Source organism: Aethalodelphis obliquidens, unplaced genomic scaffold, assembly GCF_003676395.1.
Source record: "Aethalodelphis obliquidens isolate GAN/ISIS:26980383/991018 unplaced genomic scaffold, ASM367639v1 scaffold21, whole genome shotgun sequence".
In the NCBI taxonomy this organism is placed as follows: domain Eukaryota; kingdom Metazoa; phylum Chordata; class Mammalia; order Artiodactyla; family Delphinidae; genus Aethalodelphis; species Aethalodelphis obliquidens.
Genome location: NW_020837965.1, coordinates 2,178,527 through 2,322,705, shown reverse-complemented (window position 1 = coordinate 2,322,705; position 144,179 = coordinate 2,178,527). Strand labels below are relative to the sequence as shown.

Here is a 144,179-nt window from a genome sequence, read left to right as displayed (position 1 = left end):
ATAACACCACCAAGCTGGGCGAAAGAGGCCAAACATGAAAGAGAATTTACATTATGCTCCCATGTAGCTCTAGTTCAGACATAGACGAAAGTAACCGTGGTGCTACAGGTCAAGGGAATTGTTACTTGTGGAGGAGAGGAGGTGTAAGGATTGAGAGGGGGATGGGGGAATTTTCTGGGGTGCTGGCAATGTCTGGGCAGTGAATACACAGAAGTTTGTTTTACAATAATTTATTGCACTTTACCCTTTATGTTTTGTGCAATTTTCTATACATGTGCTATACCATACAATATAAATTGTTTTTTAAGTGAATGTTTATACCACCACCAAATTCACTGTCAAGCTGGGAAGCAGAAATGTAAACAGACACTTATAACACAGTGAGGTAAATGTGAAGACCTGGCCTCCCCTCCCAGCTCTGCCACAGCCTAGTCATGCGATGACAAGTGAATTCGACTCTGTTGGACTTTTCCTCTTGTTTAAATGGGAATGATAATCACCCCCGCCTCATGGGGTTGTTGTAAAAATTAGATGAGTAAATATAGGTAATACGGCTAGAATACACCTTATGTATGATAATTGATCGATATTTATACATTTATTTATTTATTGTTGGCTGCGTTGGGTCTTCCTCGCTGTGTGCGGGCTCTCTCTAGTTGCAGCGAGCGGGGGGGGGGGGCTACTCTTCGTTGCGGTACGCGGGCTTCTCATTGTGGTGGCTTCTCTTGTTGCAGAGCACGGGCTTGGTTGCTCCGCCGCATGTGGGATCTTCCCGGTCCAGGGCTCGAACCCGTGTCTCCTGCATTGGCAGGCGGATTCTTAACCACTGTACCACCAGGGAAGTCCTTGATCGATATTTTTGTTAGCTATTATTATCATCACTACTAGTTCCACGGGAGCTCAAAGAGGGGCACATAACCCATACAAGAGGCAGTAGAGTTTCTTCCATCTATTCTGTCTGCTCTTGATCACTCTCCAGCCAGCTATGGTACCCAGGAAGGTAGAAGAGGAAGGCACTGCCTTACCTTCCCCTCCCCTCCCCCCCCAGGGTCCTGGAATCAGCCACAGCAATCAATTCTCAACCTCAGTTTGCTCAGAATCAGGCAAGGGACCACCAGAGCCACTACTAATGCCTGAGACACCATGCCAGTGCTCTGTACACAGCAGGTGCTCAAGAAATGTTTACTGAATGTCTGTAAAATAAGGGAATGAGAATAAATGAGAAAGTGGGTGAGTGAGTGAGTGAGTGAGCAGAGCAAACTGAAAAGCAGGCAGGAGACCCCCGTGCCCCAACAACTGTGACTACAAACGGAGGGGAGGTACCAGTTGTCCTCTGGCCACCTCCTTTTCCCTCCTTGTGGCCAGAACCTTTCTTCTCCCCTGTTCCTCATACCGCTCAGATCTGCTGCTCACCCAGACTAGAGGTCACATCGTGATCCGCTGAGACACCTACTACTCAGATGGCCACGTGAGGGAATCACTATTTATCTTTGTTACTGCTGCAAGTTTCCAAGAAAACACAGCTTCAAAGATCACGTCTGTTGGGATAACCTATTGATTTGTGTCACATTTCTCCCAATCCCCATTTTATTGTTGTTCAAGACGGGGTCAGGGTAGGTCAAAAATAACTCTTTCCAATGGAGGCAACAGACTGGGGAATTCTAGCAGGAATTCTAAATTCTCTAACAGGCGTGGGCTGCGGAAGTAATGGAAGACCGAGGTAGCCCAGGGCCAAACTGGAGACTGTGGCAAAGGGAGGGTCAGAATGAGGTCTCTGACATTCGAGCTTAGGGAGAAAAGAAAACATTAACTAGGAAGATAGAATGGATTACAATTTAGGATTGATACCCAGTACAAGCTTTTAGAAGGCTTTTAAAAATTAGTTTTTCATACTGGCCAAACCAGTTTGCTGAATATAGGCTAAGTATTAGCCAGCTATCCTATGATCAATGCAAGGGAAGGCATTTCATGTTTATGAATACCAGATCATCTGCCAAATACTTCATCTATAGCAGCAGTCAGGTGCTATATGACCAAATCCAACCACTGGCTGTTTTTGTAAATAAAGTTTTATTGGACCACTGTCACATCCATTCATTTATATATTGTCTATGGCTGTTTTGCTGCAATAGTAGAGTTAAGTAGTGGCCTTAGAGACCACATGGCCTGCAAAGCCTTAAATATTTACCATCTAGGCTGTTGCAGAAAGGTCTATAGGATCTTAGTTAATTGCCACATCTCCGTTTTACGTGAGAAAACTTTAACTCATAAGGGTTAAATAACTTGTTCAATATCATATTTAAGGATAGTACTGGGATTTGAATACAAGTCTGCTTGATGCAAAAAATTTCCCCTAGATGCGTGCTACTTTCCAAAGGAGAAGGTATTATGTTCACTCTTAACAATGCTATCTGTATGTCAAATATCTATACAAATCGTACCTATACAAGTCAAACTTGGCCCAAGGACCACTCAAACCCCACTGGTTCACTAACATGTCATTCAGTTGAGTGGTTTTTGAGGTTAAGGAAGATATCATCTTAGGTTTAGAAATCTTTTGATTACGCTGAGATTTCAGTGTAATGGCATTTGTCATTGAGTTAACTTATGGTCCATTTCATCTTAATAGCTCCAACTTCCTCCTTAGTCTTGACCAATACTGACCAGTTGGATGCGGGAACAAATATGACCCCCCTCTTACAGGAGGCTACGTAGAGGCATGAAAAGGCAGTAGTAATTTAGGGATAGCTCAAGTTTTCTATGCGTTTGTCTGTCATCTTCACTCCCTTCCCTGGGAGTAGAGTCATTCCCTCAGACACTGGGCATAGCTGTCAAGATACTCAGGATGGTGGAGGTAGAAAATTGTAGATTTTCTTTCTGCAATGCTTTCCAAAGAATCTCTGATTCTCTCAGATAACTAATAGGAACAGATACGATACCTGATAACTCAGAAGAAAAAATAAAACTCATTGTTGTCAGAATGGAATGAGGAAATAGGCTACTGTCTGAAAAAAAATAATTACTAAGTGAGGGGGAAAAGGCAAATACAGAGGGATTCACAGAGGACATGACATTAGATCAGCTTCTTGAGAGAGATTGTTTAGGGATAACTAAGAAGAAATAATTCATAGAATGCTATTTTTGAATAGTTCCAAAGGACACCAGTGTAAACCCCTGGTCCCATGTGCTCTGTAGCTCTGTTATTTTGGAGCCATTTTTCCAATGCTGTGAGCAGCATGGTCATGGAGTTGGCAAAAAATGATGCCTGATACTTGCAGAAGGATCTCAAAGGTAAGGAAGGAATAACCATGGGGGTGTTTCATTGGATGATGTGGAATAAAACCCATCAATGCAACTGATGGCAATTCCCCATCACTGCCAACCCTAATTCTGAAGCAAAATACCTTCAATATGACTCTACTCGAAGTCAACCTGGGAGCTCCCAAGAGACGCTAACCTTATCTATTTTGGAGAAGAGATACTCTAGGTTAAGCCTGCCCTTTTTCAGCTATCCCAACATCCTGACTCTCATCCCACAATTTGATTCCTCCCTTGCATTATCCTGAAGCAGGCTTCTCTTCCTGCCTCCTCGCTAGCTTGAGGACATGGACCATATGACCGTGTGCACACTCTGTCCTTGCCATACAGCTGCCCTACACAGATTGCTTGCCAGAGAACAGCCTTGGCATCGCTGCCCTATTGAGACTCTGAAGAAAGTTTAGAAATAGCAATGGGAAAACCAGGAAGGCCCTGGCAAGGGCAAAGCCCATGAAACTGACAAACACACAAGGAAAGATACAGGGATGGGACAGTGAAAACACCACTGAAAAATCTCAACTTACTTTGTTTCTTCAAACTTCCCACCTAAATACTAAAAGGGAAATGAGAAAAAACAAACCAAATACGCACTAATGATGGAAAATGGTATACGCCCTTAATAGCAAATCTAACCCTGTTTTCCCTCCCCCTCTAGACCACCTTTTCCAAGGGGAGAACTTAAACCCCACTGTGGTCTTTGAATGCTGCTGAGGGTGTGCAACTTCAGGTCCAAAGCAGCTCTGGTCCCAGGCAGAGGCACCTCAGGAGTTAACCAGGGGTATTTATTTACAGGTTAAAGAGGCCAGCTCCAGAGTGAGCGCTGTGCTGAGGAGAGAGCGAGCGGGAGCTAACAAGACGCTCTCTCTAGCAGCATTCTGGGCGATTACTCCTGAGCACCCAGCCATACCAAAATCAATAAACAATTTCAGCGCAGCCCAGGGAACTTTGCCACACTTAATAAAAGTCTCCAGCTGCAGTTATGGCTTCATTTCACCCTAACGTCTTCTTTAACTGTCCCTTCTTTTCAAGATCAATTAGAGGTACATGCAAAGAGAATAAAGAATTCCGCACGTGCAGGCACCCCCACACACTAACACAGACACCACAAGCAAACAAGGTCAAAACTAGTTATGTGTGCAGGTGAGCTCTCCCCTCCCTGCTCGTAATTTCCACTTCAGGGTGACCAGCAGTGGATACGTCCAGGGATGGGCTTGGGGGAGTGGAATTGGGTTTGAGGGGGAAAGGAGTGGGAGGGAGTGGGGGGATTGGCCACATATTTCCTAAGTACATATAACTAATGTAGATACGCAAAGCACTCCTACTCTGTTTATAGGTGTCCAAGGAGCTCTTCTTTTCTGAAAACCACCCATGATATTTTGCTTTTGGCTGTTTCCTGACTCCCCAGAAAATCAATTTGAGAATAAACAGAAAAAGGGAGAGAGGAAGTGAGACCACAATGTGTTGATGTTATTGTTAGTGCCTTGAATTAAAGAGTTAAGAGAGATTGCCTGGGGTAGGGAGGCTGGAGGGAGAAGAAAAGCTTCAATCTGTTGGGTTGCTTGTGTGTTTGTCTCGTACATATTAGAAGCCCACCATCACACTGGCTCTGGAACTGGGACTAGTGCTTGCTTGACTGACCTGTCTCATTGGTCATTTTCCAGGCTAACTTGGATATGTGACGAAACTAAATGAGAATCTGTTTAATTTTTTAAGAATGGTCCCAGTGAGTGTTACATTCTATACATTTCAAAGTTCATTACATGTGCACATCTCTATGTACACAAACGCTTTCCTCTCGCTTTAGAAAATTACTGGACTCTGTGAGATGAACTGCTCACCCCTTTAGGAAGTCAATAACACTAATTAATTCATCATCTTTCTTGGATTCTTTGCCACTAAAGTGTGGTTAGAAACAAGTAGAAAGCTCCAGCTGCAAAAAGCAAGAAGATAAAGATCTTCCGTGAAACACACTTTACAAAAACAAAAGGAGTCACTCAGATGATGGGAATAGAGATAGTATTAGGACTTTCGGAGTGAATATAGAAATGGTGACACTCCCCCTTCTTATTTCCCTTTCTCCAACTATAACTAACTCTGAGCGGTGAGCTCCAAGAAAACATAAAGCCAGCTATCTTCCTTCAGGTAGAGAAGTCCTTTTAGAGGAGGAGACAGTGACGCTAATTGCTTAATTGATGCTCTATCTTTTCCCTAGACTGCAAAGGCACCCTTGCCATTGAGTATGTGAAAAGTGGACATGCACAGATAAGGTGAAGGCTTTGACCAAGGGCTCTTAGTCCCAGCACCCTCTCTGCCTCAAGGTGTGTCAGTCCATCGGTGCTGGTTCCCTGAGCTACAGGCTTTCTCCACTTCTCTGAGGACTTGACTCTATCATCGAGACAGCTGCAACCTCTACTGGATTCTCTGCCTTCTCCCTCCAACTCCAAACGTTCTCATTCCCCATAGACTCTCACACCTCACCAGGTTTCTTCCAATCAAGCTTTGGGAGACCCCAAGCTCTTGGGAGGGTAGACGACATCAGAGTAGCAATTATAGCAAAGTTCACATTTCCCCCTGCCTGTGTAAGAAGTGGTTCTGCGTAAAAGTTCCATTTCTAGGGGAAGAAAGAATAGCGGTGAGGTATTTGACAACTTCTAATGCTGTCATAACAGGCTGGGATGCTAAAATCTGCAGTTTGATAGAATATTCTTTAGCATTTCAGGGCAAAGAATAAAGACATGCCAACCACAGAAATCAAGCGGACTTTCTAAATTTGTCTATTTTTGTTCTAAGACCAAACTAGGTATGTCGACAAGTCAGTCACAGATCTGTCCATGCACTAAGCGTTTGCTCAGGTCCCGGTGGCCTTCCATTGCTTACTAGCGTGACAGGTTCCTGACACCTAGTTAACACATTAGGCAGGAAATCCTAAGCCTACTGGTAGCTAACATAGGATAACCACAGGTACACCTACCTTTCTAAAACTCAGTCAATAAACACATTTGTAAAAAATATTCCACAAAATGTAGACTGATCTGCAGGTTCCAGTGGAAAAACCCAACTACAAAGGTGTGTGCTCTTGTGCCTTCCTCGTGCTTCTAGCCTATTTAATATTTTCATGGTGAGCACAGAGGGGGAGACTCATGTCTAATTCTGTCTTTTGATGTCCTGCAGGAGCTCAGGATGTGCAACTATCTTTCTAAGCCACCTTCACAAGCACACTCGTTTAAAAAATAATCAACTGGGAATCTGGTTAGAGTAACGTTTAGCAGTTGAGGGCTGAGAAAGGCAAACTGGAGATTAATACAAAATATATTAGGTAGCTAAAAAGGAGAGCAGTTGGACACCTGGGTATCTGAAGACCTCCTTTATTTTGAGAAATACATAAGACTTGTAGGATAACACACTTTCAAGTGGTGATTCAAATGGTATAATTCACCAAATTCACAAATGACAAGATCTGATCTGTGTATGTTTTCTGATCTCTGTATGGTTCTGTATATCATACAGAGCTTTGAAATATATATATTTGGAACCAAACAACGTAGAAACTGACTTCAGCTATAAATCAATTCCTGGCTTGCTGATTGCTTTTTAAGGAAATTATTTGACGATTAAGTGTATATATGAGCTATGAGAGGTGACTGAAAATCACCTAGAGAAGATGAGAAATAATCAGACAACGCGCTGACCTGGCCTCTCCCAACCTAGGCTACCTCTATCATCCCCGCTCACTCCACCGTAACACGCATGGTAACTGATCACCTCATGCCGAAGTCTCAACCAAACTCACTCGGCTGCTGATACTGGGGTCTGCGGAGCCATAGCTAGCACTGCACTCCGTGCTCCTCTAGGGCGTGCCTCTTAACTCATCCCATATCACCCAAGTCCTGCAGGAAGATCTAAACATCTGCGCGAAGAGGACTGGGGCCTCCATTCCTATTTGCCATATTAGTATAGGACCCTGGTTCTCAGAAGGTCTACGTCCCACTGTGGGGTTTTGTGGGGTCCCCTGTTGGGCTAAGAACTAGCATGAGTTCTTTCTTGGTTCTTTTCAGGGCAAATGATGAACAATTACAAAGACTTTTCTTTTTCATATGACTAAGGGGTTCTTACTAGTAACCTCTTAAGGAGTTATTAAGGATTACTGAAATTTCACATTCATAAGCTTACATTAGCACATTCCCTGGGTTCACCAGGGACTTGCAGTCCTGGGTCTGCTATGCCATCTGGCATCTACGCAGTCCTGGGCCACACGGAGCAACTCCTGAACATGCATGCATAGACTCAAGGTTCCCACAGCTTTTGAAAAGGACAATTTATTATCAGTGAACTGTCAATCATCAGTGTTATCCTAAGTTGGTCAGGGTTTTTTGTTTTTTCGTCCATACCATGCGGGATCTTAGTTCCCCGACCAGGGATCAAACCCATGCCCCCTGCATTGGGAGCGTGGAATCTTAACCACTGCACCGTCAGGGAAGTCCCAAGTCAGGGTTTTTAATAGTCATCATTCTTTCCTTTAAATTATTAATGACTGTTCGTTTCGCTTCAACTTTATGAATTCTGTAGCATTTTCTGATACATATGTGCAGATCTACTTGGAATCTGTAGTTTTTTACTTGACTTCAATTACTTGACTTAAAGACCTGTAATTTTGCCATTCAATGTGAATCACCCATATTGCTTATGATAAAAGATAGATGGATAAATCCCCACCACACACACAATTTCATTGTAAGGGATCCTGGATTGCAATCACTGACTTTTTTTTTTTACATTAGAAACTGAGAACAGGTAGGTGGTTAGCCAAAGTCACAGACTCTGGCCCTTTTCACGAGCACACAGGGTTCCTGGATACTAATAGCTTAATAAAGAAATTTAACATCTGTGGGAAATTATATGTTTCTTAGTGACATTAAATTTGCACATGAGACCAATCAATATTGAAGCAAATCACAGTACACATGTTAGAGCTTTCCCATGACTAAAAAAAAAAATCACCCAACACCGTAATGTTTCCATTTATAGAAATTCTGAAAGTTGTTCCCAGTTTTGGGAGACAGTTCACAGAAGAGCCGTACTAGTATCACTATGCAAACCAAGTCCTTTCTAAAGGTTGAATCAGAAAAAACATTCAGGAAAAGGTAGCTTGTTGAAACGAAAATGATTCTAAGAACATCAATAAGACCTCTAAGAGTCTTGGCCTGGCAACTTTTACTGGACTGTTCCCACACCAAAGATCTCGTTCCTCTTCTCCAAGTATCCTAACATGGCCCATTCTTCCCCATTCCAGCACTGTGGAAGAAAGATAAACTTTTTCTTCGTTAACTCCCCTTCCTTACAAAGGCTTGATTCCATTTTGTCAACTACCACAAGAAAGAAGTTGTACCAACTTGTACCAAGTTGTACCAGAATTCAGACAAAGGCCAACTGCAATACACTGATGGATGAATCCTTTGTTGACCCAAATTTCAAATGGGAATGGGTGCTCCCCAGCCACCCCCAGCTGACCTCACACCCTTTGTGATCCCAGCATAGCATAGCATGTATGACTGTTGGCTTACTAGGGTTCTTATTACATTTAACTCTGTTATATACAGCATGGAGAGATGTAGACATAGATATACACATATATGTAATATATAATATTATATAATGATGCTTTGTTAAGTATCCATTATGTGCAACGTAGGTTCTTTGAAGGTAGAAAGACAAGAGGGTGAGGAATGTGAGTAGATGACTAAGAAGACAACATCTGAAAAACCATTTGGCATTATATATATATCAAAACTGAACACACACCTACTCTATGACCCATCAATTCAGTCCCTAGGTATGTGTACATACATTCACCAAAAGAATGTAGAAGAATATTCATAGCAACCCTATTTGTAACAGCTCCAAACTGGAAACAACCTAGATATCCATCAACAATAGAGTGAATGCATAAATTGTGGTATATTTAAACAACGGAATACTATCACAATGAGAATGAACAAGACTACTGATAGATATTACAACACATCAGATGAATCTCACAGATGTAATAATAAGCAAAAGAAGCCAGACCAAAACAGTAGCACCGTATGCTTCCATTTGCATGAAATTTAAAAACAGGCAAAACTGATCCATGTCATGAGAAGTAAGGATAGCGGTTACCCTTGAGAGGGGCTGAAAAGTGGGTAGGGAAAAGAATGAGAAACGGAAAGAGAAAAGTAAAAATGTTACTTTTATTTACTTTAAAAAAATAAAAATTGGATATATTTAAGATGTACAACATGATGTTTTGATATGCATGTACATAGTGAAATTATTACTATAGTCAAGCTAATTAACATATTCATCTCTTCACAAAGTTACCATTTTTTTGGTACTGTATATGGCGAAAGCACCTGAAATCTACTCTCTTAGCAAATTTCTAGTATACAATACAGTATTATTAACTGTAGTCATCATGTTGTCCATTAAATCTCTAGACTTATTCATCTTACATAACTGCAACTTCGTACCCTTTAACCAACATCTCCCCTGTTTCCCCTACCTTCCCACCCCGGTAACGATGGTTCTACTCTCTGCTTCTACGTATTCAACTTTTTAAGATTCCATATATGTGAGATCATGCAGTATTTTTCTTTCTGTCTCTGGCTTACTTAAATTAGCATAATGTCCTCAAGTTTCACCCATGATGTAGCAAATGGATATGTATACATTTCTTTACCCACTCATCTGTTGATAGACACTAAGTTGTTTCCATGTCTTGGCTACTATGAATAATGCTGCAGTGAACATGGCAGTGCATATATCTTTTTAAGGTACTGATTTCAGTTCCTTTTGGTATAAACTCAGAAGAGGGATTGCTGGATCATCCGGCAGTTCTATTTTTAATTTTTTTGAGGAACCTCCATACTGTTTGCCATAATGACTGTACCAATTTATATTCCTATCAACAGTGTACAAGGACTCCATTTTCTTCACATCCTCACCAACACTTATCTTTTGTCTTTTTGATAATAGCCATCCTTACAGGTGTGAGGTGATAGTTCATTGTGGTTTTGATTTGCATTTCCCTGATGATTAGTGATGTTGAGCATTTTTCATATACCTGTTGGCCATTTGTAAGTCTTCTTCGGAAAAATGTCTATTAAGATCCTGTATGGTCAGGCCACTCAAGATGGCTGTTCTTTTGCTCTTTGTACATCCCCTGCTGGACCAGTCCTTGCTTCACCTATACCCTACCTACATAAACGCACTTGCCCCCTCCCCGAGCTAGTGATAGTTCTAATCCTTAGGCCAGAACGGCTCCACCTGCTAGTTTATTAAAGAGAAACATCTGACCTTGTGATGGTCGTTAACCTGAGGGGCTGTGAGGGATGGGCCCCAGCTGCTGGTTTCCCTGGTAACTGATGAGCCAACCTGATGTCAATTCCCCCTATAAATGGTAGCCTCTTTCCCCACCAAGTAGCAAAGATGGCTGCCATGGTCACCTTGTCAGCTGCCGTTCACAGTGGGGTGTCACTCCAGGACCTTTTGCTGTGGACCAGTAAGATCCCCTGTCCAATGAACCGTTAATGTCTCTGTTCCTGTCTCCGGGCTCTTTCTTCAGTCTCCAGACTGGGCAGTTACAAGGCTTGCAGGCCCTCGGGTGCAGCCCAACAGTTGAAGAGCCAGCCAGGAGGCTGAGAAAACTCCTGTGAGCGCCAAGATGTCAGGAAATAAGGATGGGGAGTGGAAAATTGCAGGGGTGATCCCGAGGTGGCCGTCCACTAGCCTGAGGGGCCCCGTGGCAGCCGACTGCCATGGGAAATGTCTTTCTCTTCCATTAGATTGATGATATCCTGTTAACCTTGGAATCTCTTACCAGTTTAAAAGTAACAGCCCTGTGCTTGTGGTTCCTCTGACCGCACGGGGATCCCTGGTGAATACAGAAAAAAACGCAAGGACCTGGATTATCTATCAGATACTTGGGTGTTGTCTGACCCTCCACCCCTAAACAGTTACAGACACAGGTTTTAGGGATATTAACTCAGGGACAGACTTGTGACTTGGACATGGCCAGTTACCTGGAAGGGTTTGCTTGGGGCCCGTGGCAACGGCAAACTAGTGAGAGTGTCCTTGGGCTCCTGATCCCAGCTACGGAAGCGGGCGGAGCAACCATATAGTGGATGGACCAGCAGCCATGTGCATCTACACAGCGTTACAGCAGGTGGGAGACCTTACAAGAGGCCTACCCGAGGCCTCGAGCAACGCCCAAAACCACCATTCAGGGTCTAGAACAGCTGTGCGTGATGTACAGGACCCCCATGGACATTGGATACTGACCCAGGGATCCACTTTACCGGCCATGAAGTTCAGCAGTGGGCCGATAAAAATGACATACGCTGGCATTTCCACCTGCCCTACAACCCCGCTGCTGCCCGGCTAATTGGAAGGATGAACAGGCTACTTAAACAACAACTGAGACGGGAAACCGCTCTCTCAACACGAGGACCAGGAGGCTAACTCGAGCCCTACGAACTATAACTAAATATCCCAGGAGCAATGGTCCCAGTGCCTAGGCCGTGTTAACCCATTGGGGTGAGGTGTCACTCCAGGACCTTTTGCCTCGGACGTGTAAGATTCCCTGTCCAATAAATCGTTGATGCCTCTGTCGCTGTCTCTGGGTTCTTTCTTCGGTCTCAAGCCTGGGCAACTACAAGGCTTGCAGGCCCATGGGTGCAGCCCAACAAGTTCTTTGACAGTTTTTTAAATTGGGTTGTTTAGGTTTTTTTGCTATTGTTGTATGAGTTCCTTGTATTTTTTTGTATATTAACTCCTTATTAGATACATGGTTTGCAAATATTTTCTCCCAATACATAGGTTGCTTTTTCATTGTGTTGATTGTTTGCTGTGCAGATGCTTTTTAGTTTGATGCAGTCTCACTTGTTTATATTTGCTTTTGTTGCCTGAGCTTTTGACGTCATATTCAACAAATCATCACCAAGGCAATGTCAAGAAGCTTTTCCCCTATGTTTTCTTCTAGGAGTTTTACGGTTTCAGGTCTTTAATCCATTTTAAGTTGATCTGTTTATGATGCAAGATGAGTCTGATTTCATTCTCTTGCATGTAAATATCCAGTTTTCCCAGTACCATTTATTGAAGACATTATCCTTTCACCATTGTGTATTCTTGGTGCCCTTGTCAAAAATCCTTTGTATATGTTTGGGTTTATTTCTGGACTCTCAATTCTGTTCCATTGATCTACGTATCTGATTTTATGCAGTCCCATACTGTGTTTTGGTTTTGGTACAGTGATGGGTATGTATTTATTTAGAAATCAGTACCTTTCATCAATGCAAATGAGACTATGTAGAAAGATATAAAGAGGGGGAAATACCAACAGAAATGATAAAATACTTAGGAATAAGATTACAAATGTTGTGTATGATCCTATAAAAGATGTAATACACTAGAAAGACACAATGACTTGAACCGGAATGATCTACCATTGTTGGGGAGGAAGAAATTTTCCTCTACCCTTCTAGGTTCTTCTGGCTGGTCTAAGAATTGACATGAGACAGATTAACAGAGAAAAATCAAACTTTTACTAACATGTATACATGGGAGAAACCCAGAAAAACTGAGTAACTCACCAAAATGGCCTAAAACCTCACCTTTTAAATATCCTCTTCAGCTAAAGACAAAAGAGGATGTTGGGGGTAGTGATCTGGGATTTCAAAGTGGAGGAAGGCAATTCACCTGGAGATGGAAAAGCAAGTGTTTGGTAAACATTTGCTGGGCCATGCCGAAACAATAGGACAGAGTGGACCCTTAGCTATGAGTTTCCCCACCACACCTAGCCCATATTTATTGCAGATATCTCTGGTGATAGAGGCTCTATTATAGGAATAGAGCTATCTAAATTCTTTAGGCACTTACGGGGAAAGTCAAAGTTTCTGAGTCTTTTGGGGGCTTGATTATTATTTTTTTAAGCTCAAAATAATCCACATGTCAAAGATATTTTGGGGTGGCAAACTTTGTTCCCCTACAGTCCCATCTTTGAAACCTCTTTAAGTTTCACTGTCCAGAAGATGAAATTGTTAGACTGTTCCATCTCATCAAATGGTATGAATGCTGATAATAGGTCAGTACTGTTAAATTCATTTCAAGAGGCAGTACCATATTGGGTTTTTTTTGGGGGGGGGGGGTATGCGGGCCTCTCACAGTTGTGGCCTCTCCCGTTGCGGAGCACAGGCTCCGGACGCGCAGGCTCAGCGGCCATGGCTCACGGGCCCAGCCGCTCTGCGGCATGTGGGATCTTCCCGGACCAGGGCACGAACCCGTGTCCCCTGCATCAGCAGGCGGAATCTCAACCACTGCGCCACCAGGGAAGCCCCCATATTGTTTTGATTACTATATCTTTGTAATATAATTTGAAATCAGGAAGTATGATGCTAATCTAACTTTCTCAAGATTGCTTTTGGCTATTTGGGGTCTTTGTGGTTCCATACAAATTTTAGAATTGTTTTTTCCTACTTCTTTGACAAATGCTATTGGAATTTTGATAGGGATTGCATTGAATGTGTATGGACATGGGTAGTATGGACATTTTAACAATATTCTTCCAATCCTTAAACCTGGGATATATTTTCATTTATTTGTACCTTCGATTTCTTTCAATGTTTTCTAATTTTCAGTGTACAGATTATTCCCCTCAGTTAACTTTATTCCTAAGTATTCTTTTTGATGCAATTGTAAATGGGATTTTTTTTTCCCCTTCTGGGATAGATCATTGTTAGTGTAAAGAAACACAACTGATTTCTGTACTTTTTTATATCCTGTAATTTTCCTGAATTCATTTATCCTAACAGTTTAATGGGATCCTTAGGGTTTTCTATATAAAGGATCATGTCATCTGCAGACAGGTAATTTTACTTCCTGATTTAGATGCACTTTATTTTTCTAGCCTGATTCCTCTTGCTAGTACTTCCAGTCTGATGTTGCTTAGAAGTGGCAAGAGTGGGCATCCCTGCTTTATACTGGACCTTAGAGGAAAAGCTTTCAGTTTTCCCCATTGATTATGCATTTAGCTGTTCATAAATGGCCTTTTTTTGTGTTGAGGAAATTTCCTTCTGTATCTATTTTGTTGACAGTTTTTATCATGAACTTTGTTAAATGTTTCTTAATCTATTGAGATGACCATGTGGTTTTTCTTTCAGTCTGTTTATATAGTGTATCATATTGTTTAATTTGCATACATTAAACCAAACTTACATCCCAGGAATAAATCCCACTTTGTCATGGTATATAATCTTTTTGATGTGGTGTTGAATTTAGTTTGCTAGTATTTTACTGAGGCTTTTTGCATCTATGTTCATCAGATATTGGTCTGTAGTTCTTATGGTGTCTGTCTGACTTTGGTATCAGAGTGATGTTTGCCTCATAAAATGAGTTTGGAAGTATTCCTTCTACCATCCCTTGTTTAAGAGTTTAAGAGTCTTAAACTATCTCTTAAACTATCTCTTAAACTAACTCTTAAACTATCCCTTGTTTAAGAGTTTAAGAGGGATTGGTATTAATTCTTTGAATGTTTGGTAGATTCAGCCATGAAGCTATCTGGTCCTGGGTTTTTTGAGAGTTTTTTGATTTCTACAATCTCCTTCTTTGTTGGTGTGTTCAGGCTTTCTATTTCTTCTTGATTCAGTTTATGTTTCTAGGAATTTATCCATTTCTTCTAAGTTAGCCAATTTGTTAGCATATAATTGTTCATAATAGTCCCTTGTACTCTTTATTTCTGAGGCATCCATTGTAATGTCTCCTCTTTCATTATGGATTGAGTCTTCTTTTTTTCTTAGTTAGATTAAAGGTTTTTCAATTTTGTTTTCAAAACACCAACTTAGTTTTGTTCTATTACATTCTCTATTTGAGGATGCAAGGATAGTTTAAAGATGGAAATGAGATCCAGGGAATACTCTCAGGCTGGTGGGCAAAGGCGTGAAAGTGTGAAGAGTGTTCAGAGCAAAGCAAATAGTCCAATTGAGACTGTTTAGGGAAGTTATGGGAGATGACGTAGGAGGGTCTTGGTCACCTAACTGAAGAGTGAGCACCTAATCTGAGGTAATGAAGAGTCACTGAAAGTGTCTCAGAAGGAACGTGACAGGATCAGAGTCTCTGCAGCAGTGGTGTAAATGTTTGTCTTGTTGTGTATTCTCTATTACTATGTAACAAATTATCCCCAAACTTAGTGCCTCAAAACAACAAACTTTTCTTTTAATTGAAGTATAGTTGATTTACAACATTGTATTAGTTTCGGGTATACAGCAAAGTGATTCAGTTATATATTCTTTTTCACATTTGTCATGATGGTTTATTGCAGGATATTGAATATAGTTCACTGTGCTATACCCTGTAAAACGCTGTTATTTTATATACAGCAGTTTGTATCTGCTAATCGCAGACTCCTAATATATCCCTCCCACCCCCTTTCCCCTTTGGTAACCATAAGTTTGTTTTCTATGTCTGTGAGTCTGTTTTCTGTTTCATAAATAAGTTCATTTGTGTCATATTTTAGATTCCATATATAAGTGATATATGGTATTTATCTTTCTCTTTTTGACTAAACTTCACTTAGTATGATAAACTCTAGTTGCATCCATGTTGCTGCAAATGGCATTATTTCATTCTTTTTTATGGCTGAGTAGTATTCCATTGTATATATACCACATCTTTATCCATTCATCTGTCGATGGACATTTAGGTTGCTTCCATGTCTTGGCTATTGTAAATAGTGCTGCAATGAACATTGGAGTGCATGTATCTTTTTGAATTATGGTTTTCTCCAGATATATGCCCGGGAGTGGGATTGCTAGATCATATGGTAGCTCTATTTTTAGTTTTTTAAGGGACCTCTATGATGATTTACACAGAGGCTGCACCAATTCCCACCAACAGTGTAGGAGGGTTCCCTTTTCTCCACACCTTCTCCAACATTTATTATTTGTAGACTTTTTAATGATGGCCATTCTGACCAGTATGAGGTGGTGCCTCATTGCAGTTTTGTTTTTTTTTTTTTTTTTTTTTTGCAGTACGCGGGCCTCTCACTATTGTGGCCTCTCCCATTGGGGAGCACAGGTTCCGGACGCGCAGGCTCAGCGGCCATGGCTCACAGGCCCAGCCGCTCCGCGGCATGTGGGATCTTCCCGGACTGGGGCACAAACCCATGTCCCCTGCATCAGCAGGCGGACTCTCAACCACTGCGCCACCAGGGAAGCCCAAGAGCCTGGATCTTAACTCGGCAAGTTAAATCTTTTAGACTGCCACCTGTATTGACATATTTTCCACACATGTGGATAATGTTTATCTCATTTTCAGAACATTCTCAGGATCTGAGCGGCACCACACGGTGTTTTGCCCAAATGAGAACTGTGGAAAAGCCCAGTACTAGTCTGTAGAGAGCATGCATGCGCATGAAGTCTACATTTGCTTCTCTGTGACTTCAGCAGGAGCTACTCTTAACCTTGCCCAGCCGAGGTCCTAGTTTGGGTCAAGAACAAAGCCAAAAGACAGAGGCTATTTTGGGCTAGTTTTAACTTTTTCATTTTGAAGATGAAAAAATGAGATGGGAACTCCCAGATGTACATGAACTGACTGTCCAACCTAGGATGGTTTAGGGGCAAGGAAGTTATTCTACAATAGTGGTTCTCAAAGCATGATCCCTAGACAAACAGCAACAGCACCACCTGTTAGAAACCTGGTAGAAACGCAAATTCTCAGACCCACCCAGACCTCCTGAGTCAAACTCTGGAGATGGGGCCCAGCAATCTGTGATCTAACAAGCCTTTTAGGAGATTCTGATACATGCTCAAGCTCTGGAAAAATTCTACCCCCAACTCACTGCATGTAATTTAACAATAACTTGGTAAAGAAGCTGGACTAGACACTTGCATTCACTCTTGTGCAGGAGCACACAATGGCAGAAACACACCAGATCATGACACGTGGCACAGTGATACAGATAACCACCTAGAGTCAGCATCAGAGCCCAGGTTCCTTGATCCCAGAAAGTAGGAAACGTCTAGTCTTTCAAGAAGAATAAAGAGGTGTGGGGGAGGAAGACAAAGAAGAAAAGGAGAGAGAGGAGGAAAGAAAATCATTATTTTAAACTTGATTCCATAAGACATCAATTCTTAAGACAGTCACAGAATTCAAACACTGGTGATCTTCAGACAGCCTTAAAGTTAAACATTTTCAATAATTGCTCCATGACACTCAGCATTATTGAGGGCATTGTTCACCTCTTTGAAAGAACAAACATCCCACCAGAGATGTGTCTGGTACTTCAGAACTTTCCCCCAAACAACTAGTTTGCTTTTATCTCATAGACACTGAGGAGGGAATCGTTGATTATGTTTCCTTCTTCCAGAAAACCCAGAAACAAATTAGCAAGTGCACATCAATCAGCCTCTGGTATAAGAGACTTGCGTGGCTGCTTTATTTTTCCTGCCTTTATTTCTCCCACCTGATGCTCCTCCCTTACCTTCTACTTTGCTGTACTATTTGTATTTTTGTCAGACATCTCAAATCCTTTTAGGAACAAGACTGGCGATAAGAATTCAAAAGGCAGAGGGAGTCTTTTCCCAAGCAAACTGAAAACCTAGGAGGAGTGGCTGGGTGACAGCCATCGGCACAACAGGACCTTCCCTGATCCCTTTTGGCAGCGGCCGCCGCAGGCACTGCACTCGGGGTCAGCCTTTGAAAAAGCAGGAGCGAAGGTAGGGAAGAACAGCTGTTAGCAGCAAAAAAGCTCTGTGCAAGTTGTTTTCTAGGGTTAAGAAAGGGGGATAAGGAGAGGAAATCAAGGTCTGGCTTCTCCATCTTATGAAATGGACCTATTTCTGTCTTCCTTAGTCTTAAGGCTAAGTCAGCATTCACACAAGACTGGCACACCTGATGCTGGCCCCCCAGATCACAAGCATTTCTCCCTTTGGGTATAAGGAACCAGCTACAGATACAGACCACCTGACTCCACTCTGCACAGAGTTCCCAGGGAGACAGGCTGGCTTCAGGACAGGAAAGCAGAGACAATTAAGGGGATCTGGTTCAGGCTTATTGCAAAACTGAAAGAATGTTGTTTTGATTTCCTATCTAGTTTGGAACAGGTCAAGGGTATTTTCCCTGGGTAGCTACCTTGGAGGGACTTATTTTAGCTTCAAGGCAGGCTGACTGGAAAGGATTCAGGAGTCAGCCCCAGAACAGGGCAGTGGGGGCCGTCTGGAGCTGCCCACTCCACCAGCCAGCAGCGGCCCCCAGGAAAATTTCCATCAACCGCTCCATCAGAACTGCAGCGTCAACCTTGACCAGTCCCTTCTGAGCCCAGTTACATCCATAATGACACCTCTCCACCTTCCCCTTCCCCCAGGAGCGTGACAGATGAGAGGCTTCATGGAACAAGTCCCTGAGCTGTGATGGGAATCCGTCTCGCTCCACTGCGGGAAAAATATATATCCCTGAACAGCTGGGAGAGATTCTTTCATTATTCATCTGCAGTCTTACTGGTAGTCCTGACTTCCTCATTTTACAGGAAAAAATGAAACCAGATTGAATGGCATATTCTGACAACGCTTTTTTTAAACACCAGGCTGAATGGAATCTGGGAGGTGGCAGAGAGAGCACTGAGAACAGAGGGTTTGTGAAGCCCTGGGCTGGGCCGTGGAGACAAAGAGGAGAGCTGCCCCTGCAGGTGGAAGGCGAGGGAGCTTCCCAGGGTGGCCTGTGTGCACCGTGAGCACACAGGGTCAGCTCAGGGCTGCATGTTTATGTCCCACTCAAAAGCTTTTTGTTGGGAGCAATTCACAGTCATCCAGAAATCAGACTGGGGAAGCTGTGTAGAGAGGAGAAGGTAAATTATATCAAAGGCAGAGATATTCACAGGGTGAAGAAAGTGCAGGGCAGACACCCAAAGACCATACGCTCAGTGCTGTCCACATTAGAGCAAGCACCAGGCATACTGAGAAGGCGTAAACTCTTGGAGAGCTCTCATGAGGGCGCTTAGCCTCCAGAAGCTCACCCTAAGGTCACCGTAAGCAGGCTGAGAAGCGATCATGGGAGAAGGATGGAGGTGGTGGGGTAGGGCGGGGAGGCAAAGTTGTTGGAGTATAGTACAGTCGGCCTGGCTAGAAGGAGGACCTGGCCAGCTCAATCAGTGCCCATGTGGGTCACGAACCACCTCAAAGGCCATGGCAGTGGTGGTGATGTTCAACCACCTGGTCAATGGCTGGAAGACTCATTCAGCTAAAAGCAGAGTGTCTGACCAGTTCTTAACTAGCCTTCTGTATTATGCATAGGCTTAGCAAACACCCTCTGTATTCATTTTCTATGCCACTTAACTACCACAAAGTTAGCATCTTTAAAGACACATTTACGATCTATAGAGTAAATGTGCTCCTGCCTTTATTTCACCCACCTGATGCCAGAGTGAGGGTTTTAGTTTCTTGCTGGAATCTGATGCCAGAGTGAGGGTTTTAGTTTCTTGCTGGAATCTAGCCTCAGCTCCTAGAGACTGCCCACAGTCGCTTGCCGCCTGAGCTGCTTCATGCAGGTTGCTTCTCCAAAGGCAGCAACAGGGAAGGAGTGGCAGGGGCAGAGGGAGACGGAGGGAGAGAGAAAGGAGTCTTACATAACATAGTCAAGGGTGTGACATCCCATTGCCTTTGCCTTTGCCTTTGTTAGAAGGAAGTCAGTCAAGAGGAGGGGGTTACCCAAAGGTGTAGACACCAGGAATACAGCCGTGAACAAGTCATGTCTTAGAGGGAGGTGGTGAAGGAGAGGAGGAAGAACAAAGTCATCTCTACGGGGGAGGCAGAGACGGAGGAGGGTAAGAGAGAGCGTTCATAAATTAAAGAACATATGTTAGATTAAAAAATGTATCTACAAATCTCAGTATCTGGACTTCATTTGGATCCTGGTGTTTCTAATGTTTTTAAAAATCCCTGATAATTATGAAACAATTGGAAATTTGAATATCAACTGGATATTTGAAGACATTAAGAAATTATTAATTTTTGAAGTATAGTAATTGTATTTGTGGACTTTTAGTCGAGTCCTAGAAATTCATACTGAAATATAAAAGATAAAATGATACGTCTAAGCGGTTTTCTTTAAAAAACGATGAGAGTGAGAAGGTAGAGCTCTGAATGAGGTAGAAGACCCAGAGGCTGATGGTTGTGCTGGGATGATGGGCGCATGGGAACTCATTAAGCTATTCTGTCAACATTTGTGTGTGCTCAAAATCCTGTATAATAAAAGCTTTAAAAATGAACATGAGGAGGGCTTCCGGGAAGATGGCGGAACAGTAAGACGCGGAGATCACCTTCCTCCCCACAGATACACCAGAAATACATCTACACGTGGAACAACTCCTACAGAACACCTACTGAACGCTGGCAGAACACCTCAGACCTCCCAAAAGGCAAGAAACCCCCCACGTACCTGGGTAGGGCAAAAGAAAAAAGAAACAACAGAGACAAAAGAACAGGGATGGGACCCGCACCAGTGGGAGGGAGCTGTGAAGGAGGAAAGGTCTCCACACGCTAGAAGCCCCTTCGCGGGCGGAGACTGCGGGTGGCGGAGAGGGAAAGCTTCGGAGCCGCGGAGGAGAGCACAGCAACAGGGGTGCGGGGGGCAAAGCGGAGAGATTCCCGCACAGAGGATCGGTGCCGACCAGCACTCACCAGCCCGAGAGGCTTGTCTGCTTACCTGCTGGGGCCGGCGGGGCCTGGAGTTGAGGCTCGGGCTTCGGGCGCGGGAGAGGACTGGGGTTGGCGGCGTGAGCACAGCCTGCAGGGGGTTGGTGCACCACGGCTAGCCGGGAGGGAGTCCGGGGAAAAGTCTGGACCTGCCGAAGAGGCAGGAGACTTTTCTTCCCTCTTTGTTTCCTGGTGCGCGAGGAGGGGATTAAGAGCGCTGCTTAAAGGAGCTCCAGACAGGCGCGAGCCGCGGCCATCAGCGCGGACCCCAGAGACGGGCATGAGACGCTAAGGCTGCTGCTGCCGCCACCAAGGGGCCTGTGTGCGAGCACAGGTCACTCTCCACACCTCCCTTCCGGGGAGCCTGTGCCGCCCGCCACTGCCAGGGTCCCGGGATCCAAGGACAACTTCCCCGGGAGAAGTTCACACGGCGCGCCTCAGGCTGGTGCAACGTCACGCCGGCCTCTGCCGCCACAGGCCCGCCCCGCACTCCGTGCCCCCCTCCCCCCGCCCCCGGCCTGACTGAGCCAGAGGCCCCGAATCAGCGGCTCCTTTAACCCCGTCCTGTCTGAGCGAAGAACAGACGCCCTCCAGCGACCTACAGGCAGAGGCGGGGCCAAATCCAAAGCGGAGCACCTGGAAGCTGTGCGAACAAAGAAGAGAAAGATGCAGCGGATTAAAGCTCCACAATCAACTTGATGTACCCTGCAGCTGTGGGAAACCTGAATAGACAACGAGTCATCCCAAATTGAGGAGGTGGACTTTGGGAGCAAGATTTATGATTTTTTCTCCTTTTCCTCTTTTTGTGAATGTGTATGTGTATGCTTCTGTGTGAGATTTTGTCTGTATAGCTTTGCTTCCACCATTTGTCCTAGGGTTCTATCCGTCCGTTTTTTGTTGTTGTTGTTTTTTTGTTTTTTTAAAAACTTGTTTCTCTTAATAATTATTTTTTGTTTTAATAACTTTATTATATTTTATCTTTATTTTATTTTACTTTATCTTTTTTCCTTCCTTCCTTCCCTCCTTCCTTCCTTCCTCCCTTCCTCCCTCCCTCCCTCCCTCCTTTCTTTCTTTCTTTCTTTCTTTCTACTTCTACTAATTCTTTCTACTTTTTCTCCCTTTTATTCTGAGCCGTGTGGATGAAATGCTCTTGGTGCTGCAGCCAGGAGTCAGTGCTGTGCCTCTGAGGTGGGAGAACCAACTTCAGGACACTGGTCCACAAGAGACCTCCCAGCTCCACATAATATCAAATGGCGAAAATCTCCCAGAGATCTCCATCTCAACACCAGCACCCAGCTTCACTCAACGACCAGCAAGCTATAGTGCTGGACATCCTGTGCCAAACAACTAGCAAGACATGAACACAACCCCACCCATTAGCAGAGAGGCTGCCTAAAATCATAATAAAGCCACAGACACCCCAAAACACACCACCAGACGTGGACCTGCCCACCAGAAAGACAAGATCCAGCCTCATCCACCAGAACACAGGAACTAGTCACCTCCACCAGGAAGCCTTCACAACCCAGTGAACCAACCTTAGCCACTGGGGACAGACACCAAAAACAAAGGGAACTACGAATGTGCAGCCTGTAAAAAGGAGACCCCAAACACAGTAAGATAAGCAAAATGAAAAGACAGAAAAACACACAGCAGATGAAGGAGCAAGATAAAAACCCACCAGACCTAACAAATGAAGAGGAAATAGGCAGTCAACCTGAAAAATAATTCAGAATAATGATAGTAAAGATGATCCAAAATCTTGGAAATAGAATAGACAAAATGCAAGAAACATTTAACAAGGACCTAGAAGAACTAAAGATGAAACAAACAACGATGAACAATACAATAAATGAAATTAAAAATACTCTAGATGGGATCAATAGCAGAATAACTGAGGCAGAAGAATGGATAAGTGACCTGGAAGATAAAATAGTGGAAATAACTACTGCAGAGCAAAATAAAGAAAAAAGAATGAAAAGAACTGAGGACAGTCTCAGAGACCTCTAGGACAACATTAAACGCACCAACATTCAACTTATAGGGGTTCCAGAAGAAGAAGAGAAAAAGAAAGGGACTGAGAAAATATTTGAAGAGATTATAGTTGAAAACTTCCCTAATATGGGAAAGGAAATAGTTAATCAAGTCCAGGAAGCACAGAGAGTCCCATACAGGATAAATCCAAGGAGAAATACGCCAAGACACATATTAATCAAACTGTCAAAAATTAAATACAAAGAAAACATATTAAAAGCAGCAAGGGAAAAACAACAAATAACACACAGGGGAATCCCCATAAGGTTAACAGCTGATCTTTCAGCAGAAAGTCTGCAAGCCAGAAGGGAGTGGCAGGACATATTTAAAGTGATGAAGGAGAAAAACCTGCAACCAAGATTACTCTACCCAGCAAGGATCTCATTCAGATTTGATGGAGAAATGAAAACCTTTACAGATAAGCAAAAGCTGAGAGAGTTCAGCACCACCAAACCAGCTTTACAACAACTGCTAAAGGAACTTCTCTAGGCAAGAAACACAAGAGAAGGAAAAGACCTACAATAACGAACCCAAAACAATTAAGAAAATGGGAATAGGAACATATATATCGATAATTACCTTAAATGTAAATGGACTAAGTACTCCCCCCAAAAGACACAGATTGGCTGAATGGATACAAAAACAAGACCCATATATTTGCTGTCTACAAGAGACCCACTTCAGACCTAGAGACACATACAGACTGAAAGTAAGGGGGTGGAAAAAGATATTTCATGCAAATGGAAACCAAAAGAAAGCTGGAGTAGCAATTCTCATATCAGACAAAATAGACTTTAAAATAAAGACTATTAGAAGAGACAAAGAAGGACACTACATAATGATCAAGGGATCGATCCAAGAAGAAGCTGTAACAATTGTAAATATTTATGCACCCAACATAGGAGCACCTCAATACATAAGGCAAATACTAACAGCCATAAAAGGGGAAATTGACAGTAACACATTAATAGTAGGGGACTTTAACACCCCACTTTCACCAATGGACAGATCATCCAAAATGAAAATAAATAAGAAAACACAAGCTTTAAATGATACATTAAACAAGATGGACTTAATTGATATTTATAGGACATTCCATCCAAAAACAACAGAATACACATTTTTCTCAAGTGTTCATGGAACATTCTCCAGGATAGATCATATCTTGGGTCACAAATCAAGCCTTGGTAAATTTAAGAAAATTGAAATCGTATCAAGTATCTTTTCCGACCACAACGCTATGAGACTAGATATCAATTACAGGAAAAGATCTGCAAAATATACAAACACGTGGAGGCTAAACAATACACTACTTAATAATGAAGTGATCACTGAAGAAATCAAAGAGGAAATCAAAAAATACCTAGAAACAAATGACAATGGAGACACGATGACCCAAAACCTATGGGATGCAGCAAAAGCAGTTCTAAGAGGGAAGTTTATAGCAATACAATCCTACCTTAAGAAACAGGAAACATCTCGAATAAACAACCTAACCTTGCACATAAAACAATTAGAGAAAGAAGAACAAAAATCCCCAAAGTTAGCAGAAGGAAAGAAATGATAAAAATCAGATCAGAAATAAATGAAAAAGAAATGAAGTAAACAATAGCAAATATCAATAAAACTAAAAGCTGGTTCTTTGAGAAGATAAACAAAATTGATAAACCATTAGCCAGATTCATCAAGAAAAAAAGGGAGAAGACTCAAATCAATAGAATTAGAAATGAAAAAGGAGAAGTAACAACTGACACTGCAGAAATACAAAAGATCATGAGAGATTACTACAAGCAACTCTATGCCAATAAAATGGACAACCTGGAAGAAATGGACAAATTCTTAGAAATGCACAACCTGCCAAGACTGAATCAGGAAGAACTAGAAAAGATGAACAGACCAATCACAAGCACTGAAATTGAAACTACGATTAAAAATCTTCCAACAAACAAAAGCCCAGGACCAGATGTCTTCACAGGCGAATTCTATCAAACATTTAGAGAAGAGCTAACACCTATCCTTCTCAAACTCTTCCAAAATATAGCAGAGGGAGGAACACTCCCAAACTTATTCTACGAGGCCACCATCACCCTGATACCAAAACCAGACAAGGATGTCACAAAGAAAGAAAACTACAGGCCAATATCACTGATGAACATAGATGCAAAAATCCTCAACAAAATACTAGCAAACAGAATCCAACAGCACATTTAACGGATCATACACCATGATCAAGTGGGATTTATTCCAGGAATGCGAGGATTCTTCAATATACGCAAATCAATCAACGTGATACACCATATTAACAAATTGAAGGAGAAAAACCATATGAGCATCTCAATAGATGCAGAGAAAGCTTTTGACAAAATTCAACACCAATTTATGATAAAAACCCTGCAGAAAGTAGGCATAGAGGGAACTTACCTCAACATAATAAAGGCCATATATGACAAACCCACAGCCAACATCATCCTCAATGGTGAAAAACTGAAAGCATTTCCACTAAGATCAGGAACAAGACAAGGTTGCCCACTCTCACCACTCTTATTCAACATAGTTTTGGAAGTTTTAGCTGCAGCAATCAGAGAAGAAAAGGAAATAAAAGGAATCCAAATCAGAAAAGAAGAAGTAAAGCTGTCACTGTTTGCAGATGACATGATACTATACATAGAGAATCCTAAAGATGCTACCAGAAAACTACTAGAGCTAATCAATGAATTTGGTAAAGTAGCAGGATACAAAATTAATGCACAGAAATCTCTGGCATTCCTATACACTAATGATGAGAAATCTGAAAGTGAAATCAAGAAAATACTCCCATTTACCACTGCAACAAAAAGAATAAAATATCTGGGAATAAACCTACTTAAGGAGACAAAAGACCTGTATGCAGAAAATTATAAGACACTGATGAAAGAAATTAAAGATGATACAAATAGATGGAGAGATATACCATGTTCTTGGATTGGAAGAATCAACATTGTGAAAATGACTCTACTACCCAAAGCAATCTACAGATTCAATGCAATCCCTATCAAACTACCACTGGCATTTTTCACAGAACTAGAACAAAAAATTTCACAATTTGTATGGAAACACAAAAGACCCCGAATAGCCAAAGCAATCTTGAGAAAGAAAAATGGAGCTGGAGGAATCAGGCTCCCTGACTCCAGACTATACTACAAAGCTACAGTAATCAAGACAGTATGGTACTGGCACAAAAACAGAAAGATAGATCAATGGAACAGGATAGAAAACCCAGAGATAAACCCACACACATATGGTCACCTTATCTTTGATAAAGGAGGCAGGAATGTACAGTGGAGAAAGGACAGCCTCTTCAATAAGTGGTGCTGGAAAAACTGGACAGGTACATGTGAAAGTATGAGATTAGATCACTCCCTAACACCATACACAAAAATAAGCTCCAAATGGATTAAAGACCTAAATGTAAGGCCAGAAACTGTCAAACTCTTAGAGGAAAACATAGGCAGAATACTCTATGACATAAATCACAGCAAGATCCTTTTTGACCCACCTCCTAGAGAAATGGAAATAAAAACAAAAATAAACAAATGGGACCTAAAGAAACTTCAAAGCTTTTGCACAGCAAAGGAAACCATAAACAAGACCAAAAGACAACCCTCAGAATGGGAGAAAATATTTGCAAATGAAGCAACTGACAAGGGATTAATCTCCAAAATTTATAAGCAGCTCATGCAGCTCAATAACAAAAAAACAAACAACCCATTCCAAAAATGGGCAGAAGACCTAAATAGACATTTCTCCAAAGAAGATATACAGACTGCCAACAAACACATGAAAGAATGCTCAACATCATTAATCATTAGAGAAATGCAAATCAAAACTACAATGAGATATCATCTCACACCAGTCAGAATGGCCATCATCAAAAAATCTAGAAACAATAAATGCTGGAGAGGGTGTGGAGAAAAGGGAACCCTCTTGCACTGTTGGTGGGAATGTAAATTGATACAGCCACTGTGGAGAACAGTATGGAGGTTCCTTAAAAAACTACAAATAGAACTACCATATGACCCAGCAATCCCACTACTGGGCATATACTCTAAGAAAACCATAATTCAAAAAGAGTCATGTACCAAAATGTTCATTGCAGCTCTATTTACAATAGCCCGGAGATGGAAACAACCTAAGGGTCCATCATCGGATGACTGGATAAAGAAGATGTGGCACATATATACAATGGAATATTACTCAGCTATAAAAAGAAATGAAATTGAGCTATTTGTAATGAGGTGGATAGACCTAGAGTCTGTCATACAGAGTGAAGTAAGTGAGAAAGAGAAAGACAAATACCGTATGCTAACACATATATTTGGAATTTAAGAAAAAAAATGGCATGAAGAACCTAGGGGTAAGACAGGAATAAAGACACAGACCTACTAGAGAATGGACTTGAGGATATGGGGAGGGGGAAGGGTGAGCTGGGACAAAGCGAGAGAGAGGCATGGACATATATACACTACCAAACGTAAGGTAGATAGCTAGTGGGAAGCAGCCGCATAGCACAGCGAGATCACCTTGGTGCTTTGTGACAGCCTGGAGGGGTGGGATAGGGAGGGTGGGAGGGAGGGAGACGCAAGAGGGAAGAGATATGGGAACATATGTATATGTATAACTGATTCACTTTGTTATAAAGCAGAAACTAACACACCATTGTAAAGCAATTATACTCCAATAAAGATGTAAAAAAAAAAAAGAAAAAAAATATTATTAAAGACAGTTTATTTTCTATCACTTATATAATTCAGTTTTTAAACATAAAATTATAATTTAAATGAAAACTACTGTATTGAGAAGCATTATGAGGCAAACCACATTTCACAAGTTCTTTCAAGGAAATTAAAAATAAACCAGCTGTAAAAGTTTCAAAAAAAAAAAAATGAACATGAGTATATACCCTTAGTAGTAATCATAGACAAGCAAAAACCACGTGATACCACTTTGTGTCTATCTGATTGCCAGAAATATTTTTAAGTGACGATAGCCACTGCAAGTGAGGGTGTGATAAAACAGATACTCTGGTGTGTTCCTGGGTGGGGATGGAGAGGAGTGGAGTATAAATTGGTTCACTCTTCCAGAGTCATTTTGATAATATGTATCAAGTCTTATCCTTTGATCCAATTATTCCATTTCCAGGAATCTACCCTAAAGAAATAGCCCTCAAAAATGGACAAAACTTATGCACAAAGATAGTCATTACAAGATGTATACCAAAGAGCAGTCCAGCCTTGGCCCTCAGCTATTGGGAGTGATCTCTAGGCCCTTAGAATGTCCCACCTGATAAGAGTGTCTTTGTTTACCTGTGGGCCTTGGCCACTGAACAGAGTCTAACACTATGATTTATGATGCGGGCTTTGGGCCAAGTGGTATCCACTCTGTGTCTGGATGGGCTGGAGACTAAAGGGGCAGTCACCCAGGGAGCCCTTGGATATGGCATATCTGTAATCTCTAGACATCAAGGCTCATGTGAGCTTCCCTGGTTGGCAGTGCTGGTGCCTGTTGTCACACATTGTTGCCAGAAGAGTAACCCTGTCTGTGACTCCATGGGAAGAGGACTGCTGGAAGCTCTTCCCTTGGCTGATTTTACTCTGTATTCTTGAGCTGTAATAAACCATGACCACGAGTATAATAGCTCCCAGTGAGTTCTGTGAGTCCTTCTAGTGAATTACAGAAACTCAAGGTGGTCTTGGGAACCCCTAAACTTACAATGGTGTCACAAGTGAGGGTGTTCATGTAAACTGTTTCCTAACTTTGCAGTTGGTGTCAGAAATTAGGATAGTCTTGTGGCTTGTGCCCCTCCTCCAACCTCACATGGGATTATTTATAAAAGAAAAATTCCAGGGAATGACTTCAGTGTTCAATAATAGAAGACCTATGTTTCATGTATGCAATATTATGCAGGCATTAAATATAGTACTTATCAAGAACTCATATTGATAAGGGGGGGCAAATGTAACATGTCCAAAACTTTTGATGTACAGTATTTTTACTATAAACATGTAGATTTTGAAATACAGGTAGAATAAACTTTTCAAATGGTCCACAGTATGCCAATAAGTATAACTTACTTTGATAGTTAGAAATGTGTGTGTGTTTAGTCTCTAAATTTTAGCCATATTAGCAATGATTCCATAGCATGAGAAAGGTAGTTCATGACTGGGAAACTCTCAAAAGCTCAAACCTGACTATGTAACGAAAAATGTCACCAAAAGGAAAGAAAGGGAAATGGACTGTAAGAAAATCTAAGTAGCTGCAGGAGGAGCTCTGACGAGCTCAAATATAAACGGTAGAAAGAAGAAACACGATGGGGCTTCCCTGGTGGCACAGTGGTTGGGAGTCTGCCTGCAGATGCAGGGAACACGGGTTCGTGCTCCGGTCCAGGAAGATCCCACATGCCGCGGAGCAACTAAGCCCATGAGCCAGTGAGAGGCCCGCGTACCGCAAAAAAAAAAAAAGAAGAAGAAACACGAAACCAGGGACCTACATAACTCTGAGAACAGTGATGGGCAGAGTGCTATAGGAGAGAAGTTTGTGATGACAGGGTGATGTGTGTCTATAATGGGGGCTGTGGCCTGGTGAACCCTTAGGATCACTTCCAGATTAACACCAACAGCAGAGGCTTCAGTCCTGAGTGGGGCAACAGGATCTTGAACTGACACAGTGCTCAAAACACTTTCCCCAATAACGCTTCTATCTTCATGCACTTCTGTTCTTCATAATCTTGGCAGAGCAGAATGTGAAAAAAAAGTTAATAAGCAAGATGGCTTTTGGCTAAAGAGTCAGAAGGCTGAAGCCAACAATGAGTGGAGACTTGTGAAACGAGTCAAGGGCATCAAAAATGGCTTCTGCTTTTTAAAGTTAAGTTTAGGGCAAGTCAAAGAAAAAGATGCCATGGGCACTGTTTAGGAATGGTAGTGATTTTTATCAGAAAGAAAGCAGAACTTCTACACCCCCCAATTTGCTTCCATCTTTTCTGTCAAATAAAATCTTTTACCATGAAATGGGTAACACAAATGTTTGATAAGAAAGAATTAAAGCCCTGAGTGAAGAGACTCACCTGTTTTCTAGCTACTCTATAATGAATTAAAGTCGCTTACTTTGATGAATTACCCTCCTGGGTGCTGATAACTCTTGCAAATGGGATTGCTAAATTATTGTCAAGGATCTTGGAAGCAACCGGGAGAATAGAAGATTCTAGAAGATGAAGGTTGGAGCTTTTATAACAAACTGCCGCCTAGATATAATGCATTACATTTCACTCAGTATTTTCACACGAATTATTGTTGGTCCTTTGCAACAAGCAAGTGTAGTTGGATCAAATGAGAGAATAAATGGTAAATGATAAAGCCACATACAGAAGCTTGGAATCATAAGTGGGATGGCATCCATCTTACAGATGAGGATGCTGAGGTTCAAACAGATCCGCCAAGGGTCCCACTGCTAGTTTATTTTGCAAATAAAGGGGATTATCACTGACACCCAAACAGGAGCATCAAATTCTAAATAAACTCCAAGTACTTAAAATACAAAATGGTGAACTGAGGGATGCTGTGTGGCTTCGTTTATAAATGCACATGCGCAACATCAGATTGACATCATTTCTATCTTTGCCGTGATTAGTAGGCTCTTGGATATGGTATATCTGTAATTCAGCGGAAGATTTCCCAATCCCCTCCCTTCAGGCACAAGGCTGGGCTGTCCCTTAATGGATGTGGACGCATGTCAGAGGCATCGCCCAGGAAACCTGGAAAGTTGTGTTAATGGGGCCAGAAGCTGAATCGGAAAGCGGCATCAGACCCTGGTAACAATCAAAGCCTGCACTTTATTTTTCTTAGTTATATTGCTATAAGCAATAGACTCCCTCATACATTTAAGGGGAACAGTGGGCTTCCCTGGGAAAGTAGTGGAGAACTCGCAGAATTGGTAGGAAGGTGGAGAGGCAGAGCAAGGACGCGCAGAACTCTCTTGTCAGGGCACTCCCACTGGCACGCATGGATCCGGTGTTGTCTCTGGGGAATGGGAGGCTGTCCTTGCTTCACTCACTTAAGATGGTTAGCAGTGGGACTCACTGTACCAAACTTCTATTTAGTGGTATGCCCATACCTTGAGCTTAGGGAAGGGAAGGAGAGATTTCATCTAAACGTCATGAAGTGAGAGGACAGATCCCCCTAAGGAGATCAGAGCTGTTGCTGGAAATACGGTGAATGAACTATGTTTGGACCCCTGGGGTAATCTGTTTCCAGGGTCTATGTTAACATGTGGAAGTACTTCAGCGAGGAAAGTATAAAAGAACTATACTTTATACCTCCACCTATAAAAGAGTTGAGGTTGGATTGAATGAGAGAATGCATAGCAAAGTGATTCATAAATGGAAAGGCACCATAAAAGGCTTAATGTTATTAACAGGACGGGAGGAGCAAAAACTTCTCTGGTGCATTTTGAGAAGGAACAGAGCGTGTCCACCAGCCCCTTCTGGGCTCTCTTAAAGCCTGCCTGCCCACTGGGAGTCACCACCCTGTTATGTAGTAATTTGGTGGGGTGGGCTCTGTCCCTGCACTCCATTCTGTTAGAGAGTTGACATCTTGGTCTCCATCTCTCTGACAACTGGGTCTATCTCTCAGTTGGTTCCCAACTTGGGAAGGCAAATGGATCTTATCTCTATACTTCCAACCCTATCAAACCCAATCTCAGTGAAATCAGAGGAGCTAGTGAGCAAGAAATATTGAAAGGGGCTTGTGGAAGGCAAGCTGGAACAGGTCCCCAGGGTGGGACACTCATGCTCATGGTGGCTTTATCCAGCTCTCACACTGGCTTGCATGAGCATGCAGCTGCTGAATGTTCTAGAATACACAGACATATGACAAGGAATTTCACAGTGCAGTGGATGAGATATCAGTATAAGAGTGGGTAACAGGGACTTCCCTGGTGGCACAGTGGTAAAGAATCTGCCTGCCAATGCCGGGGACACGGGTTCGAGACCTGGTCTGGGAAGATCCCACATGCCACGGAGCAACTAAGCCCGTGCACCACAACTACTGAGCCTGTGCTCTAGAGCCCGTGAGCCACAACTACTGAGCCCACGTGCCTAGAGTCTGTGATCCGCAACAAGAGAAGCCACTGCAGCGGGAAACCCGCACACTGCAACGAAGAGTAGCCCCCGCTCACTGCAACTAGAGAAAGCCCGCGCACAGCAACGAAGACCCAACGCAGCCAAAATAAATAAATAAATAAATTTATTAAAAGAGTGGTTAACAGTATGGACTCAGTCAGAACACTTGGGTTCAAATTTTGGCTCTGCTCTGTGGTCTCAGGCAAGCTGACTAACCTCTTTGTGCCTCATCTGTTTAATGGGAATAATGACAGTACCTACCTCACTAGGTTATTATGCAGATTAAATGAAACAAGTCTGGCACATAGTAAGGCTCAATAAGTAATCATCATCATTAAGAATATAGCATGTGCAACTAAGATTATCATACTAAGTGAAGTAAGTCAGAAAGAGAAAGACAAATATCATATGATGTCACTTATGTGTGGAATCTAAAGTATGACACAAACGAAACAAACAGAATCACAGACATAGAGAACAGACTGGTGGTTGCCAAGGGGGAGGGGGTTGGGGGAAGGAGGGGTTCCAAGGTCCTACTGTAGAGCACAGAGAACTATATTCAATATCCTATGATAAACCATAATGGAAAAGAATATTTTTTTAAAAAGAATGTATATATATATGTGTGTGTGTGTGTGTGTGTATAACTGAGTCACTTTGCTGTACAGCAGTAATTACCACAACATTGTGAATCAACTATACTTCAATTAAAAAATTAAATTTAAAAATACAGCATAGGGCTTCCCTGGTGGTGCAGTGGTTGAGAGTCCACCTGCCGATGCAGGGGACACGGGTTCGTGCCCCGGTCTGGGAGGATCCCACATGCCGCGGAGCGGCTGGGCGCATGAGCCATGGCCGCTGAGCCTGTGCGTCCGGAGCCTGTGCTCCGCAACGGGAGAGGCCACGACAGTGAGAGGCCCGCGTACCGCAAAAAAAAAAAAAAAAAAAAATACAGCATAGGTGCTAGTTTAATTAGCAGGATTAGCAACTACCACACCCAATGAGATTGCCTCAGAGATACTAATTAAAGAGAGGTTTTAAAAGGTTATTCAAGGACCCTGTCCTGGACCCCATCCTCTCATTTTTGCCAGTGTTGTAGACCAAGACAGAAAAGGTATGCTTATCATATTTCAGATTAACCGAAGCTGAGAATGAAGGTGCATGCTTGCAATGGCAGAATCTGATTCCGATTTTAAAGATCTTAAAAAGGTGGAGCAACAAACCAATCTAACAAGATAAAATGTAATAGTAATAGTGGTCTTGTTCTTCATGTAGGTCCAAGTAAAATCAAGCCATACAGGTATAAGGTAGAGAAGTGGCTTTGTAGCATGCATTCAAAACGCAAAGAGAGTTTACTTTAGAGCTATCTTAACACAAGTCCAAAGGATGTCTTCCAAAGCCAGCTAAGTGACCACAAGTACAGAAAATGGAAGGGGATGCTTCCCACTTATCTCTGGGCTGATGGTGGGGGATTAGGTGGGAGCAGGAAGGCTACCCAAGGAGTCTGAAAGGAGAAAGACTACTGGCATGCTTCCAAGCCAGAGTCTTTGATGAATAACCAGATATAAGGGTTAGATCTAAAGGAACTTAACAGGATTATTGGTGGGAAAGAATCAGAAGAGGTTGGGAACCAAGTGGCAACTGGATCTAAGTGAAAGCGGAGGGGCATCTGGAGAGGAAACTTTGAGTGCTGTCCACAAGCACCACAAAACAGATTTTGGTTAGTGTGAGAAAATACTTTCCAAGAGCTGAGCTTTCTGACAATGGATGGGCAACGCTGGGAGGCAGTAGTGTTCAGGCAACCATTGGGTTTATCAGGAAATTTATAGCAAATTCATACATCAGATGGGGAATAGGGCTGGAACGTAGATTTAAGTCCCTGTCAATTCTGAATTTCTGTGATTCTATCATGAAACAGTGAATACACAGCCTTGTTTTGACTGCAAGCACAACATCTATCATATTAGGGAACGTCAATCCATTATGTAACCCAGAAATCAAAGTTCAGTAAAGTCACTCCTTAGCTGCCATGTTTGATAGTTAGCCAAGCTCCTGACACAAGAGTTCAAAGAAATTGAAGTCATGTTTTTTCTTGATGCCCACACAGAGTTTGCAATCACCTGGCTGCGAGCTGCAGCCCTCTGGATGGAAAGCATGTCTGAGTCAGTGCCTGTGTCAGGAGACAGATGGGAGCTGGCCACATTACCCGTGGTCCCACATCCATTCCACCAAATGGAGAGACATGACAAGCCTTTTATTTTCAGGACAGAGCGCCATTGATTATTCCCTGTTAATGCTTCCCTGTTGATGGCGGGCAGGGACTAGAGGGAAATGGAAGGATGTGATATCCGGGCCCCCCAAAGGGAAAATCAATGTGATATGGTTTGTATTTCATCCTAGGATAACCTCTTTCTCTGAGTCCCAACCCACAGACCGCTGTTTGTCTCCACCAACTCCTCCAGACACTGTCATGTCCTTTCACACTCACCAAAGGACAGGGAGGCGGGGGAGAGGAGATAAGGAACGGGGCACCAGGAATTATTAAACTCTGCTTTCACTTTCTTTTAGGAATTTACACTCACTAAACAGGCTACAGGGAAACTTCCTCAGCAGGTTCAGATCAGAGGGGAAGAGCCAACTAAGTCCAAGAAACCCTTCTCTGACTTGTTACAGATGCATCCAGCAGTCAGCTAATCTCAAAAGATGACCTTGGAAAACTGACAACCTAGAAACTGCATATGCCCCCGGCACAATGCTGAAACTTACAAGTTCAGAGAAAGAGGCAGAGACTTGTAATGTGGGGAGGTGAGAGGGAAGAAGCAACCTTTCTTTGTGTACACACACACACACACACACACACACACACACAAATCAAACACCAAAAGTGTTTATGTTCCTGCCTCCCCAAAAGGAACTCAACATTTGAAACAAAATGCCTGAGAATCTTGGATCTAACAGAGGGAATTTTTGTTCCTGTGGGGTCCAGGGGGAAGAGAAAGCAATACTACTTTATTATCTTTTTAAGTGGGAATGCAAACCAGTAATATCCTGATACCTAGCACTTGTACTCGCCTTCTGGTTCCAGACAGGGCTTTCTATTAGCATTTAACCTCCTCAGTGTTGCACCCACATAGACCTATAAGGCAGTGTTGCTTCTGGAAAGCTCCAGGATTATCTACTGCTATTTTTCCCTTTCATGTAGGAATTGCCCCAGGGGAGGTGAATAGACATTTTTACTCCACTTACTTTATTTTCCAGGGCCAGGAATCTTGGACCAAGCCCTCTGGCTGGGGGAGGCTGGACCAGGTGACCTCCAATGAGCTTTCCAACTCTCAGACTCTGTGTAGGGTCCCTGCGGTGATGACCGGAGTGTCCAGGACTAGGAGGCTGTTTTCTGCTTGTAGGTAGAATTGAGGAACTCATGTTTTACATACCTACACAATGTGGATACCAATTCCACTAGTTACATACAGTACTTTTCCCAATGCCTTTCTACATGTAGAGGATTCTATCTGTGTTACAAAGATGAGCTACTTTTAAGTCTCTTAGAATAAAAGCATGTGTCCTAGCAGGAACATGACTCATTTTATGTCACTCAATTCACAAATGACTTGCAAGCGACCCACACCAGAGAGGCTGTGGATCACGCACCTCCTAGAATGGTCTTGAGGCAGTGTCTCCTCACATCCCTGGATTCACTCCCTACAGGAGTTCAGCTTCATGCCTTGGGTTCTACCTCCATTGGCTGGTCACCGTCACTTCTGCCTGAGTCCTTCTCCTCTGGGCTCTGGGGCTCCATCAGTCTCACTTCCCTGTTGCCTGGGCTCTTTCCTCTACTCCACACTGACCAGGCAGGTACTCAGGCCCTTTGAAGCTGGAGGGGGACGGTGGTAAAGACATCTGTGGGCAGCTGCTTAGTCCCACACCAGGGATATCCTACAGGGACAGCGACTATCCTAATCAGAAGAGATGATGGCCAGAAGACTGGGGACTGAGTCCCAGCATGGCCTTCGCTATGGAAGATCTTTTTAAAACAACATGGAGGGGGCTTCCCTGGTGGCGCAGTGGTTGAGAGTCCGCCTGCCGATGCAGGGGACACGGGTTCATGCCCTGGTCCAGGAAGATCCCACATGCCGCGGAGCGGCTGGGCCCGTGAGCCATAGCCGCTGGACCTGCGCGTCCGGAGCTTGTGCTCCGCAATGGGAGAGGCCACAACAGTGAGAGGCCCGCGTACTGCAAAACAAAACAAAACAAAACAAAACATGGAGAATTATATATGGCCCCATGACCTATTCTGAAAGGAAATGCCAGGGCCTCTCAAGAATCCCCAAATGGCAGGGTGGGAGGACCCCTCAAGGTAGTCTAGGAGGGAGGGCCTCTGGGTAGTATTTCCTGCCCAGGTCCTAAGCTTCAAGGGAAAGTGGGGTCTACACATGTCCTGTCATGGCTCTCAGACATGACCCTATACTCAAAAATACCCCTGCTCACAAACATTTTTTTTTGTTTTATTTTGTGTTGTTTTTATTGACTACAGCATACTTCCAGAAAAATGCACAACTGTAAATCTACGGCTCAGTGAATCTTCACAAAGAGATCACACCCTCTAAACAAAGGCAAGAACATTGCTGAAACTTCCAGAGGCCTCTGTCTCCTTCAGTTATACTCACACCTACAGGAAAGATTTCTAACAGCAAAGTTCGGTTTTGCTTGTTCTTAACCTTATGTAAATGGAATCATACAACACGTCCTCATGTACCTGGCTGCTTTGTTCAACATTATGTTTTCGAGCTTCCTTCATGTTGCTGCGAGTAGTTTGTTAATCCTTGTTTCTATGTAGTATTCCACCGTATGACTATATCACAATATATGGATTCATTCTGTTGATGGACTTTTGTGTCATTTTCAGTTTTGGCTATGCTGTATAGGGCTGCTATGTGCGTGTGTTTTGGTGCACATATGTACACATTTCTATTTTGTATATACCTAAGAATGGTACTTCCGGGTGGCCAGGTTTGCATATGTTTAGCTTTAGTGGATATTGTCAAATAACTATCCAAGGCGGCTGTATATACACCCTTACCAGCAGTTTAGGGGAGTGTCTGTTGCTCCACATCCATACCAGTACTCAGTGTTGTTAGTCTCTTTAACTTTAGCCAGTCTGTTGCGTGTGTATGTCTTTGTGGTTTTAATTTACATTTCATGAATGACTAATGATGTTTAACCCTCTGTCATACACTTACTGGCCATTTGGATATCTTCTTTTGTGATGTTTTGTACGAGTCATTTGCCTGGTATTAGATTATCTGTTTTAATTGATTTGTAGCAATTTCTAAAATAGATTCTGGATGCAAGTCTTGTCAGATGTTTGTATTGCAAGTATAATCTCCTACCCTGTGGCTGACTTTTTTACTCTTAATGAGGTCTTTTGAATAGAAAAGTTTAATTTTAATATAAACTAATGCATCAGTCTTTATTTTTCTGGGTAGTACTTTTTATTTTGCGTAAGAAATAGTTACCTACTTCAAGGTAATGAAGGTGTTTTCCTGTTTGTTTGATTTGTTCTGATTTTAAGGAAATTGCTTCTCTAATTCTCAATAAAGCAGAATTTGGACTGAGATAAACATATTTTATCATATTAAGGAAACACCCAGTTAGTCTTAATATTAAATGATCCTGTGTTCCTGAAATAAGCATCACTTAGTCATGGTGAACTACTCTTAGCCAGAGCCCGCCTGACTGGATTCAAATCCTAGCACCATTACTTATTAGTTGAGTTCAGGCAGGACACTTTATCTCTTTTTGACTCCGTTTTCTTGTCTGTAAAATAGGGATGATAAGAATATCCACCTCACCAGGTTGTTGTAAAAATCAAACAACTGTGGAAAGTTGAGCATCTTTTCATATGTTTAAGGGGCATTTGCATTTTTTTCTGTGAACTGTTCCTATCATTTCTCTATTTTTCTATAAGACTGACTCTATTTTTAGAAGCTCTTTATAAACTAGAGATATTAGCCCTTAATCTGTGATATAAATTGAAAATGTTTTCCCAGTTATCACTTGTATTTTACTTTACTTTGGTATGTTTGAGATGCAAAAGGTATGTTTTTTGTTTGTTTTTTGGGTTTTTAGCATAGCCAAATATCTCTGCTGTATCTGGATTTTTAAGTCATACTTAGTCTGGAGGATTACATTATTGGCCCCAATTCTTCACCCTTCTCTGTATCCCCATGCTTTACCATGTGAATTACAATTCCTTCCACCAAATGGGTGAATATTTTCCTACTGATCCAAGGAGACTGAAAGACATGTGGCATTATTATGCAATAATTAACCAATACTGTTAGGAAAGTTTCCTCACTCCCATGTTACACAGCAGGGGTTGACAACCTTTAAAAAACTATTTAAAATATTTTAGGGTTTATAACCAGATATGATCCTGTCTTTTTCCTCCTTCTCGTTGTTTATTAAACTCTTCAAAATTGAAAAAAACATTCTTACTTAGCTCTCAGTAGCCCAAAAATAGACTCACAGATTTAGACCAGCCAGTCTACTGAGGAATTCACCTTATTTTTTCTAGTAGTTGTATGGTTTAATATTGTACAATTAAATCTCTGATCAATTTGAAAATTATCCTGGCACATAGTGTGAGGAACAGATCAATTTTCATTTTCCATATGGCTATCCAGTTAGCCCAATACTATTCACTTGTATAGTCCATCTTTTCCCCCCACTGACTTAAGGCACCACCTTTTATTTTATTTTTTATTGAAGTATAGTTGATTTAAAATATTATATTTCAGGTGTACAGCACAGTGATAATATTTTTATAGATTATATTCCATTTAAAGTTATTATAAAATAAGGGCTATACTTCCCTGTGCTGTAAAATATATCCTTGTTGCTTATCTATTTTATACATAGTAATTTGTATCTCTTAATCCCCTACCCCTATTGTGCCCCTTCCCACTTCCCTCTCCCCACTGGTATCCACTAGTTTGTTTTCTATATCTGTGAGTCTGTTTATTTTGTTATATACATTTATTAATTTTTTCAGATGCCACATCTAAGTGATAACATACAATATTTGTCTCTAACTTATTTCACTAAGCATAATACTCTCTAGGTCCATCCACATTTTTGCAAATGGCAGAATTTCATTCCTTTTCATGGCTGAGTAACACTCCATTGTGTATATATAGAGAGCCATAGATATAGATTTATGCTACATTTTCTTTATCCATTCATCTGAATCCATTTCATCTTAATGGATGAAATGGATTCATCTTCATCCATTCAACACAATGGGTCCATCCATTGATGGATCCTTGTGTTGCTTCCACATCTTGGCTATTGTAAATAATGCTGCTATGAACTTTGGGGTGCATGTATCTTTTCAAATTAGTGTTTTCAGTTTTTTTGGATATATACCTGAAGTGGAATTGCTGTGTCATATGCTAGTTCTATATTTAGTTTTTTGAGAAACCTCCATACTGTTTTCCACAGTGGCTGCACCAATTTACATTCCCACCAACAGTGTACGAGAGTTCCCTTTTCTCCACATCCTCACCAACATTTGTTATTTTTGATGATAGCCATTCTGACAGGTGTGTGGTGATATCTCACTGTGATTTTAATTTGCATTTCTCTGATGATTAACGATGTTGAGCATCTTTTCATGTTGGTCAGCTATATGTCTTCTTTGGAAAATGTCTTTGGCCCTTCTTTTATTTTAGTTGCAGTATGGGGGATCTTTTTTTTTTTTTGGTTGCGACATGTGGGGTTGCAACATGCGAACTCCTAGTTGGGGCATGTGGGATCTAGTTCCCTGACCAGGGATCGAACCCTGCATTGGGAGTGTTAAGTCGTAGTAACTGGACCACCAGGGAAGTTCCCAGCCCATTTTGTAACTTGGGTTGTGTGGTTTTTTGGGGTTTTTTTTTTGCGGTACGCGGGCCTCTCACTGCTGTGGCCCCTCCCGTTGCGGAGCACAGGCTCCGGACGCGCAGGCTCAGCGGCCACGGCTCACGGGCCTAGCCGCTATGCGGCATGCGGGATCCTCCCGGACCGGGGCATGAACCCGTATCCCCCGCACTGGCAGGCGGACCCTCAACCACTGCGCCACCAGGGAAGCCCTGGGTTGTGTGTTTTTTTATGGTGAGTTGTAGAGGTGTTTTACATATTTTGGATATTAACTCTATCGGTCATCTCATTTGCAAATATTTTCTCCCACTCAGTAGGTTGTCTTTTCATATTTCTGATGGGTTTCCTTTGCTGTGCAAAAGCTTCTAAATTTAATTATGTCCCACTTGTTTATTTTTGCTTTTATTTATTTTGCCTTAGGGGACACATCCAAAAAAATATTGGTACGATTTATGTCAAAGAGTGTTCTGCTCATTTTCTCTTCTAGGAGTTTTATGGCTTCAGGTCTTACATTTCAGTCTTTAATCTACCTTGAGTTTATTTTTGTATGGTGTGAGGAAATGTTCTGATCTTATTGTTTTACATGTAGCTATCTAGTTTCCCAGTGCCACTTATTGAAGAAACTGTCTTTCCTCCATTGTATATCCCTGCCTCCTTTGTGGTAGATTAAACGACCTTAGTTATGTGGGTTTATTTTTGGGTTGTCTATTCTGTTCCACTGATTTATGTATCTGTTTTTGAACTAACCACCTTTATTGTACCTTGAATTTTCATATGCATTTGGGTCTATTTCTGAATTTTCTATTGTGTTCCACTGGTCTATGCCTGTGCCTATACCTCATTTTCAGTTTTGAGACTTTATGCTTTAATACCCTCCCTTCCCAAATGCTCTTTTTTAAGGGTTTTCTTGGGTTAGTCTTGCACACTTGTTCTTCCAAATGAACTTTATAATTAACATACCTAGCTCCAGAAAGAGCTAGACATTTCCAGCATTTTCAGTGGATCACACAGTATCTTTCTACAAAGAACATACAGTCTCAGCTTTTAAAGTATTGACTAGATTTGTCTAATGTTACAGGACTAACCAAGCTTTCTATTTCTCCCAGCTGAGTTTTGGTAAATCATATCTTTCTAATATCTGTCCATTTTGTCTAAGCTTTCAAATTTATTGGCTAAAGTTGTTCATAGCACTACCTTATTAACTTTTAAATCTCTAAATCTATAATTATATACCCCTTTGATTCCTAATATTTTTGTGCCTTCCCTAGTTTTTCTTAATTAATGATGTTAGAGATTTGCTTATATTATTTGTCTTAATTTCTGGCTTTGCTGATCTCTCAATTACATGTTCATTTTCTATAGCATTAAGTTCTGATCTCACAACTTTTATTACTTTTGACTTCTCTATTATTCTTTTCTAGAAGAATAATGTTCTTCTAGTAAGTGTAAATGTAGAATGCTTACCCCATAAATTTTCAGTCCTTTCTTCTTCTCTAACTCAAAACATTTCAGACCATAAATTTTCCTCTAACTATCCCTTTAGCTGTATCTGAAGAGTGTTAATGCATAGGATTTTGATATAATTAGTTATAAGTATTTTCTTTTCTTTTTTTTTTTTTTTGTGGTACGCGGGTCTCTCACTGTTGTGGCCTCTCCCGCTGCGGAGCACAGGCTCCAGACGCGCAGGCTCAGCGGCCGTGGCTCACGGGCCCAGCCGCTCCGCGGCATGTGGGATCTTCCCGGACCGGGGCACGAACCTGTGTCCCATGCATCGGCAGGCAGACTCTCAACCACTGCGCCACCAGGGAAGCCCAGTTATAAGTATTTTCTAATACCCATTAGGATTTTTTCATTGATTCATTGGTTTAGATATGTTATTAAATTTCTAAATGCATTAGAAAATCACACCTCCTCCCCTTTTGGCTATTGTCTTTTAAATTTACTTTCGTTGTGATTAGAGTGTGATCTATGTGACTCTAATCTTTGGAATTTACTAAGGTTTGCTTTATGGCCTAAGAGTCAATTTTTATAAATGTTCAATCTGTGCTTGAAAATAATGTGTAATTCTTCATATTCTTGGGTGTGATTCCATTCATGTCCATTACACTAAGCGTATTTGTTATTTAAATATGCTATATTCATAACCATTTCTGTCCACTTGTTATATCAATTACTGAAAGAGTATATTTTAAACTTAGTTCTGCTTATGTATATTGTGGCTATATTATTAAGATTAGTTGAGAATTAGTATATCCCCCTGACAAATTGAACCATTTATCAGTAATTGAACCAATGTTTATTATTTTGTAGAGATTATCCTTACTTCCTCTGATATGTGCCTCGTATATTTTTTCCACCCTTTTCCTTTTCAATCTTTCTTTAAAGTTTTAGATATGTCTCTTATAAAGAGCATATAGCTGGATTTTAAAAATCCAGTATTATAGGCTTTATCTTTCAACTGGAGTAATTCATTTACACTTTACTACTATATTTGAATCCTTTTACCATCTTATTGTATACTTTTTATTTTTCTTAACTTTCTAATTTATTTTATCATTCATTTTATCCATTATTAGTTTAAATGCTATATTCTTTATATTTATTCTTTTAAAAGTTACTCCAAATATTTTAACAGATCTACTTACCTAAAGCCCCTAACAAATAAGACTCTTTACTCTCCTCTTGAAAAATTAAAGGGCGGTAGGACATGTTAACTCTCATCAACCCCTTTCAAAAGTATATGCTTTTGTTGCCTGGTGTTTTGAAGCCTCTCTTTGACTTCTTGAAATATATTTAAAACATGTGTAACATGTTTATATTCTGTGCTAATAAGTACAATATCTAAGTTATTTGTGAGTCTGATTCTCCTGTATGTTGTTTCTGATGACTTGCACTCATGGTACTCATTTCCTTCTTTGGTTTGTGGTTTTTAACTGTGAGCTACCCATATTCTTTGTGACTTTATCTGTGGGAATTCTTTGATACCTAGATTGAAGTTTCATTCCTCCAGAGAGAATGTGTTTGCTTCTGCCAGTCATCTGGGGTTACCACCTACCTGGGTCCATTGTAAATTAAATTCCCACTTGCAGTATTTTGGACCACACGAGTAGTATAAATTTGGGCCATAAACCTCTATAAGGGGCAACTTGTTAAAAATTTTTAGGTTAAAATAAAAGCTTTTCCTCCATCCAGGGCCAAGGTCAAGAAAGGCATGTTCCCTTGCTGTTATTTCTGCTTGGTGGGTTTATTTAGTATCTACCCTTACACTGTAAGTGTAGCACTTTGAGGGTCCTCGCTCTGTGGGAGACCTCAGATCTCCCTGCCTTGAGCAGACCCTGCTTTACCTCCTGCACGCAGCATCACAGTCATCGTGACAGAGGCTCAAGGAGACCAGCTCTCAGCAGATACCTTCAGGGTGAAAGCTGGCTTTCATCTTACTTGCCTCCCAAGTTTTGAGCTTTCACATCCCTTTTTGACCTCTACAGATTCTTTCATTTCTTTCCACTGCTTTGTGCATTTAGAAAGATGTTTTTTGACCCTCAATGATCAATGATAAAACTAAACCCAAAAGTAAAAGTATTCAGTAAGTTATCAGGATAAAAAATTAGCATATAAAAATCAACAGCCTTCATATATAAGAACAATAACAAAGTAGAAGACATAATGGCAGAGAAAACCCCATTTACTAGCAACAAAGATTAAATACTTAGGGATAAACTTAACAAGAAACACAAACCTATACAAAGAAAATTTTAAAACAGTCTTTAAAAGGCACAAAAATAGACTTGAACAGTAGAAATACATCCCCTGTTCTTGGATAGGATGACTCAACACTGTAAAGATGCCATTTTTCTCTAAGTTAGTTAATAAATGTAATACGATCTCAATAAAAATATCAACACACTTTTTTAAAATGGAGTTACGCCGGTTGACACTAAAGTTTATATAGAAAAACAAACATGTAAGAATAGCCAGAAAAACACTGAAAAAGAGAAATTATGAGGGGACTAGCTCTCCCAGACATTAAAACATACTGTGTTTAAGGAGTTCATCTCTCCCCAGTAGAAGCTACACTTTCCAGATAACCTCATTCTCACTTCCTGCAGTTAGGACATAGGCACCTGACAATCAGATCCACCTATCCCAGATTTTAAATCAGAAACTAGTGATGTAAAGAAGCCAGAAACACACAGTCCCTTATGGTGAGGGTGGAGCCCCTACATAGAGTTCCAAAGGCAGCATGCAGTGATGTGGAAAATCAAGTTCCACTTTATTATTAGTGGGGAGAATGCCTGAGACTCCAACAAAGTTTTCTGGTAAAGTAAGCTCTGACATGGCACCCAAGGTCAAAAAGAGGTGAGGAAATGGGTCTGTCTCTCCCCTAAACTCAAACTAAAATCTTACCAACAGCAGCAAGTAAAAAAACTGAAGCAAGTACTACATGGCGGGTAGCCTTCTTATATGTAGAAGTGGGCCCAGGCCTCCTTACCAGCCCAAGACCCTGGAAAGGAGAAAGCAGAAAAGGGACCACAGTTCAGCCTGACTCTTCATGAAGAACAATTCCACCCACTAGTAAATAGGGGCTATCCATCATAGAAACTGACTAGTGTGGTTAGCAATTCTTCCTACTTCAGTGGGCTTGAAGGAGGAGCAAAGAGAAGTGAGGAAAGGAGCAGACACCTTGAGTTGGCTTTCCTAGTTTACGGTAATTATCAATGAATGGAAGTGCTTCACTCCCATCTGTGCTTTAAGCCAGCACATTAAGGCAGCATGGCAAAGGAACTCACTAGCACATGGGTATTGATGAAGTAATGCAGGGGAGGGCAGAGGCAGACATTCAGTCTGCATTGGACTGACCTACTGACCACTCTGCCTGAGAGGCTGAGAAAGCAGGAGAAAGATCAGGAGAGCAGGGTCAGAAGAGTCAGAATTCCAGAAAGGAAGCAGTTATATGGTATCAAGACATAAAAATCAACCTAAGGACTAAATTTTGGCAACCAGAAGTCACTGGTGAACCGAGCAAGAACAATCTTAATGGCGGCGAGCGTAGCGGCCAGGTTTTAGCGTATCAGCTCTCAGCCTCGGCTGCACGTTGGCTGAATGTCTTTGCTTTAAAAAGATTGTCCCACTACCCCATCCTCCTGTAATTGGCTTGTGGTTCAGTCAAGGGAACTAGGGTTTTTAAAAATCTCCCCAGATGATCCTAGTGTGCAGCCAGGGTTAAAAACTACTGCTTCAGTGAATTGAGAATTAATAGACAAAGTATAGGAAAGAACAGTATTTAGTGCTAGTCAAGGGGTTCAAAGGGTTGAGGAAAGGCATTTTTGTTTGAAGAGGGCGTCTTTGAATGTGTTTAAATGCAAAGCCATATGTGTCAGGAGTGAGAAGCTGTATTGAGCAAGGCATCTGATCAAGGGAGAGGACCTTGAGTGTAAGAGAAGGGATTTGTTAGGGGGAGGACAGGAATTTTCAAGACAAAGAGGTGAGGAAGGGTGTATGTGAAGGTGTGTAAGCGGAGTTTCCCCATCTAATGCTCTATTATCTGTTAGGGGAGAGGTGAGATTAGCTGCTGGGGTTGAGAGAAGGTGGGGGCTGAAAGGGTTTAAAATGGCCAGTTTGCAATAGCTGCTGACAATAGGTGGGAGGTTGAGCGACATAAATATTTAGAGCAATTCAAATTGTCACCGTGATTTTGGGGTAGCAGATTTTCATGGAGAAATACATGGCCCACTGGGAGGGGCAAGGTGTAGAATCTATATGTAGTGAAACGGGTTGATTTAAGTCAGTCACCAAGGCTACTTATAAGTTCTCTGATATTTTCTTCCCTTTTTCAGTTAAACATTTGAATGAGGGATCTGCAAGGGTCAGAACTCACTTCTAGCGAAAGAAAACATTATTTTCATAATTTACATCTTAAAATTTTTTATATTCCCACACCTTGATAATATCTAGTAACGCTAACATTTTTGGCCAGAGGTACTTTTAAATGGTTTTCAAGACGGAGAAGAAAAATTATGTGGTGCTTTAAAAGACTACAAAAATTGAAAGGAGAGCTAAACAGTCTATACATGTGTATTAATCATGTTTTATACTTCCAATATATTATGATGTTTTGACATCTTAAAAAAACTTTCTGGATGGGGAAAGATGACCCGTCTCAGGGCTGGCCGGTTCTTAGAGCCGGCAAAGGACTCAGCCTGCAGCATGCTTTTGATGTGCAAACTAACCCCGTCTGATGGAGCCACACCTCCTCCATCTGGCCTGCACACCCCAGGACACAGTCATCCCAGGGCCAGGCACCAGGCAACTGGAGCCCACACTGTAGCCCTAAGGCCCTGGAATTATTCACTAGCCATGCCTAAACTGTTCTCCCTGCCCTGCTTTGCCAAGAAAATCCTGATCATGGCTCTGGCCTAAACCTATCACTTGTTCGCGTCTTCTGCCTCCTGACCCAAGCTTGGTGTTTGTCCTGTGGCCCTGCATGGCAAACCGTGCCTCCTGTTTCTAGGGGAACTGTAACATTAGACTTTTCTTTCAATGGCACTGACCTTTCCGCGTCATCAGTCACCTTTATAAATAAAAATCCAGGCACGAAACATGAGCATCTGAGGAAATGATACTAGAGAACTCCTCCGTAGCCACACATATTCCAAGAGAAATTTGGTTCATAGGCTTTAGTAATAAAGTAGGGCCTAGGCCAATTCACACAAATAAAATCTAAAGAAAAAATGACCATACCACCACTTCAAAGCTTTAAGATTAGAGTACTGTCTCCTGAAACACTGAATCGTAAGTCAGATGATGAAAAAATACAACATGTTGTTACCACTGGTTCCCAACCCCTGCGGAATCACTAGCTGAAAATGTAAAACAAAGACAAGTAAGGTGTGATTAAGTGGGATCACTGAAAATTGATTTTTACATGCTCTGAAGTACTGAGATTAATTCCCAGCAAAAGATTACCAATAATTCAACAGGTATTTATTACACAATAGCTATGTACTCAGGGTGTTTTTTTCTTCCAATTATTTTTTTCATTTTTGTGAGCCATACTTGAAGACTTCATCATTATGAAAATATATGACATTTTCCCATTAAACTAAGATGTAATGAACAGGTATCATAAAATCATGGATGGCAGTATCTTACACAAATGTTTTACTGTCGGTTATGAAAATCAATGATCACTCACAGACTAAAAATCCATTGTTATACTTTAATCCACTTTTAAAAGGTTGTTTCTATCCATCTAAAAATGGCCTCAATGGCATTTTTCTCCACATCATCCTTTCTCAATATTTCCAGGAGATCTTTCAGGAACTTGAGGGAAAAAGTATGGGAAATAAAGACATTTAACAGTTTCTGCAAAGAACCATATACAAAACATCTCCATACTTATGGAGTAAAGTATAAGAGCACCTCAGAGCTTGGGGGGGACACCAGTATATTAAAACACTTCTTTTTAACTGTGGCAAAGCCTGCGGTTCTTAAACATCATTGTGCATCGTTCTTAAACATCAAGTCCCCTGGAGGGCTGGTAAAAGACCCCTGGGCCTCACCCTCAGAGTTTCTGATTCAGCAGATCTGCGGTGGGGGGAGAATGTATGCATGCTGTTGATCTCGGGGCCCTAGCAGCCCTGCTCTAAGCATCTCCTTCTCTTCCCCTTGCCTTCCCAGTCTGAACCTTGCCAAGATTCCTTTCCTTGGTGAACATCTTCAGGATCTGCCCCATTCTTCAATACTGTGCTTGGAAAATTTTTTTTCCCCCACATTTGACAATTTTACCAAGTGCAGTGCAGGGCAGTGGCAGGAAAACTTCTTTTGGCCATAAGTTTGTTTTGCTGGGCTTGTTAAAAACCTTCTAATCCACACTCTTCGGCAAGATCACTCAATTTCCTTTGTTTCTTTTCCATGTTGCTATTTCCAGGCATTTGATGTTCATCTGTTTCGTGATCTCGATGTTCATCTGTTTCGTGATCTTAATGAAAGCATGTGTGGGCCACTTGTGTTTAGTGCTAATAGCAGAACCCACCAATTTCCTCACCTTTTTTCCTCTGTGCCAGTTTTCTCATGGGGTAGGAACCCAACCTGATTGCTGTCACTATCAGTAACTACACTAACTGTCACAACTGGAGAGGGAGATAAGGAAATACTGACAAGTAAAATGGGCAGCTGAAACATTAGCAAAGGAAGCAGCTGACAGCAAGAGCAAACCGCTTCTGCCACCCCTCCCACCATCCCATGAACCATGATACAGCCTATAAGCTATGCCCCCAACTAGACTGTATCCACTGCTGCTAGAGAAAGCCACTCTGTTCTCATCCCAGCTCAGATAAGGTTCACCAAATATACAGAATGCTGAATACGGCTAATGCTGTATTTTTACACAGCTTAATCCCCAGGAAATACAAAAGCTTGTGGCTCAGAATCATGGTAGTGAAGCCAAAATAAAGCAAAGGCTTGAAATGAATCAGGCATCCCCAGGAGCCTTTTCCTAGAGCCGAAGTGGAGAACCCATCACACCAGCAATGACAGTGCCACCTAGCTCCTTCCTCACGTGACACTCTGAGACTCGTTCACCTCTAAATGACTCACTGCTATGATAACTCTGCTCCTGTACTTTTAGCATCAGAACTTGCTATGCTGTGATCTAGACTGCATTTCTGGTTCCAAAGTAGAGATATGTCAGATTCACCTATTTGGGATTCACAAGTAGTTTAAATTACCTCTCCTAGGTATTGAGCTTTACTTAGCAAAGGATGCCATAAGCATCACAGATTAAGAAGCTTTATTTCAGCTTTTGGTCATTTTGCTGCCAAAATGGCCTCATCTGCAGCCTGTTTCTATAGCCCAGCAAAACTTTGTCACCTGAAATTTCCAATTGCATTTGATTTCTAAAGAATTCAAGGCTAAATGAGGCCTATTTATCGAGAACACACCACTCAATAAAGATCATACTCTGCCCGTCCAAACTCGGCACCATGTAAACAGCTATTAATTAACTCTTCTGAACAGTTCTTACCAAAAAGCAACACAAGTTTTGATGCAAATGAAGTTGTTCCCTTTAAAATACTCCACCTGAAAAATAATCTCAAATTCCCTTAAACCCGTAAGCAAAACTATCCGTTATGAATGATGCTCATGCAAGTACATAATGTTTTCGCCCATTGTGAAAAATACCCAAGATTAGGATTTAGACAAGCAGACTGGACAGCAAGCTGGGATAAATCAGAATCCTGAAATTAGGAAGAACTGTGGAACTCTGCTTCAGTTATTACTTTTGAGCAGATCAAACACAAGTGAGCTCAATGATTATCCTCAAAAGAAGCCAAGCTATAATTTTTTTTTCAACAGATTTCAAAACCCGATTTTGAAATTATACCTTTTGTTGAAAGGTAACAGATTTCTCTTAATTTATGACATTATACACTTTGCCATATAAAAAGGAAATTTAAAATTTAAGATTCAAAATACACTTGATACTAAGAGTATTCCTCTGGAATTGACTCATATAAAAAACAAGCAGAATAAGTCGGTGAATAATTCTGTAAGCATGCTCATGCAGCAGCTTAAAATAAGGAGCACAATTTACAACCCTGTATTGGAAGAATATTTGTGTGCTTAATGGCTATTCTCTTAGGCAATTAATTTTCTCTCCTAGTTATTACAGATATGGCATTTTGGGTTGCTCCCCATTGAAAGTATTCAAAATATGTAGGAAAGCTTGAACAAGAAAGATGATAAACATTCTGTTTATCTGGCATACTGTTTCAAAAATATGAGTCTCAGAGTGACTCAGGTCTATCAATGACAACCCAAAGATTATAACCCAGGGCCAAGAAAGTCTGTAAGTCTGGGATTTTAGTCTTGACTTGATTATGAGATTTGGGGCAAGTCACTAAGACTGTTCTTGACTCTATAAAATGGTAGCAATCACCTACCTTTACATCATAGATGTTTAAAAGGTAAATAAAGTTGTACATGTAAGTGATTTTTAATCACAGGTAGAAAGGAGAATTATTAGGCTACATGTCATGAAGAAAAAGATGCTACCCGAACTACAGAGGTCTTAACAGGCGATGATCACAGGACTGATCTCTGAATGAGCCATGGAGCTTAGTGTTCATGAATTTCTCCCTTAAATCCAACAAATTATGTTAGAAATGTGTGCCTCGGGACACTATTGGGACTAGGTAAGAATGCACATATTACAACAAAAAGATACCTTCATCACTAAAACAACTGAGTAGAACCACTTTATATTCAACAGACATTATGTTTTCTATTCTGCTACGGGTGCGGCCATAGGAAGGGAAGTACACTCGCGACTGCACAAGAATCTGGGTGGCTCCCAGGGATGCTGGGCTGGCTTTAGCACTACTCCTCATGCCGTAATCTCCACCCACCCCTCCCTCCACCATATTCCTTGTTGTGGACAACTGCCATGTTCTCAGTCTTACATTAAGTACTATGTAAACTTAGCTTCCAGTACCCCTTTCCCACCAGATTCACACCCACACCACTGACAAGGACATTCTGGCGCTACCACTGATAAGGACAACAATTTTTAAAGGAATACGACAGAGCGGCCCACCATTAAATTGTGTGTGAGAAAGGACAACTGCGCTTCAGGGAAAGAAAGGAGGCTCTGTCCTAGCAGGTGCAGGGGTGGGAGTTCCTCTAGAATGTCACAAGAGCGGCGGACACTTGAGAATGGCTTCTGTGTATCTCAGAGTAAAAGCATTCAATTTGTACAAAAAAGGGCCCTTCTGCCAACCAGGTCCCTCAATGAGAGACAATCTTGATAATACTTTTTTAGAAAAGGTGGCTTTTCTTCAGAAGCTCTAGGCAGTCACTTATTCCTCATTTTGACAAAGGAGCATCCAACTTGAGGCATGGCTGTATATATAACTCTTCATGCAGCTGAGCCGTCATAAACATACCAAGTATAAAGGTATGTCAAAAAGACATTTTTCCTCCCCAAAGTATGGCCTCAAAAAGCCATTATTATAATAGAGTATGAATTTCTGCTACAGGTTATTGACCTATAATACTAACAATAAAAGTCCTGTTTAGTACATAAAGGCTTACACCGCAACATGAAGTATTAAGACACAATCCACTGTTTTAAGTTTGCTGTACACCTAAAGCACCTTCTTCATGACACCGATCTGTATGTGTATATATATAGGTCCTCTTTCAGTAGAACACAGACTTTGGAGATGAGGCAAAGTACAACGCAGCTGCTGGCGATTCCAACAGGACATCTAGAAAAATGGAGTAAGCTTCCAAGGCCCATGCTGCTGGTAGTCTTTTCTGAGGCTCCAAATTGAGTACTTGGTGGATTTATCTTATTGGCACTCTGCTTGAATCAAGACCAGGCTCAAAGGCAAGCCTTATCTCCTGCAAACAATTCCACACACAGATCTTAAATCTGTGTTTAACTTTGTCTGGAACTGGATGCAAATTTGGAACTTCCTCAAATGGTATTAAAAGCTTTACACAAAAAATATGCAAAAGCAGTTACTAGTTCTTCAAGAAAAAAGACATACCTGCAAAACAGCAACAGCTCTGTAAACAGAGCTGTAGGTAACTGTTGGGACAGCAATAGCAATGTAACAAATAGAGCATAGGATGACCTTTTTTAAAAAAATTGCTGTCCTAATATTTTACAATTAAAAAAAAAAGATTTTCACAATATGATTTTCTAAGAGAAAGAGTCCACTTCTTTGAAGAGGAGTCAGTCCTGGTGGCGAAAGGACTGGGAACGTCAGTTAAGATATGCAAGACAATATAATACAAAGTCTAATATTTGTTTCAGCAACATCTAGTCGGCTCTTGGTGGGTGAAATTCTGCTGTCTAGCTGTATCCAGGGCTCTTTTCTTGTGGCATTTTAAAAAATGTAGCTGCAGTTGAGTCAGTGGTTTTCTCTGCAGCAGAGGTCCTGACCAACCACTCAGAGTTCGGAGGTTTGGGGGCCTGTGATGCTGGTATGGTTGGCTCCACTGCATCCATGTGAACTGGTAAGGGTGTTACAATAAAAGTAAGGAGGAAAAAAGTCAAAAGGAGACAAATTAGAATGAGAGAGATGTCAACACAAAACTTTCTTAATTCTTATACTTTATGTCCTATTAAACCAAGTGGCCACATAAAGTTTCTTTTTTTTTTTTAAACCAAAAAATAAAGGCAAGATTTAAGTAAGATAAGTATTGTATTTCTCCACCTCAGAAAATGGGTTTAACTGAACAAATGAATAAATTCAGTAGTACAAATTCATAATGTAGTAATAATCACTTATTAAGCATTTATGTGCCAGGCGCTGTACTGTGTAAACAACGTATACTTATAATCTTATTTCTTAATGCAAACTCTTAGAAGTAGGTATCGTCATCTCCATTTCCTGGATCAGAAAACTAAGGTATAGAGAAAGCGGATAATTTGTTCAGGGACACAACTGGGCTGGTTAAGTAGCAAGACTCAAACTCATATACTGGACTCCAAGCCCTCTGCTCTTTCTACAACATCCTATGCCTCCAATATGACGGTGTCACCAATAAATACTGAATAATAAGGCAAATGGTAGAAAAATCACACACCAAGCCCATGGTTTTTCAACAAGCACATTAAGACATTCTGGACAGGATAATCATTGCTTGTGCAGGGCTGTCCTATTTTTTTTAGGACACTTACCATTCTGGACCCTGTCCCTGAATGCCAAAAGCATTCCCCAGTCATTGTGACAACGAAACACTGTCCTCACATCTCCAAATGCCCCCTGAGCAGAGCAGTACAAACCACCATCATACCCCCACTGTTGAAAACAAATATAGACACTAAAATAGAGCAAAATGTTAAAAAGTTTCGCTTTTATCCTGTTACAATAATTCCATTCCTAGGAATATAACCTAGAAAAGTAATTTTCAAATTATGTGTCACAAAATCAATGTAGTGGGTCATGACCAATACTTTTTTTTCTTAATGAAAAAGATTAGATTATATCATAGTGCACCCAAGGGTTTATTTCAGATTTACAGGTACACCCAACATTCAAACATAAATTTCAGAAAGAAAAAAAAAACAAACCTTGAAAGCTATTAACTCCATGGCACATATACAAGAGTTTTTAGAGGGTAATGGATTTCAAACATTTTGGGAACTCGACCATAGCAGCAAGAAATACATCTGACATCACCACCCAAATCTCTCTCTCTCTCTCTATTTCTCACACACATGTGCTCATTCACTCCTATTTAAATGAAAATAAATTTCATAAAACTATAACTACCATTACTAGATGCTCACCAACCATGGTGAAAAAACTGTCCTAGATTCTTGGCTTGTTACCTTTTTGAGGAGTCCTATCCAAAGAAGAGGAATTAGACTATGGAAACTGTGCAATCTGCTTCTCTGGATACATTTCCTTCAGAAAATGAGAACTTTCTCTGTGATCTCATGGACACAGCAGTTACAAAGAAACCCTGCTCCTTAGAAATTGCAAGGGCCCCTTCTCCAAGAACTGGGTCTTGGTGCTCCAGCCGGGTGTCAGGCCTGAGCCTCTGAGGTGGGAGAGCTGAGATCAGGACAATGGTCCACCAGAGACCTCCCGACCACTTGTAATATCAATCGGCGAGAGCTCTCCCAGAGATCTCCGTCTCAACTCTAAGAACCAGCTCCACTCAACGACCAGCAAGCTCCAGTGCTGGATACCCCATGCCAAACAACTAGCAAGACAGGAGCACAACCCCACCCATTAGCAGTGAGGCTGCCTAAAATCATAATAAGGTCACAAACACACGACCAGACATGGTCCTGCCCACCAGAAAGACAAGATCCAGCCTCATCCATCAGAACACAGGCACCAGTCCCCTCCAGCAGGAAGCCTACACATCCCACGGAGCCAACATTACCCACTGGCGGCAGACACCAAAAACAATGGAAAATACAAACCTGCAGACTGTGAAGAGAAGACCCAAAAAACTCAGTAAGTTAAGCAAAATGAGAAGACAGAGAAATACACAGCAGATGAAGAAGCAATGTTAAAACCCACCAGACCAAACAAATGAAGAGGAAATAGGCAGTCTACCTCAAAAAGAATTCAGAGTAATGACAGTAAAGATGATAGAAAATCCTGGAAACAGAATGGAGAAAATAAAAGAAATGTTTAACAAGAACCTAGAAGAACTAAAGAGCAAACAAACAATGATAAACAACACAATAAATGAAATTAAAAATTCTCTAGAAGAAATCAATAGCAGAATAACTGAGGCCAAAGAACAGATAGTGACCTGGAAGATAAAATAGTGGAAATAACTACCACAGAGGAGAATAAAGAAAAAAGAATGAAAAGAATTGAGGACAGTCTCAGAGACCTCTGGGACAACATTAAATGCACCAACATTTGAATTATAGGGGGTCCCAGAAGAAGAGAAAAAGAAAGGGACTGAGAAAATACTTGAAAAGATTATAGTTGAAAACTTCTCTAATATGGGAAAGGAAATAGTCAATCAAGTCCAGGAAGTGCAGAGAGTCCCATACAGGATAAATCCAAGGAGAAACATGCCAAGACACATATAAATCAAACTATCAAAAATTAAATACAAAGAAAAAACATTAAAAGCAGCAAGGGAAAAGCAACAAGTAACATATAAGGGAATCCCCATAAGGTTAACAGCTGATCATTCAGCACTAACTCTGCAAGGCAGAAGGGTGTGGTAGGACATATTTAAAGTGATGAAAGGGAAAAAACCTACAACCAAGATTACTCTACCCAGAAAGGATCTCATTCAGATTCGATGGAGAAATTAAAACCTTTACAGACATGCAGAAGCTAAGAGAATTCAGCACCACCAAACCAGCTCTACAACAAATGCTAAAGGAACTTCTCTAGGCAGGAAACACAAGAGAATGGAAAAACTTACAATAACAAACCCAAAACAATTCAGAAAATGGTAACAGGAACATACATATCGATAATTACTTTAAATGTAAATGGATTAAATGTTCCAACTAAAAGACAAAGACTTGCTGAATGGATACAAAAACAAGACCCATATATACGCTGTCTACAAGAAACCCACTTCAGACCTAGGGACACATACAGACTGAAAATGAGAGGATGGAAAAAGATATTCCATGCAAATGGAAATCAAAAGAAAGCTAGGGGGCTTCCCTGGTGGCGCAGGGGCTGAGAGTCCGCCTGTTGATGCAGGGGACACAGGTTCGTGCCCCGGTCTGAGAAGATCCCACATGCCGCGGAGTGGCTGAGCCCGTGAGCCATGGCCGCTGAGCCTATGTGTCCGGAGCCTGTGCTCCACAGCGGGAGAGGCCACAACAGTGAGAGGCCTGTGTACCGCAAAAAAAACAAAACAAAACAAAAACCAAAAAAACAAACAAAAAAAAGAAAGCTAGAGTAGCAATTCTCATATCAGACAAACTAGAGTTTAAAATAAAGACTATTACAAGAGACAAAGAAGAACACTACATAATGATCAAGGAATCAATCCAAGAAGAAGATATAAAAATTGTAATATTTACGCACCCAACATAGGAGCACCTCAATACATAAGGCAAATGCTAACAGCCATAAAAGGGGAAAGCAACAGTAACACAATCACAGTAGGGGACTTTAACACCCCACTTTCACGAACGGGCAGATCATCCAAAATGAAAATAAATAATTAAACACAAGCTATAAATGACACATTAAACAAGATGGACTTAATTGATATTTATAGGACGTTCCATCCAAAAACAGAATACACTTTCTTCTCAAGTGCTCATGGAACATTCTCCAGGATAGATCATATCTTGGGTCACAAATCAAGCCTTGGTAAATTTAAGAAAACTGAAATCGTATCAAGTATCTTTTCTGACCACAATGCTATGAGACTAGATATCAATTACAGGAAAAAAACTTTAAAAATGCAAACACAAGGAGGCTAAACAATACACTACTAAATAACCAAGAGATGACTAAAGAAATCAAAGAGGAAATCAAAAAAACTTAGAAACAAATAACAATGAAAACATGACAACCCAAAACCTATGGGATGCAGCAAAAGCAGTTCTAAGAGAGAAGTTTATAGCAATACAATCCTACATCAAGAAACAAGAAACATCTCAAATAAACAACCTAACCTTACACCTAAAGCAAATAGAGAAAGAAGAACAAAAAAACTCCAAAGTTAGCAGAAGGAAAGAAATCATAAAGATCAGTTCAGAAATAAATGAAAAGGAAATGAAGGAAACGATAGCAAAGATCAATAAAACTAAAAGCTGGTTCTTTGAGAAGATAAAATTGATAAACCATTAGCCAGATTCATCAAGAAAAAAAGGGAAAAGACTCAAATCAACAGAATTAGAAATGAAAAAGGAGAAGTAACAACTGACACTGCAGAAATACAAAAGATCATGAGAGATTACTGCAAGCAACTCTATGACAAAAAAATGGACAACCTGGAAGAAATGGACAAATTCTTAGAAAAGCACAATTTCCAAGGCTGAACCAGGAAGAAATAGAAACTATAAACAGACCAATCACAAGCACTGAAATTGAAACTGTGATTAAAAATCTTCCAACAAAAAAAGTCCCAGGACCAGATGGCTTCACAGGCGAATTCTATCAAACATTTAGAGAAGAGCTAACACCTATCCTTCTCAAACTCTTCCAAAATATAGCAGAGGGAGGAACACTCCCAAACTCATTCTACGAGGCCACCATCACCTTGAGACCAAAACCAGACAAAGATGTCACAAAAAAAGAAAACTACAGGCCGCTAACACTGATGAACATAGATGTAAAAATCCTCAACAAAATACTGGCAAACAGAATCCAACAACACATTAAAAGGATCATACACCATGATCAAGTGGTGTTTATCCCAGGAATGCAAGGATTCTTCAATATACGCAAATCAATCAATGTGATAAACCATATTAACAAGGTGAAGGATAAAAACTATATGATCATCTCAATAGATGCAGAAAAAGCTTTTGACAAAATTCAACACCCATTTATGATAAAAACCCTGCAGAAAGTAGGCATAGAGGGAACTTACCTCAACACAATGAAGGGCATATATGACAAACCCACAGCCAACATCGTTTTTAATGGTGAAAAACTGAAACCATTTCCACAAGATCAGGAACAAGACAAGGTTGCCCACTCTCACCACTATTATTCAACATAGTTTTGGAAGTTTTAGCCCTAGCAATCAGAGTAGAAAAAGAAATAAAAGGAATTCAAATCGGAAAAGAAAAAGTAAAACTGTCACTGCTTGCAGATGACATGATACTACACATAGAGAATCCTAAAGATGCTACCAGAAAACTACTAGAGCTAATCAATGAATTTGGTAAAGTAGCAGGATACAAAATTAATGCACAGAAATCTCTTGCATTCCTATACACTAATTATGAAAAATCTGAAAAAGAAATTAAGGAAACACTCCCATTTACCACTGCAACAAAAAGAATAAAATACCTAGGAATAAACCTACCTAAGGAGGCAAAAGACCTGTATGCAGATAACTGTAAGACACTGATGAAAGAAATTAAAGATGATACAAACAGATGGTGAGATATACCATGTTCTTGGATTGGAAGAATCAACACTGTGAAAATGACAACACGACCCAAAGCAATCTACAGATTCAATGCAATTCCTATCAAATTACCAATGGCATTTTTCACAGAACTAGAACAAGAGTTTTTACAGTTTGTATGGAAAGACAAAAGACCCCTAATAGCCAAAACAATCTTGAGAACGAAAAACGGAGCTGGAGGAATCAGGCTCCCTGACTGGAGACTATATTACAAAGCTACAGTAATCAAGACAGTATGGTACTGGCACAAAAACAGAAATATAGATCAATGGGACAGGATAGAAAGCCCAGAGATAAACCCACACACATAGGGTAACCTTATCTTTGACAAAGGAGGCAAGAATATACAAGGGAGAAAAGACAGCCTCTTCAATAAGTGGTGTTGGGAAAACTGGACGGCTACATGTAAAAGAATGAAATTAGAACACTTCCTAACACCATACACAAAAGTAAAACAAAAATGGATTAAAGACCTAAATGTAAGGCCAGAAACTATCAAACTCTTAGAGGAAAACATAGGCAGAACACTATGACATAAATCACAGCAAGATCCTTCTTGACCCACCTCCTACAATAATGGAAATAAAATCAAAAATAAACAAATGGGACCTAATGCAACTTAAAAATCTTTGCACAGCCAAGGAAACCATAAACAAGACCAAAAGACAACCCTCAGAATGGGAGAAGATATTTGCAAATGAAGCAACTGACAAAGGATTAATCTCCTAAATATACAAGCAGCTCATGCAGCTCAATATCCAAAAAAACAAACAAACAATCCAAAAATGGGCAGAAGACCTAAATAGACATTTCTCCAAAGAAGATATACAGACTGCCAACAAACACATGAAAGGATGCTCAAGATCACTAATCATTAGAGAAATGTAAATCAAAACTACAATGAGGTATCATCTCACACCAGTCAGAATGGCCATCATCAAAAAGTCTTCAAATAATAAATGCTGGAGAGGGTGTGGAGAAAAGGGAACCCTCTTTCACTGTTGGTCGGAATGTAAATTGATACAGCCACTATGGAGAACAGTATGGAGGTTAAAAAACTAAAAATAGAACTACCATACGACACAGCAATCCCACTACTGGGCATATACCCGGAGAAAACCATAATTCAAAAGGAGTCAGGGGCTTCCCTGGCGGCACAGTGGTTGAGAGTCCGCCTGCTGATGCAGGGGACGCGGGTTTGTGCCCCGGTCCAGGAGGATCCCACATGCCGTGGAGCGGCTGGGCCCGTGAGCCATGGTCGCTGAGCCTGCACGTCCGGAGCCTGTGCTCCGCAACGGGAGAGGCCACAACAGTGAGAGGCCCGCGTACCGCAAAAAAAAAAAAGAGTCATATACCACAATGTTCATTGCAGCACTATTTACAATAGCCAGGACATGGAAGCAACCTAAGTGTCCATTGACAGATGAATGGATAAAGAAGATGTGGCACATATATACAATGGAATATTACTCAGCCATAAAAAGAAACGAAATTGAGTTATTTGTAGTGAAGGTGGATGGACCTAGAGTCTGCAGACTCTAAGTCAGAAAGAGAAAAACAAATACCGTATGCTAAAAAAAAAAAAAAGGTTTTTAAGAACCTAGGGGCAGGACAGGAATAAAGACGCAGACGTAGAGAATGGACTTGAAGACATGGGGAAGGGGAAGGGGAAGCTGGGACGAAGTGAGAGAGTGGCACGGACACATATACACCACCAAAAGTAAAATAGATAGCTAGTGGGAAGCAGCTGCATAGCACAGGGAGATCAGCTTGGTGCTTTGTGACCACCTAGAGGGGTGGGATAGGGAGGGTAGGAAGGAGATGCAAGAGGGAGGGGATATATGGATATATGGATACGTATAGCTAGCTGATTCACTTTGTGATACAGCAGAAACTAACACACCACTGTAGAGCAATTATACTCCAATAAAGATGTTAAAAAAACCAAACAAAAACAAAAAAACTCTGTCCTAGAAAAACTTTGTTTTGCTACATATTTTTTATTATGGTAAAATATATATAAAATGTACCATTCTAATAATTTCTAAGCATACCGTTCAGTAGCATTTAGTATATTCACATTGTTGCACAACCATTACCACCATCCATGTCCAGAACTTTCTCATCATCCCGAATGGAAACTGTCTACCCATTAAACAATAACTCCACATTCTCTTCCTCCTGCAGCCCCCGGCAACCAGCATTCTAGTCTCTGTTTCTACAAATTGGATTGTTTTAGGTACCTCTTATAAGTGGAATCATACAGTATTCATCCTTTTGTGTTTGGCTTATTTCACTTAACATGTTGCCTTCATCCATGTTGTAACATTCATAATTTCATTCTTATAATGAAGGCTTTCAGACTGAGTAATAACCTACTGAATGTATATACCACATTTTATTTATCCATTCATCCAGTGATGAACATTTGGGTTGTTTCTACTTTTTGGCTACTGTCAATAATGCTGCTATGAACATGGGTGTACAAATATCTATTTGAATCTTTGCTTTCAATTCTTTTGGGTATACATCCAGAAGCAGAACTACCATGGATCACATGGTAGTTTTATGTTTAAATTTTTGAGGAACTACCGTATCTTTTTCCACAGTGGCTGCATTATTTTACATTCCCACCAGCAATGCACAAGGTTTCCAATTTCTCCACATCCTTCAAACAACAACTTTTTTTCTTTTTTTTTGATATAGCTATCCTAAGAACTGTGAAATGGCCAAGAGAAACTTTTGCATATGTTCACCTGAAGAATGGCGCAGTACTTTTCACAATAGCGTAAAACAGCATAAGAATATGACTGAAATGTTCATCAAGAACAGTTAATTGTATTATATCTGTCAACTGATAAAATGGAATACCATACATATGGCAGTAAGAAAATGAATGGATTCTGGTAGGATAAGACCTGAATGAATCTCAAGAACATAAATGGGTGAAACTTGTAACTTATAAAATACAACATTCCATTACACAAGGTTCAAAAACATGCAAAACTTGACAATATACTGCTTAGAGATACATATGTCTGTCAAAACTAGTTGAAAAAAACAAAGAATGACAAATGATTAACCAAAAATATGTATCAGGATAATGGTTACCTCTGAGGAGAGTGGGAAGAAAAATTTAAAGGTGATGTTCCTTTTCTTAAAGTGGATGGTGGGTATATGGATAGTTGCTGTATTGGTTTTCTTTATATCTTATACATTTTCTATAAATGTTCTTTTGTGGCCATTCAATATTTATTTTAAAAAACATTTTTAACTTTAGAAAACATTTAAACTTAATTAAAAGGCACAGTAGGCAATAAGAGTCTGCCCTATGACTCCTGAGACAAGGGCCAACCTGAAATGGAACTACTACTGAATCCAATCACAGGATTAGAATAATATTGAGAATAACTGTTTCATCTTTAAGATTCTATTCATTTATTCAAACAACAAATATCTAGAGACTGTTCTATGTGTGGAGCATTATTTTTTAGATGCAGTGGGGTACAGCAGTGAGCAAGACAGGTAAAAATTCCTGCCCTTGTGAATGCATCGCTAGCATTGCTGGCCTGGTATTTGAAATCTTATGTAACTAATTAACAGGTTAACTGTTGGGTACCCTTCTAAGGACACATATCCTATCCCAGGGTGAAGAAGGTCAGAAATGGCTCTTGGATGGCCAAAACAGTCAGGGCTCGTGGGAATTCCCTGCCGGTCCAGTGGTTAGGACTCCGCGCCTCCACTGCAGAGGGCACGGATTCAATCCCTGGTCAGGGAAGTAAGATCCCGCCAAAAAAAAAAAAAAAAAGTCAGGGCTCTTAACAGAATATCTTATTATCCCAATTCTCCTTCACCTACAGCCATGTGTTTACTTTTTTTTTTTTTAATTTTTTAAATTTTTTTGCGGTATGCGGGCCTCACTGCTGCGGCCCCTCCCGCCGCAGAGCACAGGCTCCGGACGCGCAGGCTCAGCGGTCATGGCTCACGGGCCCAGCCGCTCCGCGGCATGTGGGATCCTCTCGGACCGGGGCACGAACCCGCGTCCCCCACATCGGCAGGCGGACTCTCAACCACTGCGCCACTAGGGAAGCCCCATGTGTTTACTTTATGAAGGAATGGGATTTGCCCACCCAAAGCTCTGATTTGCCGTTCTAATGAAGAAAATCATCTCAAGGAAAAGAAGTCATGTTTTCATCTGAGTTCCTTATGTTTCTTATAACTACTTAAGTCTCTCAAATTTTAGAGAAAATAACCCTTTTTTCTCTTCCAGTTACAATCTTTAAGAAAATATATGACAGCTGGTACACTTCAGCATGAGGGAGACATTGGTGGGCATTCCCTGTTCTGGTGTATCGATCTGAAAAGCAGGTTAACACAGTTACTCACTAGGATCCAGGGGTGGATCTGTACACCAGGCACCTGCATGTTATAAAGCCATAGATGGAAGGGGAGTGGAGATAAAGTGAAGAAAATAGAGGTGCTACACTTTCAAGATGGATCTACCTAATGACCCTATGAAAAGGTCCTTTTCCCTGGCCTTTGTTAATATTAGTACGAAAAAGACAGGAAGGCATGTTATTCCCTTTTGCTCTTCACCTTTCTAGCCTTATTAATATCTTTAAATGCAGTCAACTTAAAACTTTCCACTAGTGGGGGAGGGGAAAAGGGAAAAGATTTGTGGCTGCATGTTTAAGAAAGAAGCTGAATTCATCACAGTGACAGGAGAGAGTGTTGGCAGAGATCTGAGCTATTTATTCTTTTAGGAAAATCCTATAAAGAATGACACAAGGAAGCCTCTATCTGCAGTCTTGTTCATCACACTGGTGAGGAGTCCGATAACAGATGTATGCAGGAGCATGATTTAATGGCAGGAGCTGGCCCCTGATGTGTATTAATACAGCGGCAAAGCGGAACGCACCTCTCTTCATCACTCATTTCTATAAAAGAGGTGGAATCCGAGATGGCCCGACGTTAGGCAGAGCAAGCCCATTTGTTCTACTGACTGATGGCGTGGGCTTGGGCTATGTCCTTCACCTCCATGGGGCACTCAGGTTGTGGATAGAAAACAAAAAAAATGTTCAGTGAAGCAGGCCTGAGTCAACAAGTGAGAGGAGTTGGGCTCAGTAGGGGAAATGCTGAATGCTCAAGTCTTGTTTAATACTTCCCAGTACATTTCCTGATTTGAATATGGAATAAGGATTATAAACTTCTCAACAGCTCTTCTCTTATAAACAACTAAAAGCTAAAAATAGAGTTAGATATTAAGGGGGAAAAAAAGAACAAAAAGATAAAGACTGTGTTTTATTGCTTCCAATTCCACAGACTGGATGAGGATCTGGGTTTTGACATGGAGTCATGGTTTGGAACCAATTCTGTCGTATACAAGACCAAACACCTGCAGTGTTTAAGAGGGCAGCTCAAGAGTCATAGGGAAATTGGTCTGATCTTGGCTCTACAATTTATTAACCATATAACCTCAGTGAGTGATTTAACCTCTCTAAGCCTTAATTTTCCCATGTGTAAACTGGGAATAAAAACAGCATCTGCCTTATAAAGTTGTTGCAAAGGTTAAGTGAAATAATTCATGTAAAATGTTCAGCTCAGAGCACGGCCATGTGAAAATCCCTAAGAAAAACTTACTACAATCATCAGACCCATGGTTAAGAATGTTCAGTATGAACCACTGCCAAGCAACCATTCCAAACAGAAGCTCAAACAGGTCAATTTCAGAGTATGCTGAAACTTACTAAGTAAAGTTAGAGAAATAAGAGTTCCTATCTGTCTGAGGTCTACTCTTTACTCAGGCATCAATTGCTTTGATCTATATAATATATAGTATTTTCTGAAGAAAATAAAGTAATTTATGATATGCTCAATTCCCTCAGAGTGAATTCACCATCATCAAGAAAATAACCATAGGTATTTCTGATAGGTCCTACAAGCAGATATGCCCTTTTTAACCAGAGCAATTCACCCCAAAATGTATTGAAATACACAAAGTATTATTTCCTATGATTAATAATTACATTTAATTATCTTCTCTTAACTTCAAAGAAAAATATCTATAGACATCCAGTATTCTTGCTGATATAAATACGTAATTATTCCCCTTTTTTCATTTAAGGATAACATACCTGTATGTATGTAAATGTGCAGCTCAGTGAATCTTTACATGTATACACACTCATGTAATCCCCACCAAGTTCTTGATATAAAGTATTTCCAGCATCCCAGAAGACTTTTTTATGTCCTCCTCTGGTCACTACCTCCCACTGAAGATAACCATTATTTTGGTTTCTATGAACCAGTTTTGCCTAGAAAACCTTAAGTTTTAACTTGAAAACTTAATTAGAAATTTCTTGAATGGTAGAATATTAGAACTCTACTAGACATTAAAACAGTGATAATGTATTGTGCTGTATACCAAACATGAAAGTAAATAAATCCATATGGCTCCTTCGCTATTGACTAAACTGCCACCCTACCAGGATTTTCATTACCACACACCTAATTTCCTGTCTGTGCTAGAGCAAAAGTACAGATGACTAAAGACTGCTGATAGTGGAATATAGGGATTCGAACTCAAGAAAGCTGTAAGACACAGTGGAAAAGCACAGACTTCAGGGTCAGAGATGAAAAGGTATATAAAACATATAATTTAGTGCCTGACACACAGTAGGTGGTCAATAAAGGATAACTACATATATAATTACTGGCACTTGGGCTGGACAGAGATGCTGTAGCCACAGGTTTCCGTTTCCTCTTGATGTCACGTGAACATGCCGGTCCTAGGTGTATGTTTGCCTGTCTGCAGATATGAGAAAGAAAAAATACTGTTTTAACTTCGTAATTCTTATTGTAAGAGAATATGTTCAGCCCAGATGAAACCCCTGACCCATTATAGACACAGACTAACAAAATGGGCACCATCCTTTGCCATCAAGTGTCAGTACAAGTTTATTCAGAATTAATCATAACTTATTCTTTATATACTATATATACCCACTGTAAACTTCTTATCTGAATTCATGATTAATTTCAATAAGTATGTATTTCATTACATGCTCTTTTTTGTACAATTATTTTTCATAAAAACTATAACCGAAATTGTTCTAAACTCACTAATGAAATACCTATTCCCAACTGGTAATATATTGAAAAGTTTAACATTACATGAACACAGATATTTGCACAGAATTTTAATAGGAAGTTTAACCCTTCTATCACTATAAATCTGGATTTTTAATAGTGTCTATATTACATAATAAGTAAGTTTAGTTTCTGTGATTTTTAAAAACATTATGTGGCAAAAATATGTTCCCTCAACTGAATATTCAGCTTATTTAAAAAAAAAAAAAAAAAAGGGGGGGGGACTTCCCTGGCGGTCCAGTGGTTAAGACTCTGCGCTTCCACTGCAGGGGGTGTGCGTTTGATCCCTGGTCAGGGAACTAAGATCTCATATGCCACACGTCGCGGCCAGAAGAAAAAAAAAGAGTGAGAGCTTCAAAGCTAGAAAAGCAAAAGATTCTCTGAAAGGCAATGGACTTAACAATGAAATAGCTGGTAAGCTATTTTTTTTAACTTTTATTTTTATATTGGAGTATAGTTGATTTACAATATTGTGTTAGTTTCAGGTGTACAGCAAAGTGATTCAGTTAAACATATACATATATCCATTCTTTTTCAGATTCTTTTCCTATACAAGTTATTACAGAATACTGAGTAGAGTTCCCTGTGCTATACAGTAGGTCCCTGTTGATTATCTATTTTATATGTAATAGTGTATATGTGTTAATCCCAAACTCCTAATTTATCCCTCCTACAACCTTTCCCATTCAGTAACCATAAATTTGCTTTCTACGTGTTTCTGTTTTGTAAGTAAGTTCATTTGTATAGCTTTTTAGATTCCACACAAAAGTGATATCGTATGGTATTTGTCTTTGTCTGACTTACTTCACTTAGTATGATAATCTCTAGGTCCATCCATGTTGCTGTAAACGGCATTATTTCATTCCTTTTTATGGCTGAGTAATATTCCACTGTATATACGTACCACATCTTCTTTATCCATTCTTCTGTCAATGGACATTTAGGTTGCTTCTATACCTTGGCTATTGTAAATAGTGCTGCAATGAACATTGGGGTGCATGTATCTTTTTTTTAACATCTTTATTGGAGTATAATTGCTCCACAATGGTGTGTTAGTTTCTGCTTTATAACAAAGTGAATCAGCTATATATACACATATATCCCCATATCTCCTCCCTCTTGTGTCTCCCTCCCACCCTCCCTATCCCACCCTCTAGGTGGTCACAAAGCACTGAGCTGATCTCCCTGTGCTATGTGGATGCTTCCCACCAGCTATCCACTTTACACTTGGTAGTGTATATATGTCCATGCCACTCTCTCACTTTGTCCCAGCTTACCCTTCCCCCTCCCCGTGTCCTCAAGTCCATTCTCTATGTCTGCGTCTTTATTCCTGTCCTACCCCTAGGTTCTTCAGAAACCTTTTTTATTTTTTTCTAGATTCCATATATATGTGTTAGAATATGGTATTTGTTTTTCTCTTTCTGACTTACTTCACTCTGTATGACAGACTCATTTTCTCTGGATATATGCTCAGGAGTGGACTGCTGGATCATATGATAATTCTATTTTTAGTTTTCTGAGGAACCTCCACACTGTTTTCTACAGTGGATGCACTAACTTACATTCCCACCAACAATGTAGGAGGGTTCCCTTTTCTCCACACCCTCTCCAGCATTTCTTATTTGTAGACTTTTTAATGATGGCCATTCTGACTGGCATGAGGTGGTACCTCACTGTAGTTTTGATTTGCATTTCTCTAATGATTAGTGATGTTGAGCATCTTTTCACGTGCATTGTGGCCATCTGTATGTCTTCTTTGGAGAAATGTCTTTTTAGATCTTCTGCCCACTTTTTGACTGGCTTGTTTATTTTTTTTGCCATTGAGCTGCATGAGCTGTTTGTATATTTTGGAGATTGATCCCTTGTCAGTTGATTCGTTTGCAAATATTTTCTCCCATTCTGTGGGTTGTCTTTTTGTTTTGTTTATGGTTTCCTTTGCTGTGCAAAAGCTTTTAAGTTTAATCAGGTCCCATTTGTTTATTTTTGTTTTTATTTTCATTACTCTAGGAGGTGGATCCAAAAAGATATTGCTGTGATTTATGTCAAAGAGTGTTCTACCTATGTTTTCCTCTAAGAATTTTATAGTATCTGGTCTTATATTTAGGTCTTTAATCCACTTTGAGTTTATTTTTGTGTATGGTGTTAAGAGAATATTCTAATTTCATTCTTTTACAAGTAGCTGTCCAGTGTTCCCAGCTCCACTTATGGAAGAGACTGTCTTTTCTCCATTGTATATTCTTGCCTGCTTTTGTCGTAGATTAATTGACCACAGATGCATGGATTTATCTCTGGACTTTCTATCCTGTTCCACTGATCTGTATTTCTGTTTTTGTGCCAGTACCAATACTGTTTTGATGACTGCAGCTTTGTAGCATAGCCTGAAGTCAGGGAGCCTGATTCCTCCATCTCTGTTTTTCTTCCTCAAGATTGCTTTGGCTATTCTGGGTCTTTTGTGTCTCCATACAAATTTTAATATTTTTTGTTCTAGTTCTGTGAAAAATGCCATTGGTAATTTGATGGGGATTGCACTGAATCTGCAGATTGCCTTGGGTAGTACAGTCATTTTGACAATACTGATTCTTCCAATCCAAGAATATATTTTTCCATCTGTTTGTCTCATCTTTGATTTCTTTCATCAGTGTCTTATAGTTTTCGGAATACAGGTCTTCTGCCTCTTTAGGTAGGTTTACTCCTGGTATTATATTATTTTTGATGCAATGGTAAAAGGGATTGTTTCCTTAATTTCTCTTTCTGATCTTTTGTTGTTAGTGTACAGAAATCAAAGAAATTTCTGTGTATTAATTTTGTATCCTGCAACTTTACAGAATTCACTGATGGGCTCTAGTAGTTTTCTGGTAGCATCTTTAGAATTTTCAAGTATAGTATCATGTCATCTGCAAACAGTGACGGTTTTACTTCTTCTTTTCCAATTTGGATTTCTTTCATTTCTTTTTCTTCTCTGATTGCCATAGCTAGGACGCTGGTATGCTATTTTAGTTCCCTACTTCCTCCTTCCTCTCAACCTAGATAGATTCTACCCCTGACTAAGGACCAAGCTGAGCCTCACGTTTATACAAAGTTTTCCTTGAACATCTTAGGCCTTATCTACCATGAATCATTATTTAACCGGTGTATACATATCTTTTTTCCCTAATGAGGCTAATCTCCTTGAGAACAGGGACTATATTTACATTTCTTTCATAATTTTCCAGTGACCTACCAACTTCTGCACAAGGCATATAGCTGATCCCCACTAAATATCTGTTGAATAAAACTGATACGAATGACTACAAGTTCTAAAAACAAAATACTCAACTGTACACTTATAGGTGGTTAAAATGGTAAAAAAAATTTTTTTTTGGCCGTGTCGCACAGCTTACAGGATCTTAGTTGCCCACCAGGATTGAACCCGGGCCCACAGCAGTGAAAGTGTCAAGTCCTAACCACTGGACTGCCAGGGAATTCCCTAAAATGGTAAATTTTATGTTATGATATTTTACCACAATTTTTAAAACATAGCCAGAGTACAAAACATATAAAAAGGACTCTAATAAAATTATATCAGATGAACTCCTAATTCGTAGTCCTAGTTGGGGATTCAATCTCATGGCTTAATAGTCTTAAAACTGAAACCTCAGTCAAATCTAAAAGAACCTAGTTGGCAAGGCAACAAGACTACTGTTGAATGGGCAAATTTTCCTATTCAGAGGTCCCCAATCTGGCAACTTCCACAGTTTAAAAGCATATGGAGGGCTTCCCTGGTGGTGCAGTGGTTAGGAATCCGCCTGCCAATGCAGGCGACACAGCTTCGAGCCCTGGTCCTGGAAGATCCCACATGCTGCGGAGCAACTAAGCCCACGTGCCCCACAGCTACTGGAGCCTGCGCGCCTAGAGCCCATGCTCCACAACAAGACAGGCCACCACCAATGAGAAGCCCATGCACCACAACGAAGAGTAGACCCCACTCGCCGCAACCAGACAAAAGCCTGAGCACAGCAACGAAGACCCAACGCAGCCAAAAATAAATAAATAAAAAAAATAAATTTTAAAAACGCATATGGGCCTGTGTATGCACATGGGTTCTCTCTCTCTCTCTCTCTCTCTCTCACACACACACACACACACACACTCTTTAAAGAGCAAAAGCTTAGGAGTCAATTCAACTTATAAATAAGAAAATAAAAGAATTTGACTGAAATCATAAGAAAACTTTCAGAATGCAAAGAACACTACAACAGGTAGATATTTACAATATAAAGCCTGTGGTTTGGAAAATTCCACCACATCACCTTATATTGATCATTTACATCTATACGGCAAAAGAGTAAGTGTAAGTTAGGTACTCCAAGAATAGTTAATTCTGAAACCCCAAAGTGAAATGTAAGTATAAACATGTAAAATAGGGAAATAATCCATTTTTCATATCCTACAGAGTCCTGGGAATAAGTCTAAATCAGCATGCTGATTTAATAATTAGAAACATGGAGGACAGAACATCAAAGGTAGACAGGTCTAAATGCAGAGGTGATAATTCCCTTTGAAGCCAAAGACACAGGCAGAAAAGAAAATTTGACACTACAAATTTTGTTTCTCCTCAAAACAGAAAAATGTACAGAATAGAACTTCCATCTTTTCCACAAACAAGGTACTTGAGTATAAACTATCCAAGCTCTTTGCTCTAATTCAATCATGCTTCTCCTAAAGACCTTCAGAAAGAGAAACAAGTCAAACAAAGGGTAACAGTTTACAGCCATGCTCCTTTCTTCTTTACCTTAAGCTCACTAAAGGACTCTCCAAAACTTTTCAGATTAAATGTTAACACCATTTCTTCAAACTAAACTATGTTATTAGACAAGACAGTGGTTACCCTTGAGCTGTGGGTAGTGGGGGAAGAGGGACAGTGACTAGAAAAGGCACAGGGAACTTTTGGGATTCTTTCTGCTAATGTTCTGTTTCTGGATCTAGATGCTAGGTTACTTGGATATGGCTTCATGAAAATTCATCAGGTGTATATTTCTTTGTACACTTCTCTGTATGTGTATTATCCTTCAATAAAAAGTTTAATTAAAAAATATTGCTCTTTGGGCTTCCCTGGTGGTGCAGTGGTTGAGAGTCTGCCTGCCAATGGAGGGGACACGGGTTTGAGCCCTGGTCTGGGAAGATCCCACATGCTGTGGAGCAGCTAAGCCTGTGCACCACAACTACTAAGCCTGTGTTCTAGAGCCCGTGAGCCACAACTACTGAGCCCACATGCCACAACTACTGAAGCCCGCGTGCCTAGACCCTGTGCTCCACAACAAGAGAAGCCACCGCAATGAGAAGCCTGCGCACCGCAACAAAGAGTAGCCCTGGCTCGCCGCAACCAGAGAAAAGCCCGCGCAGCAACGAAGACCTAACGCAGCCAAAAATAAATAAATAAAATAAAATAAATAAATTTATATATAAAAAAATATTGCTCTTCAAGGTCAATCAATGTTTATAAAATGCTAAGTTTTGACAGATGCAAAATAACAAGCAGAAGAAAAGCACTCAAAAGGGTTTTAAGATAGTAATTCTCAAAGTATCAACTTGAGCTAAATGAAATAAATACTGCCTTTTATTTACACACCATCCATCATTTCACAGCTCTGCATGTTTGATGTATGCCAGTAAGACGGTTGAAGGCACATATTATCACTCCTTTATGGACCTAGTAAGTAACATTTATCTCACATTTTCCAGGAATGACACATTTTGGAGTAAAAAGATGAAGCCATTTATGTACCAAAATGTTTACATTTTTAACCGCTTTAAATGGAAATATGGTAGTTTTTAAATGCTTATCTATTTCAGTAAAATGAAAATAAGTATTACTTACCTACTATTCTGCACATAGTTATTCACTGCACTATATTCTGCAATGTCCTTAGAAGGCTGCTGTGGACTCAAAGGCTTAGGTGGCCCTTGCACTACCAGCCCCTCTAGGCCTTGCTTCTTGGATCCCCACTCGTCCCTGCTCGGTGATGTTAAGGGCTTCAGGGTTAATTGTCCCTACGTTAAACGACCCCCCACCCCGACTGCTAAGCCTTCAGCCTGTAACTTCTCTGCAGTAAACGATCTACTTCTACCACCCCATTCCCACTCCTAATTGTTACGCCTTCAAATTTTGTAAATTCCTCTGGTTATAACTTAGGAAAGAACTGAAGGCTTTCTGAAACCAGGTAACACAGTTTATTAAGTCAATAACCTTATTTTGTTGTAAAAGTATATATTTCTGTGGGGACTATTGCCTTTCTACTCAGGAGAACCATCCCCCATCCCCCCACCCTGTCTGTGGAAACACTGTCTTCCATGAAACTGGTGCCAAAAAGGTTGGGAACCGCTGCCTTAGAGGACAAAGAAGGACGAGAACTCAGAACGAGCCAGGGGAAAGTCAAGAGGAAGCTGGGTGCTCGGAGCAGGAGGGTTAAAGGAGACAGGAGATGAACCTGCCGTGCTGTGCAGCACATTAAGAAGGTTAGGAGAGGCCTGCACAGGAGTGGAGAGCACTCTGTGTGGGCTGGAAGGGCCCCTTGTGTTCTTTGGGGACCTGTGCGTGGCGGCAGGCAACTGCTGCAGCTCAGCTTCCTATTCAAGAGGCAGTTCCAATTTTCTGTTTATCCCCCAAAATTCCATATCTATAAATTGTAGACATAAAGCATTAAGGAAGGGAAAGAAAAATAGACTGAACTATCCCCACGCCCATTTTCACTTAGAAGTATTTAACCACTTGGCTCCCTTTCTGTTTAATGTGTTATTTCTTTAATTCGTGTTGTTTTATTTTTGTATCATGTTACTTTTTTTTTCACGGTACGTGGGCCTCTCACTCCTGTGGCCTCTCCCGTTGTGGAGTACAGGCTCCGGACGCACAGGCTCAGCGGCCATGGCTCACGGGCCCAGCCGCTCTGCGGCATGTGGGATCCTCCCGGACCGGGGCACGAACCTGTGTCCCCTGCATCGGCAGGCAGACTCTCAACCACTGCACCACCAGGGAAGCCCAAAATAAACTGGGTTTTTTTTGTTTGTTTGTTTGTTTGTTTTGTTTTTTTGCGATACGTGGGCCTCTCACTGTTGTGGCCTCTCCCGTTGCGGAGCACAGGCTCCGGAAGTGCAGGCCCAGCCGCCATGGCTCACGGGCCCAGCCGCTCCGAGGCGTGTGGGATTTTCCCGGACCGGGGCACGAATGTATCATGTTACTTTTTTGTAGACCTTTTATATTTTGGTTATTATAAACTACTACATTATTTTCGTTATTAAACTACTTTTTTGTATTCTGAAGAACAAAAAGAAAATTGTGTTCTTTTACTCTGTGTCGCTGTCTCACAAGACAGAAACTGAAAAGGGACAACACGCAGGCGAGGCATCACAAAGGACAGGAGAAGAGTGTGAGCTTCCCCTTCTCACCAACACACAAACCCCCATCCTTATAGGTTGAACGGCAGAAGATTTAACTAGATTTTTTAAAACTCTTTTTAAGAGCAGTACACAGTTGCTTTTGTGTTGAACCATGTACTCTGTGAGGAGGGACAGGACCTTTCAATTATGCAGGGGCAAAAAAGGCTAAGTATTAGTTAAGCTAAAATCTCTACCAAGTTAAAACTTCCTTCTCAGTTGAAGTGGCATATGGTTATCAGAATCATGTAAGGAACTTTCACAAAATACACATCTCCCACCATGCTGGGATGGGAGAAGAATCTGTAATGTTTATTTTGAAATTCTTCCTCAGGTAATTCTCATAAGCTTCTACCTACTGTGAAAATTACTGAGCTAAAAAAAATAGACCAAATTCCCAAAGCCAAGCTAGTCCATAAAACAAATCTAAATATTTAACTTAAAGAATAACAGAATGACTAAATGAATATAAATGTAGATAAAAGTATTGTTCCCCAGTATGCAAGCAATGAACCCAGAGAAAAGACAGACAGCGAAGCTCACTCTTTTTCTGTTTCATCTGATCTGGGCCTCAGTACTCTTTGGGCACTACTTCTTTCACAGCATGAATGCCAGGTCAGCAGTACTCCCCCTAAAAGCATCACATTCAGCAGCATTTCCCGAAAAGCACTTAGGGAGGTGGAGGTGGAATGAACATTAAAAATAATAAATACACTCTTTAAAAATTCTTACTTCAGGAAAAATCAGTAAATTCACTTCATAAATGTGAAGGTGAATGCTGAAGATTAACAATTAATTGAAAGAGTATTCTGTATATCCACACATAAACAAAACAAATCTATTTCATTTTTTACTGCAGGTAACTGAAAAGATCAGGTGAGTTGTTAAAACTGCAGTGTTACTTAGGAAACTAGGCAGATCACTATGTCCCTGGGGCAGGAATGTACTTTTAGGGAAAAACAAAAACAAAAAAAAAACTTACTTTGAGAAATACATGCATGTTTAATAGAACCAATGTTGGCAAAAAAATAACTGAAGTGACTGCTTTAGATTTAGAACAAAGATGTTTAGAGTCACTCCTAAGGAAAGAAAACAATCTTTATCTGCCGATGGCAAGCGAATTTAAGGAATGGTTCACCTTCAAAAATCACTCATTTTAAAAACTCATTGAAAAGTTCAGTTTTTGGTATGAAATAAAAATAAAATTTATTGGGAAAAGGTATTTATTTGCTGTACTTTTCCTTAAGCACGCACAAATAAGTAACATCAGGAAAAAATTATTGATATTTCTAAGGACCATAGGTCATATACATCATATATTCCAATTATTCTCCTTAATTACTAATCTATTCACCTCAATTTTTTTTTTTTTTTTTTTTTTGTGGTATGCGGGCCTCTCACTGTTGTGGCCCCTCCCATTGCTGAGCACAGGCTCCGGACGCGCAGGCTCAGCGGCCATGGCTCACGGGCCTAGCCGCTCTGCGGCATGTGGGATCTTCCCAGACCGGGGCACGAACCCGTGTCCCCTGCATCGGCAGGCGGACTCCCAACCACTGCGCCACCAGGGAAGCCCCACCTCAATTATTTTTAACAAAAATTTATGGAAGCCTACACTATGCTGGATGTGGAGAGGTTATATACAAGATGACTGAGCCAAGGGCCCGTCCACCAGGAGCTCACAACATAGTGAGGGAGGCCGATGCATAAAGAACTAACAGATACAAGACACTGAGCTGTAATCAAGGAACAAGGGAAGTGTGAAGGTAAATTGTGGTAAAAGAGGATTAAATCTAAGGATGTAGAAATCCCTTCCTCGCATATGATTTTTACCTTCAGGCTTAACTGACATTTATTAAACACCCAGTAGGGGAAATGTATTTTCACAGACTTGCACGTATGAGAGGATCCAGGCCTTCTGACACTAGAAGCAGCCAGAGAGAGAAAACGACCTCACAATTAGAGGACACAAAGGAGCTTTATCTAATAGGAAGAGATCCTAGCAATCCCACTAGTGTTTTCACGCAAACCTAACTAACCCTCAGCAGTCTACGACAAACTGCTCACTAGCACCTGAAAATTCTCCGTAATCTACTTCCCTTGGCTGGGCCAAGGTTAGCATATCATGAAGCTGTTTCATGTCACCCACAGGAACAGAATAGTTTCACATCAGTTGGAAGGATGGGTATATTACAATAGCAAAACAGAGAGAGAGAAAATGCTTTCATCATTCCACTCTGGCAGTAAGATGCCAGCTGGCTGAGAGCTGCTATAAACAAGACTGTCCAACAGCGGACAAAAGATTCCAGAACTGTGTACTATATAATGGGAATTCCAGTAGGATTGGGCAGCCTTATGGACAACATTAGAGCAGAAACATTTTCTAACACATGACCAAAACCAAGGCACTAAAGAGGTGAGCAAGAGCTGCTGTGCATCACAGCATCCCAACAGATAGAGGACTAATAAAAGGTTCTTTCCCCCAAGCCCTGAGGTAAAACCTGAGGCTGTTTACTATGGCTCCAAAGGTCAAAATAAACAGTATGAATTGAGTCTTCTTTTTGCTCTTTGAAACTCCTTGTCAAGTGGCACAGCCAGCTGGGCACACAACTCTGATACGCAGATCATAACGTTTGTGAACAGATAAAATGAATTACAATGAGTGCAGCCTATCACATTTCAACTCTCTATCGGGCAGGAAGGTCTCTCTTTTTCACCCAGCACTGTCCAAATGACTCCTCTTATAGTCTACCTGAGGTCATTTTAAGCACCTCAGGAAGCTGTACTACTTCTCATTAGCAAACAACTCTGGAAGCCAACTCAAGGTTTGTAAAACTGCAATTATCCTAAGAACAGTGTAGGGTGGTAACTATATAACAAAAATAATAATTTTAGCTACCAGTATGCTAAATATTCAAATATATTATTTCATTTTGAGCCCCACTAGCCCCCAAAATATTAATATTTTCATTTTCAAGGTGAGGAAATTGAGGTATGGGGAGGTTAAGTCTTTCACCCAGGTAAAGCCAAGATTCTTACCTGAGTCTGCCTCACACTAATATGAGATTAAGAAGGAATAAATGGAAATGATGATACATTACCAAGTCACCACCCAAAATAGAGGAAACGTCAGGAAAGTTGGAGAAAACTCAAAACTGCCGCAAGATACTCAAAAACTACAACTGGTGACTTGTGTATCACACAAAGAGATGTAGCAATTGATAAGTTCCAGTTATGGTTTTCTAAGACAATAATGGTTAAAAAAGAAAAAAAAAGCTATCCTTCACAATCAATAAATCTCTCATTTTGGGAAAAGCTGCCTACAGCACTAGTTCCTTATTACCATTCCATGACTGTGTCCTTGACAGCAATACCACCGCCTCTACCAGAACACCAATCACACCATCTGCTGTTGGAGCAGCAGCAATCCTTAATACCGGAACCAAGTCTTACTACTTTAATAGCAACAGCCCAATACCAGCAACCAAAACAACCAAACCAAAACAGCTGGTTTACGAATTTCATCTGGGTACCCTGCCCACTACCCACACACCCACCCACCAACTCTGCCCATTTGTTAATCACTATGTGCTGGGCACTGCACTAGACCCTAGCACTCTCTTCCTCACCTGCAGCAGTTCTCCAAAGCTACATGAAGCCCAGGGTTCTACATCCCATATAGAACTGTGCTCAGAACAGCAAAGCACAGAGCTCATACCAATTATGAAATGGGATTTCCTGCTAAGCAAATTACAAAGCACCAGTCATAAAACCACATGCATTTAGGGTGATAGTTCCCAACGCTGGCTGTATATTAGAGATACCTGGGAGCTTCAAAATACTGCTAATGCCTGGGCCTCATCCCAGGCCGATTAAATCAGAATCTTGGGACCTGGTGGCCCAGCATGGATATATTTTTTAAAGCTTCTCAGGTGATTCAAGAGTACAGCCAGGGATGAAAACCACCAAACTTACTTATTTCTAGAGTGGCACTTCTGAAAACCGCTTAGCCCCACAAATCGATTAGGTGGTACAAAGACTCGCTCTCATTGCACTTGCCATGTGGGCTGTATTAAAATGACACATCAATCAAACGTTCTCTTAAAATCAAGGTCCTGTTATTTCTTTGTTTATAGCAATGAAATTCTAAACAAGAGAGTACCTTGAGGTCACTCATCGCCCCCCAGCGGTCCCCAGGCCTCACTCAGAGAACCAGAGCTGTGTTAAGGCTCCAGCAGTGAGGAAGGAGGTTGTTGAGGAGCACTCCCTCTCACACAGCTGAGGGTTTGGGGGAGTGGAACTGGCCATGTCCAGGCAGCAGGCAGCCTCAGCTCAGTAACCCGAAAGGAGGAAATCTTCACCGTTCAGGCATGATTATCAAACTCTTTGTGCTCTTACAGGAGAGTAATTATAGGCACGTGAAAAAAGGGAAGCACTCCCCAAGGAACTCTTCCTCACATGCTTCCCAAGAGGCAGTAGGGCCATTAAAAATTCCATGATGAAGAGGAAAAACAGCCTGGGAACAGCCAGGAGGCAATACAGCAAATTAATACACCAGCCCTCCTCGGGGAAAGCTGTGATAAAACAGGAAACACTTCTCTCTTCGCAAAATAAAATTATACCCCTAATGATAACATAGTCACCACACACACACACACACACACACGCGCGCGCACACACACACACACAAATCGTTCTAATAATGGGTATGAAATTCCCAATGCTGCCCAGATGCTTTGAAAGAAATCTTTTCCTACTACAAATAAAATAGAATAAGAAAAAGATAAAATTTCCATTCGAAACAGTTTTTCATACGGTCATTCACCTGCCTCTTCCCTACCACCAGCACTCTTTAACATTCCTTCCTAGGTGCCAGGCTTTGTTAAACAGTCCACTCTTTACAAAGCCCACCATCCACTTGTGAATCTGATCTCATCAGTCAGCCACACTGGAGCTAGACTGCTCCTTCTCTACTGACTACTTAGCGGGCAGGGACCCTGCTATTAGGGAAAACAGGGAGCCCCGAGGGCTAAGTGAGACCATCATCCACATTTCCTAAAACCTGCATAGGTCACTTGTGCTGACCATTTCCCACAGATCAGGGGTTGCCAAACCATTGATTGTGCACCCTCACCAGGAAAAAATCTGAACAAACCCTCCTTATATATGTAACACACACACATAAAACAAAAATATGTGCTGCTAGACTAATATATGTACAACTGAAAGCAAAAAAAAATTTTAAGGATGATAATAAGTAACTGTATTTATTTAAAATACATTTAAAAATTTTTTAAACTTCTTCCCTCTACCCCAAAGAACCTTCATGTTTGCAACCTACTTTGTATCCACTGGCCCAGGAATGATGTCAGGCAGGACAAGGATGAGCTATAATTGCCCACATTCTCTCATCTTGCTTTCAGCAATGGTCTGAAGCAATAAGCAATATTTCCCTAGAGCTGAGTGCACCAGAAACACAGCCTAGGCTTCCTTATGTTTCCAAGTCCAGCCACCAGCACTGCTGGTAAAAGAACGAAGATAATGATGTGGGTAATGAGATACACAAAGAAACAAGAAGCTCACACCCACTCCAACCAGGATAAGGCCTTAAAGGCAACAGGAAACCTGATAAAAGCATGGATACCAATCTCAGCACAGCACAGTTCTAGGCAGCAAAGGTAAAGGGAGAAAGGCAAATAATACACTTTCAGCATCTGACATGACATGGTGTTACTTATACAGTCCTTCCAAAGACCACACACAGCCATGATTTTATTTGGTATTAAGACAAACAGCTGTGTTGGTGGGAATGTAAATTGATACAGCCACGATGGAGAACAATATGGAGGTTCCTTAAAGAACTAAAAACAGAACTACCGTATGACCCAGCAATCCCACTACTGGGCATATACGCTGAGAAAACCGTAATTCAAAAAGATGGGGCTTCCCTGGTGGCGCAGTGGTTAAAAATCCACCTGCTAATGTAGAGGACACAGGTTTGAGCCTTGGTCCTGGAAGATCCCATGTGCCGTGGAGCAACTAAGCCCGCAAGCCACAACTACTGAGCCCAACCAGAGAAAGCCTGCGTGCAGCAATGAAGGGCCAACGCAGCCAAAAATAAAAATAAAATTTAAAAATTTATTAAAAAAACAAACAAAACAAAAACAAAAAGGGGCTTGTAACACAATGTTCACTGCAGCACTATCTACAATAGCCAGGACATGGAAGCAACCTAAGTGTCCATCGACAGATGAATGGATAAAGAAGATGTGGCACATATATACAGTGGAATATTACTCAGCCATAAAAAGAAACGAAATTGAGTTATTTGTAGTGAGGTGGATGGACCTAGAGTCTGCAGACTCTAAGTCAGAAAGAGAAAAACAAATACCGTATGCTAACACATATATATGGAATCTAAAAAAAAGAAAAAAAAAGGTTCTGAAGAACCTAGGGGCAGGACAGGAATAAAGATGAAGATGTAGAGAATGGACATGAGGACACAGGGAGGGGGAAGGGTAAGCTGGGATGAAGTGAGAGAGTGGCATGGACTTATATACACTACCAAATGTAAAATAGCTAGCTAGTGGGAAGCAGCCGCATAGCACAGGGAGATCAGCTCAGTGCTCTGTGACCACCTGGAGGGGTGGGATAGGGAGGGTGGGAGGGAGACGCAAGAGGGAGGAGATATGGGGATATATGTATACGTATAGCTGACTCACTGTGTTATACAGCAGAAACTAACACAACATTGTAAAGCAATTATACTCCAATAAAGATGTTAAAAAAAAAAAGACAAATAGCTGGAGGACTGCTTTCGTATGGATTGAAATCTCATCTTCCAAGACAGCCTGAGCACCACCACCTCTAAGAAAAGCTCCCTGAGCCTGAGTGAGGAGCTGCTCCTCTGTGCTGCTATCACTCTGGTGCACACCTTTAGGCACTTGTCACTACAAATTGTAGTTCTCCATTTCCACACCTGACCTTCCCATGAGGATAGAAGCTCATGAGGATAGATAGGGGCAGTACCTAAACAAAGTGCCTGGCACACAGTAGGGAGTCAGCAAATGATGAATGAATGATGACTAAACAGCATGCAACTAAAGAAAAGGCCTTACAGCAATTTATTAAGATCCCCTAATCCTCCAAGTTCTTAGTTAACACCATGTGTGATAGTCTCTCTTTTCAAATGACTTTCCCTATTGAAATACTACTTTTCCAGTAGAAGGCTAGGCAGTAGGTTATAGTGCAGAGTTTATTATTACAGCCCACAGCAGAAGTTCTAACTGTATCCATGAAAGAATAATTTCTTTGTGCAGCCTTTACCCCAAATCTATGAACATATCCACTTAAGAATATGTTAGGAAGAAAAACAGAAAAAAAAAATCATCAGAACCTTGGAAAAAAATTCTTTGTGCCACTAGAAGTAATAAAAGTTCTATGGTTCAGCCTATTAGTTGCTCCTTGTGCACAAAAACCTGCTAGGGCATGCCATCACTGAAACCATATTTACTCTGCATGTCACCCAACTTAAGAGAATTTATATTCAGAGGCACTGGTTTCATTCTGCTATGCAGGTGCAGGATTCTTTCTGACAAATATATACTGAATGCCCAGTAAGTGCCAGACACTGTGTTAGGTACTGGGGGCATATCAGGGAACAAGACAAGGTCCCAGAACCTAGAAGCTTATATTCTAATGAGAAACTGGGGGGGAAGTAGGAAGAAAAAAAAAAACAATAAACAAAGTCATTTCAGACTGTGACTAAAGCTCTAAAGGAAAGAGATAATGAATGGTGAGTGGCACAGGTGGCCCCTTTAGACAGGGCGGTCTGAGAGGTCCTCCCTGAGGAGGTGGCCTGAGCTGAGGTGAGAAGGAGCCAATCACGGGAAGAGCTCTAAGAAGGCAGTCCAGGCAAAGGGAACACGTGTGAAGGTTCAGCGGCAGGAAAGGGTTGCAATTTTTGAAGAACAAAATGGAGCTCCCTGGCGCAGCTGGATCTCTTCCCCATGAGGAGGACAAAGTCTATGAAAGGAGGCTGGACATGAAGGCAGGAGTCAGATCATGCAGGGTTTTGCAGGTCATGGCAAGGACTATTAATAATGTTCTTTGAGGAAGGGGCTTCTAGGAGAAGGAATACGGAATAGGAGCCAGAACTTAGGTCAAAGTTGAGATTTAAATCACATCCTAGCCATGTGACCAAAGGAGAGAACTTCAACACTCTGCCTCAGTTTCTGCACCTATAAAACAACTACTGACCTCAAAAGGTTGTTGAAAAGATCAAATTGGATAGTATACACTAACATACTCTAATTTGCAAAGTGTTATACAAAGGAAATAGTATCATCTAGAAAAGAAGTCACTCGAAGACAATTACCTGGCAGAGCAGTGTGCTGGTGAACATCTTCGGTGAGAAGCATCAGCAAGAACATCCAGGGAGTAAAGGGGAGAAAGAGGATTAAACTGCAGGAATAAATGAGATTATTTCAGTATGGCTTATATGAAACAGACCTGATCCTAAAGGGCTACCTGCTACTTGCTTACTTTTGCCCTTTCACTGTTCAACTCTCTTGCCATACACAGACACCATTCAATAAAGTTGTGCATATTCAACAGTGTACCCAAGAATGTAGCATAACTGATCTAGCACGCCTCAAAAAACAGACTATTCCTTGGTAAGCAACAATTTTTCAAAAACTTCTGATACACAATAATTACTTAAATGGCAAAAGATAGTACTTTCTAACTAACATAAAGGGAACTCATGCCTACTGATTATCAGCCCTTGTTCCCAAGAATACTAGCATGAAATTACCTTTTCATTTCCTTATCCTGGCAGATGTTTCCAGTGAATAACTGGTTAGCACATACCAGCAGCAGTGTAGTGGAAACAGAACTAGATTAAGAATTAGAATACCCAACGTTTAGTTCCAGCCTACAACTGAGTTGCCATATATTAAAAAACCACAAAATCTCTTTGACCTTTACTATCCTCATCTGTAAAATAGACGTATCACTATCTGTCTTACCTATTTTATGGGATTATTGTGAGGGCTACATAAAATATTACTTTCGGTTTAACAAGTTATTTCAGTTTCTCATCTGTAAAACACCTATTCACCTCAAAAGGGGGCTGTAAGGATCAACTAGGACACTGTAATAAAAGTACCTCACTTTATGTTGGCTACCTTTCTTTGGATTTTTTCCACAATAAGTACTCCTTCCCCAAAATTTGAGAAGTAAATATATATCAACACTAGAAGAACACTGAAATGGTAATTTCAAAGGGACTTAAAAAGTATACAAACTAAGCAACTGTTCTGTCATAGAGGTTCCAGTCTCAATGTTGTATGACTTTGGGCAAATAGCTTAAACCTCATTTGTAAATAACACATCTCATTTGTAAATAACAGATCTGGACTAGGTGATCATCACAGGTCTCTTTGCCTTTAGATCCTCTGATGCAAACACAATTAATACCCTAGCTTAGTGTTCCCCAAACTGCAATCTCTCACATCCCACCTTAATGACTTTCTCTTTATCTGCCCACCACCTGCTCTACTTCTTATTTAATATTTTTCTTCATATCAATTATCTTTACTCACCCTTGTCCTTACTATATTTCTATGAAATAACAAGTTTGATAGAATGATCACGTTTCTAAAGTAAATTATTGGAACTTAAAGTAAAAATTCTGTATCCACAAGCCATCTAAAATCATATAATAAATACACACCAGTTAGGTGTACCACTGTTCTAGTTCATTTTGAAACAGTAACTTCAAGATGAAAGTTCCAAGTCTAAAATGTTTATCAACTTAACAAGCTAATAAGCAGTCAAACAAAACAAAACAAAACAAAAAAACGATGGAGCGATAGAAAGCCTGAGAATTTTTACCTATCAGTCTTTATCTATTTTACAACTAATCATCAAGGCAAAGCAACCTCTCTCCCAGCAAAACTCAAAAGCCTCAAACGTTAAAGGAACATATTGAGAGTCACTGTCAGTAATTTTAAAATTATGACCCCTATAAAGGATTAGACATGCCAAGGGCCCCCTCAGGGGTAGCTAGGGTAAAAGAGTAAGAGGCTCTAGGCCTCGATCCCACTTTACCCAAAGTAGCTCTACCTTCCTCTGCTTCATATGTTTAGGATTCAACACTGTACTTCTCAGCACAGGATGCTGATGCATTCTGATTTCTTACTGCAAAGTTCGAAACCAGAATGACAACTGCATTCCTATGAAATATGTGTTGTAAGTAATAAACTGAAGGTCACAAGTTGAAACTAAAAAGGGGAATTAGTGACAGTTCTTATCAGTGAATACTAGATATTCTTGGAAAACAGTCCTCCAAGAAAATCAGAATAACATAAGGAACAAGAACCTTACCTCATGTGCACAAGCAGAAATGTGAGGAAAATCAGAAGCCAATGCTTTATTCTTTCTAAAGAAAAGGAAATCAAATGATAAAATAAAGATGACAAAGAAAAGCAATCTCACCTGATTTCGTTCTCTTTTCCCAGCTGATGGTAACCAGAAACTAAAGAGAGGGAGAGAATAAGAGCAAAGAAAACAATAAAAGAAGTGGTAGGAACATTATTAGAGAGAAGATAAAAAGATGTTGGGTTAATGAAGACAAAGAAATGAGGAAAAAAATGGAGTTGGAAGAGAAAAGGAGAGAGATGTTAAATGTGTATGAACTTTTTTGCAGAAAATAACTCTTCAAAGTAAAAAGCCTTTTAATGGAATGTAGAAGACTAGACACTTTTAAAAAAACTCAAGATGGTGGTGTGACACCCATGCACTCTCAGCTGTGCAATAAGAACAGGATCCCCAATTCAACAAAGGCATAAACCACATCTTGCCTATTTTATAGATTAAAACTTCAACCAGGCTGGATGGGTATAGGAGTATAACTGGATACTGACCATGACATGTAGTGGAGACACCAAAGAGCCAATCATGTTAGGGGACAAGGCTGTCACAAGAAAGGGTGGAATGATTTTCCTATAGCTACACATAGGCTTTCCAGTGGCACTTATCACAGTAGTTAGAACAAAAAGATATCTCTCTGTCTAGAGGTCTAAAAATGGGAAGACCATATAGGAGAATACAGAGGCAATCAGCCATTTTGAACAAAAAAAATTTTAAGAGACAGAAAAATGAATTTAAAATATAATATCCTTATTGGAGGCTACTTTTATAATGCAGCACCTATAGACATAAATAGCAAAGAAATAAAAACTAGTCTAGAAAGGAAAAAAAAATCACTCTCATGAGTTTAGGGTGTTAGCCATTTTAACTGTTATAAAGTACCCATCTTTAAAACCTTCTTTTTCAGCTCTACAATCGAATTTTTAGGTTCTTTCATAAAACGTTCCCCTGCTGCCTCCTTCAAGGAAAAGGCTAAGATAGCCAGTAAATACATAAGTACTTACTCTTTCTGCCGAGGGTCACTAATGAGGTGGCCTATCCTCTCAGTACCCAAATTACTCATGCTGGACTCCTGAAAAGGCAAAGAAGATAACAGTGTCATCTAACCACAGAAACAAATATGTAAGTATGATCTGTCATCAAGCTCATGTTTTCCCATAGTTATACCAGCAACCCCAAAGCACAAGTCAGACTGTCAATCTTAAAATCCAACAGCGCCTTTTTGTGGGACTCTACTGTTAAAGTACTGTATGTTATTATAAACTTATTTTTCTCTAGTGATCAAAAAAAAGTCATTATAAACATTTTTTTTTTACTATATACAGTATTTTAATATAGTGAGTAATACCTCTTAGAGTTATTAAAGTGTATCAAAATAGAAACACTTGGGGCTTCCCTGGTGGCGCAGTGGTTGAGAGTCTGCCTGCCAATGCAGGGGACACGGGTTCGAGCCCTGGTCTGGGAAGATCCCACATGCCGTGGAGCAACTAGCCCCGTGAGCCACAATTACCAAGCCTGCGCGTCTGGAGCCTGTGCTCCACAACAAGAGAGGCCCGCGCACTGCGATGAAGAGTGGCCCCCGCTTGCCGCAACTAGAGAAAGCCCTCGCACAGAAACGAAGACCCAACACAGCCATAAATAAATAAATAAATAAAATTAAAAAAAAAAAGAAACACTTTAAAAAAAATCCAACAGCAGCCAATTTTTTTTTTTTTTTTTCGCGGTACTCGGGCCTCTCACTGTTGTGGCCTCTCCCGTTGCGGAGCACAGGCTCCGGACGCGCAGGCTCAGCGGCCATGGCTCACGGGCCTAGCCGCTCCGTGGCATGTGGGATCTTCCCGGACTGGGGCACGAACTCGTGTCCCCTGCATCGGCAGGTGGACTCTCAACCACTGCGCCACCAGGGAAGCCCAGCAGCCAATTTTTAACAGGCCAGCACACCAATATCCCTAGAGTCATATGGTTTTAGCCTCAAGAGCCTTCATAATGGTATATTTACTGAGTCCTCACTGGTAACACCTAAGTATCTACTAACTAAATGTATACATGTCAAAGGACTTTTGTAACTTACAAAAATTGTCACCCTGTATTTTGCCCGTTAAACATGTCCTAAAGTAAAAATAGAAGTCTGTATAAATTGCTTCTTAAATTTCTGGTTCTCAAGATTGTAATATGAAATCATATCCAGAACACCACAAGCAATTCAGAAACTAATCATATCCAAAAAACTGGAAAATGGCAGAAGGCACTCACCCTACATTTAATGTGAGTACACTTACAGTGAACATCTATCACAGAACCTTGGGATGCGTACCAACAGTACAGGAGCAAGAGTTACACGCATATGAGCAAGTGTTAAGATGAGAGAGCGTAAGTCATAGACATGAATGTCAAAAATGTCAAGCCTGGTACTCAAACACATTTGTTTCTGAGCAAACATTATTATCTGCATTTGTCTATGTGTGTGGATTAGCCTAAATATTAGGGTACACATTTTAGCAGAACTGGCTATAGAAAAATTAATTTGAGGTCAGATTTCAGGTGGGATTGGAGCTAAATGAAAAGGCTTCACATACTGTATTCTTCATATTCTTCACTCCTTACACCTATGCCTCCTGGTCACAGACAAAGCCATGGTAATGGGGCCAAAGGAAAAGATGGGTGAAAAATGAGCTATTTGTTACAGCAGAAAAATTATTAACTTAAAGTGCCATAATGTTTAAATTTACAGTTTATTACTGTGTAAATTACAAGCAGTACTTTGCGTAATTAGCAGCTCGCTGGCAGGGAGCTGTGAATGAAACTCATTATTTATGATTACAATTTAGAAAAAGAGAAGAGAGATGGGGGAGGGAGAAGAAGGGGGGCAGAACAGTGACCTCTGGTAGAAATGACAAATATCCCTTTAAGGTGATGAAGATGAATTAAACAAGTAAATATTATCCTATTCATCTGAAATCATTAAAGACACATCCAATAGGCCCTACTCTCCTTCCATGCAAGCTAAAGGGAGCCTCCAGGATGAAATGATTTACCTCCATAGAAGCGGAAGGCTCTTATTTTATAGGAGCTGAAACAAAGTAAGGTAGGTGGTAGGGAGATCATCATCTGTCAAGCCTAACCAATAAAGAGAAAAAGTCAAACCAGCGCTCTGCTCCCCACTCCGAATCTCCTGCCTCCCTCATGTATTCCTACCCTGCTAGCTGTCCTCATAAGAATAAGCTCTCAGAATAGCAAATGCAGCATTTTATCGCCTATAAAATGAGTAATCCAAAAGAAGAGGTATCATTCTTCCAATAAGCAAATGTCTTTCTAATTAGAGAGTTGAAGTTGAATTGAAAGATAAAAAGAATATGAATTCATCTGAAAATAAACAGCCTCATTTCTTCTGCAGAAAACAGTTCCCGGATTAATCTATGAAACAGTAGCTTCCTGAGGGCAGGCAGACTGTGGGTCTGACCACTGTATACCTGGCTGGGCATAGAGCCTGACACACATAGGCACTCTAGATGCTTACTGAGTGAACACACACATTAATGATCTAGAATGCCTCTCCTGTCCTTATTCTTTGTCCACCACAATCCTCTCTGACTGGGTATGAACCCCAGCCTTAACCTATTTTCAATCTCAAAGCCAGAGTAAAAAATAAATAAAATAATTAATTAAATTTAAATTGAAAAAGATAAAAAAGTAGACCTGGGTTCAATTTCCTATATTTTGCCACTTCTATCTGGGTAACATCAGACATTCTTTAACATCTTTGAACCCATTTTCCTCATCCTCTAAAGAGAATATCACATTTTTTACAAGATTTTTGGGAGGATTAAGTGAACTGAGTGCCTAGCACAGTCCCTGGCAAAGGCAGAACTGAGTAAATGGTAGATATCCCTCCCTCATGGCCAAGGAGGGGCTTTTGAAATTTGATAACAGGTTTTTTTTCCCAGTTTTTTTCTTTTTTAATGAATTCTAGAATAAAAGACCAAAGTTAGAACAAAAGAAGCATTCATGAATTCAAGGAGTCATAAAGAAGCCAAAAGTATTTCAACTTATATAATAATAATATAAGATTAATCAAAACAGTAGAAGAGACAGAGATCAGGCCTGTAGATTTACAGACAGCAGACACTGTCATGACAGTGTTCGCTTTGTCAGAACTTCTGTATGAATCAAGCTTCATCTTTTATGTGTGCATCCATTCATGCCCTATATAATGTTCACTCTTGTGAGCTTGCAAAATACACCTGGCTTAATTAACCCCAGGGAGTTCTGCAGCATCTTTGATTATCAACAATGTACACAAATCTTATAGGGAATATTATCTTCCCAGTGAGCCTAGAAAACAATGACAGCTATCACCTTCCCAACAAGCCTTCTTCGCCCCTTTCTGAGGCATCGAGCTGCAGCTCCAGGCAGACGATTAAAGCGAGCATGGTACCCTAAATAAAAAAGAAGAAAGACCTCAGTAACTGAATGCAGAAGATTCATTAGCAATGATATGCTTCTAGTACACCAAAAGCCTTCCTCCCCAAGATCTTACTAAAATGACCCTTAAACTAGTATCACTAGGCTATTTGCCAATGATTTACTATTCCCATGTCTTTGTCACCAGTAGTATGATCTTAGGCATGTCATTTACCTCTGACCTAGGCATCCTCATCTATAAAAAAAGAAAAATCACTGGCTCAGTCCTCTTTTACAGGACTGTTTTGAAGACTCAATGAAATAGCACATGGAATGTACTTTATAAACTGAAAACACTACACAAATATAAGGTATTATCAACAATTTCTAATTGCAAATTAAATGTTAGCTATTATCTTAAAAAATTCTAAAAATAGCATGTATAGTATAATCCCATTTTTCTAATTGCTGTATATGTTCTACACATAGAAGAGACAACTGGAAGAATCCACACCAAGATGTTATCAGTGACTCTGGGTGTGGGATTATAGGCCATTTAACGTTTCTTCTTCCTATTCTTGCTTATTTGCATATACTTTAAGTGGCACATAAAGAACTTTTAGAAATGGTCACTGAAATGTTTATGAAAGTTTTGAGGTAGCAAACAACGTGCCTCAGCCAAGCGTCATTACCAAGAACCAACTGCTTTTCAGAAGGACTTTCAATCCCCCAAATTTATCACAACGAAATGCTACAGAACAGGAATTTACAGTTCTATTGTAATTCTGATCACCAATAGATGCTCAACATATACTTGGTAACTGACTAACTGGTTGATTATTGATTACTGGGAATCCTCACATCATAAATTTATAGAGCTAAAGGAAACCTCTGAAACAGTTTTGTTCCATGTCACGATAGCCTAAGTGATGACCCTGATGTCCCTAGGAAATGAAGTGACTCTGCCACAGTCACAGAGCTAGGGAGACAGTACCAGACAGTATTACCACAGAGTATTACCACATTTCCTTCCCCGTCCTAGGCTCTTTCCATTTCACTTTGCTACATCATAATTGATGGAAAGCAAAGGGAAAGGATACGTATTTGCGTTACAGTCCACAATAATAGAATTATTAAAATATTTTTTAAAATATTTTTAAATCATCCATTTTTAAAATGTCATTATACCTTGTACGTGAGTGTTGTTACTGAAATCTGTTCTCTTCCAAGATCCACTACTTCAGGCTTCCACTGAGCACTCAGTGGCCCATCAGCTTCACAGCAGGATAAGCAGCAGTGACAGGCTGCTAGGTTCCTTAAATCTGGCACAAATGGCAATAGCAAGCTGAAGGAACGCCCTGCTAATATATATCCCAAGAGTCTCCATGGATTGATTTAGGTAAGAATGGAGAGAACCTCAAGCTTTGAGACTCACCCTTGAATCTTCTAGAAAAATCCCTGGACTAGTTCTAAAATTCAGATAGGTAATGCATGCTTACAGGCACGAGTATGCTTGCCATGGGAAGACTCTCCCCAGAAAGAATCATGTAAGTGTGAAGTATATTTTGGTCTCCTCAGAACTCACCTCTTTGAGCTGGCCGAGAAGGTAAAAGGAATGTGGAATCTGAAAGTTTATCCAGTCCAGAATCCATTCTCTCTACTTCAGAGCAATGGTCAGGAGCCCACTTGGGCAGAAGATTAGGGACAGTGAATCCTGGGACACATTCTCCTTCATAGAACCAATCACTCTGCTCGTCATCCCCTAAAGTAAAGAGATTCTATCATAAGCTGGAATTTTAACATGCTCTATGAAAAACCAAATAGGAAGATGACTTCTCAGTGCTATAGGTTTGATTATACTTTTTAAATAAAGCCAAAATACAAAAAAATTGTTTTGATACTTCTTCTTGATCCATATTTTGATGAAAACTGGGACATCAAACTAGTTCCACATAAATGTCATACTGTGGTACACTGGACTGCTTTTGATAGTAAAAACTAATAAAGCTACCATTTACTAAGTCCTTACCACCTACCAGAATCTATGCTAAAAATCTGTAAATTTGTTGTCTCTTCCAAACCTTACACTAACTCCAACTTATCAATTAGGCAACTAAAGCCCAGAGAAGTCAAGGTCAAGTTAGTAAATGATGAAGCCATGGTTTCAACCCCAAACCTGACTAACTCCAAAGCCTTCAACACAAAAATAAACTGCCTCCCATGTACCATTCTAAGTGGTAAAAATGAACTTGGAGGTTCAAAGCCCACAAATGTTTCTCAATTCAAAACTAGCTATTCCTGAAGAATTTCTTGCGATATTTGTATTTCTCATAATAGGTGAATGAAGAATGTGTATCCATACCTTGTTTCTTCCTTGATGTCTCATTAATGGGACACAAAATCATCTTGACAGTAGCAATCCAAGCTACCAGGAAAAAACTAACCACAAAGACAATATAAGCCCCCAAGGCTTGTCAAGAAGTTATACTATTTGCCCAAGGCCATACTTTTGATTATTGACAAAGTCAAGACTAGACCCATATAGCCCAGACTCTTGGTTCAAACTTCTTTCTACTGGCTACAATGATAGCATCTCAATTTCCCAAAGAGCTTATTCCTGCCCACAAAGAGTAAGATGGGTAACTTTATGTCTGCTACCCCACACCCCTTTCAAAACAGCAAGGATGAAGGAAATTATTACTAGAACATCTAAAGAGTTCATATTGCATTCATTTTCTAATGGGTACTGGATCTCAAGGAAGCTGCTCAGGCCATGCTAATTTCATGAAGTATCAGTTTCATGGACCACTAACACCCAGGAGAATGATAAGTCTTAAATCACTGCAGAGATCTCTAAAAGGGGAAAGAAGCCACTAAAGAAGTTGCTCCAAGTGTTCCCTTATAAAAACACACATCAACAGGCTGTTTGTCTAAAACAGTGGTTCTCAACCTTTAGTGTGCGTCAAAAGGACTGGGAAGGGTTGCTGGAACACAGACTGTTGGGCCCTACCCACAAAGTTTCTGATTCTGGCCTACACAGGACCAAAAATGTTCATTTCTAGCAAGTTCCCTAGTGATGCTAAACTGGTCTGGAGACCATACTTTGAGAACCACTACTCTAAAAGCATCTCACCAAACCAGGTACAAGGATGAATTAAAGACAGACATCAGAATTAACCATGATTAGTTTCACTGCAAGTCAATATATTAATTCCTTCCTATTCATAAGCATTTCTCAGGCCATTTATTAAAATAGTATTATTTAGCTAGATCATATTTTCTGATGACAAATGTCAGACTATACAGGAATTTTCTTTTTTTTGGTTCTCAAGCATTCACTCAAGATTTTTGAGAATACAGAAAGGGACTCACTGAACTGGAAGGAACCTCGTGAGATCTCATCTAGACCAGTAGTCTTCAACCTGGGTTCACTAGGATGCCTAATGCAGGAGCTCCTCAAAAGAGTGCTGCCAGAGAATAAGGAAGAGGCTGAGTGGATCAGGCTCCAGACCTCCTGCTCCTCTAGGATCTTGCTTTAACCAAAATAAGTTTAGTTGTTTTATAATTTGAGGTTCTATGTACACTTCTGTTTGAGGGAGAAAAAGGAGAATTTTCCCCTTATCTGGGTTCCCCAATAATTATTTGTTAAGAGCTTACTATATGCCAGGCAATATGTTACTTATTGTGGTAGAAAGGTATAGACAGTACTAAGAGAAGCCAAAGGGATGTTGAAGCATTCGGAGCCAGCAGAGCAGGGAGTCTTTACCATTCCTAGATCTGAAGAAGCAAGGGGATAGAATGGTTACCAGAGCACAGAGAGAGAACTGTGGTTATAGGAGAAGGGCCCAAAGAGGAGAGGTAGCCTTCAGCAGGAGAACACAACCCCTACCAACCAGCAGTCCAACAGAAAGGGAGCCAGGGACAGCTCTAATCCAACACTGCATTACTGTTTCCAACTCTTTATTACCTCACTATAATAGAATGATACATCCACACCCTTTTCCTTTGCCCTGGGATTCCACAGAGCCTTCCCCTTGAGGCAGAGCACACTTCCTCATTCCACGGACACAGACATGGAGCTCAGTCATCTGATTTGCTTTAGGTAGTAAAGCACTAGCAGATGTGATTCAAGCAAAAGCTTTCAATATTCATGCATGGTCTGGTTTGGTCACTTGGCATTTATGTCCTCTGCCATAAGAAGTCCATGCCACACAGCCATTGCTCCTTTAGCCTAGGTCCCAGAATAAGAAAACAATGAGTAGATACAAACCTAACTTGAAGCCTGGAGACAGGCTGAGCCCAGGCAAGATCAGCTGACCCACAGCCAACCCCCAGCCCCATAGCAAGAAATAAATGTAGTAAACCACTGAAATCTGGGGGTTGTTAAGCAGTATTAGCATAATAAAAACTTGACTAATACACCCAATCTCTTTCACCTTCCTCCCTCCATACTTCTGCTGTTGCCTCCTATTGGCCAAACCCAACAAGAAATTGAGAGCAAGAAAACTCACAGATGTAGTCCATAAATATGCCCCAGAGGAGCAAAATGAGAACTGTCTTGGAGGATGACCAGCCATTCAAGGAAAGGTGAAGATGAGATTTCAGGCACAGAGACGAACATAAACAAAGACATAGAAGCAGGAAGTAACATAGCTTTGTGCTGAGAACTCTAAGTATCTAAATATCACCAAAATGTGTGAAGTTGAGGCAGAGACAAAGAGGAAAGCTGGGGCTATAAAACATTCTACAACCTTCCATAATATACCAAGGATTCCTTATCAGTGGAAGGCTTTCCAAAGGCCCACAACTTAATTGGTTGTAATAGGTCCACACTTTCTTACACCCCTGTATACACATCATAAACTTTAAGAGATGCATTAGGATACTGTAGTAAAAGCAAAGAAAAAGTAATTCTGAAAGTATGCTCCAGTTCATCCATGGAAAGACAACCAGACTTTCCTGGTACGAGATAAGAGAATCAAGACCCTAGCTAGAGCCCACCGGGGAGTATATACACACAGCTTCTAATGACATCGAGCTCCCTCGGAATCAGAAAGGAACAGAAATGTACTCACAACAGCCTCCATTATAGTAGGAAGCTCAAGAACTCCATCTATGCCCACAACTCTGAGGCATGGGTGAGACACCTCCCCACCGCCTCTCTCCAAAATTAGGACTTGGAACCTAAGTCTCACTGTCCCAGGATCCCTTCAGTTACTAAGGAGCCTATCTGGATCAACCTAGACATGTAGCCATGTCTCTGTCCTTCAATCACTTAACCCTTGGAGAAAAATCACTGGATTTCAGAAGATCTACAAACCCCTTATTTAGATTAAGAAAACTACAGTCCAAAGAAGCTTTAAGAAATTCTTATTAGTACACACTTACTGTGGCACTAAGCAAGTGTAGAGGACAGGATCAAATTACTGTTTAAATAGTAAAAATAAAAAACTGATAATTAACATACACCAGCCTTATTCACAGTGCTCTCTACTAAACTTCAGAAAGAATTTCTATAATATATTCACCTAGAACACTATGGCCACTTATAAATAAGGTTAAAAAAATAAATCCTCCATATGTGAAAATAAGAATGTCTTAACATCCAGTAATACATAAGGTTATTTTTTGGTTTTAATAAAAAGCAACTTCCCAAAGTTCCATCTTTGACACTATAACCCCCCTGGATCAATGATTCTCAAAGTCTGAACTACCTGCACAAAAATCACCACAGGTGCTTGTGGAAAATGCAGATTCCAGGGGCCAACTCTAGACCAGTTTGATTTCCAGGAGCTCAGGAACTTGCAGTTTTAACAGTTCCCCCATGTGGCTTTTATGCCCTAAAGTTTGAAAACCACTTTCATAGACTAACATCATATTCTCTGTGAGGCACTCCTAGAACCACTAGAATCTTCCCAGAAACACTGAACCAATGTCCCAAAGCTGGAATCAAGATTACCTTGCCGTCCTTCATCGTTGGTAAAGAGCCCTGTGTCACTGCTGCTACACACACTGCTGGTTTCACTGAAAAAAGAGTAAAACACAAGAGAATGCATCAGCTCCAGTCAAAAACAAAGCACTGTCCATTATGTCTTCTGGTTTTCAAATTGAAAGATTCCAAGTTTCCCTAATTTCACTCTAGCTCATTAGCCAATCAGAAATGTAAATTTCATAGTTAAGTCACAGAGGTAAGTTTATTTTCCCCCCAAATGAAAGAAATGTAAGAAGAGGAGAACTGTAAAACTTTTGCTTATATTTTAAGGCATTTTTTCTTTTTTTTTTTTTTTTTTTGCGGTACGCGAGCCTCTCACTGTTGTGGCCTCTCCTGTTGCGGAGCACAGGCTCCAGGTGCGCAGGCTCCGCGGCATGTAGGATCTTCCCGGACTGGGGCACGAACCCGTGTCCCCTGCATCGGCAGGCGGACTCTCAACCACTGCGCCACCAGGGAAGCCCCTAAAGTACTTTTAAAAGATCTCAAGTCACTTTGTTAGTTTAGCATTAGAAAGTTATTTATTAAGGCTCACAGAAGTAATCTCAACCTGCTTGGGTATATCAAACAACACAAATTTACCAACCAATTTTATTTTAAAATATTGTCTACTATTGGTTTCAAATGAAGCCATGCAACTTTAAGGCATCCAGCATCTTTCAAGTTTTCCCATTTATAAAGCAGCAAACAAAAATCCACGAACAGGAAAAAAAAAAAGAAAATCAGTATGACAAAAGTTGTATTTTCTAAAATTAATGTCTCTCTTGATAGCAAATGGATACAGCAAAATTCATCTTCAAAAAAGGAGGTTTAAAATTAAAAAACAAACTCCATTTGAACTCACTGAAATAAAACTTTTAGGGACTTCCCTGGTGATCCAGTAGTTAAGCCTCTGTGTTCCCAATGCAGGGGGCCCGGGTTCGATCCCTGGTCAGGGAACTAGATTCCACACGCCACAACTAAAGATCGCACACTCGGCAACAAAGATCCCACGTGCCACAACTAAGATGCGGCACAGTCAAATAAATAAATAAATACTTTTTAAAAAATTGTAGAGTAAACCATCATATACCCCCCACGTAAATTCTGCAATTAGCACAGTGCTCTATTTCCTTTATCACACGTCTCTCCATCTATCCATCCATCAACCCATCTTGTTTATATGCATGGGAAAAAATAAACGGAAATAAAACTTTTGCCCCATAGAATTCTGTCCAAGTCAGCTTCATTTTGAGCTACTTCCAACAATTGATTCTGCCTCTTCTGATGCTGCATTTCTCCCACCTAATCATCAAATTTGATTTATCTGGTTCAAGAAAAATTTCTCTGTTCTTTACAATATTAGCGATTTCCTTGATTGGGATGTTTCCTTCTAAGCTAGTCAATTTTGTTCACGTGCTCTAGAAGACGGAAGAAGCATTCTCACCATGCTGCATAGAACAGGCTTGGCAAAATCCCAGTCTACATTTCTGGATCAAATATCTGAAAATATTTTGTATTTTGCAACATTTCCAAATATCTTGCCAATACGAAATCCTAAAAATGCCGGTTAAATTAAGTAGCAATGTTTCCTCACTTAAGCTTGTCTCTGGGTAACAGATCCAAGAAATTTGTCTCAGCAAGAGCCAATAAAACATACCTGGTTTCTTTAAAGGTTCTTTCATTTTATTTTCCTCTATACTTATAAGTGGGAACATTCTCAGATGTCCATATAAGAAATGTCTCACAAAATTATACTGCTGGATTCTGATGGATTTAGAATCTTCAAAGAGCTCTGCAGTTAAATCCGGAAGACATCCTCACTGGGTACTGTATTCTTCCTACTTCTGAATCCAAGGAACTGTGCCTGCTGAACTTTATGGTGTTGTTTTTATGTTTTTAGCAAATTCCTAAGAATAGAGTGGTCTAACTCCAACTCCACTGAGTCTTAATACACATTCTCTCATATCAACTACTTTATTTCTCTCATCTTGCCTCGAAGGTAAAGCATATTTTATATTTTTTAGTTCCTCTTGATATTAAGGAGGGCTTAAAAAGCACATCAGGCCATAAGACAGACATTCTACTCCACCACTGTTACATGCTTTCTTGGTTAGCGTATCAGTAACTGAGATGTAGGAGTCAGCAAACAGCCGCCCGTCAACCATTTTTGTATAGCCTGTGAGCTAAGAATAGCTTTTATAGTTTTAAATCACAGGGGGTGGGGGTGGTGGTGATCAAAAGAGGAATACTTTGTGACATATGGATATGACACGAAATTCAAATTTCAGTGACCATAAATAAAGATTTACTGGAACACAGCCAGGCTCATTCATTGACCTGTCGATTCTGGCTTCTTTCACACTACAATTGCAGAGTTGAGGAGTTGCAACAGAGAACGACTCACCCACAAAGCCCCAAAATATTTACTATCTGGCTTTTTACAGAGGAAATTTGCTGATCTCTGCTCTAAGTGTATTACAAGGTCTACTCTGCAATGTCTATTGAATATTTATTTGAATATTTCCTCTATTTGAATATTTCCAAGTAAGAAATTAAAACCATTGCTTTATTACAAAGTCTATGGATTCTTCTCCTCATTCATTTCCAGCCACCTGTAAGCACTACAAGATACAGTGCTTCTCTGATCCTTTTTTGCATGGATTCCATTCTCTCCTCATATTTACTCTAAATAAAGGGGGTAAGCGCAAAGAAACCTGCTGGATCAAGAAAGGTATTGGTAACCTAAAACCTTCCTGTCCCTGTACATTTTCTATTTCTGTCAACAGTATTTAAAGAGACTCACTGTTCTTTAAAGAGATTGGACTAAACTTGTAAGTTTTCTATAAAGTTAATTAGAGTAATGGCAATGATGTCACAGAAATATCACCAGGTTTTTAAGACTGTGTTCAAGGGAGATACATATTTTCTTCACTGAGAAAATAATTTATGCCTTAAAGAACACTTATTACATAAAAGTATCATCATTCCATCAATATCTGGAAATGACTATTTCATCTGATAGCATCTTATTCCCTCAGAAGAACTTGCATTGTGGAAATCTAATTATATGTAAGAAACTGTTAGCATAATTTTCTGAGGAAAAAAATGGGAACTTCATGGCATATTTGCACATAAACACCATGATACAGCATGCAAATATGTAGTGCTAGCTATGAAGCAGAAGTAAATATTTCCCTTACAATTTACAGGCCAAAGCTATCCAGTCCTGTAGCTTTCATTCACTTCTGACTCAGAGATTATGATTTTTTTTAAAAAATCAGATTCATAGGATTTTAATAGTGATTTAGTCAACTATAAAATGTTAATATAGCTAATTAAACATGATGTTTAATACTCTGTTAAAAATAAGCTATCTTTCAATAAAAAATATTTTCTTTTAGTACCCTTGTAGATCACAAGGTCAAAAAGTTAAAAGATGTCAGGCTACTACACATTTTTCCTATGCCAAAACTGTCAAATTTGTTTATAACTTTTTTGCTATGAGCATTTTTATTAGGCAAGGAAAAAAAGCTCTGTTACTCATTTTTATAAGGAAAAAGAAATGTGATCCTATCCTTACTGTCCATTCCACTATGGTCCTCTGAAACTTAGTCAGGAATACAGAAACTCAACCTTTATTAATCTTCAGAAAAAGTAACAAGACAAAGCCCACAGAGATAGTAGGTAATGAAATCCTGTCTTTTCGTAAAATGACAGCAACTCCTAGAAGCATCAATGCCTCCTGTCTTTGCCTTGGGAACTGTTCTATACTCCCTGTTCTCACATGATTCTAATCTATAAATAGTTTGCATATAAAAGTCTTCATAGGGCTTCCCTGGTGGCGCAGTGGTTGAGAGTCCGCCTGCCGATGCAGGGGACACGGGTTCGTGCCCCGGTCTGGGAAGATCCCACATGCCACGGAGCGGCTGGGCCCGTGAGCCATGGCGGCGGAGCCTGCGCATCCGGAGCCTGTGTTCCGCAACGGGAGAGGCCACAACAGTGAGAGGCCCGCGTACCGCAAAAAAAAAAAAAAAGTCGTCTTCATAGAATATTTCTAAAATATTTTTGAGTAGAAATGTATCTAACAGGAGAAGGAGGAGGAAGGATTTCCCCTACTATTTCCCCTATATTTTCACTCATTCACTTAGTAAGCATTTATTAAGTTTTACTATATTCCAGTCCCTGCTATAACCAGCACTAAAACTAACAAAGAAGCATGTCAACCACAATTTAACTGCATGCATTTTATAAAAAAACTTAGACTATGGGAGAAGAGTGTGAAAACATAGAAAGAAGAATGCTTTCCAACGAAGAAAATTCTCCAAATAAGGGGTGGGGCAAGCCTAGAATTTAACCTTATAATACTGAGAAAGTCACCCCATTTTAGAAGCCAGAAAACGTCTCAAAAATATTCATATGTGAGTAAAAATAGTAATAACATCGCACTTCTCTATATGGTTTTCAATTAAAAAATGTTTCCACAATTCAGCAGCATAGCCATCATTTAAAATAAGACAAACAAAATTAAAGCCTAGATTTTGGACTACCAATTAATTGTATTATCTAATTATTATAACATTGTTAGAAGCAACTGAACCACATCCAACTGAAATAACGTAAATGTAAAGAAGAAAGTCAACCTAACCAGCAGTTCCAGCGGCTTTCCTCTCCCAACATTTTTTTTTTTTTGCTGTACGTGGGCCTCTCACTGTTGTGGCCTCTCCCTTTGCGGAGCACAGGCTCCGGACGCGCAGGCTCAGCGGCCATGGCTCACGGGCCCAGCTGCTCCGCGGCATGTGGGATCCTCCCGGACCGAGGCACGAACCCCTGTCCCCTGCATCGGCAGGCGGACTCTCAACCACTGCGCCACCAGGGAAGCCCCTCCCAACATTTTATTATGAAGACTTTCAAGCATACAGAAAAGTTGAAAGTTACCACTCACACTCCATCACCTAGATATTGCAATTAACATTTTGCTTTGTTTTTGTTTAGTCACACATGCATCCATCTAACCTCACCTGAGCATCTTTGTAATTCAGGGCACTCTGGGTAGACCAGATGACTGGGTATCACATTCATTTTCAGAGGGGTAGATTATCTTAGGAATCAAACCTAATAAAACACGATTGATACCTCTTGTCCATTTAAATAATTAATTCCAGGGCAACGAGTTAGCTAAACATTGTAAACTGATATAAAGTTTTAAATGCTTTCATCTGAACTGCTCTTATTTACAAGTTCTGAAAACGAACTGTCTGCCCTTTTCAGAGCAATTAAAGGTACTGTTTTCAAATTAGCAAAAACTCTTTTTTTTTTTTTTTTTCAGTACGCGGGCCTCTCACTGTTGGCCTCTCCCGTTGCGGAGCACAGGCTCCGGACACGCAGGCTCAGCGGCCATGGCTCCCGGACCGGGGCACGAACCCGTGTCCCCTTCATCGGCAGGCGGACTCTCAACCACTGTGCCACCAGGGAAGCCCAAAACTCTCCATTTTAAAATCACAGTATTTTTATTCTATAGAAGAGATCAATGTTTTGGTCTTACTGAGTTCTCTAACTTGAAACTCATACTTGTTGGTAAAAGCAGAGTCAATGAGGTAAAAACCCAATCTCAATACCAGAAACATCTAGAGCAGTGGTTCTCAACTGGAGGCAATTTTGTCCCCCTCCTCCTACCTTCCTGCCCCACCCCAGCCCTCGGGGTCATTTGGCAATATCTGGAAAAGTTTTTGTTTGTCAGGACTTGGAGGGGGGAAGAGGAAACTGGTATTCTATTGGCATCTTGCGAGTCGAGGACAGGGTTGCTGCTAAACATCTTACAATGCACAGGATAGGCCTCACAGCAGAGAATTATCTGGCCCAAAAGGTGAGAACCCTCATCTAGAGTGATGAACAAAGTGGAGGGATGAAGGGGGTGGGACATCATGGTTAAGGGAAACCACTTCAGAGGAGGAGAGGAGCCTGTGTACTTCTGCTGGATAGGGCCAGCCTTCAGGAGCTCATCAGCTAAAAATGCATCATATGTGCTGAACATCAAGAAGGTGGATTACAAACTCACTTCAGAAAGCAGCTCTCTCCCTTAATGCCATATCTTAAATTTAAAAAGTAAACATTCATCTTCAGTATACTTACTGAAAATACATTCTCAGGGATCTATACCTTGCTTGCCTTTATAGTTCCTGAATGTCCTTCCTTTGAAATCACAGTAAAAACACTCTCTCAGTATGTTCTGAGGAAATAATTAGTTTGAAAATACTATTCCTGAATTTAGCTCCACACTAAGTTAGGAAAAATTTTCAGAAGACCAGTGGTCACCTGTGGTAACCAGACTCCCAGATGACTCCCAGTGATCCCAGCCTCCTGGTATTTCACACCCTGGCTGGGCTGTGTAACCAGTAGCACAGGCAGATGTAACTAACGGTATGTCACTTCTGAGACTAGGTTATAAAACATTAGGGTTCTACCTTGGGTACTTGAGTGAGAGCTCGCTCTCTCCCTCTCTCAGACAGTTTGCTCTAGGGGAAGCTAACTACCATATCTTAAGAATGCTAACAGCCCTGTAGAGGGGCCCACGTGGAAAGGAACTGAGACTCTCTTGATCCTGCAGCCAATAAGAAAATGAGATCTGCCAACAGCCCTGTGAGTGAGCTTGGAAGTGGACTCCTCAGCCCCACCCAAGCCTTGAGACAACTGCAGCCCCGACCAACAGTTTGATTGCAAAAGTATGAGAGACTCTGGACCAGAATCACATAGCTAAACTGTTCCCAGATTCCTGACTTCAGGAACTGTAAGGCTATAAATGTTTTATAAAGCTACTAAGTTTTAGGGCAACTTTTTCTTCAGCAACAGATAATACAGCATCTTTATGAATGCTTTTTTGAAAATAATTCCCTCCTTTCTAGCCCTAACAAGAAGTTTCTAACTTCTATAAGTTAAATCTCTGAATTCCCACAGCTGAGAAGGGGAAAACACAGCTTGTCCTCTGACCCGAGAGCTTGATAATTCTTTCATATTCCTAACCACATAAGACTGTAAACTTAGAGCTGAATCAAAGTAGTTTATACTTGTCACAATTTCAGTAAGGAGGTATAGAATTAGTTTACCATCTATATTCAAAAGTTGGTATCACTAACTTTACCACCTGGGTTTCTCATCCATTTAAGATTATTAAATATGAGGTGTCTTTTACATCTAATTTTAAAAGAAACAAGCAGGATAGAGTTAATGTCTTACTTTATCATGCTAAAAACTAAGGGGGTTTCATTTTAATTTTTTTATTAAATAGTAATACACTTAACAAAAATTTTTAATTGTCTTAGAATTTACAAAAAACGGAAAGGTCACTCCTAGACCCATCACCCAAAACATTTCTATTCAATTCTTTTTCCTTCTTTTTTCTGGACTGAGGTGGTACACTTGTAACTATATGTAATCAGACTTCTGATTCTGAAAGTAAACAGGACTGAGGGACAGGTTTTTCAGAGAAATATCTCACACCAACCGCAAAATTACTCTCACAGTAAGTTATGAGAATGCATAACGAAGGAGTTTGTTTTTCAGCTTCATTCAGATGGCACCACAAAAGAAGGCAGCAACCTCTCTAGTTTCACAGGTTCATTAGCGTGGCCACTGCAATCAGGTATACTTTGCAGAGATAATGATTTTTGTCAGGACTCTGCTACTGAGCCGCGGGCTGTGCCTTAGAGAAGTCCACCCATCCTTTTAAGACTCACCTTTTCTTAGAACTAACAGTTTCGTCCTCAGTTAGATGAAATATCTTTTCAGAGTAAATTTTTAAAGAGCATATATTTTGAGACTTGATATCTGAAAATGTCTTTCTAGTGCCTTTCCATATGAAATCTATCTTAGCTATATATAAATTCACGGTGGGAAGGTGGGAGACTTTTGCCATCAAAATTCTACAGGCAAGTCGATAGCCCCTCACATTTAGTACTGTAGGGATCAACATCAACCTTACTTTCATCCCTTTAAAGATTTTTCTTTATAACTGCTCCCCTCCCACCACCAATGCACAATGCAAAAATATTGCCAGGATATGTCTAGGTAGAGGTCTCTTTTCATTAGTTTTCCCTTTTAATCTGTATACTTAAGTTTTTCAACATAGGAACATGTTTTCCCTTCAGTTATATTTTTAAAATCACTCTTCTATCCCTATGCTTTGGTTTCTTCCTTGGGAGTATTTACATACTTGCAGACTGGGCCTCTATCCCTGTGCTCCAGATCTATCACCTTCTCTCTCATTTTTATCTCCTCTCTGTGCATTTTGGGAGGGCTTCCAAAGTTTTCCACATCATCAACTCAATTTTCTGCAGAAAGAATTGTCCTTCATTTTAACATTACAATTACATTTCAAATTTCCCTACACTTTTTCCTCCCATACTACTGGGCTTCAAATAGCTATCTTTCTGTCCTTATGACTTACTACTCCTGTTTCAAAGTGATTATATCTCCTTGCATCCTAATGAAGATTTTCTAAAATGTTCTTCTGGTTTCCACTGGCAGTCATTTTCAAAGATGTGTTCTCCCACTGAACATTCAGGATGATGTTCCCTTTCCCTCATTCTGCATAACTTGTCCAAAAGCCTCTTGCTGAGAACCGGTTTACCTAAAATTTGGTATTTGCCAACAGAAAGGGTATGTAAATTACCCCTGGTTCCATCCTCTACTTCCTTGGATACAGGTAACAAGCTCTTGTCACATCTACAACTGGCCAAGAGGATGTGCAGAGCCCCTAGCCTAATCCCCAGTGTCACTGGTAGGCTTTTGTCTCATGTAGCTATGTGGGACTGAGAAAGGATCTTCTTCTGACCCTCACTGCCTGATTCTGGGCCCATTCCAGGAGTCTACAATAAATGAAGTTATATAAAACACTCCAGTTTCCAGGATGCACTACTACTAAGAGTGTTTTTTCCTTCTCTGTCCATGCCAACAGTAAACTACTCTTGGAGACTGTATTTCCCAGAACTCAATATGCTATGACTGCCTCCTATCCCTCAAAACAAATACACACACAGAAAACACTACGATTCCCTATCCAAGTATATTCTGGGAGTTACAGCCTCCCAAGAGAAACTGAAAGATAACTGATTGCAAGTAAAGGGTGGAACAACACTCTGGCTCAAACTGTAGCTGCCCAATTTTCTGACTGAACCGGACCCTGCCTTTCTGAACCAAGGGCAGACTATAGAGAAAGAATGCAGGGCCTCACTACCAACCTTCAGGGCAGGTTCAGCACTGCTGTGGGCTTCCAACTGCACTCTCTAGCGCAGTTCTATCAGCCTCGGACTTTGAGAAAATCTTGGCAGTAAGCCAGCTGTAAGTCCTGATCTCTGGTGATGTGAGTTTGCAATGTTTTATGTCTTCATAAATATTTTAGGGACAGTTGAGGCTGCTTATCAGATGCTTTTTAAAATATGAAATTACAATGATGGGAAGGAGGTTGTGACTGAAAAGAATTACATAATCTCAGTGTTGCAAGGGACCTTAGAAGTCATTCAGTTCAAACTCTCCAACTCTACAACTCAGTAAGTGGTCACCAAGCCCAGGCTTGAATCCCTCCAGTGACAAAGAACTCATCACCTGGTAAAACAACTCAGTTCATTTTTATAGAGTCCTAATTTTTAGAATGTTATATTTTATACTGAGGCAACACTTCACACGCTGTACTTTTTACCTATGAGTCCTAGTTCCTTCCTCTGGAGTCACAGAATAATCCTAACATTTCTTTCAAGAGACAGATCTTCAAATACAATAGTATCAAATCTATCTCCCAAGTTGTTTTTTTTTCCTCAGTTGCTCCTAAGGATATAGTAGCAGAGCTTTGAATAAATCTACAGAAGCACTCTATGCTAGCTACTCAATACTCTCAAATGCAATGGTACAATCTTCAACAATGGTAAATATCCTCTTGGTCAGCATCCCTATTTACAGAATAGAAAACAGAACATCCTCAACCTACCACACAGAGTCTTTTCCACAGCTCCAGTAACCCCTGATTAATGACCTCCACTTGCAAAGGAGGCTACTTACCTTAACCATGAAATAATGAACGCTATTGATCCAACAAGCTACTGCTATAAAGTGTTATTGATCACCCAATCTTTGGTTAAAATGGTCCTCATTTAGCAATTTTACTGTTGCAAACACCTGGAGCAAAGCACCCTCATAATTAAAGAGTTTGGGGGAGTTAAAGTGAGAGGTGATGGACAGAGATCTCAGCTTTCTACCATTTATTCTTGCTTCTGAGCTATTGTTTGTGTCAGAAAGGATATTGATTTTCTATAAAAATAAGAAAACAAGAGGCACCAAGGGGCGCAGAAGGTCAGCTTGGGCTAGAGAAGGAGGGGGAAGGTTTAGCACTCTATCTCTGTCACTCGGCTTCCAACAGAAGGGAATATTTTCTTTCCTGTGAGATTGGCTTCTAATACATCACCTTAGGAAGGCTCCTGACTGTGACTTCAGGCCATCACCAAACCAATTCACTTATGAAAGAAAAGAAGCTAAATTATATTCAAGGGGAACAAATGAATGATGTATTAGTGAAGAATAAAGCAAAATTAGGCTATAACTCACCTAATTAATAGCTGCTATATAGACAATTTGAATAAAGATCAGTAGAAAGTAATCTTACAAAAGAGTTGATCCATTTTAGAATGGAACACACATGCAAAGAAAAATATTAAAATAATAACTGAGCTTTTTGAAGGCTTTAAAAAACTATTACATCATAACCACTTTCAGTTCCTCAGAACGCCTGAGGGATTGATTGGTATAGAATGGAAGGAAGAACAGAAACAGAAAAGCGAAAAGAATTATCGGTTAAGCTTAAAATTACTCTATGTTTAGTTAGCAGAATAAATTTAAGGAAAGTAGAAATAAAGCTCTCTGATTGAGACACAGATTTTCAAACCTAAAACACCTAACATATGCTTTTTTTTTTTTCTTTTTCCCCGGTACGCGGGCCTCTCACTGTTGTGGCCACTCGCGTTGCGGAGCACAGGCTCTGGACCCGCAGGCTCAGCGGCCATGGCTCACGGGCCCAGCCGCTCCGTGGCATGTGGGATCTTCCCGGACCAGGGCACAAACCCATGTCCCCTGCATCGGCAGGCGGACTCTCAACCACTGCGCCACCAGGGAAGCCCAACATATGCTTTTTAAAAGAACTCTATCTATTGACTAGGCTAAGTAAAGCTTAATGATCAACTTCATCTTAATAATTTCACAAGTTGGATCATATACTCTGACAACCCTCAATACCTCTGATATAAAGTTCTACACTTTGATCTGTATGCAAACAAACTGGCACATCCAAGCAGATTTTTGAAAGAGTAAATTGCTGCCTACGTCAATTTCTCCAAGCTCTAGATGTATATTATCACAACCTGACTATAATGTGCAACAGATGTATCTGGGGTAAGAAGGACCTAGAAAGACTGAAGTGCCTCACTGCAAGGTTACAGGCTCTGCATTTGGAACCACACTTGGGCTGTGATCTTAGAGAAGACAGAGTTAACAGTCACTCACACACACAATTAAGTCATAGCTTAGCAAGAAATTCTGGGGAATACATACATCCAAAAATATCATCCCAAAACATTCTTAACAGTACGATGATTACTATTTGGTATGTAAGCTTGACATTGAAACAAACTTGAACACCTCAATTGAGGGTTTCAACAGTGTGAAGGATACAAGTTAACTAGGCATTTCTTGTTTGATTAAAAATAGCATGATAAGGAAAAAAGCTTTATAATCCAAAATTATACATATAAATTGGGTAAATAGGCCTTAGAATATACATTAGAGGAAAATCAGGAAAGCCAAATTATAAGCCTACCTAGTTGTACAGCCTGGCAAACATAAAGTTAGTTAAGAAAAATTTTAAAAACTTGATTAAAACCACCCATGATAAGTACAGGCATACAAACCTGAACAGCTTTTCCTGTTACCGACAAAACCTCACCTCCAAGTCTGTAAGATTTATGCCTTTGTTTTTCAGACAAACGTCAGAAGAAGCCAAGTCCTAAGAAAGGTCATCTGTTCTGCAGTTGTAAAAGTTCAGATGAGACAGAAAACGTGCCATGGCAAAGGCAAGCTCAAAGCATAGCAAAACATAGTGGTTAACTATGAGCTTTGGAATCAGGTTTGATTCCCAGTTTTGCTACTAGGTGACCTTGGGCAAATTATCTCCACACTCATAACCTCTATTTCCTCTTCTATAAAATACAAATAATGGTACCTACCAGACAGGGGAGTTATGAACATTAAAGAATATATGTTCTACACAATAGTACAGTGCCTGGCACACAGTTAGTGCTTAATAAATGCTAACTAATATTAACAATAATAGAATACACTGGTTCTCAATTGGCACTACTCAACCCACTTAGGGAGCACCCATGGAGGCATTTGTTTTGATACTGTGAAGGGTGATGGGAACGATGTAGGGATGGCAACTATCCTACAAGGCATGGGACATCCCTCACCACAAAGAACTGCCCCATCCAAAACACCAACAGCATCCACACTGAGAAACAGATATCACACATTAATATTAATAATAATATTAAAGTATCAAGCTGGGGAGTATCAGTGTCCCTAGGACTATCTATTTGAGATGTAAAAAATTAAAAGTCACCAAAAACTATACTGACGTTTTAAACATGCACCCATTCAAGACAGATTTCTCTGGCTCGATGACATTTGGTGTAAGACTGATGGGATTTAGCCCTGTTATTTTCAAAGCCTACCATGTGTTCAGACAACTTGAATGTTAAACTCAATACAGTCAAACTGTAAGTAGCAGAGAACAGAATTATAGTCCAGAAACATCTAAAGCCATGATTCTTAATGGGTAAAGGCAGCTTACCAAGAACATTTACAAACTCCATATGCCTGGCACCCGCGTTTTCTCTTTCTCATACATACATATACACACCAGCCTCTACTGAGGCCCTGGTTCTAAAGAACAGTATCTGTGTATGAACTACATGGCACAAAGAGCAGCAAAATGTTTTTTAAAATAAGAGGTACACGTTTTAGATGATTTTTAGAAACAAATGTGTTTCTATAAAATATAGCCTTCTTGATGTAGGGAAACAGGATCATGAGTGTACTTTAAGAAGCTACACACAACCTGACTGGTTAAAGCAGAGCTACAAAGTCAGTATTACAAAGGCTGGTTTGAAAGAAAGTTGAACTCATCAAGACTGTGGATTTGTGCTTTAGGTAAAGTTAACCAGAAAAATCTATGACTTAGTAAGGGAGATCTCACCATTCTGACATATTCTCATCAGAGCCCTGTTTTTGTTCATCTGCTTCACACTCCATCCTTTCTTTCCTTCCCGTTTTGCTTAGGAAAGTCCTATTTTCTGCTGCTTCGCACAACCCGTGACCTGATGAGGTCCAGGGAGTATTCTCCTTCCAGCGGGACAGACGCTGCTTCTTAGCAGACTTGAACCTGCAGCCTCTCTCATAGCTCCAATCTGACACCTTGAGCTTCTGCTGAAGGCTGGCAGCCACCTCTGATGTTACGCGCTTCACCTTCCGTCGGCGCCTCAGCGGTCGACAAGGTGCATTTTCAGTAAAGGAGTCAGATTCATGCCAAGAATGTTGCTTACTCTTAACAATGGCATTAAGAGCTGGGTGCTGTTTGGCTACCATAGTGTCATCAGAGTCACTAAAATTGGTGACTGGGGCCATTTCTCGACAGTCCTTGATGGCCTCATCCAGACTTGACTCAGAGGCCTCACTGTAGCAGCAGGTATGCTCTGCCAGGTGAGTGAAGTCTGAACGGCGCTTCCGGCCTCTCCGTTTGCGAAGCTGCCGCCTCTGCTGCCGAGGGCTCAGCGCCATCTCCTCCCACAGCTCACCAAGCTTATTCTGCTCAGATGTCTGCTCCAAGGCTGAGGCTAAGTCATGTACCAGCTCATCCATGAGGCCACATCTGCCAAAAGGAGGTTCAAAAAAGAGAAAAAAGAAGAAGAAAGACTGAATAGGATCTGTTGTTTTTGAATAATTTTTCAAACAGATCATGGCACTGCAGAGTCCACCCCGTCTACAGAAAATAAAGTCACCTTTCACCTGGCTACCCTTAGACTCTATTCCTACCATCCATACTCCCTTAAGCCATTAAGAATAGGTATGTGGCCCTTGTTAAATGCCTGAAGTCAGCATGTTCTTAAAGCACAAAAACTCAAAATACTCACCAGATGACAACTGGGTTATTAGTAAAAACAAGCAAACTCAGGGGAATAAATCAGTCATTCCCCTTTTCCCCCAATTAAAATTGCTAAACTAAATTACCTGATGATCAGAGCTAAAAAGATTAGAGAATGTCTCATCTGTCCAAACAGGAGCAGAAAAACACTCAACTTCAAAACCATGGATGAAAAGACCGTTCTATGGTCTGGGGTCACTAATAAGAATGTGTGTGGCAGGAAGAGAAAGACAACTTAGTGACACACTTTACGGAAGGCTGCTTGCAGTTTTAGTGTTCCAAGAATCTGTAGTGACCCAGGTTTGTACTCTGCATGGAAAAAAAAGACCAAGTTTGCACCCATTCTGGTCCCAACTACCACCCAGAAGCTACCAGGTAAAGAGCCTTAAAGAGTATGTCATATATTTGTGAATAATTAGCAACTTTTAAGTCTTCTTGCCATCCTTCAGAAAATAAATTGTTATCCAAGTTTTGTGCTTTAGTGCCAGACAGTCACACAAAAACACATTATAACTGAGGTTGAAATGACAAGGATAAGAGGAGTCTCTAAGATTTCTAGCTAACAGCTTTCCAAAATTTCCTGTTTTTCAACTCATTCTTGTCAAACCATCATACTTCAGGGATCACTTCATAGGCAAACCTTCCAGAGGCTGAGCGCAGGAGGAGCGATTTTCAAAAGGCCTTTTTAAAGTGAAACGTTTAATATACTTCGTACATCTAATTAAATACGTTTTAGGGCTTCCCTGGTGGCGCAGTGGTTGAGAGTCCGCCTGCCGATGCAGGGAACATGGGTTCGTGCCCCGGTCCGGGAAGATCCCACATGCCGCCGAGCGGCTGGGCCCATGAGCCATGGCCGCTGAGCCTGCGCGTCCGGAGCCTGTGCTCCGCAGCGGGAGAGGCCACAACAGTGAGAGGCCCGCGTACGGCAAAAAAAAAAAAAAAACAAAACCATTTTAAATTAGCACCTTTTCCCTAGCCCTTGTTAAGTCCAACGTATTTCAAGACCATAATTAGAGCTTAAAACTCTGTGGCACCACTCTCAGACCATAGTTCCCTTCACACAGTTTACATTTTGCAAAGGACTTTCTAAAATCTATTTTCATGCTATCCTTATGCCAAGCAATTTAAAGGCAGGAGGAGCAACGGGGACACCTAGTCCCAAACTACCAACCAAACAAAACTCGAAGTGTCAAAAGCCACACTCATTTAAGCAATAAGTAGTTTAAAACACCATGGCTGGGGTTTGGGAAACAACTGTCTCTAAAACCAAAATAGATAAGTGGGGACGCACTTATCTAAATCTATTTCCCTAATAAAGAACTACTGCTTTAAAAGCTCAAGCAGAACTGTACAAACTTTAACGTGAAACGAAGTTACCAAACAACTTGCAGTTGGCTGTGCAGTCGAATGCCAGGCTCAAAGGCTGCAATTCGAACAGGAGGTGACAGAAGAACCCTGGAACTCCCACCCTTCCTGGAGGCACAGTCCGAGAGGGTCCCGGGGCCAGGAAAGCACTCGGGGAGACAAAGGCTGTCCGAGGCACGCAACGGAAGGAACGAGAAACTAGCAGAAGTAAAGAGGCAGGCAGGCGCACGGTCGGGTGGGGTGGGGGGACCGGGTTGGGGGAGGCAGGAGGCAACTTCTCAATTTGGGTGACCAGGGGCAGGGGGTCAGCCCTTCCAGGGCAGAAACTGCCAAAACGCAAGTCCTGGCGACTAAACTCCCTCAGTGCTCAAGGGTCGCAACGTGGCCACATCCGTGAGAAAAAGCATGTTTCGAAGGACTCCCCCACGCCCGGGCCCGCCCCCGAGGACTAGGACGACCACGACTCGGGACACCAAGCCCTCACGCTGTCGCCAGCTCAAAAGAGCCAGACACTAGAGAAGAGAGAAGGTGACTGTCGCCCGGGAAATGGCCCGACCCTCATCCCCCGGATCGGGGAGATGGGCCCTGAAAAACAAGGCCCCGCCACCCTCTCCCCTCCCGCCAGCCTCCGGGGCCCGATGGCGCCCGTGGCCGCTCCGCCGCGGCCCGGAGCGCCGATCCCCGCTGGCGCGGGCCCCCTGGGCCCCGACCCCCTCACTCCCCGTCCCCCTCACCCGCTGCCGCAGTCACCTCCGACGGCCGCGGCTTTTGGGGCCGAGTCTCCCCGCCGGGGCTTCCCTCTGTGACCTCATTTCCGGTCTGAGGCGGTGGGGTGGGGCGGTGGTGGAATGGGAGGGACAGGCTGCGCGAGAGGGCCCGCCCCGGCCCAGCGCTTCCTGCTCGCGGCCGCTCCCACTTCCGCCCCCTGGGGGCGGGGCCGCGAGAACCCGGAAGAAAAGCAAGGGGGTAAGGAGGGGCGGTGTTTAGGGGCTGACTGGAGCGGGGGTTCCCGTGGGGCTGAGGTGCCCATCGTGGTGAAGGGCCTACCCATGCAGGCCTCATCTGCCTTGGAGGCGTCAGGAAATTGGGGGCTAGGGAGGGGCGTCGGCCTTGCCCTTGATCGCTGACCTACTTTATACAGGGTGTGTGAAATTAGGGAAATGGGTCCTCATTCTTAACCATGCGAATTGTACAACCTTTGGGGGGGTAGCACGAGTGAGTTGCTCAGACTATTAAAGATACACATGCTTGAGTAACAAAGTAGTGTTGGATTATAACTTGAAGTGTAAAAGTAATATCCATAGTCAAACTGGTATAAATCAATTACTGATACAAATAAATTTATAAATGGGAAAGAAGAGCTAAGTCTCTGGTGCAGAATTCCAAACAATTTTTATAGATACTCCACCCTGAGGCATAACTCCTGATTCTAAATGTGGACTGTGCAGTGACTTCTTTCCAAAGAGTACACTATGGAAAGTGGGGGGAAGTGAGTAACTTTTAGAGTGGAGAAACAACTACAGTGGAGTAACATTTCCAGTGGAGAAACTAGCACTACCTCAGCCGGGTGATCAAGGTTAACATCAACGGTGATAAATCATGTTGACAGTATGTGGACTAGATATGATATGATGAGAATGGCATTTTATCTCTATGGTACTTTCCTTCTAAAACTCATAACCCCAGTCTAATCAAAAGGGAAAAAGTGGACAACCCCCAAGTGAGGGGCATTCTACAAAATGTCTGACCAGTATTCCTCAAAACTGTCAAGATTTTCAAAGACAAGGAAAGTCTGAGAAACTGTCACAGCCAAGAGGAGCCTATGGAGACATGACAACTAAATGTAATATGGTATCCTGATGAGATACTGGAATAGAGAAAGGACGTTAGGTAAAAACTAAAGAAATCTGGATAAATTATGTACTTCAGTTAATGTTGATAATAATGTCTGTACACTGGTTCATTAATTGTGACAAATGTGCTTTACTAATGTGAGATGTTAATAACGGAAGAAACTGAATATGGGGTATGTGGGGACTATCTGTAGTACTTTCGGATTTTTCTGGAAACCTAAAACTATTCTGAAATAAAAAGTTTATTTTTAAATATGCACATACCTTTTGACCCAGAAATTCTGCCTCTACGAATTTTATCTAAAGAAAAAGTTGGAAATGGGCACAGAAATGTTAAATACAGGTAAATTCATCTTTGTAGGATCGGGGAGGAAGGAGTGAGAAGACTAGAAAAACGCCAGACATCCTACAACAGGGGTTAGTTATCAAATTACGTCTATGGGATGGAATACCTTGCAGCCTTTTGAAATTGACTGTGGAAGAATATTTAATGACATGAAAAGTCATCAATTTCTGTGTACATTTCTGTATGATGGTTGTACCTTAATAAAAAGGTTAGTCTAAAAATGTAGCTTATGACTCTATTCATACATAAAGGAAACTAAATCTATACTTGCACAGGAATATGACCCGAATGATACACTAACTATCATCCAAAATAGTTCCATTATAAGGGACTGTCTCTGCTACCTGTTGCTTTTGTGGATTTTCAGAATTTTCTGTAGGTGAAACATTGTGTAAAGAATTAAGGGAGGAGGCAAAGACTGAGGTTTTGAGCCAGAGTGACTAACAGAGTGGTTGGTGCCATTTGCACAGCGAGAGAAGACGAGAGAAAAAGGTTCACTTTGGACGTGCTGAATTTGCGACTCCCACAGGACAAAAAGATGGAAATGTTCAAGAGGCGTCCACAGCCATCAGCCCTCTTTTCTGCTTAAGTGAAGTTCTCTCCCACAAATCATATCCACTCCCATGGTGTCAGTTGCCTCCATCAGCACTGAAAGCTCCCAAATTTCTTGAAATCCAGCTTTTGTTTTCAGATTTATGCTATATATTTCCACTTATTTTCTTGACCAGCATCTCTAATTTAAGATGTCAAAAGAAATCTTAGTTTCTCCCATAGTCTCTGTCATATTTGCCCCTCCTCCACTATTCCCAGTTTGGGAAATGTCAGCACCATCATGCAGTTACCCAGGTGAATTAGCCATTAGTCCCTGCTTTTTCCTTCATACCTCTTCATCTAATTAAATGCCAAGCTTTGAGGATTCTATTTCGATGGTATTCTTGCATCCACCCTCCCTCCTTTGCTTTCTGTCTGCCACTGGCCACATCTGGGTAGGCAACCACTCTTCTGGATGGTACAGCAGCCTCCTTACTGGTCTTGCCACTTCCAGTCTCTCCCCCAAAAGTCATTCTCTACCCTGGCACCAGAGTGAGATTCCTGAAACACCATTTCACGTCATCCGTCTTCCACTACTTCCTGTATCATGCTTGGCACACCAGACCACTTGCTCTTTCTTGAAAACCCCTGGGACTTGAGGGGATTTAAAGGCTCAATGCTGGGAGGAGATATGGGGATATATGTATATGTATAGCTGATTCACTGTGTTACACAGCAGAAACTAACACACCATTGTAAAGCAATTATACTCCAATAAAGATGTTAAAAAAATAAGTTAATTTAAAAAATAAAGGCTCAATGCCAATGTCACCTCCATGAAGACTTCCCCTTGCTTGTCTACTCTGTTGGGCTCTCTCAGCACTTGCTGGTATCTTTATTACATCATCTTCTTCATTCAGCCTTGAATCTGAGCCATTTATGTGCAAGTTTGCCTTCCCAGCTAAACTACTCATATAACAAATATTTACTGACTACCTACAACATGTGTGGCCCTACACTAACTAAGCTCTGGACACATAGCTATGTGAACAAAAATGAAGCCTACACTCCATTGCCCCAGAGACCCCGTCCTAGCCATTGTATTCTCACCAATTCCTAGCACAGTTCTTTGCACATGCTATAGGTGCTCAGAAACTATTGTCAGTTGAAAAAACAAATATTTGTTTACTATGCTGGAACAGGAAATTAGAAGTGCTTGTCTCAATCTTAAGAGAAAATGTAAATGAAAGCTAGTGATGGTGGGATCTGTGGGCAGGGCCATTCTAGGAAACAGGGTGCAAGAGAAGAAGCCTGTGGAGAACAAGGTGGCCAGCTCAAAGGACAGAGAGCATTGGAAGAGAACCAGTGTACAGAAGCCAGAGAAGGGTGACATTTAAGAAAAGGAGGACCGAAAGGAAAATTGGGGAGGAATAGTTCTCAGGAAAGGCCATCACACTTGCTGATTGAAGCAGGCACTGAGGATAGCGGATGATGCGAGTTGTGAGCAGACTTGGAGCAGGTATAATGGAGGCGGGAGAGAAGCCAAGGGTGAAGCTCCATACGTTCCTAGCTGTGTCCAGCGCTGACGGCTTAACTTCCTCATCTGTAAAATGAGACAATAACAGAACGTACTCATCTCCTGGGTGGAGGTTAAATGAAATAATGAATGCAAAGCATTTCATATAGAGCCCGACACAAAGTAAGCACTCCAAAAACATTAATAATTACCAAGAAGAGGAAGACAGTCTAGTCAACAAGTTTCCCTCAATTGACCATCAGGGTGGAACTGTAAGTTGAATGAGCAAATCACCAGTTTAAAAGGATCTGCACACAGTAAGCTTCTCCCTCCTTTGTCCTTCCCACCAAAAAAAAGTACCTCTGCTGATTCATTAGATTCCCTGCGGTTATAATAAGCTGAAAGTCCTCATCATGGTCTGCACAGCCTGGGATCTGGTCCCTGCCCCATGCTCCTAGTACGAACCCACTAAGCTGTCCCTCCCTGCCTCCCCACTCCCACCCCAGGGCCTTGGCATGTGCTTTCCTGCAACCAAGAATACCTGTCTATAGGGATTTGCAGGTGAGGGTCAAGGAATCTCCTCATCTTTGAAGTCTTGGCTGAAATGTCACTTCCATAAAGAGGGCTTTTCTAACACCATCTGAAGAAATCCTACTCCCCTAGCCATCTTCTGTCTTATCATCTTCTTTATTTCCTTTATGGCCTATATCATAATCCAACATTACCTTGTTTATTTGGTGTGTACTTATTTATATTCTGTCACCTCCCACTAGAATATAAATATCATAAGAACAGGGACGTTGTCTTTCTTTTTGCCTTCGTGTCCCTCCACAATTCTTTTCCTTGCTCAGAGCTTCTCTTTAAACTGATCCAAGACATTCTGGAATCTTTCCAGAAATTTTTCCAATAGTCACTGAAGAGATGTTCCTAATAGAAGCAGTGTCCACCAAGGAGGGCAGGAAGTGTCTGCATTTACCTGAAAAAATGAGTGACTCCCTGAAACTTGCCCTCCTCCCTGGCCCCAGACACCTGATGCCTTTTCTTTTGCAGGTGGCAGATGGCAGAAGTTTGCCAAACTCCACCTCTGCCACAGCTCTCGTACTCTCTCACGTACCCTCCTCAACTCTATAGAACTGGGGGGGGGGGGTCGTTGAGGTAACATTTATTGAAGGCTTACTATGGGCCAGGTATCATGCTAAAGACTTTAAATTCATTATTTCATCTCATCTTCTCCAGAACCTTTTTGACGTTGGTGTACATATTAGTTTCCTGTTGATTCGATACCAAATTATCACATATTTAGTGACTTAAAACAACACAAATTTATTATCTTACAGTTCTGTAGGTCAGACGTTCCACATGGATCTCACTAGGCTAAAATCAAGGTGCCAGTATGGCTTGTTCCTTTCTGAAGCCTCTAGGGGAGAGTCCATTTCTTTCCTTTTTCTAGCTTCAAGAGGCCCCCCACATTCCTCAGCTCGTGGCCCCTTCCTCCATCTTCAAAGCCAGCAATGGCGAATCTCTCTTATCCTCCTTCTGCCATCACATCATTCTCTGACCACAGCTGGGAAAGGTTCTCTGTTTTTAGGAACCCATGTTCACCCACATGGATAATCCAGGATAATCATCCCATCTCAAGGTCCTTAACTTCAATCATACCTGCAGAGTCCCTTTTGCTATGTAAGATAACATATTCACAGATTCCAGGGGGCCATTATTCTGCCTATCACAGTGTTATATGATCCTCATTTTATAGATGACAAAACTGAAGCTTTGAGAGGCTAATAAACTTGCCTAAATTCACACAACCAGTAAAGGATAGAGTCAGGACCAAAATCCAGCTCTGCCTGACTCCAAAGCTTGTACACACTATCTCTGAGCTGTGTTCACCTATTCCTACCCCTTCCTTTCCTCTCACTACTACTGCAGTGAATGCTACTGGCTGCCTACCAGACAACCCCCTTCCTTTTTTTAATGGAGCCTTCCCCCTTATATTAGTCTACTAGGGCTGCCATAACAAAATACCACAGACTGAGTGGCTTAAACAACAGACCTTTGTTTTCTCACAGTTCTGGAGGCTGGAAGTCCAAGATCAAGGTGCCAGCAGTATTGGTTTCTTCTGAGGCTTCTCTCCTTGGCTTGCAGGCGGCAACCCTCTTGCTGCTTCTTCATACCCCTAATGGCTCTCTGCATGTCCCAATTTCTTCTTATTATAAGGACACCAGTCAGATTGGATTAGGACCCTACGCTAACAGCCTTATTTTAACTTAATCACTTCTAAAGCCCCTACCTCCAAATACAGTCACAGTCTGAGGTCCTGGGCTCAGGGCTTCAACTTATGAACTTGCGGGGAGACATAATTTAGCCCACAGCTCCCCACTAATCCATGTGCTCGGAAAATGCTGACCACACCCCCATCTCAAGGGTTGTTGAATCCCATTCCCCATGCAGATTGTTTCAGGAGCAGGCGTATCACCCAACTACGAGCAAGGAGACATGAAGGGAGAATTGTTGGGGATGGCTTCTGAGACAAGTTTCTACTCTAGAGAGAATCGTAGGAAGACATCATGTCTCTTCCTTTTCTGGAAATTGTTATGTCTAGATATGACATCTAGAATTGTTACAACCTTCTTGCTAACATCCCAAGGATGAAGCCAAAACTGAGGATAAAAGGGCAGAGAGAGGAAAAGAACCTGGACCTCAGGTAACAACCAACCCTGAAGGATCTATTCCAGAACTTATGTGTTCTGTTATGTGACATACCAAATGTCCATGTATTTTAAGCAACTTTGGGTTGCTTGCAGCCAAGAGCATCCTAGCTTTTTACCTGCCCACCATTCAGGCCACGCTCTGTATCCACTACCATCTTGTTGCCCACCTTTGGGACCAAAAGCTGCTCTACCACTTAAGGCTGGCAAAATGTGCAGCTCCTCTACTCATGCCCCTCCTGCATTCCCTTCACAGAAGTGACAGTGCAATGTGCACCCAACCTTCTGCCCTGACATGCATGAAAGTTGTTCAGCCATTGAGAGCTTAGACAATACAAATCCTTGGAGTTCTGTTCGAAAGGGGCTCACACAAGATGTAGGGCCTGTCTGGACAGGTAATGAGGGGCTGAAGTAACCAAGCATAGATGAGCTTACTTTGACATGGAAGGCATTGGAAATAACAATAAGCAAGAAACCGGAGTGTTCAGAGGGCTGGGCCGAGACTGTTTAAGCTGCAGCTCGTTGGAGAGCATATGGGGAAATGTGCTGTAAAGGCAGCTCGAACTGAATTATGAAGGGGCCAGAAAGGGAAATTAGTGTTTATGGGGCACCAGTGTGCCAGAAACTGCCTCAGAAATGCATAGAAGATCAAGTTAGATGATAATATAATAGTAGTTAATATCTATTGAGTCCTCAGTAGGTGCCAGACACCATTCTAAATATTAACATGGATAAACCTAATAATCCTTATAGTACTATTCTTATTTCCATTTTACAGATGAGAAAACTAAGTCACAGAGAGGTTAAGTAGCTTGCCCAGGGCCACACACTGGTAAGCATGTAACCAGGCAGAGCCATGTCCTTAACCACTGAATTATATGCCCCTAAACTGAATAGCAGTGCTTAGCACACTGCATGACACATAGCAATATGTACACACAACCATGATATACATTAACTGTTAGACCTATGTTGACTATACAGAGATTTGTACCTCTATTATATATTAATAAAATCACTCAATTAATCCTCATAATAACCATTTAATGAAAGCGCTTTGTCCTAACTTACACAGAAGAGGAAACTGAACCTTAGAGAAGTTATCTGGAGTCACACAGCTGGTGTGTGAAATAACTGGTCAGAACGAGGCATCCGATTGCAAAGGCTACTCTTTGCACTACACTCTCTCCTCCCCTTTTGGGAGGCATCTGGCAGGTGCTGCCTGCACTGACATTCATTCGGCCAGTCAGGATATATTTAGTGAGTGCGTACCAAATCCTACATACTGAAGGTCCATCTGTGAACAAAAGAGACCAAAGTCCCTGCCTTCAGTATTCTTCCCTTCTCGGGGGAGGAAGACAAACAATAGACAGATCCATATATGAACTGTCAGGTGGTGGAGGTGTTATGAGAATAACAAAGCAGGATGAGGGGAAAGGGATTGCTGGACTTGGGGCCTTGCTGCTATCTGTGATAGGTGCCTCTGACAAGGGCTCATCTGTGCAGACACCTCAAAGGAAGCAGGGAGTATGCCATCCAACCATCTCAGGGATGAACACTCCAGGCAGAGGGAACAGTTAGGGCAGGGGTCATGAGGTGGTATGTTAGTTTCCTAGTGCTGCTATAACAAAGTACCCAAAACTGGGTGGCTTGAAGCAGAAATTCATTCTCTTACAGTTCTGAAGGCTAGACGTCCAAAATCAAAGTGTGAGTAGGGTCCCTCCCAAAGACTCTAGGGAAGTGTCCTTCCTTGTCTCCTACCTTCTCGTGTGGTTCTTGGCATTCCTTGGCTTGTAGATGCATCACTCCAATCTCATCCTCACAAGGCAGTCTTCCCTCAGTGTGTGGCTGTCACTATGTCTCTTCTCTTCTTGTGAGGACACTAGCTATCGGACTAGGGCCCACCCAGATCCAGTATGGCTTCATCTTAACTTGATCACATCTGCAAAGATTCTATTTTTAAGTAAGTTAGCTGGAGGTTAGGACTTGAACATATCTTTTTGGAGGACACATGAAAAATTGGAGTCATTAATGGCATCATCTTATCACAGTCCTCCTGAGGGTCACAATTATTCATGTCCCTCCCACATGCAAGATATTCACACCCCATCCCAGGACACCCAAAAGTCTCATCCAACCACGGCACTGGGCTAGGAGTCTAAGATGTTGTGATCTACATTAGGACCAAATGCAGCTCCTTAAATGTGACTCCTCTTCATCCAGAGATGTACTGATTAAAAGGACAATATGGTCTGGCTGGGCTGGGGTGGTATGGTGGAGACAAGGGTTATTTAGAATATTTATATTTAATATGATTATTGATATGGTTAGTGTATTAGTTTGCCAGGGCTGTCATAACAGACTGGGTGGCTTAAACAGCAGAAATGTATTTTCTCACAATTCTGGAGACTTGAAGTCTAAGATCAAGGTGTCAGCAGGTTTGGTTTCTTCTGTGCCCTCTCTCCTTGGCTGCTGGTTGGCTGTCTTCCCTCTGTATCTTCACACTATCTTCGCTATGTGTGTGTCTGTGTCCCAAATTCCACTTCTTATAAGGACACCAGTCATATTGGATTAGGGATCACACTAACAATCTCATTTTAACTTAATCACTTCTTTTAAGATCCTATTACCAAATATGGTCACTTTCTGGGGTACTGGGATTTAATACATCAACATATGAATTTGGGGGGATATAATCAGTCCATAACAGTTAGGTTTAAATCTATCATCATGGTATATATTTTCTATTTGTCCCATCTATTCTTTGTTCTTTTTCCCACTTTTTCTTCCTTCTTTTGATTGAGTGTTTTTTATTTCATTTTATGTCCTTAGTTAGCTTATTAGTTATACTTCTGTTTTATATTTTTAGTGTTTGCTTTAGTTTATAGTATACATCTTTAACTTATCTTAGTCTGACTTCAAGTAATGCTGTAACACTTATACCTAGTATAAAAAGCTTACAACAGGGCTTCCCTGGTGGCGCAGTGGTTGACAGTCTGCCTGCCGATGCAGGGGACACGGGTTCGTGCCCCGGTCCGGGAAGATCCCACATGCCGCGGAGCGGCTGGGCCCGTGAGTCATGGCCACTGAGCCTGCATGTCCGGAGCCTGTGCTCCACAACAGGAGAGGCCACAGCAGTGGAAAGCCCATGTACCGCAAAAAAAAAAAAAAGCTTACAACAATATCCCTCCATTTCCTCTCTCCTAGCCTTTGTGCTATTTTTGTCCCACATTTTACTTCTAAATGGCAGAAATACAGAAATCCCACAATACATTCTTATTTGTTTGCCTTAAGCAGACAATGATCATTTAAAGAGATTTTTTTTTAATCAGAAAAAAAAATTATGATTTCACAAATATCACTTTTGGTGCTTTTCGTTCCTTTGTGTAGATCCAGATTTTTATGTGGTATAATTTTGCTTCTGCCTAAATTATTTTCTTTAACATTTCTTGTAGTTCTGGTATGTTGTTGATGATTCCTTCAGGTCTGTCTGAAAAAAAATCTTTATATTATCTTCATTTTTGAAAGATATTTTGCTGGGTATAGAATCTTAGGTTGATGGTGCATTTCTTTAGTACTTTTTAAAGATTTTGCTCCATTGTCTTCTGGCTCACATTATTTCTGAGATAAAGTCTCCTGTCACTCTTATCTTCTTATTTTTTTCTTTATATAGGCCATGCCTTTATACTGTTGTTGCTGTTAAGACTTTCTCTTTATCACTAGTTTTAAGCAATTTGACTATGATGTGTCTTAGTGTCATTTTTATCATGTTTCTTGTCCTTGGGATTCATTGAGCTTTTTGGTTCTGTGGGTTTATAATTTTCATTCAATTTGGAAAGTTTTTGGCTATTATTTTTTCAAATATTATTTTTCTCCTCTCACTTCCTCTCTACTTCTGGGACTCCAATTACACATATTTTAGATTGCCTTAAGTTGTTCTTTCTTTTTTTGTTGCTGTTGTCTTCTGGTTGGTTTTTTTTTTTTTTTTCTGTTTTATTTTGGATAGTTTATATTACTATGTCTTAAGAGTCATCATCTTTTCTTCTGTATTGTCTAATCTACTGTGAATCCCACCCAATATATTTTTTATCTCAGACATTGTATATTTATAGAAGTTAGATTTGGGGCTTTAAAAAATTTCCATGACTTTCTTTAATACGCTCATGTTTTTCTCTACCTTGTTAAACATGAAATGTAGTCATAGAAGCTGTTTAATACCCTCATCTAATAGTTCTGTCATCTGTGTAATTCTGAGTCTGTTTTTATTGATTGGTTTTTCTTTACATTATGGTTGCTTCTTTGTGCCTGGTAAATTTTTTTATTGTTTTCAGATATTTCTAATTTTACCTTGTTGGATACTGGAAAATTTTGTATTCCTTTAATTATTTAAGGTGGGAGAGTAAATACAGTCCCTATTACTCCATTAATGCCAGAAGCAGAAGTCCCAGGCCCTGTATTACACTGAGAATATTTTACTGGCTTGGGAGACTAGAGATTATTTTTCAGTCCAGGAAGTTCTGGCCCCTTTATATTCCCTCTAAATTCTGTTGACAAACTAGTTTCCTTTTTTAGTCCACCTCTTTCTCATAGTACCTTATAGTATTCAGCTAGTAAGAGCCAGCTGATCCTTTCAGGACTCTACCTGAAAATTACTCAAATCTATAAGTTGATTAAGTACTTTTTCTACTGTCCAGATTACCTCAGACAACAGTTTTACTGATTGTTTAAGCATACATAATATGGGCTACCTTTTTTCCAACCTGCTATAGCAATATCTTTATCATCTTTTCCAGCCTCTACTTCCTACTTGCTTTCCAATCCCAAAGCCAACATTTGTATCTTAGGCTTGGGTTTTGATTTATTTTTTGTTTTTGGCAGCATCAAACTTCTAAGCACCAATCTGTGTATCAGTTATCTACTTCAGAATAATGCTGCATAACAAGCCACCCCAACATTTAGTTGTTAAAACAACATCCACTTATTTATTTCTCACAAGTCCATAGGCTGACTGGATAGCATTGCTCATCTGGGCTAGGATTGGCAGATCTCTGGGCTTGCTCATGTACCTGTAGTCAGCAAGGAGCTAGCTGCTCTAGTATATCTTTTTCTGGGACAAGTTGGCTATCTTCCACATGCCTCCAGCAGGCTGGCACAGTCATGTTATCATGACCAGAGTCTAGCCCTGGTATAGTCTCATGACTGCGGTAGTGTTCTGAGAGGTACACACAGAAGTACACATTCTAAGATGGAAAAATGCAGCGATGACTCTGCTCGAATCAAGCTTGTAATTAACCGAGCCACTGGCTAAAGCCAGCAATGTGGCGAAGCCCAGAGTCAGCATGAAAAGGCACTAACAAAGGGTATACGTACAGGGAGGCATGAAAAACCAGGCCAGTAATGCAATCAGTCTATCCTACCCTATGAAGTAGATATTAGTATTATTATCATTGTCCTCATTTAACAGATAGCAAACAGGCACAGAGAAGTTCAATAATTTGCCCAAGGTCTCAGCTCATGTGTGGTGGAACTTGTGTTTCTACCCAGGTAATTTGGCTGTGGAGTCCCTGTGCACAATGTTGTACTGCCCTCTGGGAACAGGCCCAGGGCATTGTGGAGCCTCTACCCCTCTCCCCATTTGGATAATGGGTCATCCAGCCTCCTCCTGGGGCCTTCCAGGGACAGATGGCAAGCTCATCCCTCCCTAGCTCAGCCACTGCCCCCAGAGATCAGCCAGAAGCCAGGGCTCTCCAAGGTCTGGCTACCAGTGGTCAATAGGGTTTGGACCCTACCGGTCCCTGTTTCCTGGCCTCCAGTGCCTATGGCCACACAGTGAAGTCTTTCAGGGATTAAAGGCAAGGAAGAGAGAAACAAAAGAAGGAATAAAGTCAAGAAATGTGCCATGAAGCTTCTTGTAGCGCAAAGCAGAGAAAGTCATTTCCAACTTCTTTCATCTCCTAGATGAAGCCACTAAATAAAGGGGCAGAGCGGCGAACACAAGGGCTTTTAATCTGTCTCATCTCCTTCATAATAACTGCAAATTTTCCCTGGGCCCCTGGGAGTGAGCCTCTTCCCTCCGCTCGGCCTTATCTCCCCCTCCACATTTCGCTGGCGCCCCGCCGCTCCCCGCGCGCGCTGCCCGGGCCGTCCCGGCGAGGCCTGGGGGAGCCGCTGCTCCCCGCCTCATTGTTCAGGGGGCCCGGGGCTCGGAGGAGGGATGAAGGCCAGTCAAAGGGAAGCGGGCTCGCCGCAGCTTCATTAACGGCGGCCTTTCAGCGGCGCACATATCGGAGCGAGGCCTTTTCAGAGGCGCTAATTAGCAATTTGGATCCTTCCCCCCTCTGGAGAGGCGCCTTCAATCTAACAAGTGGGAACAGCGCTGCGCTCCCTTTTTTCTTGCACTTGGTATTTATTGTTTTCCATTTCTCCCTCTCCTTCTCTTCCCCTCCCTACCCGCCGCATTGTCCTGCTCACCGCCACCAGATAAAGGCTGTGGGGTGGGGGGAGGGGTGCATGATTAATCACTCTTTTAATTCTCTGCTAATGATAACTTTCTCGCACTGAGAGAAGTTAATCTTTCTTGGATGTTGAGAGAAGCGGGAGAGTTGGGACAGGTGGGGCTGGGTTGAGTGAACACGGAAGGGCGGAGATGACAGTAGGGACTATACTCGGCTCTAATCCCCTCTCCCCCACCCAATGTCCCAACTTTCCCGCCTGACCAGTTGGCCGTACAACTTGATACTCTCATTCTTCTGGCCCCCTCTGCCCAGCAGCAACCTTTCCCAACCTATAGGAAATTCAACTTTTACTCTTCAAAGGTCAGCTTGGATGCCACCTCCTCTGTGAAGCCAACCCTGATTGCCCTGTCCTGCCCGAATTTCCCTCCCTTCTCCTTCTGAAATCCCATAGCAGTCTGCACACCACCTTTATGTGCTGAATTCTGCCCATGCTGTTATGGTTGTTCACAACCAGAGTATAGAAACCACCAATCTTTAAAATGTCTATATCCTCCATAGGATCAGTATGCAGTAAATGTTTGTTGAATGAATAGATCAACAAATTCCTGACTGCCACTAGAATATAGGTTTGTTTTTCTTTTTGTGTGTTTTTTTACTTCTTTCCCAAACATATAAATAGCACCTGCTACCTCCCAGGTACTATTCTTAGTAAATTACATTAAATTAAAATGTTATTAAATGACATTCAGTCATTTAATCCCTATACAACCCTATTTTACAGATGAGGAAACCAAGGCACAGAGAGGTTAAGTAACTTGCCCATGATCACAGAGCTGTTAAGCAGCAGAGCTGGGATTCAAACCTAGGCTGTCTGGCTCCAGAGTCCGTGTTCTTAAAACCACCTTGCTAGGATATGATCTTGGCTTCCACGGAGGCCCCTGCCTCTCTGCCTGGATGGAGGGATGGACTGAGAGGGAGGCCCAAACCAAAAGTCCAGGCAGGCGCAGAAGGGATGGTAAAGGTGGCAAATGAGCAAGGCCTTCACCTGGAAAGCCCACACAACAGCCAGATTTAACACCTGGTGTTTGGCGTTTGGCCACTAAGCCAGCACTATCGGTAATGGCCTAAGCCCTGGGCCCCTGGACCATGACCATGCCCCCAGCTAACCTGATCTCCCTTCTCACCCCAGGCCCACTCCACTCACAGAGGCAGCAGGAGTAAAATTCCCAACAAACTCTGGGTTCTGCTATTCCGAAGTACGTGGAGTGGAGTGCCCCAGAGAGGGAGGGAGGGCAGGAGAGGCCCTGAAAATCCCCTTCGAATTATAAACATATCCTCTTTAAGTACATTTCTAAGGATAACATTTGTATTACTCTGTCCTGTGCCTGCAGATAGGGCCGTGCATATCTCCTCCATCTCCCCTCCTTTCTCTCCACTCTGCTGGGAGCAGTCCCTATCTGAAGCGAGGCTGGCAATCCGCTTCCCTGCAATTGTTTCAATCGAGGGGAAAAATTAATTTCTGCCTATCGTTAATTGAGAGAATTGTGTGGAGGGCGAGGGAAGGGGAGGGGGAAGGAGAGGAAGGAAGAAGGTGGAGGGGAGCAATCGTGTTATTAACCGTCTCTCTTTCATAAGCAAATATTCTGATTGCCATCAGTGAGATGAGAGGCTCATTAATGCAGGAAGCAGAGAGGTGATTAGAGAACTTTCAAGAGCTATTGAGCTAAGTGTGAGGGAGGGTTGCAGGGATCTGGAGGCCGAGGGAATTTGGGAAGGACTGGGCTGGGGGGAAAGCCACTGGCCTTTAGATGGGCCTTCCTTCTTCTGCCCCCTCCACCCCTCTCCCCACTACTCACTTCCAAACAGTTCCCAAAGCCAACAGCTAGAGTTGGGAAAAATGCTAAACAGTGAGTGAAAACTTTGCAAAAGTCATACCTTCTCCAAAGACTTCATCCATCCTGATGCTAAACTGATAGTCTACAGGTGAAATTTTCTAGCCCCCTTACAAGTTTGTCTAATAGCACAAACTTACGCTATTTTAAAATTATGTTATTGTCTTTACAAGATTGTCTCTACTCTCTGATTTGCCAGTTCCCACCAGTTCCTGTTTATTGTCCCCATCCTGCCTCACTTGTTTGCACCCCTGCCTGGCCTGTGATAGCATTTGTGTACTACTGGAGGTCCTGGGGGTTGGGGATTGAGAGGGAGGGGCTGTTGAGAGGAGGTGGGCATGTGGGATGGTGGCAGGAGTAGATGTTATTCATGCCACCTCCCTCCTCCTGGCCCACCTCTGATTTCAGCGATAGCTGTGCTGGTCAGGTCCCTGTGAACCCATCCCAACCAAACCCATCTCAAGAAGGAGCCTCACATTTCTCTCCAGTTTTCTGCCCTAGGGATTTCTCCATGAAGAAGGTGCTCAGCAGTACCTATCACCCACGCACAAGCATGGTGGAGAAGTATGGGAGAGTTTAAATGTATATATGTGTATAACTGAGTCACTTTGCTGTACAGCAGAAATTAGCACAATATTGTAAATCAACTTCAAAAAATTTAAAAAAAAAGAAGTACAGGAGAGTTTATACCCTTGGGGGCAACCCTTAGCCAATGGGGCACAGGGCCCTGTGAACAAACACCCCAGGCTTTCCAGAAGCACAATTCTGGAAGGCATTGTGTACCTGGCTCAGAGGGCCTGGTGGAGTCAAGCCCCACTGCCAGCAAACAGCTCCCTCATTGACTCATGCTTTTATTGTCTGTTCCTCTTTATCACCCTCACTTTCTCCACCCCTCACTCCTGCGTCCTGATGTCATCTCTCAAACTATCTATGCCCAAGTCTGTTCAAGCTCTGCTTTCACGGGAACACAAATTAAGACAATGGGCAGGTGTGTCCCCAATACACGGCAGGAGATGGTCACCAGGGAGAAGTGGCAAGCACCACAAACAGCGACGGCTCCATGTGGCTCCGGGCAGCAGTGGTGTTAAAGATAAGGGCATGTGTGAGGCTAGAAGAGCCGGGACCAGGAGCCAGGGAAGACATGGAAGCTGTACGTTGTACTCAGTTACTGAGACAAAGCCACATGGAGAGCCAGAGATGAGAACACCCAGAAACTGACACTCTGTCTGCCTTGGTCAGGGAGAACTTTGTATGCAGCCCTGTGGCAGCACAGCCCAATGGCCAACTTCCCAGGTGGTGGCCAGCCACTGCACTGGGGCTCAGCGTGCTTCAGACACTGTATGGCCATCTCTAGGTGCTTCCAACCCCCTCCCAACCATCTCTTCCAAATGTGGACATGATAAAGTCCCCATGACAAATAGGAACCCTGCCCAGTCCGTCCTCACATTCAGGTCCTTTAGCTCCCAGAATCAATCCCAATGCCTGTTTTCAAAGTAAGATGCTCCCAGCTGAGGCACAAAGAGAGGCAGAGGCTGCCTCTGGCAAAGGAATCCCAGGGAGAGAAAGCCGATGCGGGCTCAAGGGATCCCAGGGAGAGAAAGCCGATGCGGGCTCAAGGGATCCCAGGGAGAGAAAGCCGATGCGGGCTCAAGGGATCCCAGGGAGAGAAAGTCGATGTGGGCTCAAGGGATAAGCAGCTGTGGTGGTTCTGTCCCCAACCCCACATGTCCAAAGGACATTTGGATTCTCTTCCAGGAACCAAATGCTCCCTTCCATCAGATTCCGACCAAAAGTAGGAGAGCCACCAGCAAAGAGCCCAAGACCAAAAAGAGGCCAAAGAAAGAACTGGAAAGAAGAAGAGAAGAAAAGAAAAGGGAGAACAGAGAGAGGGAGAGGCACTTGGAGATTTTCAGAACAATCTCCATTCTCTACGGTGCTTTCTGTTAAAAAAAAAAAATGAAAAAGGAATGATGGAGAAGGGGAGAGAGTCAGACAAGTTTAATGATGTGTGTTCAAAGCTCAGATTGGAAAAATGACAGAGAAAAGCAGCCTGTTTCGGCACTAATAAATTGTTCTCTGCCGTAAGAGGCGCCTGTCGCAGCATTAATACAGGCCCCTAATACACGGGTCAGGGTTAAGTAATTCTCTCCGGCAACTTAAGCGAATAATGAAGCTGGCAGCGGCTGGTGGTGCGGTGGGAGAGATGGTCTATGCCGCCGGCACTTTGTCTTCATTTATTATGCCAGCGGCGGCACGGACGGGAAGCCTCCGCAGAGGAGATATCGCTTCATTTCGGCAAGGTAATGAAAGCCGGGTTGGGGGGAGGATAAACCAATTTGCCGGCTGACACTGGAAGGAGTGATTTGCGGACTCAAGAAGGGGAGAGGAGGGCCCATGCACAAGGAGCCACAAGGCTAAACCAACGAGGGCCAAGGCCCTTCCAGCTGCACAGGGACCGGGTAGAGGCACTGAGTGGGGAAAGTGCGCCAGACTGGGGGAAGGCCGGGGTAAAGTCCGGGGCCCAGGCCGGTGGAAACGTGGCTGGAAGGACCCACTAGGAGTGAGGGGAAGGAACGGAGAACAGGCTAAGGAAAAGAAAGGTCACAGACATAGTGGGCTGAGGCTTGGGGATGAGGCATTGTAGGAAGAAAACAGACAAAAGCTGGAGGACAAGTAAAGGTCAAGGTCATCTGGCAGAGAAAGCTGGATGGGGATTGCAGGGGGAAAGTATATGTTGGCTGATAACAAACTTGAACTCTCTGGAGCTAAACTGTCTTTGAATGGCGAGTCTGAAGTTTCCCCAGAACACCCTGATGTTTGGTGATTGCTTCCTCTATGGGCAGCGCGGGCCAGCTTGGCCGTCAGAGTCACCTTTGGCAGCTTCTGTCCTCCAGTGATAGCCTCAGGCGGCAATCCGAATCTGCGGACAGAGGGTCTGAGGTTGTTGTTAAGGGAGATAAGTTGGGGGTGTGATCTAAAGCCTGGAGTATCTCTTCAGTCTGGATGGGTCCAAGTCACAGCAGGACCCTCCTTCCCCCCTAGTTCTGTCTTAAAAGTGGGGAGAAACCCTCCCTTGGTTTCACAGGTGTTCCGGTGAATCTCCCTTGCAGTTGAGTACCTCCCTCTAGCAGTCTGGCCCAATTACAAGTTGCCATTCTTCTCTGCCACATGGGAAGTGGGCAAGCAAGCAGGGCAGAACTGGTAAAGGGACCCAGTCCTGCCAGTCCTCACAGAATGTTGGTAACTGCATCTTGTATGTGCTTCAAGGTCACATCTGAGCCAGAAGAAACACCTATAGGAGCAGGCATAACCCCAGGGGTCTAGAAAGGGTTATGTAACATTACCCTGTTATCTTCCCAGACACTATCAACTTTCCCTCTTCTTTTCAGCACCAAGGCTTTTGGACAGTTCCAGCCAGAGGTTCGACTTACTTAAACAGGCTTTCTGCCCCCAGCACTGCATTTTCAAGTTACCTAAGATCTATTCCTCCTCCCTTGCCCCAAGATTAAGGTGAACAGATCTTCAGCAGTCAATAAATGGAGCAGAGTCTCAACTTCCCCATCCTCCCCTTGCCAACATGCACGCCTCTCCCTCTTGCCCTAACACCCAATCCTCCCACTCACACACTCCCAAGTAATGCTGCCACTTTTCTCCCCCTGATGTGGGTTAAGGATTTCCAATAAGGACCAAGTATTTGAAGCTTAACACTGCAGTCTCTGGAGGAGCCAGGCCAATTTCACACTAATCTAACCCATGAAGGGAGAGAGCAGCGGAAGCAAAAATTACATCAAAGAGAAGTTAATGCTGAGAAGCAGGAGACATAAAAAGGAGCTGCTTTCAGTTTCAAATGACTACACCAATCTGGATTAAGAGATCAGCCTGCCAAATGCCTGTATCACCATTTCTGTGCCCGGGCACCAAGCAGAATGAAGCCTTGTCCTCAGGCACCTCTCTGAATGGGAGTCAGGGGAGAAAATAAAGCTTCCAACCTAACTTCCACCTAACTCCGCATGACATAGGACATGCCCTGGAGTAGGTGCTTTTGAGAAAAAAAAAAAAGTTAAAGAGATACAAGAAAAAAGACTAGAAGGAAGCACACAGTACGATATATAAAATAGATCATCAACAAGGACCTACTGTAGAGCACAAGGAACTCTACGCAATACTCTATAATAACCTTCAGTGGAAAAGAATCTGAAAAAGAACAGATACGTGTATATATACAACTGAATCGCTTTGCTGTACACCTGAAACTAACACAACATTGTAGATCAACTATACTCCGATATAAAATAATTCTTTTTAAAAGACTAGAAGGAAGCATATCAAAATGCTAGCTTTGTCTTTAGGTGATTTTTTTCCCCTCTCTATTTCTCCACATGCTCTGTAATGAAGTTATATTATTTTCATAGTGACAGAAATAAAATAGATGTTTAAACAGTAGTGGAGACCCAGTGTTTTTCTCTCCATCTGGAATTTATATCTCCAGGCATTCTCCTTGGTACAGCACTTGGCATAGTTATGTTTATATGTGAAAAGCACTTTATAAATGACTGCGCTGAGGATTATGACGGTGCAGTCAGTGATGGAGGGGGACTATAGGTTCATTCACTAAGACGGAAATGGCAACCCGAGAAGTCCTTAGCAGTTTAATTTTCCCCTTTCTCGCAGGATGGGGGGCTCTGTGTTGTTGAATTCCCAGCACTTCACACAGAACCTGACTGAGTACCATTTATTAAATGAGTAAAGGAATGAGTGAAAGGAGAAATAAAGACCTTTTCCATTTCGTTGGACGACAATAGAATTGTCCCAAAGTAGGCAGCTTAAATCTATCCTTCATCCCCCACAAGGCCCCATGGCTCCCTCCCAAACACACAGCCTGGTGCCCAGGACAGAATTCTTTTTGCCCTCACGTGCTCCCAGCATGACAGAGTCGCTTGGGCAGCAATACCCCTGGCTCTGAGATGGCCCATCTGTCCTCATCTTCCCACTGTTGGGCTTCTTCCCACTCCTTTAGCCTGAAGTCCACTGACCCCCGGGAATGACCCACAGGGTGAAGTAGAGGGGCAGCAAGAGCAAGTGGACCCAGCCTGCAGAGCACCACCCACCCCCTTCTCTTTGGGGGGAGAAGCCGCCAAAGTCGCCAGTCCTCCCATTTTAAGTAAGTGGAGCTGAAGTGAGCCCAGTCTGCTGCCCACCCCTCCTCCTGCCCACCCCCAGGCGGCAGCCTGACAAGTGTAAATCCCAGAATGAATGAAGGCGCCGGCCTCGAGGAGCCAGTGTCTCCCCGCGAATCTCCGCGCTGATTGACTTGTCGCCTCCGTGAGGCTGACTCTATCAGCTCCTCGGCGCCTCCAATTCCAGGTGTGATTTAGTTTGGAGATGAGAGGTGACAGTTAACATTGGTACTCGTCACTGTAGATCAGACGCAGTCATGCCGTCTTCCCCCTCCCCTCCTCCCCAGCCCGCCCGGCCCTCCTCCGGGAGACGCGGGGGTCGGCACACTGGCTCCTGCCGCGCCCCCGCATCTCCCCGCGGGCTGGCGCGGTCCGCGGCTCCCGCCCGACCCCTTTCCGCCGGCCGCCTTCCCAAGGGTTTCCTCCAAGCCCAACGCCTTCCCCAGGCCTGACCGCGAACAGCCCAAGTGCCCTTGTCTCCCCTGGGAAGCTTGAGAGGCTCTGCCACCTCCTCGCCTTCTCTCTTTCCTGGCTACGCCAGCCTCTGGGTGTCCTCAGTCCCTGCTGGCACCTGGCTCAGGGTCCCCTGCAGGGACGGAAGGGTACTCACTGGGCTAGTGACTTCCTCAACAGGGGGAGGGTTTTGGTTGTGTTTCTTTTACTTTTCTTTGAGGCATAACACACACACAACGCACAATTCTTAGGTGTAGGGCACAGTGACTTACATATATATAAAACCAGCCCTGTGGCCATCGGCCAGACCAGGCTATAGAACATTTCCAGCACCTGAGCCCCCTCCCTCATATGCTCCTGCTGCCCCCTGCCCACCCTCTACACCCCACCCCCACCCCCAGTTAGGGAGAGGTTTGAATATGTAAACTCTTGCTGAAAGGATTAGATGTGAGTGAAATTCCTCAGGTCTGGAGGACCCAGAGGGGTCTAGAAGGTTTTTGTGGGGAGTGCCTCTGTGTCAGGTTGCAGGAAGCACACAGCCCAGGGCAGCCAGCATGGCGGAGGACCTCTGACCTTCTGCCCATTCTCACAGCCATCTCCTCTGCCTTGAATAGTGGGAGCTCCAAGAGTGGAAAAGATCTCAAAAGGCTACTTGGTCAGCCCCCCACCACTGAGGAGGGTCACGTCCCAAACCACTCTGGCCTTTCCAGTTTCTGAAGGGTCACCGCTGTTTCAGCAATGTGTGACTTTGTCAGTGGGGAAGTTTATTCTTCCTCCAAACCTTCTCCCTCTTCTTCTCTTGAAGCCCATTTCACTCATTCAACAGGCCCCTGTTAAGGCCTGGTGGTTGTAAACCCCACAGTCTTATCCATGCAGAGATGAGGGAGACATGGTCTTTATTAACCTCTAACCTTGCAGGGGAAACAGGCAGGACCCCCAATCTCTGTATCACAGGGCTAAGTGAAGTGCTCTGTAGAGAGACAGGCAAAGAGCCAGAGAGGAAACAGCAGTTAATTCTATCTACAGGGTGTAGAAGAGGACTGAAGAAGGCAAATATTCCAATACGGCAGAGTAGTGGGGATAAGCAGTTATGCCAACCTTGCAGTTCTAGGCTGCTGAGGCACCAGTGGCGGGCACTCCCATGGGGGCCTCAGCAGTATCAACCAAGGCAGGTCGTGGATAGGCACGTCCTTGGAATAGCCCAACCTGCATTAGCACCCTACAAATTCCTCATGGAACGCAGCGGTAGAAGACAATCAGTAAGACCATTTTAGGTTGCAACTGTGGAACTAGGAGTCTGGAGACCCCAGATATTTTTTTGAGGTATAACACACATGCAGTGAAGTGCACAGATTTTGGTGTACATCTCATTGTATATTTATACATGTATACAACCAGCGCTGTGCTAGCAAACGTTTAACTGGCTCTTCAAGGGAAAAAAAACCCTGATTGTAACTTTGCCCATCACTGTAGTGTAAATACTCAGACCATGGCCAATGTCAAGTCACTAACATGACATCACTGAATGCAAGGTTGGGAAGAGTTGCTGTGTGAGCCAGTTTGAGTTGGATCCGGCACCACTCTGTATATGGTGCAATATACTCACGTACTCAGATGAAGATACAGAACAGTTCCAGCACCCCAGAAGGGTCCATCATGTCCCCTCACCGTCAAGGGGTAATATATAAGTTTAGAATTTACAAATTTAAAAATAAAAATTGCATATATTTAAGGTGTACAACATGATTTTTATACACACACACACACACACACATATATATAAATGATTACTACAGTCAAGCTAATTGATGAGTGCACCTAAATCTATCCTTTTACCATATTTCCAGTTTTCAACAAAGTATTATTAAGTATAGTTACCATGCCTATACCTTAGATCTCTAGACTGAATAAACCTATATAACTGCAACTTTTTACCCTTTGACCAACATCCCCCAAAGGGAAAGTCTGGACAGTAAAAATCTTGTTGGAAGAAGAGCTGGATGAAATTTGAGCAAAGTCCCTCAGGCCATGAAGGACCCAGAAGCGTCAAGACTGTTGATAAGAGAGGGCATCCCTTGGGTGAGTCACTGCCCCTTTCTAGGCGTCTAGAAAGTGGAATGTTGAGTGAGATGAGGCTTTTTAACCCTGCAATCCTCAGAGTTCTAAGGGATCCCCAGAGTTGCTTTAGGGACACTGATGAAGGGGCTCCAGGAACAGGAGTTGGTGGGCCTCCAGACCCCAACTCCTCTGATTCAACTTCAGTCTTATCTGGGTAATATACTGGGTTTCTGTGTAGGATTTCATTTGAAGAAAGAGTTCAGAAGCTAAAACTAGCCTGTGCTTTCCTTTTGGCTCCAGTCTCTGTAGCACTAGCATGCATTGATTCCCTGACCACTGTCTGTCCCCACAGAACCTTCTTCATTCTCTCCCACCTTCACTGAGCGCCACACTGGGCTGGGAGAAGGGGTCCCACCTTCTCAACAAAGAATGTCCCTTACCTCCCCACCGTCCTCCACTCCCATTCTAACTTCAGGCCTATTTGCCTTGACAGCTGCCGGGAGTACAAATTCCTGATCTCTGGGTATCACCTTGGGGACTGCCTGGGGGTGGGGTGGGCGGTACTTCAGAGTTCTGCTGGGCGAAGTTGGAGGGACAAGAAAGAGAGGGAAGCTTGGCTATGTTATCCTCTTCCTCCAACCCAAGCCAGAATTAAAAGAAAGTTCCTTTCTTTTCATTGATCCAGGACCCTATAAATACTTTGACTGACCGCAAAGTTGTTCACATAGGAAAGGAGAAAAGCAGCTTCTGACATCAAAGAGCTGGGCTGGCACTCACAGCTAGACCGTGGTGCTTTCCTGGTGATTGTAAACAATTTCACAGAACACCAACATCAGACAAAGCCACTCCATGACCATGATGAATCAGGGTGAAAACAAGACCACTTCGAGATCACGTCTGAACACAGACAAAAGCAAGGACATTATCCAAAGCACAAAATGACCAACCACCCCCTCAGCTGGCCAATAGGATGACTGCTGCTTCTCAATCAATTACAGCTTTAGCCTAGATCTAGTCTTGTCTTCTTCTAGATAAGATCATGAAGATGCCCAGTCATAGAATTAGCCCAACTTCCTGTCAGCATCCAACCCAGAGCAAAGCCCCACTTCCTTGAACCCTCCCTCATATCACCTGCCATGAGTCCCAATCCTATAATAATTCATTTCTAACACCCCCTTATCCAGACAGCCCATGGTGCCCCACGGTGTGCATTCGGCCTCGTTGCAGCAAGTCAGTGATCCAACTTTGCTCAACTACAGTTACATTCCTGATGGCTTTGGCTTGGGGACGTTGGCACACGCATTGTGTTTTCCCCCATTCACAAACCTTGATGCAGAGGCTCAACGGCAGGAAGTGGTGTGCATGAGTGAGGGAAGCTGTCAGGAGTATGTGTGTGCTGGGTCCAGAAGGGAAGCAGGGAACAGGGTTCAAGTCACCAGGAAAATGGGATTCACATGTATAGGTCTTACATTTCTCATACGGGTGTTTCAAAGCTCACCACACTCCAGTGAAGTGAAGGGTGTGAGCTCCATTTTTACAGCTGAGTAGACAGAGTTTGAGAGAATAATAATTTGCCAAAGCCACACAGTAAATGACTGGGATTCTAACTCAGGTGTTAGAGAATGAATTGTTTGTGCCCCTCCAAAATTCATATGTCGAAGTTGTAACCCCCCATGTATTTGGAGGTGGGGCCCTTGGGGGAGAATTAGTTTAGATGAGGTCATGAACGTGGGACCCCCATGATGGAATTAGTGTCCTTATAAGAAGAGGAAGATAAAACAGAGCTCTCTCCCTCTCTCTTCCTTGTGAGGACACAGCAAGAAGGTAGCTCTGTACAAGCCAGGAATCAGGTCCTCATCAGGAACTGAATTAGTTGGCACCTTGATCTTGCACTTCCCAGCTTCCAGAACAATGAGAAATAAATGTCTGTTGTTTAAGCCACCCAGTCTGTGGTATTTTGTTATTGCAGCCTGAACAAACTAAGATAGCAGGTTTGTCTAAGTTCGAGGTCTACACCATAGGAAGCCACACTCCTTGATAGATTTTTTCCCACTTCCGTATTAAAATTTAATTATACAAGTAATACAAAAATAAATTATCATTCTAAAAAAATATATTATTGATAATGTTTGACCAAATTTAAGTCTTAGTCTCTTCTTGATCTTCCAGAGGTCATTGCCATTAGCAATTTGGTATGTAAACTTTCAATACTTTTTTTATGTACTTACATACATATATGAACACCCATGGAAAAGATGTGTCATTGTTCTGTGGTGTGGCTTTATTTTTACAGAAATAGCTTTCTATGTGTTGTTCTACCACTTGCTTTTAAAAAAATTTTTTTAACATCTTTACTGCAGTATAATTGCTTTACAATGGTGTGTTAGTTTCTGCTTTATAACAAAGTGAATCAGCTATACGTATACATATATCCCCATATCTCCTCCCTCTTGCGTCTCCCTCCCACCCTCCCTATCCCACCTCTCTAGGTGGTCACAAAGCACCGAGCTGATCTCCCTGTGCTATGCGGCTGCTTCCCACTAGCTATCTATTTTACGTTTGGTAGTGTATATATGTCCATGCCACTCTCTCACTTCATCCCAGCTTACCCTTCCCCCTCCCTGTGTCCTCATGTCCATTCTCTACATCTGCGTCTTTATTCCTGTCCTGCCTCTAGGTTCTTCAGAACTTTTTTTTTTTAGATTCCATATATATGTGTTAGTATACAGTATTTGTTTTTCTCTTTCTGACTTACTCCACTCTGTATGACAGACTCTAGGTCCATCCACCTCACTACAGATAACTCAGTTTCGTTTCTTTTTATGGCTGAAGCTCAGGGATTTTTTTCTGTCCTGTTCACAGCTGTGCCCCCAGGACCTAGAAGAGTGCCCGGCACATAGTAGGTGCTCAGTAAATGTTTGTTAGTTGGATGAATCAGTGAACAAACATGGAGTATTAGAAAGCCTTTCATGTGAGGGCCTACAGAACTACCACAGTATTTTCACCACCGCCTGGTGCTCCATAGTGGGCAGGGCAGGATGTGGTTCTGTTCTTTGTGTAGAGATCCCCTGTTGATGGACACTTAGGTTGTTCCTGGTTTGTCACTACCATAGTGCAGCACTGGACATCATGCCCATGTCACCTTGTGCACATGTTTCTCTAAAATAGACACCAGGAAGTGGCATTGTGGATCGTAAGGAATGCATGTTTTTTTTCCCTGCGGTACGCGGGCCCCTCACCGCTGTGGCCTCTCCCGTTGCGGAGCACAGGCTCCGGACGCGCAGGCCCAGCGGCCATGGCCCACGGGCCCAGCCGCTCCGCGGCATGTGGGATCCTCCCGGACCGGGGCACGAACCCGTGTCCCCTGCATCGGCAGGCGGACCCCCAACCACTGCGCCACCAGGGAAGCCCAGAATGCATGGTTTTAATTGTCTCTTCCAAACAATCCTTTCAAAGAGGCTTTACAATTTACCCTCCCACCAGCAGTATACGAAAATACCCATTTCCCCACATTCTTGATAATACTTGATATTACTACACTTTTAAATATTTACCTATTTGAAGGGTGGGAAATGGTACCTGCTTTAATTTTTCTTTCTCTCTTCATGTGATTACTTATACCAAAGGGGTCCCTAGTACAATTTCTGTGGAAGAAAAGTAGAGACAGAGATAGAGGAACCCCCAGAGTATATTCAGGGAAACTGAGTAAAATTATAATAGCTGACATTTACTAAGCACACCCCTATGTAGATGTTAAATTCATATCTGGGAGGCAGACATACCTGGGTTTGAATCCTGGCCCTGCCACATGCTAGCTGTGTGATCCTGAGTAAGTCACTTAGCCTTTCTGGGTCTTGGGTCTCCCATCTGTTAAATAGGAAAAATAATGGTACCCACCTTACAAGGTTGTAGGAAGAATTAAATGAGTTAATATTTATCAAGTTCTTAATGTGCCTGCCCATAATGCTCTATTAGAGTTCATTAGATAATTAAAAATACATGCCAGAGTCTACGTTCTTTATATATATTGACTCATTTGGGTCTCGCATCAGTTTTAATGAGGCAACGCGATTGTTAATCCTGTTTTAAGGGCAAAGAGAGGTTGAGAAATTTGTCCAAGGTCACATAGTTCTGCTATTACAGGCAGAGCTAGGATCTGAGCCCAGGTTTCCAGCACCACTTAACCACTGCGCTATATGTCAATGTTGCAAAAGGAAAAGAGGCAGATTCCACTTCTTGGAGTAGCTGTGAAAAGTGGAGGAAAAGCCCCAGAGGAATTGAGGAAGAGGCCACCATGTCAGAGAACACCCCAGCCTTGCCCAGGGCATCGCAGCCTGGGCTTGGTCCGTGGCTGCAATTTGGGCTGCAATGTACAAAACGGCCTCCCTCTCATGCCTGGCCCCTCAGTGGGTATGGCTGGAACACTGCAACTTCTTCTCCTCCTGGCCTTTCATCCTCTAGGCCTTTCCCTGCATGTGATTTTTCTAACAGGATGACCCAGACTTTTTTCCACTGTGGCTCAGAACTCCAACAGATGAAAGTGGAAGCCATAAGGCCTCTTCGGTCCTGGGCCTAGAACTTGCACAACCTCCTTTTGGCCACAAGTCATGGGCCGGCTCAGGTTCAGTGGGAGAGGGAAGCACACCAGAGTGTGAATCAGAGAGGCACAGCACCCCACCCAGCAAGGCACCATCTGGAAGCCGTGACTGTCCTGCATTTAGGGAGTGGCCGAGCCTGGGTGATGCCGCTGTTCAGCTGAGGGTTGTCTCTGAAGCCTTCCATAGCCTCCGCCCAGTACCCAGTCTATGGGTAAGGCCTGGTCTCCCCAGGACCCTCCCAAACCCACCCTCCAGAATAACCCTTTCCAACTCCCACTAAAACTCACCATCAGGACTGACTGGCCCTACTGACCTGTGTTCACCCCGCAGGCAGCATGCGAATAAGCCCCGGCCAGTCCTGGGCCTGGCCCTCCCACCTCCCAGGCCGCAGTGGTCTTCCGGAGCAGCTCCCTTGGTGAAACTTCCAGACGCTGCAGCAAGGGGGTCGGGGAGAGGTTCCTGAGCAGGTGGGGGCTTGACATCTCCTGGTCACCCGTGTTCCTTTGTGCCCCTGACTGACTATATGCCAGGGGGAACTGCCAGGCTGTCCAGAAAATTAGAGACCCCTCAGTCCAGGCCATCTGGGGGAGTTTTCTTTTCAGTTACCTTCTTCGCTTGCTCTGCAGGTGCCTTTCCTTAATCATGTCCTTCAGAGCTAACAGCAATCACAATCACAATGGCAAGTACTGCTTCTTCTGCCCCAGGCTTTGCGCTGCGGACTTGGGGAACTACCTCACTGCAGGGAGGGGGCTGCTGTCTGGGGGACCCACTGATGCTCCTCCTTCCCCAGTGCTCTAAGCGCACCTGTGAGGCCTGCTACACACGGCCCCTTCCAGCAGGCCCTCCCGGCATCTCTTAGCATCACACCCTCTCCCTCTCTGAGCTGCACCCAAGTGTGTATGTCTACTAGAAGAAAGGGGAGAACAACCCAGCAGTATGTCACGGGAGTGATAATTACATCCCCAACTCCCATCATGCCGTCTGCTGCTGACCTTTCACCCTTCCTCTTTTTTAATCACCCCCCAGCATCACTCACTCTGACAGAGCAGCAGCACAGACCCTGTGACCTGTCAGCCCGGGGACATGACTTATAGGGCCTCGCAGGTGGACAAAGGGAAGGGAGATAGGCCACATAAATCTCCCGGCTGAATAAAAGAGAGTAATGGAGTGCGCTAGCAGATTCCCGTGGTCTTGTTATTCGGCACAGAGTTACGGTGATAAGAATGTGGCCCAGGCTGACATGTGGGTCCCAGTCAACCTTGCCAAAGCCAGCAGCCTCTACACGAGCCCCAATGTCACGTCTACCCCGAAGTCCCCAGAGAAGGCAGGACAGGCAAGGACAGCTGGCTCCTAGGCTGGCTTATTGCATCCCTGAGCAGAGGGGAGGAAGGAGAACCAGCCTCAAGCCGAGCAACCCCTGGCCCAGCCCCTCCTTGGGTGCGGCTCCTTGAGCAACTTGGTCAGGAGCTTCTTCCAGGCAGGGGACAGGGCAGGAGCATCACTAGGCCTAGAGCTCTCCCCAGTTTCTAGAGAGAACCTGGAGTGGTGCCCCCTACCTGGTGAGAAGTCCCCTGCACAGAGAACATCGAGGGGATGACTTCACAGGTTGTATGCAGGAATCATCAGGGCCTTTCCAAGCTTCACTAATTAGCATGAGGGGATCTGTCCCCACTAAAGCATCTGAGAAGGAATGGGCATATGATGGCCTGGAACCCTGAGCCGGGCAGGAATGTCCCCCTTCCATGGGTGGACCTTGTAGTGCGGATGAGTTGGTAATTCTGAAACACGCTCATTCATAAGACTAGCTGCCTCCCAAGTCCTTCTTTACCTGTTCATTTCGCTGCAGGGCTGCAAACTGGGGCCCATAAGCCACGGGGCCCACGGATGTCTTTTATTTGGTCTGTAGTTATTTTATCAAATTAGAATTTGCAATTCTTCAGACAGGGTAGGCTCACTTCAGTCCACACTCCACAGGCACCTGCCATCTCACTCCATCCCAGTTCCGGTCATTTATGTCACCTGCCTCTTCCCCATAGGGAGCATGACCCCCAAGGAAGCCCCTGCAGCCCAGGCCTGGATCCAGGTGGTCCCACTCAGACCCTCCATCCTGCTTGTGGCCCCTTTCCATCTCACCTCCCACATCTATCCGGACAGTGCATTAACTTCCTCAAAGCCTTTATAGCTTTTACTTCACCTGAGCCTCAGACAGCAGATAGCACCATACCCATTTGGACAGATAGAGAACATGAGTAAGAGGGGTAACTGGCTTGCTTTGGGCCACTCAACTGATCAGTGAAAGAGAGAGGAGGACCCAGTGTCCTCCTCTGGGAGGAGGGAGGACCCATCTGATTGCAGATGTCTCTTTCCACCAGACCATAATTCTACTGAATTGTTGCCTCCACCATACCCAACCATATACATTTATAGTTGAATCATCATATCTCAGAGTTCAAGAGCTATTTGGTCCAATCCTCTGCCGTTCACAAAAAGAGCCTTCATGATAACCCCAACATAGATGGTCCCCTGCTGGCACCTTCTGTGGCCAAGGAACTCACCACCTCAGGGGGATGGTTTATTCCATCCTCAGGCAGCACTTGCTCTTAGAAAATTCTTCCTCATCTTCCTGGAGCCCAAACCTGTGAGGTCTTCTTACCACCACTATTGGCTCTTCTGCTCCTGTCAGGATCCACGTAGAAGAAGCTCGTCCCCTTGAAGAATTTGGAGACCTCTGTCAGGCTCAACAGGCTCAGTTGCTGTGTCAGTCAGAATGACATGGGACAAAATCTGACCCCGAAGGGAATTTATTGACATGTGAAACTGGCAAGCTCCAGGGTTAGCCACTATGGGACCCAAGGGTTCAAACAATGTTTTGAGGAGCATGTCCCCATTTCTTGTCTCTGCCTTCCTCTGCACTGACATCGGTCTCAGGCAGGAGTTCCTGACGCTGCAGCCCTTGACAGACTCAGCCTAAATCCCACCAGCTCATCAAATGCGACAGAATAAGACTTCCTCTTTCCCAATAATTCCAGAAAATGTCATGGGTAGGACTGCCTTTGGCTGAGCTTGGGTCACATGTCCACCCCGGAACCAGTCTCTGTGTCCAGAAAGATGCACATCTCTGAATGGTCAAGCCTGAATCATAAACCCACCTCCAGGGGTTGGCCTCACCTACATGACATGGCCAGTGAGGTGGGGTGAGTCCCCTAGGGAAAATCATGGAGCACTTTCCAGAACAGGCAGGATGGAGATTGGGCCAAACCACCTCTGCTCACTGTAGTAGTCATGGTTTCAAGGTCTATCCCATCCTGGTCACTCTGTCTGCATTGTGTGTGTTTCTTTTCTTTGAAGGGTATAGTTCAGAGAGTAGAACCTAATCTCCCATATGTGGTGTCAACTGTGAAAAGTAGGTCCCAGGTCCACCCCACCCAACTCCTGGACACCCTACTTTCATCACACACGAAGTGTCCCATTTGCTATTATGTGACCACACTGAAGTTCAAGTCCCCTGAGCCTGCAGGCAACTAACATGCCCCAGTCTCCTGTCACATGTACTGCCACTTAGCCACCAATATCCACCTCTGTGTTAGTACAATGGGTTTTTTTTTAAATACAAAGGTGTAGTCCTATTCAACCAAGCTTAATAATTCCAGTCCCATCATTGCAGCCCACTGGAATCATCTAACATACGTTAGCTCTGGCAGTCCTAAACTGTGTCCATGTGTTTTCTATCCAAGTCCTTGATTTCAAAAAAGGCTTAACAGGACAGGATTAAGAGAAGAGCCCTGTGGCCTGCCACTAGAGACTCCATCCAGTCTGACATCAATTCAATGATCAGATCTCTTTAGTGAGAATAATAATAGCACTGATCTCATAAGATTGTCATGATGATTAAATGAGCTAATATTTGTAAAGCTCTTAGAACAGGGCCTAGCACGTGGTAAGTAATACGAAAGTGTTCGCTAAACAGACAACTGGGACTTTAGAGAATGGACTTGAGGCTACGGGGAGGGGGAAGGGTGAGCTGTGACAAAGCGAGAGAGAGGCATGGACATATATACACTACCAAACGTAAGGTAGATAGCTAGTGGGAAGCAGCCGCATAGCACAGGGAGATCAGCTAGGTGCTTTGTGACCGCCTGGAGGGGTGGGATAGGGAGGGTGGGAGGGAGGGAGACGCAAGCGGGAAGAGATATGGGAACATATGTATATATATAACTGATTCATTTTGTTGTGAAGCTGAAACTAACATACCATTGTAAAGCAATTATACTCCAATAAAGATGTTAAAAAAAAAAAAAAAAAATAAATTAAAAAAAAAAAAAAAAAAAGAGAGATGAACTAGAACTGTGCTATCATTCAACCCCCATTTTCTGTACCAGACCCAAGTCTCTTGTGATAGGTTTTATCAAATGCCTTGACATACAAGAATGGATATCTCTGGCTTTCCCCTCATCAATATTATAAAACACAGAAAGTGAGCTTTGGCTGGTGTGAACAATGCTGGTCCCTTGTGATCCACATTCCTTTCAATGAGCTCCAAATCCATCTACTCGATAAGCACCCTCTTCTAAAACTGGCGACTATCAATCTTTCTGATCAAGAATATGTGGGGCCGCCTATTGGAAATTTGGGACAACATGGTATTAGTGTCTCTGTTCCTGGAGTCAAAGTTATACTCAATGAAAAACAGTAAATTCAGTTTCCTTGAGGCCCAAAACAACAGTCCCCAAAGTCAGGACCCTTCCCTTGATCACTCTCTGAACCAAGCTAAGCAATAAAGAAGGCACTTGTATCAGTTAAAGATGCTATGACCTGCAAGTAACAGAACTCACAGTCACCATGGCTTAACCATAAGGATTGGTATAGCCTGCATACCAAGACATCCGGAGGTGGCAGGTCTTGGCATTGGTTTAGCAGCTTAACCATGTATTAAGAACCCAGCTTCTTTTTGTTTCTGTTCTGCCATCCTTATCTGTTGGTTTGTGCCTCATAGTTACAAGATTGCTGCTGCAGCTCTAGACGTCACGGCCTTCTAAGAGGCACAAAGAAAGTGGAAAGGTCAGCACCAGTGAATTCTCTTCCTTTTCCTATGGGGTAACAAAATATATTTTCTACAAGTCCCCAGTGCACTTCTCCCTTGTACATCATTAGTCACATGGCTACCCCTATCTACAAGTGAGGCTAGGAACAAGAGTATCTATATTGTACAGTGAGTGGTGGGAAGGGATAAGTGGGTTAGGAAAGGCTGCTGGGTAGCCAACAAACAAGGTCTACCACGACATCCTTGGCAAGATGGTAGTCCTATTTGTCCACTCACGCCCCCAGCCCAGATGTTAGCACTAGAAGTAACCTTCAATTCATCTTGTCCAACTCCCTCACTTGGCTATGATAAAACAGAGGCCCAAAGAGAAAAGGATTTGCCCAAGGCCACATTGCCAGTTAGTAACTAGTTAGTAGCTGAACAGTGTCTTTATCCATACATGAGGATAATGATATGTTTTAGTGAAAGCTAGGCTCTCTCTCAGAGAGAGAGAGAGAGAGATTTTAAGGGTCCTGTAATTGTGACAGCTGGCAAGTCTGAAATCTGTAGGGCAGGCCAGCAGCATAGAAATTCAGGTAAGAGTTGATATTGCAGTCTTGAATTCCAACTCTTAAGGGCAGCAGGCTGGAGACTCAGGAAGGATTTCTACGTTGCTGTCCTGAAAATTTCTTCTTCAAGAACCCTCAGTCTTAAGGCCTTCAACTGATTAGATGGGGGCCCACCCACGTTATAGAGGGTAATCTGCTTTACTCAAGGTCTCCTGATTTAAATGTTGATCGTATCTAAAAAAATACCTTCACAGCAACATCTACACTGGTGCTTAACCAAACAACTGGGCACTACAGCCTCACCAAGCTGATATATAAAATGAACCATCACAGAATACTATCTATCCCATAAGGTTGTTAGGATGATTAAATGACTTAATACTTACAAAGTCCTTAGAACAGGGCCTGGTACAGAGTCAGTACTATGAAACTGTTTGCTAAATAAATAGATATGTAAACAAGCAAACAAACAAATTGGGACTTGAACCCAGGTCTTCTACCACCCTGGTTTCCAAACTGTGGACCAAGGTGCTCCTGGGCACTGAAGCACATGCACAGGGGCACAGTAGGATGTTTTCAACTTTCCGAACAAACACTCAACATCTGCCAGTGTTGAGGAAATGCTTGACATCTGTCAGACACCGTGTGAATTACCAGGCGGAAGTAGTTCACCGTTTCAACATTAGATCACTCTACGTTCTTTGCAATGGTAGCATATCTTTGAGAAGCTGTACTTTCAGTGGTTGCTGTGATAAAAATCAAGGCAGAACCGAATGAGGGGGTGGTGGTGGCCCATCTTATTACAAAGTCTGAGAAGACGTGCAGTGTCCAAGAGGCACACACGTCCCATTGGATGTAATTGCAGTTAACAATGAAATAAAACCTTTTAAATTTACATTTACATGTACTGTTTTTTTTTCAAATGGCTAATCAGCTGTGAAAACACAAACACTTAAGTTGTTTAGACCTAACTACTTAAGAAACAGAAGTTTTAGGTATTTCCTTTGACCAAGGGGTGTTGTGAAAAAATATTGAACAGTAAGAGTGCCACGAACCGAGAAAGTTTAGGAAGCTCTGTTCCTTCTATTTCATCACACTTCTCATTATTGTGCCCGACACTTGTCCACATCCAAACATCCTGACAGATGACAGGAAGGGTAAGGGAGTCGGCGAGGCTTCATTTACTCAATGACTGAAAAAAGCTCTGGGCGGGGCGTTCCCGGCAAAGCCAGGAGTCTGGCAGGTGGGCCAACGGGTAGCCCTGCCTGGCCCTAGAGAGAAACCCAAACCCAGGTTCCCCTTTCTTCTCTAGGGCAGCACCTGGAGTGAGCAGCATTCCCTCCATCCTCCCTCCGCCAGCCCCGACCCACACCCCAAGCAGGGTCAGACTCAACTGAATGGCTTCATTCTTTCTAGAAAAGGGGCTGCCATGCTGTCCTGGGGCAAGAGAGGAGAGAGAGGGATCCTCCCTCCCTAGCCTCACCAGCTGGGCCGGTGCCTCGGAAGAGCTGCAGTGCACAGCCCCCCTACCCTCCCCCCATCTGCTCTTTAACGATGATGGAAGCTGCTGTCAGTGCATGGCGACAGTAATAAACACTCTTCTTAATAACACAGGGTGTACCTCTTATTAAAATGAATGGACTCCCACAGCGCAGCCTGGGGCCACACGGCTGGCAGCTAGCCGGGGACAGCAGCCCTCAACTGGAGCAGTTTATCTGCTGTAATTACTGGCAGGACAACGCAGTGGGGGCTTCTGGGGGCAGGCTGGGAATGGGTCTGGGCCCAGGCTCAGCTCAGAGTTACGTTCACACACTCAGGGATACGCCACACAGAAGGAGCTCAGTCTCCCCCAGACCTCACACCCAAGAGTACCCCTTCCCACATCCAAGGGGGTATACACACCTATCCAGGGTCACATGCGTACAGCTGGAGTTGAAACGGGAACCCTCTGATGGGATCCATGTACCCAATGTAGCAAAAAGCAGCAAGAGGAACTGCCGTGCTCTCAGGGATGGCCCCAAACCACAGGTATGCAGGATAAATAGGGTTCTACACATAAATAAAGCTCAGAGAGGACCCACAGAGCTGCAAGGGGTGCCAGGAACCAGGTGGTAACCTACTTGGCAGTGTTTGGATCAGAGAGACCTACAGAGACCTCAGGGCCTATGACAGCACAAAATCATGGGCATATGCTCTCGTGGCACCACGGTATTCAACAGAATTATAATTCACCATTTTAAGATTCGTTACTTAGTTTGTTAAAGGAATGCATGACTGGATGAGTGAGTGAATTAGT

General features: G+C 42.1%; 1 protein-coding gene across 15 annotated transcripts; it reads right to left on the bottom strand.

Moving 5' to 3' along the window:
- Positions 1 to 43,804: 43,804 nt before the first annotated feature.
- Positions 43,805 to 109,548, bottom strand: GPATCH2L (G-patch domain containing 2 like). 15 transcript variants are annotated; one of them, XM_027120100.1, is made up of 10 exons: positions 109,442 to 109,548; positions 106,398 to 107,069; positions 93,095 to 93,159; positions 88,721 to 88,897; positions 87,091 to 87,170; positions 83,739 to 83,806; positions 82,690 to 82,744; positions 80,678 to 80,763; positions 64,446 to 64,552; positions 43,805 to 52,161 (listed from the first exon to the last, which is right to left on the bottom strand). In XM_027120100.1, the coding sequence occupies exons 2-10, from the start codon at positions 107,057 to 107,059 to the stop codon at positions 52,001 to 52,003; spliced, it is 1,461 nt and encodes a 486-aa protein (XP_026975901.1). In that variant the 5' UTR covers positions 107,060 to 107,069; positions 109,442 to 109,548; the 3' UTR covers positions 43,805 to 52,000. The 15 variants fall into 15 exon arrangements, 10 of the variants coding, with proteins under 10 accessions (XP_026975901.1, XP_026975903.1, XP_026975904.1 ...); XM_027120102.1 differs by having other exon boundaries at positions 64,458 to 64,552; XM_027120103.1 differs by lacking the exon at positions 82,690 to 82,744 and adding an exon at positions 82,801 to 82,840 and having other exon boundaries at positions 109,442 to 109,507.
- Positions 109,549 to 144,179: the final 34,631 nt, after the last annotated feature.

What these genes read in the sequence shown, in the direction of transcription:
- GPATCH2L (XM_027120100.1), bottom strand. Translation starts at nt 107,059, where the DNA reads ATGGATGAGCTGGTACATGACTTAGCCTCAGCCTTGGAGCAGACATCT. An exon ending in GAAGAAGGCTTGTTGGGAAG is followed by an intron (nt 83,807 to 87,090) that starts GTGATAGCTGTC and finishes TTGCCTTTTCAG; the next exon opens with GAGTCCAGCATGAGTAATTT. An exon ending in AAGTGCCAGTAATTATATAT is followed by an intron (nt 52,162 to 64,445) that starts GTAGTTATCCTT and finishes CACCCTTACCAG; the next exon opens with TTCACATGGATGCAGTGGAG.